Source organism: Meles meles, chromosome 9 (assembly GCF_922984935.1).
Source record: "Meles meles chromosome 9, mMelMel3.1 paternal haplotype, whole genome shotgun sequence".
NCBI lineage: Eukaryota > Metazoa > Chordata > Mammalia > Carnivora > Mustelidae > Meles > Meles meles.
Genome location: NC_060074.1, coordinates 17709452 through 17853126, shown reverse-complemented (window position 1 = coordinate 17853126; position 143675 = coordinate 17709452). Strand labels below are relative to the sequence as shown.

The 143675-nt window shown below is 42.4% G+C and overlaps 3 protein-coding genes, 2 non-coding genes and 2 pseudogenes across 7 annotated transcripts; 3 read left to right on the top strand and 4 right to left on the bottom strand.

Moving 5' to 3' along the window:
* Nucleotides 1-9524: 9524 nt before the first annotated feature.
* LOC123950383 lies at nt 9525-19251 on the top strand (annotated as a pseudogene).
* A 3978-nt stretch (nt 19252-23229) lies between these two features.
* LOC123951030 lies at nt 23230-24180 on the bottom strand (annotated as a pseudogene).
* A 28648-nt stretch (nt 24181-52828) lies between these two features.
* CMKLR2 (chemerin chemokine-like receptor 2) lies at nt 52829-98566 on the top strand. Of its 2 annotated transcripts, XM_046019306.1 has the most exons (5): nt 52829-52914; nt 57099-57175; nt 64942-64992; nt 86344-86416; nt 96271-98566. In XM_046019306.1, exon 5 carries the CDS (start codon nt 96299-96301, stop codon nt 97364-97366), a length of 1068 nt encoding a protein of 355 aa, XP_045875262.1. In that variant the 5' UTR covers nt 52829-52914; nt 57099-57175; nt 64942-64992; nt 86344-86416; nt 96271-96298; the 3' UTR covers nt 97367-98566. The 2 variants fall into 2 exon arrangements, with proteins under 2 accessions (XP_045875262.1, XP_045875263.1); XM_046019307.1 differs by lacking the exons at nt 52829-52914; nt 57099-57175; nt 64942-64992 and adding an exon at nt 68905-68991.
* An 8883-nt stretch (nt 98567-107449) lies between these two features.
* EEF1B2 (eukaryotic translation elongation factor 1 beta 2) lies at nt 107450-110068 on the bottom strand. Its single transcript, XM_046018032.1, has 6 exons — nt 109919-110068; nt 109382-109504; nt 108616-108742; nt 108276-108342; nt 107756-107881; nt 107450-107648 (listed from the first exon to the last, which is right to left on the bottom strand). The coding sequence occupies exons 1-6, from the start codon at nt 109996-109998 to the stop codon at nt 107494-107496; spliced, it is 678 nt and encodes a 225-aa protein (XP_045873988.1). The 5' UTR covers nt 109999-110068; the 3' UTR covers nt 107450-107493.
* Nucleotides 107991-108123, bottom strand: LOC123951283. Its single transcript, XR_006820427.1, has one exon. It is a non-coding gene; the product is annotated as a small nucleolar RNA SNORA41 (small nucleolar RNA).
* LOC123951281 lies at nt 108422-108500 on the bottom strand. Its single transcript, XR_006820425.1, has one exon. It is a non-coding gene; the product is annotated as a small nucleolar RNA SNORD51 (small nucleolar RNA).
* A 448-nt stretch (nt 110069-110516) lies between the features above and the next one.
* Nucleotides 110517-143436, top strand: NDUFS1 (NADH:ubiquinone oxidoreductase core subunit S1). Of its 2 annotated transcripts, none has more exons than XM_046018980.1 (19): nt 110517-110665; nt 113856-113923; nt 115066-115157; nt 117165-117272; nt 118188-118264; nt 118909-118990; nt 119080-119210; nt 119669-119854; nt 121967-122101; nt 122931-123045; nt 123780-123925; nt 124813-124941; nt 125877-126006; nt 129124-129284; nt 135910-136064; nt 138231-138406; nt 139176-139310; nt 139404-139476; nt 141064-143436. In XM_046018980.1, the coding sequence occupies exons 2-19, from the start codon at nt 113860-113862 to the stop codon at nt 141153-141155; spliced, it is 2187 nt and encodes a 728-aa protein (XP_045874936.1). In that variant the 5' UTR covers nt 110517-110665; nt 113856-113859; the 3' UTR covers nt 141156-143436. The 2 variants fall into 2 exon arrangements, with proteins under 2 accessions (XP_045874936.1, XP_045874937.1); XM_046018981.1 differs by having other exon boundaries at nt 110567-110744.
* Nucleotides 143437-143675: the final 239 nt, after the last annotated feature.

The following is a 143675-nucleotide window of genomic DNA, read 5'->3' as shown; positions in this document are numbered from 1 at the left end:
TTTCCTTCAGCTGCTGAGTTTCTGCCATTTCAGGACAATAAAAAATTACAGTAATCAGTTAGAAATCGTTATATTTTTACACTGGAAATACACAAATATTACCCTTCCAACTTTTATAAAGATTTTATTTTTTTGACACAGAGAGAGACTATGAGAGAGGGCACACAAGCACGGGGAGTGGAAGAAAGAAGGAGGCTTCCTGCAGAGCCAGGAGCTTGATGTGGGGCCGGATCCCAGGACCTTGGGCAAATGCTTAATGACTGAGCCACTCAGGTGTCCTACCCTTACAAATTTTTTCAAAAACTGACCTATGATACTCGATCAACCTTTAAGACCTGCATCAACAGAGTAAGGATCAAAATACAGAAAAGGAGAACATAATTACAAATCAAATATCTGATGAAGAATTTCCTACTCAGCGTAACTTCGGAGCCTCTACATCTCAAGGAGATAAAAAAAAAAAAAAATAGCCCCATTAATATGGGCAGAAGATCCAACAGACATTTCTCTAAAGAAGGTATACAAACTGCCAAATAGCATATGAATGACGCCCCGCATCACTAATCCTCAGGTAAATGCATATCAATACCACAGTGATACCTTATCTCACAGTATCAGAAGAGACCGTATCAAAACAAACAAACAAACACCCCCGCCCTCTCTTCGCCCCCTGCTGGCCCTGTGCGTGGAGGTGGCAACCTTCTGCTACTGGGCGTCAAGGCTGCCCTCAGAACTTTGGTGGAGCCCAAGGTCATTAAGAAGAGGACCGAGAAGTTGATCGGGCACCAGTCAGACTGATAGGTCAAAAAGAAAAGCAACTGGCAGAGACCCAGAGGCATTGAGAGCACGGTGCCAGGGAGATTCGAGGGCCAGTTCTCCATGCCATACATTGGTATTGGGACCAACAAGAAAACAAAGCACAAGCTGCCCAGTGGCATTCCTGAAGTTCCTAGTCCACGACGTCAAGGAGCTAGAAGGGGTGCTGCTGTGCCACAAATCTCCCTGCGCAGTGACTGCTCACGACGTCTCCTCCAGGAACTGCAGAGCCCTGCTGGAAAGAGCAGCCCAGAGGCCATCAGCGTCACCGACACAGCGCCACACGGCGCAGCAAAGAAAATGCAGACAGCCTGTTGTTCCCGTCATCTTTGTGTTAAAAAACTATACAACTTAGGGAAAAAAGAACAAAAAATGACTATTGCTGGGGTTGATGGAATTGAGAGTTAAGAACACAGACACTTGGTGTGAATGTAAATTGTGTCCGCTCCTTGATAAAAACAATATAGAAGTTACCAAAAAAAAAAAAAAAAAGAAAAGAGAGAATATCACACGATCCCGGTATCCCACTTGTGGTATTAACCAGAACTACTAAAGTTAGAAACATATATGGACCACTACATTCGTTGCTGAATTTCTAAAATCCACAAGAGATGGAGCTATCCCAAAAGAAATTGCTACATTAATAGAGAAGGAAATAGGTGCGTCCATACAGTGTAACACTCTGAGGCCTTCAGGAACAACAACAATAACAGCAAAAACCTTTCAGATACTATGGCATGAACGCACATCAGGGACATTTTACTCAGTACAATATCCCAGTCCCAGGAAAGATAAATCTGTTTCCCCCACTTCTTTAAAGCATGGTACCACCAGTAGGTTCGCCAGTGCGGGAAAAGGCGTCAGGATATAGCGGTAATGCGACGTGGTTTCCTACACGGAGCCACGGTCAGAGGAAAGTACACTCAATAAGCGATTCATCTAGAGACTCGGCAATTGGGCTTCCGAGGGGGAGAGACAACACTCACTCTGAATATGGCAAGAACAAATGTGCAATCGTTTCGGTGATTTTTCTTTATTTGCCCATGTGAGCAATTGTACCGAAGAGCAGAGGAAGACAGTGGATTGATCGAAACTCCTAAGGGGAAACATCAAGGATAAAGAGGTTTCTGGATGAGCTTCCTCTGTGGACCCCTGTAGAAGACAAGTCGAGGTGACGAGAAATCACGGGCAGATGGCGAGGATGACGCACGCGGTCACAGGTCCGAGCGCTCAGCAGCGGAGGGTGCAGGTTCTGGGGAAACACACTCAGCGACAGGCGAGTGGCAGCTCCATTTGACAAGGACGTGCGAGGAGTCTAAGAGAAGGTTCAAGGCTGACCTGGTATGGTGAACAAAGAATTCTCCTCCCCAAACAGCGCCTGGAAAGGCCTGGAAGCATGGTAAGAGGTCCAGGCAGAGGTGCAGCCGCAGTAAGTCACCGAGGCAGGGGGCTGACCTCTGTACCGAGGTACGATGCCGCCTCAGAACCATCAGGGGTGCACCACGGGGCTGTGGTCCACGCGGCTCACGGAGCCGTGCACAGTGCCGAGGAGCGATGTCGCCCGCCTTTTCCTGCGGAAGCAGGTCACAGCGACTCTGCTAAAGGAAAGGAGCATTCAATGACCTTCTTGGACAAGGGAATGCAGGTGTTCCTCAGGACGCCAGCGTGAGAACTAGGGACCCTCCCGCTAGGACACCTTAGTGCGGGAATGACTGGGACCAACTCCAAATACAACGCAGTTCTCCAAGGACATTTCTACTGAAAACTACTACCCTTAGAATAAAGAAAGATCTCTAATAACAACACAACTTTAGTGTGAGAAAAGACTAGGGAGAACAACGTATTAATCGAAAATTGTCTATAGGAAGGAAATAATACAGATGGAGAACTCGAGGATCTATAGACCCAAGCACAATAGAAAGGATAGAAGGATACAGGCTCCCTTGAGCAAAGATAAACGAAATTGACAATTTTCGTTACATGTACCAAGAGAAAACCACAGAGGAGGCCATTCAGTACAATCTGGAACGAAAGAGGGGAACTTCACCTCCTACCACGGAAGGACAAAGCAGAGAGACAATGGCAACAATTCCGCACCCACAACAGGACAGCCTCTAAGAGGTGGTTAGATCCTAACTTTGTGCCTCTCCTTGACCTTGCGTTGACAAATCCGCCATCCAAGCTCAGGTCCTCAGGCATCTCTGCCCCTCTGCCTGCTGACGTCACAGCCGGCTTCCCCTCTGGCCCTGCTCACCAGTCGCCTCCACGATTTCGGGGTCCGCAAGCAGAATAGGAACTTCGTCCTTCAGGCCAATCTTTTTCCTCTCTGTGCTCCCCTCTTTTACTGACGCAAAAAAACGGCAGGCCTTGCAGGTGGGACAACGGGACTGCAGGCGTGTCGATTCCCTCACAGGGCCGAGGACACAAGACCCAGATTGCTCAGACGCAAAGACGAGATACAAGGGCCTTGGTCACCCCCTGAGCGGAAACCCTGCTGGTGGCACCCTTGCTGCTGGAGGCTCCCGCGCTCTGCTGACTACGGTTGTGTGTGGCACCTGGGGAGCTCAGTAAGTGGGATCCCCCCAAGCAACCTAAAAGATACGGTGAAGAGCGCCAAGCCCCACGGAGCCCCGCAAGGGACCCAGCCGACCCCCAAACACAGCCACGTGCGGTGGCACGAGGGGGCCGCCAAGGAGCGCTGATGAGGCTGAGGAAGGCGTCGCAGTGTGCTCGGGCCCCTCGTGGTGGCCACAAAGAGACTCTGCAGAGAGAAAGGATATTCCATGACACCTGTTAGGATCGTAAGGCAGGCATGGCAAGGATCATAGCAACAGATAGACGGACCCCTCCAACTGGACTTCATGTCAGGGTCACAGCACCATTCACTCCAACTACTGCGCGGGCCAGTGCGAATAATTTCTAGAGTGGACGGAGGAAGGAACATACAGCAGGAATTAATGGGGATCCTGGTTAGGGCGACCACACAGGATTCTTGCTGACGAAAGTCCAGAGGGATCAGGCAGCACCTGGGGAAGGATGGCCATCCTGAGGGGATATGTAGGGTGTCCCCACATGGATAGACGGGGTTCTGGCTGACCTCACCCAGCAGAACCCGTCCTAAAACTGATTGACAAGGAGGTGCACAGATGACCCTCGGAGAAAGCTCGGGAGCATAACTGAGGCATGGGACAGGAGCATCGGTGTCATGGGGGTGACCCACGTCCTATGAGAAACACGTGTTCCAGGGAAAACAAGGGTTGCTATGCACATAGGATACCATGGTGAGTCCGGCGCAGGGTGCCCTGTCCTGTGCGCACAGTGCACTCGTTAGTGATCCGTGCAGAGCGGCACAACTCTGTCACACACAGGGCCACTTTGCCAAAAACAAATAATCCCCGACACTCGTTCAGATGATGAGACACACCTTATAAGGGACATTGCCAATAAGTATAGGTTACTGTGACTTTGGGATTCCTGGAATGGGGAGAGACTGGCTCAGCTCTAAATACAGCCTGGCAACTGTATTTGATGCAATACATGAGTTTCCTTTAGTCGCTGAGTTTGTGCCATTTCAGGGCAATAGAAGTTACAGTAATTAGTTAGAAATCAATCATTATATTTATTACACAAGAAATACACAAATTTACCCTTACAATTTTTTTAAAAAAACGTTTCATCGATTTGACAGAGAGAGAGAGACTGTGAGAGAGGGAACACAAGCATTTAGAGTGGAAGAGAGAGAAGGAAGCTTCCCGCAGAGCCAAGAGACCAATGTGGGGCTTGTTCCTAGGACCCTGGGATGGAGACCTGAGCCGAAGGCTGATGCTTAACGAGTGAGCCACTCAGGGGCCTTACTCTTACGAACGTTTTTTAAAAACTGACCTATGACACTCGATCAGCCTTTAAGACTCTTGCACTTCATTGCCTGCATCAACAAGTAAGGGGCAAAATACGGAAAAGGAGAACATAATTACAAATCAAATATCTGACAGAATTTCTTACTCAGCATAATTCAGGAGCCTCTACAACTCTTCAAGATCAAATAGTCCCATTAATACGGGCAGAAGATTCAATAGACATTGCTCTAAAGAAGGTACACTAATTCCCGACTAGCATATGAATGACGCCCAGCATCACTAATCATCAGGCAAATGCATATCAATACCACAGTGATACCTTATCTCTCAGTATCAGAAGAGCCACTATCAAAACAAACAAACAAAAAAAGCAGCTAGCGGGTGGTTCTGGGTGCGGAGGTGGCAGTCCTCTGCTACTGGGCGTCAAGGCTGCCCTCAGACCTTTGGTTGAGCTCAGGGTCATTAAGAAGAGGACCAAGTTATTCATCAGGCACCAGTCAGACCAAATGTCAAAAAGAAGCGCAACTGGCCGAGACTCAGAGGCATTGAGAGCACGGTGCGTGGGCCAAGGGCCAACGCTCCATGCCCTATGTTGGTTTTGCGACCAACAGGAAAACAAAATACAAGCTGCCCAGTGGCATCAGGAAGTTCCTAGTCCACAACGTCAAGAAGCTAAGGTGCGGCTGATGGGCCACAAATCTCCCTGTGCAGCGACTGCTCATGACGTCTCCTCCAAGAACTACAGAGCTCTGCTGGAAAGAGCAGCCCAGAGGCCATCAGCGTCACCGACACAGCGCCACACGGCGCAGCAAAGGAAATGAATAGACAGCTTGTTGTGCCCGTCATCTTTGTGTTAAAAAAAACTACAATACCACAGGAAAAGAACAAAACCTGACTATTGCTGGGGGAGATGGAATTGAGAGTTAAGAACACAAGACACTTGGTGTGAATGTGAGTTGTGTACCCTCCTTGATAAAAACAGTATAGAAGTTATGCAAAAAATATGCAAAGAGAGATATCACATGATCCAGGAATCCCACTTGTGGTATTAACCAGAACTACTAAAGGTGGAATTAGAAACACATTTGGACCACTACGTTCATTGCTAATTTGTTCAAATCCACAAGAGATGGTGCTGTCCCAAAAGAAATCGCTAGAAGAATGGAGAAGGAAATGGGGGCATACATACAGCGCCACACTCTGAGGCCTTCAGGAAAACAACAGCAACAGCAACAACAAAAACCTTTCAGATACTATGGCATGAACGCACATCAAGGACATTTTACTCAGTAAAATAGCCCTGTCCCAGGAAAGATAAATCTGTTTCCCCCACTTCTTTAAAGCATGGTACCACCGGTAGGTTCGCCAGTGCGGGGAATGGCGTCAGGATATAGCGGTAATGCGACGTGGTTTCCTACACGGAGCCACGGTCAGAGGAAAGTACACTCGACGAGCAATTCTTCTAGGGACTCTGCAATTGGGCTTCCCAGGGGGAGAGACAAGACTCACTCTGAATATGGCAAGAACATATGTGTAATCGTTTCGGTGATTTTTCTTTATTTGCCCATGTGAATTTATTTGCCCATGTGAATTTATTTGCCCATGTGAGCAAATGTGAGCAATTTACCGAAGAGCAGAGGAAGACAGTGGATTGATCGAAACTCCTAAAGGGAAACATCAAGGATAAAGAGGTTTCTGGATGAGCTTCCTCTGTGGACCCCTATAGAAGACAGGTCGAGGTGACGAGAAATCACGGGCAGATGTGAGGATGACGCACGCGGTCACAGGTCCGAGCGCTCAGCAGCGGAGGGTGCAGGTTCTGGGGAAACACACTCAGCGACAGGCGAGTGGCAGCTCCCTTTGACAAGGACGTGCGCGGAGTCTAAGAGAAGGTTCAAGGCTGACCTGGTATGGTGAACAAAGAATTCTCCTCCCCAAACAGCGCTGGAAAGGCCTGGAATTGTAGTGAGAGGACGGGGCAGAGGTGCGGCTTCAGTAAGGCACCGAGGCAGGGGGCTAACCTCTGTACCGAGGTACGATGCCGCCTCAGAACCGTCAGGGGTGCACCGCGGGGCCGTGGACCGCGTTGCTCACGGAAGCGCACACAGTGTGGAGGAGCGAGTCGCCTGCCTTGTCCTGCAGCAACATGTTACAGTGACTCTGCTAAAGGAAAGGAGCATTCAGTGACCTTCTTGGACAAGGGAATGAGGATGTTCCTCGGGACCACAGCATAAGATCTAGGGACCCTCCCGCTCGAACTTCTCAGTGCGGGACGGACTGGGACCAAATCCAAATACAACGTGGGATGTGTGCATGGACACGAGGAACCCGTGCGGACTATGCGGAGAGATTACGAAGAGGGAACATCATGGTAAAAGGGGCTTCGGCTAAACCATCTACCATGAGGCTTGCAGAGACAGAAGGGCGTTGCCGAGTATCACCTGCGGGAAGCAGACGCCCGAGGATGCTGATCGCACACCCAGCTCTTTCAGATGATACGTTTTAATGAAAACCATTTCGTAGGGCTCCTTCATACATGGTTTACGAACAAGTGCATCCACGAGCCCTACGTGACCTTTTAGAAACCTAAGTGTACTGAGGTATGGAACCTTTGTCACCAATGACTACCTGATATAGAGCTTTGGTACGGTAAGAAGAACCATCCCGATTTGGTGTCACCTACGGAACCCAGGTGTTGTCCGAAGTAGGGGACAACACAGAGCTGAGGGATGGACAGGGAAGGCCCCAAGGAAATGCCAGGTCGGGAGCCTGGATTCAGAGCTGCAGGGAACTCCACAGCTACTTGGCATGCAAGGACCACAGTGAAGAAAAGGAAGTGTAAGGACACCTGTTAAGATGGTAAGAAACTTTGCTCAGGTCCTTCGCAATACATATAGGGACCCGTTCGCCTGGGCTTTACGACTGCGGAAGGGACTGGGCTCACCTCCCAATAGATCCTGTGCAGTTCTGATCACACATCTTCTACAAGGACATGGGTTTCATTTAAGCCACTGGGTTTGTGGCAATTTGTATGTATGAGTGTGAGAGTGCGTGTGTGTGTATATATGTGTGTGTATATATATATGTATGTTTGTTAATACTGTTATATACTACCAGCAATAAAAATATGAGAGTAATCAATGTGAAATCAATTAGTCTATTTATGCACGACCAATACACAAACACTGTACTTATGCGTCATGAACAATAGACAAATGTGACTACAACAGATTTGAAACATCTGTACAGACAAGGAAGTAATCACTGCAGTAAAGGCAACTCACAGAACGGGACTTATCGTGACAAAATCAATCATGAGCGCACACATGTGCACACTAAAGAAAAAGCATAGTAACGGTTTGTGAGACGCAGGAAACGCAGTTCTCTGAGGACATTTCTACTGAAAACTACTACCCCAAGAATAAAGAAAGATCTCTAATAACAACACAACTTTAGTGTGAGAAAAGGATATGGAGAACAACGCATTAATCAAAATTTAGCTATAGGAAGGAAATAATACAGATGGAGAACTCAAGGATCTATAGATTGAAGCACAACAGAAAGGCCAATGGATACAGCTTCCCCTGAACAAAGATAAACGAAATTGACAATTTTCGTTGTACGGACCAAGACAATTTTCATTATATGAACCAAGAGAAAACGACTGAGGACTCCATTCAGTACAATCTGGAACAAAAGACGGGACCTTCCACTCCTACCACGGAAGGACAAAGCAGCAGAAGAGACTACTGTAACAATTTCCCACCCACAACAGGACAGCCTCCTAGAAGTGGTTAGATCCCAGTTTGTGCCTCTCCCTGACCTTGCTTTACTTGACAAATCTATCCAGGCTCGGTCCCGCAGGGCCCCAGCCCCCTCTGCCTGCTGACCTTGCAGGCTGCTTTCACACTGGCCCTGCCCACCGGCCTCCTCCTCTGTTTTGGGGGACCATGAACAGAATACAAACTTCTTCCTTCAGGCCAATCTTTTTCCTGTGTTCCTCTCTCTTTCTGCCCAAAACAACATCAAGCCATGTACGTGGGACGACGGACTTGTAGGCATGTGTATCCCCACACAGGGCCGAGGACACACGCTCCGGATGGCTCGGACACACAGACAGGACCCAAGGGCAGCGGCCGCCCCCTGAAGGCAAACCCTGCTTGGGCTCCCTTGATGCAGGAGGGCTGCCGCGCGGTGCTGACTACAGTCGCATGTGGTCACGATGCCCCACATAACCCTGAGGAGCTCAGAAAGTGGGGTCTCTGTAATCAGCCTCAAAGATGCGGTGAAGAGCACCGAGCCCCGCAGAGCCCCACACTGGACCCAGAGGAGCCCCAAACGCGGCCGCATGCGGTGCCGCGAGGGGGCCGCCGAGGACCGCTGATGGGGCTGAGGACAGCATCTCAGTGCGCTCCGGCTGCATGCTGCGGCCACGAGGAGCCTCCGCAGAGATGAAGAAGATTCCATGACCCGTTAGGATGGTAAGGCAGGCACGACTCAGATCGTAGCGATAGACAGAGGGACCCCTCCAACTGGGACTTCACCTGGGGAGACAGCACCTTTCAATCCAACTACAGCACAGGCCAGTTAGAATTATAGCTAAAGAAGAAATCAGGGACAATGGCTGGAAAATTCCCAAGATGAAACGAAGGGGTATTCCGGTTAAAGCAACTGAAAAGGATCCCTCCTGAAAACAGGTAATGAGTTTGGTTGTAGATGGTGGGGGTTCTGTTCAAAGCTAACCTAGCATGATTCTTGCTGAAACTAGATTTTAGAAGGACATGCCCAGGTGAGCTCAGGAGAAATTTCAGGAGCCTGACTAAGGTGTGGGAAACCGAAAAAAACTTTGTCATGGCGGTGGTTGAGGTATGGTGCCTTAAGGTGTGAAGAGTTCTGTGTGGGCGCCCCCACACAGTGTTGCACGGAGTCCCCCTCTACTTTTGCAAAAACGCAGAGGGTGGTGCTGTGTGCAGGCCCACCGTACAGCGACGCGTGCAGTTCCACTTTACAGAAAACATGTGTTCGCTGACACCTTTTACTCTTTAATTTTCTTTTAGTACTCTCTACACCCAATGTGGGACTCGAACTCATGACTGGGAAATCAAGAGTTGCTCCACTGACCAAGCCAGCCGGCGCCCTGCAGAACTTGCTAAGATAATAGGTAAGGCCTGATTCAGGACCTCAGCAATAGGAACCTTTTCATTTGGGATTTGAGACTGGGGGAGAGACTGGGCTGAGCTCCAAATACAACCTACACAATTCTGCCCCCAGAACTTGAACAAATGGGTTCCCTTTAAGCCACTCGGTTTGTGGCAGTTTGTGACACAGCAATATAAAACTATTACAGTAATAAATGTTAAATCAATTAAAATACTCATTGCATAAGAAATATACCATGTATTATTCTTACAAATATTTGTAAAAAATTGGCTTATGAGACTATATCTAACTCTGAAACTTCTGCATATCCAAGGAAGCAATCAACAGAGTAAAAGGCAACTTACTAGAATGGGAGATAATTGCAAATCCTATAGAAAATAAGGGGATTTCTTTGTTTTGTTTTGTTTTTAAAAATTTATTTATTTGGGGACACCTGGGTGGCTCAGTTGGTTAAGCAGCTGCCTTCAGCTCAGGTCATGATCCCAGCGTCCTAGGATCGAGTCCCACATCGGGCTCCTTGCTCAGCGGGGAGCCTGCTTCTCCCTCTGACTCTGCCTGCCACTCTGTCTGCCTGTGCTCCCTCTCTCCCTCTCTCTCTGACAAATAAATAAATAAAATCTTTAAAAAAAATTATTTATTTGAGAGACAGACAGTGAGAGCTAGGGTGGGGGGGGAAGGGCAGAGGAAGAGAGAGTCTTAAGCAGACTCCCTGCTAAGCACAGAGCCCTACGCAGGGCTTTATCTCATAACCCTGCGATCATGACCTGATCCAAAACCAAGATCTCCAATGCTTAATTGACTGTGCCACCCAGGCACCCCCAAGGTTTTTGTTTTGTTTTGTTTTGTTTTGTTTCCTATCCAGCATAGTTCAGGAACTTTTTCAAGTAAAAATCTAAAGAAACAAACCAAAAAAAAAAAAAAAAAGTGATTAAATCTTGCCATTTGCAATGACATGGATGGAGCTAGAGAGTATTCTGCTAAGTAAAACAAGTCAGTCAAAGGAAGACAAACACCAAATAATTTCACTTGTACGTGGATTTTAAGAAACAAAACAAACAAGACAAGGAGAGGAAGAGATAGAGGCAAACATAGAAATAGAGAACAAACTGATGATATCCAGAGGGGAGTAGGGTAGAGTGTGAGTGTGTGTGTGTGTGTGTGTGTGTGTGTAATAGGTGATGGGGATTTAGGAGTGCACTTGTTATGACAAGCACCGAGTGTTGGAAGGAAGCGCTGAATCACTATATTGTACACCTGAAACCAATATTACACTGTATGTTAACTAACTATAATTTAAATAATAACTTTAAAAAAATAATGTGATTAAAAATATAGGCAGAAGAGGGGCTCCCAAGTGGCTCAGTCAGGTAATTGTCTAGCTCTTGGTTTCGGCGTACTGGTCTCTATGCTCCGTGCAGATTCTGCTTCTCCCTCTCCCTCTGCTCCTCCCCGCCGTTCGTGAGCTCACTCTCTCTCAAATAAATAAATAAAATATTTTTTAAAAGATATGGACAGAAAATTGGATAAACATTTCTCCAAAGAGGGTATAAATATGGCCAACAAGTAAATGAGGGGCCTGGCTGACTCAGCATATGACTCTTGATCTCAGGGTTGTGAGTTCGGGCCCTATGTTTGGGGTAGAGCCTACTTTTTAAAAAATTTGAAATTCAAAAAAAATTTTTTTTGAAGATTTTATTTATTTGACAGACAGAGATCACAAGTAAGCAGAGAAGCAGGCAGAGAGAGAGGAGGACGCAGGCTCCCTGCCGAGCAGAAAGCCCAATGCGGAGCTCGATCCCAGGACCCTGGATCATGACCTAAGCCAAAGGCAGAGGCTTTAACCCGCTGAGCCACCCAGGCATCCCTAAAATTCAAAAATTTTTAAAAAGACGGTCAGCATCATTAATTATCAGGGAAATGCATATCAAAAGCACAACGATATAATGCCTCACATGCATCAGGATGGCCATTACCAAAAAAACCAAAAAATGATTTTTGCAGGGAAATGAAGTTGGAGCACAAGAGTACTGTGATGTGAATATAAACCGTGCTCCATGATAGAAAGCAGTAAGGTTACTAAAAAATATAAAAAGAGATAATACCATATGATCCTACAATCCTACTACGGTATTCGTCCAAAATACTCAACATAGGATCTCAAAGACATATTTGGAGGCCCAGGTCCTTTGCAACATTATTCACAATACCAAGAGGTGGACCAACCCTAATGTCCATTGCTAGATGAATGGACAGAGAAAATCAGGTATACACATACAATGGAATAGTATATAGCCTTAAGAAAAAATCTCATCACAGGGTGCCTGGATAGCTCAGTTAACTAAGCATCTGCCTTTGGCTCAGGTTATGATCCCAGAGTCCCTGCTTAGTGGGGAGCCTGCTTTTCCGCCTGCCCCTTCTCCCCCATTCGTGCTCTCTATCAAATAAAATCTTTTTTAAAATCTTTTAAAATTTAAGTTTAATTATCCAACATATAATACACCATTAGTTTCTGTTGTAGTGTTCATCGATTCATCAGTTACATATAATGCTCAGTGGTCATCATATCACATGCCCTCCTTAATGCCCATCAGCTAGTTACCCCATGCCCCCACCCACCACACCTTCCACAATCCTCAGTTTGTTTCCCAGAGTCAAGAGTCTCTCATGGTTTGTCTCCCTCTCTGATTTCCTCCCATTCAGTTTTCCCTCCCTTTCCCTATGATCCTCTGTGCTATTTCTTATATTCCGCATATGAAGGAAACCATATAACTGTCTTTCCCTGATTGACTTATTTCGCTTAGCACAATACCTACCAGTTCCATCCACATTGTTATAAATGATAGATATTCATCCTTTCTGATGGCTAAGTAATAGTCCATATTCCATTGTATATATGGACCACATCTTCTTTATCCATTCATCTGTTGAAGGACATTTCAGCTCCTTCCACAGTTTGGCTATTGCAGACATTGCTGCTATGAATATCGGGGTATAGGTGCCCCTTCTTTTCACAACATCAGTAACTTTTTAAAAAGATTTTATTTATTTCTTTGACACAGAGAGAGATATCACAAGTAGGCAGAGCAGCAGGCAGAGAGAGAGGGGGAAGCAAGCTCCCTGCCAAGTAGAGAGCCCGATGCGGGGCTCGATCCCAGGACCCTGAGATCGTGACCTGAGCTGAATGCAGAGGCTTAGCCCACTGAGCCACCCAGGAGCCCCCATATCTGTATCTTTAGGGTAAAGACCCAGTGGTGCAATTGCTGGGTTCTAGGGTAGCTCTATTTATAACTTCTTGAGGAACCGCCATACTGTTTTCTAGAGTGGCTGCACCAGCTTGCATTCCTACCAACAGTGTAGTAGGGTTCCCCCTTCTCCACATCCTCACCAACATTTGTTGTCAAAAAAGAAAGAAGGAAAGAAGGAAGGGAGGGAGGGAGAAAGGGAGGGGAAGAAAGGAACAGAGGGAGGGAGGGAGGATGGATGGATCTTTTCACATGCTACTGCATGCAAGGACATCAAGAAGATTGTGCTACCAAAAATAAACCAGTAACGAAAATAACAAATCTTGTATTATCTCACCACTATGAAATATCAAAGTAGTGATAATTTTGGAAAGAAAAGGAGAAGGAAGGGGATATTAGTTGATTATAGGACTACAAAATGAAAAATTTTAGACAGCCGTTGAATAACAATGTAAATATACCTAACACTGATTAACCAAATGCCTAGAAACACTTAAGATGGTACATTTAAAGCTATGTATTTTTTTACACAATGAAAAATAATTTTTTTAGAAGAAAATCAAAGGATATAGGACAATGGGATAAGTGACTCTGAAGACTGTATCACAGACTCCAAGCTAGAGATCAGTGCCATGGAGAAGCAGCAAGTAGCCACCACAGCATGAGTCCTGAGATTCCAGATTTCCTAAGAGATCCTCAGACTCTGTGGGAAGAGATTTTACATGGCAGGAGAACCATGCTCAGCCCAGAGTGTGCCCAAACTTTTCATACTCTCCAGTCGTAAGTTCTTATTTCTTGTCTACCTTGCTTCACTCATTCCCTCCTAAAAAAAACCTCCAGTAACGTTCCCACCAGACATTCCCTTCTCTCTCTCTCTGCCTGCTGTGCTCGCAGGCTACTTCCCTGATTGCCCTCCATGGTCCGCAAGGCTGCCAGCCCATGATTATAATAAAAATATTCTTCCTTCGCGACAGACATATTCATATGTGTGTCCCATACTGTTCTGCTCAAAACAAGTCCAGAGTACATTATTAGAACAATTGGTACAGTCAGCAGGTGGTTTCCCCAGAAGGAGACGATAAGCCCTTGGACTGCTTGGATTCACCAACTGGACCCAACAGCTGCGGCCACAGCCTAAGGGGCACCACTGGTTGTTGGCACGCTTGCTGCTTAATGGCTAATGCATTTGTTGTTTTCCTCGGGTATTGCCAAAAAATTACTAGCGGGAGAAAAATTGGAAAACTCACAAACATGTGGAAAATAAGCCCCAACTCCGGAACAACCAATGAGTCAAAGAGGAAATCAAAAGGGAAATCACAAAGTATCTTGAGACAAATGAAAATAAAAATGCAACATAACGAAGCCTATGAAATACAGCAAAAGCAGTCCTAAGAGGAGCATTTCTAACACTAAATGCCTACGCTGGGAAAAAAGAAAGATCTCACATAAGCAACCTAATTGTAATCCAAGGAACAATACAGAGAGGAACTCACTAAACCCAAAGTTCACAGAGGAAGGAAACAATACAGATTTGAACAGGTCAATGAAATAGAGACTAGAAAAACAAAAGAAAAAAAAATCAACAAACTTAGAGTTGATGGTTTGGAGAGAGACAAAATGGGCAAAACTTCAGCTAAACTAAGAGAAAAAAAGAGGCCAGACTCAAAATCAGAAGTGAAACAGGAGTCAGTGTAACCGGTCTGAGTGAAATAGAGGATTATAAGAGACTAGTAAAACAATAATATGTCCACAAATTAGATACCTAAAAGAAATGGATAAATTATGTTGGTACCCCTCGCTCACCTGCTTCAGCCATTCCTTCCCAAGAAACACTTCCGCAAAGGTCCCAGCAACAGCTCTGTCCTGTGTCTCTCTGCCCACCCAATGCTTCTCTGGTGGCCTTGCGTGGATTGCCAGTGTCTCCTGCTTCTAGGGGACCACGAAGCTAACAGAAAACGTCTTCCCTCAATTGCAATCATTTTGGGGTTTGTGTGCCTTACTTTTTCAAAATGAGTCCAGAGCACGTGTTTTGAACAACTGGCACCTCGAGCAGAGTAGTTCATACCAGACAGACACGATACATCCATCCTGGACCGCTTGGGCCCTTCAGCTGGACCCACAAGCAGGGCCCACGGCCTAAAGGGACCCGCCTGTCATTGGCACCCTTGTCACTTCATGGCTAGGGCGCTGTGTTGATTTTTACGGAGTATTGCCACGATTTCCCGGCCTAAAATGGAGGAGCTCCAAAGGTTGCCTGCGTGAGCTACTCCGCATAGAGCCGCTTAGGTGCCCCACCCCTGCCCCGGTGCTCCCCGCCCCCGTGCTGCGCGCATCTGCGCATCTGCGTAAGGTGCCGGGAACATGGTCACACGTGGTGCAAAGAGGCTTCATGTCAAGAGTCCGAGACTCCGTGCGTAGGGGTGCTCAATCTTTTCTCTACTCAATGGGGGCACTTGAAAAACCACTTTCCACTTTCTCTAACTTTTTCTGAGTCAAATACCACCCTTCGCCAAGAGGTGAGGGAATGCCCTCCCACCATTCCTTCAAGTGTCTGGGAGGATTGCTCTGCTGGTGAACAGACTCTTCAGGAAATAGTGCCTGCCTTGGTCAAGATTGGTACTCCAGCTCAGTGGTACATAGAGGGTTTTATTTACCAAGAAATAAAGACACTCAGAAATGGAGCTTGTTGCTAGTAGGCCTGACTGCAAAAATTGTCAAAAGTCTTCTTTAGAGGAAGGCCTGGCAGGCTCTTTCTATAGAGTATGCGACTCTTGATCTCAGGGTTGTGCGTTGGAGCCCCAGCTGGACGTACAGATCACTTAAAAAAATCTTTTAAAAAAATGTTTTCGGGCGCCTGGGTGGCTCAGTGGTTTAAGCCGCTGCCTTCGGCTCAGATCATGATCCCAGGATCCTGGGATCGAGCCCCACATCAGGCTCTCTTCTCAGCAAGGAGCCTGCTTCCTCCTCTCTCTCTCTCTCTCTGCCTGCCTCTCTGCCTACTTGTGATCTCTGTCTGCCAAATAAATAAATAAAATCTTTTAAAAAAATGTTTTCTTTAGAGAGAGAGGAAAATATATATAGCTAGGAACTCAGGGATAAACATAAAGAGAGGAAAAACATCAAAGGAGTAGTGAAGGTAGCATAAAAACTTTTATTTTTCTTATTCATGATTGAAGTTACAGGTAATAGTTTCTTCCCAATATTAATATCAACAATGTATTAAGCTATGTATGCTTATGTATATATTTTCACTACATATATATATATATATGCTTATTTATGCATATGTAAGTGAAATGAATGACAACAATGATACAAAGGACAAGAAGGAAGAATTAGGATTCTTCTGTTTACATAATACTTAAACTATCCCGAGAGTTGTAGGGAGTGTTTGGAAAGTGGACTTGAATTTATTGTAAATGTTTATTGCAAACTCTAGGGCAATCATTAAAAACTTAAAAAAAATCAAATGAGTGAAGAAAAATCAAGCTAGATACTGAAATTTGCTTGAGTTTGCAAGGAAAGCTATAGACTGTCTGTCATTAGAGGTGTCTATGAGAATAGAAATAGAATGATATAACAGATCTGAAATACCTTTTGACTGCGTAAATAAAAACGCAGCCTGAGGGAGTTAGATAATCACTTGCATGAATGAAAAATTCATGTGATTGTTGGTCATTCTTATTCTAAAATGTTCGATGATTTTAATTCTCCTCCATTCTCTTCCCACCTTGGTCAACCCATTTCTATTGTGCATTCAGGAGCTGGTGTACTTTCTTACTTATATCTGAACAGTATTTAAGATAGCATCCCAGAAATAAAACTTGGATCTATGCAACAACTGGTCCAGTCAATAAACTTTTCATAAGAAAAAGCTATAATTAATTAACCATTAATTAAAATTTTACAAATAGGGTTACCTGGCTGGCCCAGTTAGTAGAGCATGTGACTCTGGATCTCGGGGTCGTGAGTCTGAGCCCTACATTGGAAATAGAGACCACTTGAAAAATAAAGATTTGGGGGCGCCTGGGTGGCTCAGTGGGTTAAAGCCTCTGCCTTCGGCTCAGGTCATGATCCCAGGGTGCCGCATTGGGCTCTCTGCTCCTTGGGGAGCTGGCTTCCTCCTCTCTCTGCCTGCTTCTCTGCCTACTTGTGATCTTTGTCTGTCAAATAAATAAAATCTTTTTAAAAAATAAATAAAGATTTTTAAAAAAGTGAATGAATGGAAGAAATACACCAGCTAACCCTAACCAAAAGAAAACAAAGCTAGCTACATTTATTTCAGATAGAATGGACTTTGAAGCAAGAAAATTAATCAGGGATAGAGAAGGGTGCTGGGGTCAATTCTCCAAGAAGACATAACAACCCTTAGTGAGTATGCACCTAACACCAGAATATCAAAATATGTGAGGCAAAAACTAATAGAACAGCGAAGAGAAATCAATGAATCCACTATCATAGCTGGAGGCTTTAGCATCCCTCCATCAGAAATGGACAGATTCAGCAGGCAGAAAATCATGAGGGATGTAGTTGAACCCAACAACACCATCAATCAGCAGGATATAATCCACATCTATAGACAACTTCATCCAACAACAGCAGCATACACGTTCTCCTCTAGCTCACATGAAACATTGACCAAGAGGGACACCTGAGCGGCTCAGTCAGTTAAGTATCTGCCTTAGGCTCAGGTCGAGATCCCAGGGTCCAGGGATCCAGTCCTACATGGGGCTCCCTGCTCAGTGGGGAGTCTGCATCTACCTCTCCCTCTGCCTGCTGCTCCCCCTGCTTGTGCTCGCTCTCTCTCTCTCTCTCTGACAAATAAATAAAATAACATAAAATGAAGCAGTGACCAAAATCGACCCCATTCTGAGCTATAAAACATACCTTACTACACTTAATAGAAATTATATAGTGTCTGCTCTCAGATCACAACGGAATTAAACTGGAAATCAGTTACAGAGATAAATGGAAAAATAGGAAGTGTGGGGAGATTTAAAAAAATACACTTCTAGCCTTTCTGTGCTACCCAGTGTAAGGGATCCATATAACATTGTTCTGGGTTTCCATTATAACGTAGAGGGAAACTTTCACGGTGGGTGGAGCCCTTGATGTCCTGCAAATGAGGGAGAAGGATGTCCTCAGATTCCTTGCAGCACAAACCCACTTAGGTGGCACCAACCATGACTTCCAAACGGAACAGCACATCTATAAAAGGAAAAGCAACAGCATCTTCATCCTAAGTCTGAAGAGAAGCTGAGAGAAGTTTCTGTGGGCAGCTTGTGCCATTGAACACCCACCTGATGTCCGAGTCATATCATCCAGGAATCCTGGCCAGGGGGTTGTGCCCAAGTTGTTGTCGATGGAGCCATTCCTGTTGCTGGAAGCTTCACTCCTGGAACCTTCACTAACCAGATCCAGGCAACCTTCTGGAAGCCATAACTTACGGTGCTTACTGATTCCAGGGCTGATCACCAGCCTCTCTTTTTCCTTTTTTTAAGGCTTAATTTTTTTAAGGCTTAATTATTTATTTTAGAGAAAGAGGGTGAGTGGGAGCAGAGGGAGAGAGAGAATCCTGAAGCAGACACCCAGCTGAGCGTGGAGCTGGAGGTGCGATCTCACCACCCTGAGATCACGACCCGAGGCGAAACCAAGAATCAGAGCTCAACTGACTGAGCCAGGAGCCCCAACACAGAGGTCTCCTATGTCCACCTGCCTACCACCGCTCTGTGTAACAGACTCTCCTCTGAGCTAGTCGTGCTGCCACCCCTTATGAACCAGAGAGCTCCCCGCATGGGTCTGATGTGGTGCATGCTGACGCAGGAAATTCTAATCACCCCCCATGAACACCCATGGGAGGCCATGCCTGATCTCTACTCTTACAAAGATCCTGAGGAGATTGAAAGGAGGAGCAGGCCCCTGGTAGAAAGGCTGGGACCAAGGAGAAATTTCTGGGTGAATAGATTGCTCCGGCTCCTGAATTTGCTGCTGTTGATCCTAAGGTCACAGATGGATCTGAGGTGCCCTCTGTGCCTCTTCAACCCTTCCCTCAGGAAGACTGGAGCGCTCAGCCAGCCACTAGGGACTGGTCCGCGGCTCCCACTGCTCAGGCCACTGACTGGGCAGGAAGAGCCATGGAGGCTATTTTGCCTGTTCTTGCACAGACTCCTGAATAGGCAATGGAACTAAGGTTGACAGAAAAATCAACTGTGTCTAAAAGTAAAAATGAAAACAAAAAGCCCACACTTCTAACAAACACGTGGGTCAGAGAAAAAATCTCAAGGGAAATTTCAAAATATTTTTGAACTGAAGAAAACGAAAACACAACATACCGGAATTTGGGAGATACAGTGAGAGCAGAGTTTAGAGAGAAATGTATACAATTGAATGCATTAGTTAGAAAAAGAGAAAGATCTAAAATCAGTGATCTAAGTTTCCCCTTTAGGAAACTAGAAAAAGAAGAGCCAGTTAAATCCAAGGTAAGCAGAAGAGAAGAAATCCTAAGAACGATCAGAAATCAATGAGTACGGAATCAGGAAATCAGTAGAGTTGGCATCCAAATTCAGGTGTAAATGACTTCAAAGCAGCCCTCCTCCGAGTGCCTCAGTGAAAGATGATTTGAGTCAAGCTCAGGACTAGTGGTTTTTGTTTGTTTGTTTGTTTTTCGTTTTTGTTTTTGTTTTTTTACCAATTTTGAAGGCTGGATGCCTTATTGATTCAGCAGAACCCACCATGTGAGTCACCCCATCAGTGCCTTTCTGCCCTGCTGCATACCTGCCTGTGCGCATCTAGAAAACCATGGGGCACTTCTTTCCAGAAAATGGATACAGAAGGCAGTGAAGAGGCTTCTGGGAGAAAAGTGATCCTAATAAGGAAGGAAGCAGCGATGATGAGGTTTGTCGAATTCTACATACAGACTTAGTCTTTCACAAAGGCAGGAGCCTGAGGAAGCTGGAAGGACTATGGAGACGGGGTTTTGATATGTGCCTGAAGATCTGGCACGGAAGTAGCCCTGCTTTCCTACCATGCCCCTAACAGACAGAGGCAGCATTCTCTCCACCCGCTGCCTCACACAGACCAGACCTCTCGGCTCCTGGGAGAGTGTCTCCTGGGAGAGGGCTAGGCTCCCATCCTGGTGCAGGAGAGCAGGTGTGCCTGGAGGAAAGCCTGTGCCTAGAGTATGGAGACAGAGGAGGAAGTCGTTGCTGGAGAAAGGTCAGCAGTTCTGAGCCAAAGTGGTGGTTTTCAGAAAAGATAGCCCAAAGTAGGAGAAGGAGACCATGGCTAAAGCCAAGATTTTTGTTTTGTTTTTGCTTTGTTGTGTTTTAAGCCAAGTTTTAATTAATCAGTTTGGTTGTTCACCAAATGTCCACACCCTGGGCCACTCCATGAAGTCGAACTGGGCTTCTGCCCCATTGGGAATGGGAGCCAGTAACACCCGCAGGAAATACATGCATTACCTCACTTAATATTCACAACCTCCCCTTTGTACGTTTATAAAAAGAAATGAGACTCAAAGAGGATGGAGAACTTGCCAAATTCGCAACACAATTAAGAAATGAAATGAGGAAGTCACCTCAGCAATGTGGAGGAGTTAGAAGCCATGGAACCTCCTTCCCCACAAAAGACACTGGCTCATCAACAATGCCCTTTGTGAGAAATCAGAAACTAGTGGAAAGGCTCCCACCCAGGAGAAAATAAGGCCACACTCCTCAAAGCTAGTGAGGAGATTCAGGACAGAGACTTTGCCCTCAGTACGATGCCGTATGATCAGAAAGAAACTGCATAGCTTCCGGTTTTGCCCATCTCTCGAGTCCCCCAAGGGGGCTCCCCAAAGACCAGCTTCTGACTGCCAATCTTGGGGTTCTGACCAGTCCAGCACGTTGTAGCATCCCAGGGGAGAATGGAGGTGGCAGCTTGGACTGGAAAACATTGCAACTCCTGTCTCAGTCCAGTCAGGCTGCTGTCACGGAAGGCCATAGACTGGGGGGTTTGTAAACAGCAGACATGTACTTCTCACAGTCGTGGAAGCGGAGGAGTCCAGATCAAGGTGCTGGCCAATTACGTCTCTGATGAAAGCCCACTTCTTGGATCTTGGATTCTCATGTTTTCTACATGTCAGAGGTGGGGCACGGGAGTTCTCTGGGGCACCTTTTTAAGGGCACTAACCCCCATTAATAAGGGCTTAGCCTTCATGCTCTAATCACCTCCTAAAGGTTCTACCTCCAAGTACCAGCTCATTGGAAGTTAGGTTCCAACCTACAAATTTGGGGAGGCCACAAGCATTCAGTCCATAGCATTCTGCCTCTGGACCCCAAAGTTCCGCATCTTTTCCAAATGTCAGCTCAAATGTCTAGGTCCAAAGTTTCCTCTAAATACCACCTAAATCAGGGGCGCCTGAGTGGCTCAATCGCTAAGGCTTTGTCTTCGGCTCAGGTCATGATCCCAGGGTTCTGGGATCGAGTCCCGCATCGGCTCAGTTGGGGAGCCTGTTTCTCACTCTCCCTCTCTCTCTGTCTCTATCTTTCAGGAATAAATAAACAAAATCTTAAAAAAAAAAAACCAACTCAGGTGATTGAAGCAATAATGTCCACCCTGCCAACCAAGACAAGCGCAAACCAAATGGTTTCACTGGTGAATTCTATCAAACATCTAAAGAAGAAATAATACCAATCCATCTTAAACTCCTCTAAAAATTATTTTATTTTATTTTATTTTTTTAAAGATTGTATTATTTATTTGACAGAGAAAGAGAGAGAGAGAGAGAACAGCAGGGGGAGCAGCAGGCAGAGGGAGAGGAAGAAGCAGGCTCTCTGAGCATGGAAACCGATGTGGGGCTTGATCCCGGGACCCTGGGATCATGACCTGAGTTGAAGGCACACACTTAACAACTGAGCCACCCAGGCGCCCCTCCTCCAAAAATTTAAAGAGGAAACACTCCCAAACTCATTTAATGAGGCCACCATTCCCACAATACCAAAGCCAGTTCTCACTATGAGAAAAGAAAACTAGAGGCCAATATCCCTGATGAATATAGATGTAAGAATTCTCAACAAAATTCTACTTAACCAAACTTAACTGCACATTAAAGAGATCATACACTAGAATCAAGTGGGATTTATCTTTGGGATAAAAGGATGTTCCAGTGTATGCAAATCAGTTAACATTATGTACCACAGTAATAGAATGAAGGATGAAAATAATACTATCCTCTCAATTGAGAAAAAAAATTTCACAAAAATTCAACACCTTTTCATGATAAAAGCTCTTAAAAATTGGGTATACAATGAACATATTTCAACATAACAAAGGCCGCATATATTAAGCCCACAAGCTAATATCATATTCAACAATGAAAGATTTCCTCAAAAACAAGGAACAAGACAAGGTTGCCCACTCCCACCAGTCCTATTCAGCATAGTACTAGAAGTCCTAATCACAATAATGAGGTTAAAAATAAATAGATGAAAGATAGACAAATAGATAGATAAATCAATGGCATCCAAGTCAGAAAGGAAGAAGTTAGATTGTCTCTGTTTCCACATGACATGGTCTTATACGTAGAAAACTCCTAAGACTCTGCTGAAAAAACTATGAGAACTAATCAATGTATTCGGTAAAGTTGCATGATACAAAATCAATGTACGAAAATTTTTTGCATTAACAACGAAATATCTAAAGAAAAATAAACAGTCTCATTTACAATAGATTCAAAAGAATATTTTATTCTTATTAAATTCTTTTTAGAAAAGAAAATATTTATGAATAAATTTAACCAAGGAAGTGAAAGATCTGTACAATGAAAACAATAAAATGTTGATAAAAGAAATTGAGCATAGAATGCAAATCAATGGAAAACATCCCAAGGTCATAGATAGAAAGAAATAATAATATTAAAATGTCCATACTGGGCACCTGGGTGGCTCAGTGGGTTAAGCCTCTGCCTTTGCCTCAGGTCATGGTCTCGGGGTCCTGGGATCGAGCCCCGCGTCAGGCTCTCTGCTCAGCGGGGAGCCTGCTTCCTCCTCTCTCTCTCTCTGCCTGCCTCTCTGCCTACTTGTGATCTCAGTCTGTCAAATAAATAAAATCTTAAAATAAAATGTCCAAACTATCCCAAATCATCTGTAACTTTAATTAATTTATTTTTTATTTAATGAAAAAAGCTAATTTCAAGTCTACAGGAAGCTACGCTGAATACAAAGTCTTAGTGAAGGAGGCCTGGTGGTCTTATTTATAAAAACATGACTACTGTCCTTTGGCCTTAAAACTTCAGGAAAGGCACTTCAAATGGCTTTGTGTTTGCATGCTTCAGTGCCAGAGCGTAGGAGTAGACCCCGGCGTCCACGGTCAGATGTTCTTCTGCTACCAGAGCATCCAGTCTCTTGAGCAGGTCATTCTTTGGTAAGGAAATTACTTCGACAAGTTCTCCATCTCCTGGCTTTGGCTTAGGTCTCACGTTTTCAGCATCATCTCCATTAATAGTTACTGTCACGATGTGTGGTACAGTTGTCAAACCTGGATCCATACACACAGCTGGAGAACATTCTGCAACATCACCTTTATAGCCAGTTTCTTCCTCAAGCTGCCGAAGAGCGGCTCTTTCTGGGCTCTTGTTATCATCGATGAGACCTGCAGGGAACTCTAGGCAGTAGCCTCCCATCGGCTGTCGGAACTGCTTCCCCAGAACAATGCACTCGTGGTGAAGCGTGCGCTGTAGCACCGGGATGACCGCCACACCATCAGCCGACTATCCTTTCCTGGTTGTACGTTTCACAGTTTCCCTAGTTCTTATCGTACCAGTAGGATTTACCATTCATGTATGTTGTTTTTTCAAGCTTGACCCATTTTCCTTCTGAAATTAACTCCTCTGAAATAATAGACTGTTTGGTATTTTGAGGAGGATCAGCTGGTTCTTGGTTCTCCATTTTCAAACTACTGTGTCTTTATAGTCCTCAGGTGGGAAGTTCACGTCCAAGTGTGGGGTGAAGGGGAGGGTACTCCTTTGGGGAGGGGGACGAGAGAAGAAAGCACGAATCCGAGGCAGCAATCTCAGAAGACCCGGGGCTACTGCTTCAGGCACAGCCGCACCTCGCGGTGATAAGAGGATGTGCCTGTAACTTAAATTTATTTTTTAAGATTTTATTTTATTTTAGGTGCACCTGGGTGGTTCTGTCAGTTACGCATCTGACTCTTGGTTTCCCCTCAGGTCATGGTATCAAAGCCATGGGATCAAGCCCCAAGTCAGGCTCCAGGATCAGCGTGGAGTCCACTTGGGGTTCTCTCTCTCCCTCTCCCTCTGCCCTTCCCTTTCTTTTTTTGACAGAGAGAGAGAGAGAGAGAGAGCACAAGCAGTAAGAGCTGCAGGCAGAGGCAGAGGGAGAAGCAGGCTCCTCTTTGAGCAAGGAGTTCAATGCCAGGCTCAATTCCAGAACCTGGGATCATGACCTGAGCCAAAGGCAGACAACAACTGAGCCACTTAGGCGTCCCAAGACTTTATTTTTATTTTTTTTTATTTTATTATTTATTTGACAGACAGAGATCACAAACAGGCAGAGAGGCAGACAGAGAGAGAGGAGGAAGCAGGCTCCCCGCCAAGCAGAGAGCCCGATGCGGGGCTCGATCCCAGGATTCTGGGATCATGACCTGAGCTGAAGGCAGAGGCTTTAACCCACTGAGCCACCCAGGCGCCCCCCCCCCCCAAGACTTTATTTTTAAGTAATCTCTACACCCAACATGGGACTTGAACTCAGGATACCAAGATTAAGAGTCACATGTTCTACAACTGAGCCACGGAGACACCCCCAAAATCATCTAAAGATTCAATGAAATCCTGGTCAAAATTCCAATGTTGTTTTTTACAAGATAAGTAATCCTAAACTTCATACAGAACAAAAGACCTTGGACAGCTGCGGCAATCTTGAGAAGAAACAAAGCTGGAGGAATCACACTTCCTGATTTCAAACTACGCCACAAAGCTCTGGTAATCATACGGTACTGCCCTAAAAACCAATACACAGACCAGCTGAATAAATTCAACAGCACTAGAATCAGTCCAAGCATAAATAGTCAATTTATATTTTACAATGGAGTCCAGAACTGAATGGGGAAAGATCATCTTTTTAATCAATGGTGTGGGGAACACTGGATATTCACATAAAAAATGAAATTGCACCCCTATCTTCACAAAACTTACCTCAAAATGGATGAAAGGCTTAAATGTAAGAAGTCTTGAAACCATAATACCTCTAGAAGAGAACATAGGGAAAAAGCTCCTTGATATTGGTCTTGGGTATGACACTAAAACCCTTTGGACATGATAACAAAAGCTGAAGCCACAAAAGCAAAAATAAACAAATGAGACTAACATCAAACTAAAAAGCTTCAGCACAGCAAAAGCAACAATCAACAGAATGAAAAGGCAGCCTATGGAATGGGACAAAATATTTGCAAACCATTGATCTGAGAAAAGGTTAATTTCCAAAATATATAAGGAATTCCCACAGCTCAATAAAAAAAGAAACAAATAACCTGACTTAAATATGGGCAAAGGACTTGAATAGACATTTCTCCAAAGGAAGCTGCAAACGGCCAACAAGTGTATGAAAAGATGCTCAGTCATCGCAAATCAGACGCACGACGAGATGTCACCTCACATCTGTCAGGATGGCTGTTATCAAAATACCAAAAGATAGCAAGTGTTGGCAAGGATTTGGAGAAATTAGAACCCTTGAACACCGTCAAATGGTGCAGCCACTATGGAAAACAGCATGGATGTTCCTCAAAAAATTAAAAATAGAACTACCATATGATCCAGTAATCCCACTTCTGGGTCTATATCCAAGAGCTGAAATCAAGACCTTGAAGAGATATGTGCACCCCCGTGTTCATAGCAGCATTACTCACAATAGATATGGAAACAGCCTAAATGTTCATTGACGGATGAGTAAATAAAGAAAAGTGGTATATACGTACCAAGAAATATTTTTTTCAGCAATAAAAAAAAAAAAACCAACAACCGGAAATCTCCTAATATGTAACAACATGGATAAACCTGGAGAACATTATGCCACGTGAAATAATTCTCTTACGGAAGGACAAATATTATATGATTCCACTTACATAAGGTACCTAAAATCTTTAAATTTATAGAAGCAAAGGGTAGAATGGTAGTTGCCAGGTGACAGGCGGGGATAGGAGTTGTTGTTCAATAGAAAAAGTTCAAGTTACGTGAGGTGAGTAAGTTCTAACATCTGTTGTACGACATGGTGCCTATAGTTAACAACACTGCATCGTGCACGTAAACGTGGAGTAAATGTCATGTCAAATGTTTGGATCACAAAGAAAGGCAGGGGGCATAAGGAAAGTTAGAGGTGGTGGGTGTGTTAGCTACCTTTATTATAGTGCGTAGGTGTGTTCATATGTCCAACTCATCAAATTATATATATTAAATATTTGTAGTTTTTTTGTATATCAGTTATACCTCAGTAAAGCTGTCTCTCTCTCTTTTTTTTTTAAGATTTTATGTAATTAATTGACAGAGAGAGAGCGCGTGCAAGAGAGCGCACAAGCAGGGGCAGAGGCAGGCAGAGGCAGAGGGAGAGGGAGAAGCAGACTCCTCACTGAGCAGGGAGCCAGGACCCTGTGATCATGATCTGAACTGAAGGCAGATGCTTAACTGACTGAGCCACCCAAGTGCCCCTAAAGCTGTCTACAAAAAAATTCAAGGGGCGCCTCGGTGGTTAAGTTGGTTAAGCATCTGCCTTCAGCTCAGGTCATGATCCCAGGGTGAACCCCTCACATCGGGCTCCCTGCACATCGGGGAGCCTGCTTCTCCCTCTCCCTTTGCTCCTTCCTCTCCCTCTGTTCCTCCCCCTGCTTGTGTGCTCGCTCTCTCTCTCAGATAAATAAATAAAATCTTTTTTTTAACATATATTTTTTAGAGATTTTATTTATTTATTTATTTGACGGACAGAGATCACAAATAGGCAGAGAGGCAGGCAGAGAGAGAGAGGAGGAAGCAGGCTCCCCACCGAGCAAAGAGCCGGACATGAGGCTCAATCCCAGGACCCTGAGATCACGACCTGAGCCAAAGTCAGAGGCTTAACCCACTGAGCCACCCAGGCGCCCCTAAATGAATAAAATCTTAAAACATAAATAAAAATATAAAAGAATTCAATGTACTACAGAGAAAAAGAATATTCCTCTTTCTGTGTGATTTCTTTCCCATCAAATTAATGAAAATTTAAAGGAATAATACTGAGGACTGGGAAAAGTGACAGAAAACAAGCCTTCTCATATAATGCTGGTGTCAGTCTAAATTAGAAAAGCCTTCCTGAAGGGGAATTTGAGGGTGTATGTGAAACTTTATGTGGAAAATACCTTTTGAACAAGAAATTCCACCTCTTTTTTTTTTTAAGATTTTTATTTATTTATTTGACATGGAGAGAAGGATAATGAAAGAAAGAGAGCACAAGCAGAGGGAGTGGCAGGCAGGCAGGCAGAGGGAGAAGGAGAAGCAGGCTCCCCGCTGATCAGGGAGCCCCACGTGGGGCTCCATCCCAGGACCCTGGGATCATGACCTGAGCTGAAGGCAGACGCTTAACCCACTGAGCCACCCAGGCGCCCCAGAAATTCCACTTCTGAGATCCAGTTACAAACACATACACTGAGAAATTTATGCTGGTGTTTTTTCCTAAAACAGTTCATTAAAAAACAACAACAACAACAACAACAAAAACCCAATAGGGGCACCTGGGCGGAGCAGTCGGTTAAGCATCTGATTCGTAGTTTCAGCTCAGATCCTGATCTCAGGGTCGTGAGATCGAGCCCTGCATCAGACTCTGTGCTCAACGGGGAGTCTACTTGAGTCTCTTTCCTTCTCCCTCTGCCCTTCCCCCCACTTGCTCTCTCTAAAATAAAAAAAAATTTTTTCGGGGCGCCTGGGTGGCTCAGTGGTTTAGGCCACTGCCTTCGGCTCGGGTCATGATCTCAGGGTCCTGGGATCGAGTCCCACGTCGGGCTCTCTGCTCTGAAGGGAGCCTGCTTCCCTCTCACGCTCTCTGCTTGCCTCTCTGCCTACTTGTGATCTCTCTCTGTCAACTAAATAAATAAAATCTTTAGAAAAAAAAATTTTTTTTTCTTTTTTTAAGATTTTGTTTATTTATGTATTTGTGAGAGAGAGTGCCCTGGAGAAGGAGCAGAGGGAGAAGGACAAGCAGACTCCATGCTGAGTGCAGACCCAATGAGGGAGTTGATCCCACGACCCCAAGATCACGACCTGACCCCAAATCAAGAGTCAGACACTCAACCGAGTCAGCCAGGCACCCTAATAAAAAAAACCTTAAAAAAAAAAACCCAACTATCAAGTCTCTAAAGACTTTAGTAAGAAAATTGACCTCCCCCCACCCAAAACTGTGATATATTCATACCACAAGTCACTATCCAACCATTAAAAAGAATGAGGTTTGCTTAGGGGTCAGCAAACTATGACCCACAGGCCAAATTTGTTACGTGGCCTGTTTTCTGTGGTCTCTAAGCTAAGAAGGATTTTCATATTTCATAATGATTATAAGAACATTTTTTTAATTAAAAAAAAAACAACAATAAAAAAGAAGGGGCAGAGACTACATGTGGCCCATAAGTCCTGAAATTATTATTACCTGGCCCTTCACAAAACGTTTCCCAACCCTTAGGTCTTTTATGTTCTGACATGGAAAGATTTCCTAGCAAAGTTACAGACTGGGGTTACCATACTTACAGTTTTTTTTCCAAGCAGACAGCAGGTAAAGTGATGTCAGTAATTTCCCCTGGGAAGTACGGTGGGAACTGAAGTGAACATTCACTTTTTACTCTACAGATTTCTGAGTTGTTTTCTCTACTGCAAAGTGAATATTTTCATGTATTGCTTTTATAATTTAAAATAATAAAAAGGTAAAATATAATAATACTTTGACAAACCATACTAGAGTGCGTATGGCAGATTAGTGCTCGGTAGACATTCTAATCTCTTCCTAGTGTGTCCTCCTATATCAGACGATAAAAAGATTAATGGAAATAAAATCCCACTTTTTCCAAACCCCCTTGCAGTTAAAACCCTGGATATGACTTAAATTCCTCAAATCAGATCATGAGGTAAGGGCTCTGCTTTAGTTTTTTCTACGTTTCTGAGGTTTTTTGTTTTCTGTTTTTTTTTAAGATTTTATTCATTTATTCGACAGAGACAGAGAGAACACAAGCAGGGGGAGTGGGAGAGGGAGAAGCAGGCTCCCCACTGAGCAGGGAGCCTGATGTGGGCCTCGACCCCAGGACTCGGGGATCACGACCTGAGCCAAAAGCAGACGCTTAACGGACTGAGCCATCCAGGTGCCCCCCTATGTTTCTCTTTTTAAAATGGTCGCAAAAGGGGGTGCCTGGGTGGCTCAGTCCATTAAGTGTCCAACTCTGGTTTCGACTCAGGTCATGATCTCAGGGTCATGAGATCAAGCCCCATGCTGAGTCTTGCATGGAGGCCCCGCATAGGGCTCTGCACTCAGGGGGAAGCTTGCTTAAGATTCTTTCTCCCTCTTCTCCTCTCTCTCTCTCGTTCTCTCTAATAATGAATAACTATTCACTATTATGAATAATAATGAATTCCCTTTCTCTAATAAATGAATAATAAAATCTTTAAAATAAATAAATAAAATAACAAAATGTTTGCAGAGGGGTGTGGTTTATCTGCAGGCACATGAGCCAAGGTCCCAGGATCCAGACAGCGCTGTCAGAAGACAGGGTTTACTCTCACGGGTGTGGTGTGGTTCTGAAGCCGGTAGCTGGGGAGGCAGAGGTCTCTTCATGATGCCTTCCTGACGGAAGTCATGATAGTGTGACTTCATGGTCAACATCGCTGTGGCGGCTTCCCAGCTAAGTAAGTGGCTTCCTGACTAGAGTCTCCAGCAGCTTCCTTGGCATCTCGGTTCTGCACTGTGGCTTTGAGATTCCCTTCTAAACGTTCAACGTAGAACCTGTTTCTTCAGCCCTCCGATCTGCGACTACTTTTCTACGTAAATCAGCTACAACAGATTTTGTGCTCTGTCAATGAACTCCAGTCATTACAGCAATCTGTCAACATCCCATAACAAAGGGCTCTGAGGGATGCCTGGGTGGCTCAGTTGGTTAAGCGACTGCCTTCAGCTCAGGGCATGATCCTGGAGTCCCGGGATCGAGTCTCACATCAGGCTTCCCTGCTTGGCAGGGAGTCTGCTTCTCCCTCTGACCCTCCCACTTCTCATTCTTTCTCTCTCTCTCTCTCTCATTCTATCTCTCTCAAATAAATAAATAAAATCTTTAAAACAAAACAAAACAAAAACCAAAGGACTCTGAGAGTAAAGAAGGAGCTCCAGGGAGGTCAAATATATTCGTACTAATCCTCACATCAATGTATGAGAGGGCATTTCCGTCTTAGAGAAAAGAAAACAGGAATAAGGGATGAAGTTACCAGGTTAAGGTCATATAATTATTAAATAGCAGAACCGGAGTGTGAGCTCATTACCATCTGAGTACAAAACCCATGCTTTCCGTACACACTGTGGCACGTACGTCTGCTTGGTGGTCACCGTTGTCAGACTCACTAGGAAGTGGTGGTGCCGCTTGTTGCTGTTATCATGATTGTTTTAAGTACAAATGCATGCAAGAATCGTAAGGAGACAGAGGTTGCATGTAGGTAGCTGTGTATGATTGACGGTACTTCTCGTCTTAAAATACAGCAATAGTGGGGCGCCTGGGTGGCTCAGTGGGTTAAGCCTCTGCCTTCGGCTCAGGTCATGATCTCAGGGTCCTGGGTTCAAGCTCCACATCAGGCTCTCTGCTCAGCAGGGAGCCTGCTTCCACCCTCTCTCTCTACCTGCCTCTCTGCCTACTTGTGATTTCTCTCTATCAAATAAACAAATCTTTAAAAGAAATACACCAATAGTTTTTGGTCTTTTGTGGGGGGTCAGACTCCCCCAATGAGAAGCTGATGAAATTACAAATTCTTTTTCTTTTTTTTTTTTAAGATTTTATTTATTTGAGAGAGAGAGAATGAGAGGGAGAGAGAGCACATAAGGGGGAGAGTGTCCGAGGAGAAGCAGACCCCCTGCCGAACAGGAAGCCTGATGTGGGACTCCATCCTGGGACTCCAGGATCATGACCTGAGCTGAAGGCAGTAGCTTAACCAACTGAGCCACCCAGGCGTCCTACAAATCCTTTCTTATTTGATTTATATTTACCATTTTTTCAAAGTAATCTCTTTTCCCTAACGGGGGGCTTGAGCTTACGACCCCAAGATCAAGAGTCACATACTCCAATGACTGGGCCAGCCAGGCCCCCTTCACCACCAATCCTTTCCTGAGAAAGAGTTGCATTCAGTTTTAGGGAGTTTATGTCCCCACATCAGGAACACATTCAACAAATGTTATTTCTTTGTGTTTCACTAAGTCTTAAGGTCCCGAGAGTTTGCATGAATTTGATTCCTTTGAAGAATTAAGTCACACTATCTCCTTGGTGAATTTTTTGTAGCAGATTGCCCTCTTCAAATCGTTCACAATTCTAGGCTTTCTTCAAGACGCCAAGCACCCCTCACTTCTGTGAAATTCTGATTTACAACATTCTACCTAAGATCAAGTACGATGGAGTCTCCAGTCTCCCACTCATAGCTGTCATCGCGCTTTGCTGTATGGGGAGCTATTCCCCTTGTGTCTGCTTCATCAGTGAACACATTCATGTATATCCACTCAGCCGAACGAAGCAATTTCGAGTACGTGGGGAGCAATCACAGCCATCTTAGTACAAGGCTTCCTTCTCTAGGCCACACCAGTCAAAACAGACATCTTCTAGAAGGATAGCCCTGACTCCATTCCCGCCAATGCTGTGGGAACCCTAGCCCTCCCTCAAATTCCTCCCAAAAGGTGCTGCTCATCTCTGCTGGATGCCGCCAGCATATTTTCGAGGAAACCCTCCATGAGCGGCACTTGAATTGGGGGCTGAAGCCACTGCAATGTTGCCAAGGCCTGATGTCCTTCCTGCTCTCATCTGTGAGTCACCGCGTCCACTGCCTGCGCCAACAGCATCCAATGAGGAATAAAATATCCTTTTGGGTGGGAGTCAAAATAGTTAAAAGCAAGCTTAAAGCCATGACTTCTGCCTTTCCTGGGGCCCTGTACGTGCACAGTTCCTATCAAGAGACAAAGGAATGTCTTTCTACATGCAGACGCCGGTGGGGGAGAGAGGAAGAGCAAGACTGAAATTTCAAAGCCAAGGGCATCTCGAGGTTGCTAAGCGGCGTGTTACCAAGCAGGCGGAGTCTTGCTTTAGCGGAGGTATGAATGCGGCATCAGCTCCAAGAAGAAAGGCTTGCAGAACGAAGAGCGGTTAGAGAATTTAAATTGGAGGCAAGGCAGGAAAAACAGAGAGTGGGTGTCTTGGTTTACATTTTCCCAAAAAGCAGCCCCTGGGGAGCAGCGTAGGTGCCGGCAGTTTGTTTGGGAGGTGTTGCTAGGCAGCAGAAGAGACGGCAGGAGGAAAGTGAGAGCCAGGGAAAGATATGCTAACGAGGGCATGACCGGCGTGGGCAAGTTTGTCGCAGTCCTGCTGGGGACCCCCAAGGAGCTGTGCAGAACGGCCCGAGTTGTCCCACCGTGGCACTGGAAAGCGGAAGCATTTATCTACCTGTTGATGCCCTTCATCAGTTGGGGGTAGACGCTGGTGCATTAAACCCCCTCCCCCCGCACCGTCCTGGGCCTGAGAAAGCCTTTTAAGCACCCAAACATGTAGAGCCTGGAGCAGGGCCTGCTTGGTGACTGGTTACCAAAGTAGAGGGTGGGTAGGGAGTGCCACGGAAGCACGAATCAGAGGCGGCCGTGGGAAGAGCCCACGGGACATCAAAGGAGCAGGTGCTCTTAGATGAGGCTTGGAGGTGATTTCTCCTGAGCCTTCGTGCATCTTGCAGGGGTTAGAAATGGGACCACACTTTGCATTGGGACTTGATGCCCTGTTGCAGCTCCTTGCCCTCCCAGGACTCGGTGTGCAGCCCTGGGAGCAGCCGCAGGGCAGAGGACAATCTGAGAGGCAGCCACCCCCCACCCCATGCTGTCCTCAGAAGCCCCTGTCCCCCAGCACTTGCACTCTCCCTGTCTTTGAACCGAATCCAGGAATTTCTTTTCCATGAGGCTCTTAATGCAAAAAGACCGGCCTCCTGGCACAGGTCAGCCCCCTCAGATCGGACCACAGTCCGAGTCCGAATCCTGGATGAACCCACTTTCGGCTGTGGAGGAGGGATCCCCGCTACCTGTCTGCCAACTTGCCTGTGGGGAAACCCGGCTCAGCCCCCCAGCCGCGGGCACTGGCGGGGGAGGGGGGTGTGTCTAGACGAACCAGGGGATCAACACCATCAGTGCTCGGACACAGACCCTGCAGGGAGCCAGAAAGAGCTGTTTTTCTAGCCACTGGAAAATATTTCTAAGACAAAGCCTGGTCCTCTGAAGCATTAGCCGGGATTTTGTGCCATGGGCGACTTAATCACATTCCTGCACAGTGGGCTCCACGGAGGGAAAACGGGCAGAGTTGCTAAGTTACCACCGCAGGGCCTGAATGACGTCAGCAAGATTAAGGCAGGTCACAAATTCCAGATCCTGCCTGAAGATGGGGAAGGAGTTCCTAATATTCCGTCCTGCTTGGTTCTCAGAGTTTCCAGGCCTGGACTGGGTCAGACTTTCCAAACTTGCCCTTCGTTAATCATGTTCTTTGAATTCTTACCAAGTCCTCTAGAGACTTCCTAAAATTTGGAGTGCCTCATCCAACCATTGCTTTCATTCTGGTGAAAAGATATGTAAAAACCTTCTCCGAAAATGTAGAACAGTGGTGTGGTACTCAAGGAACAAATACGGCTGTTCCTGGCATCAATAAACACAAGTCAACAATTACCTGCCACTGTTCCCAGCACGGGAGACACAGACAACTAGGGGACCCAGAGACAGAGGATGAACAGTGGATGACAGGAACTCCTCCCCTAGCCACATTGGGAAGGTGTTGTCACCAATGTCTCACTGAGAAAAGCTGCTATCAGAAACCATGCAGCATCTTTTATATTTTATTATATTAAAAAGTATCCCACGGGCCACCTGGTTGGCTCAATCTGGACAGCACATGGCTTGTGAGTTCGAGTCCCACCTTGGATGTAGAATTTACTTGGAAGGAAGGAGGGAAGGAAGGAAAGGAAAGGAGGGAGACAGAGAGAGAGTAGAAGGAAGGAAGGAAGGAAGGAAAAGTATTCCTAAGTCAGATGGGCTGAGTTCTGCTACAATAACAAGTAACACCAAAACATCAGTGGCTTGAAACAGGAAAGGTTTGGGGGCGCCTGGGTGGCTCAATCGGTTAAGCGGCTGCCTTCAGCTCAGGTCATGATCCCAGGGTCCTGGGATGGAGCCCCAAGTCAGGCTCCTTGCTCAGCGGGGAGCCTGCTTCTCCTTCTGGCTGCCACTCCCTCTGCTTTTGTGCTCTCTGGCTCTCTTTCTCTCTCTGACAAAGAAGTAAATAAAATCTTTAGAAATAAAAAATGTTTTAAAAAAACGTCTTCGCAGTTCTTAAGTTACATTCCCCAAGGATGTGAGGGCAAAATATTATATTTTAAAGCCTCAAAGTACTGTACTGCTCTTCTCTGTATGGATATGCTACAAACTTGATATATAATTAGGTTGATTAGTGTTAGTTTGTTCAATTTTTTTTTAGTAAACTCTATGCCCAGTGTGAACTCACAACCCCGAGATCAAGATTCGCATGCTCTGCCAACTGAGTCTTCCAGGCACTCCAATAGTTTTCAGTTTTTAAGGACTGTTTTTTTTTTTTTTAATTTATTTATTTGACAGAGAGAGGTCACAAGTAGGCAGAAAGAGAGAGGGAGAAACACTCCCTCTCTGAGCAGAGAGCCCGATGCGGGGCTCAATCCCAGGACCCTGAGATCATGACCTGAGCCAAAGGCAGAGACTTAAACCACTGAGCCACCCAGGCGCCCCTTAAGGACTGTTCTTGAAGGAAACCTGAATATGTCACCCCAAAATAGGCCACGTGGACATATTGAATAATTTGAGTTGAAGGCATTTAAGAAGGAGCCAGTGCAAGAAAAACTCTCTGACCCTCCTTTGTCTTCCTCAGAACAGGAGATCCCTCTCGCATGTGAGAGATGCCCTCCCCGTGCTGGGAGAAGGGAAGACATTCCTACCAGACACAGGGAATTTGGGGCCAGAGATCTATACAGACAAATCTTGTTAAACTAACTCTTACCTTCCTACTTCGTTCTTCACCATATCCCACCCTTAGCCCAAACCTTTTGTCTTGCCAGTTTTTCACAAATTTCTAGTTATGTTGTCCAAAACGTACAAAAATTTCCTGCGACGGTCACATCCAGTCATCATTCCCTTGCGAAGGCTCCCATGTAAATGCAAAAACTTAATGAAATTTTATATTTCTCTCTTGTTAATCTTTCAGGATTATGTCAGTTTAATTCTTGGACCCCGCTAGAGACCCAAAGAAGATAGTTTTTCCTCCCCTAATATTCTTTTCATTTGATTCCATTCAATTCATTATAAAAAATAGAGTTACTAACAAAGATTCTTTGATCATACTTTAGTCTGACTCCTGAAACTTCCCCTAGACCCATCTGTGTACTTCCTTATAAAATCTGGTATTGGCAAGAACCCTGCTAAATCAGCTTAGTGAGAGTCCCCCAACCTCTGTGGGAAGGGTCCAAACCACTATTTGTCTAAAATATCCTCTAATTTGTCCTTTTCTTTTTTTCTTTTTAACAGGATTTTATTTGTTTATTTACTTATTTATTTATTAACATATAATGTATTATTTGCTTCAGGGGTACAGGTCTGTGAATCATCGGTCTTATGCAACTCACAGCACTCAGCGTAGCACATACCCTCCCCAATGTCCATAACCCAGCCACCCTATCCCTTCCCCCCTCCACTTCCCAACAACCCTCAGTTTGTTTCCCGAGATTAAGAGCCTCTTATGGTTTGTCTCCCTTTGCGGTCCCATCTTGTTTCATTTTTTTCCCTCCCTATCCTCCACCCTGCCTCTCAAATTCCTCATATCAGGGGCGCCTGAGTGGCTCAGTGGATTAAAGCCTCTGCCTTCAGCTCAGGCCACGATCCCAGGGCGCTGAGATCGAGTCTTGCATTGGGCTCTCTGCTCAGCAGCAAGCCTGTTTCCCCCTCTCTCTCTGCCTGCCTTTCTGCCTACTTTGATCTCTCTGTGTCAAATAAATAAATAAAATCTTTTTAAAAAATCCTCATATCAGAGAGATCATATATAATTGTTTTTCTCTGATTGATTTATTTTGCTTAGCATAATACCCTCCAGTTCCATCCACATTGTTACAAATGGCAGGATTTGGGGGTTTTTGATGGTTGCATAGTATTTCATTATATATATTATATATATATATACCACATCTTCTTTATCCATTCATCTGTTGATGGACATCTAGGTTCTTTCCATAGTTTGGCTATTGTGGACATTGCTGCTATAAATGTTTGGTGCAAATGCCCTTTAAGATCACTACATTTGTATCTTTAGGGTAAATACCCAGTAGCACGATTGCTGGGTCATAGGGAAGCTCTATTTTCAACTTTTTAATTGGTTCTTTCTATGATGAGTCAGTTTGGGTAATTCCATACACAAGGAATTGAGAGGTAGACTTAGAAGCAACCAAGCAGCCATCTTGGTATTTCCAAAGTCCATTCCTATCCAATTCTTTCTGAATAGATAGGAAGTTGTTACTTGGGTCTGGCAAATCTCTTTTATGACGTCTCTAAGGGTCATCCTAAAGAAGTTGTTTTCCCTGAGGAGGGTGAATAATCCCAGCCAAGGATCTAGGGCCTTGAAATGGGACCCAGGGGCATAGTCCCAAGGCTTGGAAACTGCTTGGGTTTCTTGAATGGTTGGAGAAGCGTTTGTTAGTTTCACATATGTATTAGCTATTTATCATGGTGGAGAATTCTCCTGAGTTGATTTAGCAGGATTCTTGCTAAAACTGACTTCTACAAAGAAGAATCCATATTGAGGAGAAGATTCAGTGGAGCTTGAGTGAAGTTCAGTCAAACAAAGAATCTCTGTCAATATCTACACATCTCCATGCATACACGCACACCCTGTCTTATTCCCAAGATAGCGCACTCTAATGCAGTTCCCCACCCATCTTCTCGTATTCAAATCTATCTTGCTAAACACTCACTGTCAGTATATAGAGATGCTCTTTAACCCTTTTTCACCCACAAAAGGCTCCATTGTGCAGAAGTAGCATCATCTCTTTGATTTAGGTGTGTCTTACATACAGCGTAGCATTGAGTTGGCTTGCAAAATGTCCTGAAATGATTTATAATTTTAGAATGTGGTTACCAATCCTACACTATGTATGTATGACGTTTCTAGGAATGACTGCCATCGAAAATGTTTCCTTCCACTTAAGTTAGGTCATAGTCTGGATAAATGCTGGGAAAGCAGTAATCTTATCCTGTATGTGTTTTGTACATCCTCTTGGACACTGGGGCTTCACAAGGAGATGTCTTAGGACCCGGCCAAGAATTTTCAGAGAAACCCCTCTGCAGAGTTCTACAAGACTAAACTTAAGATGAGATAAATATACATTGTCTGGGAGCTGTCTCTGACATTTTACTGCTCTTTGACAACTTAACCAAAAGGAAGTCGATGCTAACAAAGACTGGACCAAGACAAAAATACTCCTCAGCATAAGAATTGTGACCTCACTCCGGGCTCTTGACAGTGACACCCACCTGAAGGTTTCAAAGTCGCCCATTTAGTCACATTGACTGTTGAGGCGAAGGTCCATGTATGTGTTTCCACAACTCAAAAACTTCACCTAGAGCCACTGAGTTCATTCCGATTCTGTGTTGTGATATCATAGTTGTAACACCAGCAAATGAATCAGGAAGTGATGAGCCAAGCCATTAGGGCACAATTGTACTTTTCCAAATATACATCCCACCTGACATCATCAGTTTGGAACTTAGAGATAGGGTACAATTATATGATTCCTCTCGTATCCCAGAAGCATCAGATTATATGTTGTTGCCTGGTAAGTGAGGTTATTTCTTTTGTGCTTCTAGTTCTCATGAGGAAAGTTCCCCAACTTTCCTTTATGCTTTGCCTTTTCAATCACTTTTGAGCTGAAATCCTCCTGAATAATGAATTTGTATAAACAAGCAGTTTAGGAAAATGATAATAATATAGAATGTCAACTGATGAGCTAGAAAAATGATCATGCTTGGTTGCTATTCCAGGGACAAAGCAAGATTTTTTTTTAAAGATTTTATTTATTTATTTGACAGACAGAGATCACAAGTAGGCAGAGAGGCAGGCAGAGAGGGAGGAGGAAGCAGGCCCCCCGCTGAGCAGAGAGCCCGATGCGGGGCTTGATCCCAGGACTCTGGGATCATGACCTGAGCCGAAGGCAGAGGCTTTAACCCACTGAGCCACGCAGGCGCCCCGACAAAGCAAGATTTTTGTCTAGTTTGTTTTCTTTTGTGATAGCCGTATACCGGTGGCCCCTATTAGCCAAATACATGTCAGGGACTGTATTCAATGTTTCAATCTGTGCTTTTTTCTGTTTCCTTCCATTCTTACAGTAGCATTGGGAGGTAGATTCTCTGTCAGTTGGATTTTCTCTTTGTTTCACAAACAGACCTACCAGCATTACCTTAGACAATGAGACTTTGTTATAATGATACCTTGAATGATGAAAGTGTCATCATTTTTCAGGGAGTCTAATATGGTGTGGTTTATGTGAGTCACAATCCGTTCTGGTGACCTATAACAACAAACTCAAAGTGATCGTGACCCAAACTGATTAAAGGCTTCTATCTCTCACAGAACCGTAATTCTGGAGGTAGAACGTTGCCGGCTTCATTTTAGTGCCTCAAGAATTTCAAGGCTGAGATCTCCAGGATTCTAGACTTGTAGCTTCTGCCCCCCATCTCTTGCTCCTTTGTAGTTCCAAAAAGCTGCTGAACCTTCAGTCATCTTGTTGACCTTCCAAGGTATACCTCCAAACCAGAGCCAGCTTTCCTTGAAGCCCCAGCCAAAGTTCTCCACATAAATCCTTGTGGCCATTCTCGGCTTCAGTGGAAGCTGGGAAGCGTAGTGTTTTATCTGGATCGGCTGCTGTCCTGAATCAAATAGCGGTTCTGGTGATGAGAAAGGAAGCAGGAATGCATTTTGAGTGGGCAACTGTGATCACCGCTACAAACTAAACAGGTGGTAAAGCACCTCATCAACAGATAATAGAACTGGAAAGTACCTCGGGCGATTCGGGGCAGGTAATCATAACAAGCGTGTATGGCGCCCTCGCTCTTTATGTTATGTGCCTTACGTATACTCTCTTACGCAAACCTCGCAACAGTGATGTTGTGATCATCGCCTACAAGGATGTAGGTGACGCCATTATCATTCTCCAGACAAGAAAACCAGGGCTTGGAGAATTTCAGAAACCTGCTTAAAGCCATTCAGCCTGTCCATGGGAGAGCAGCCAGCGCTAGACCCCAGGTGCTAGAGTCCAGACTTCCCCATCAGTACGTGGTGGTTTCCCTTCTTGCCCCGAATCACAGAACCAGGAGTCTGTTCTAGAGAGCAGAGCCCTCTCCTAGAAAATCTTTCCCAGGACCGTTTATCTCAAAGGGCAATGTTACTTCATCAGTCTGACTCTGCTTTTTCTCCCAGTGAATCATTTCGTCAACACATTTGCCATATTCTGGTTTGGCCACGTGTGCCCCGCTCTTTGCATTGATCACCCTTATGTGTCCTGGTACCATAGTGATTTGCGGGCAGTTTTCCAGGTAAGTTTCCAAAGATGACATTTACTGCAACACTTTGATAACCGAAATGACAGGAAAGAAAATAAAATATTAAGTGTGCTCTTTAAAATGCCATAAATTTGTATTCATTGGCGAAGGTTCCTGGACTCTCACTGAAGCTGTAAACTTACAACTCTGTTGCTAACTGACTCTGGAGAATGCAGGAGAAGCTTTCATTTTTCCGTCTAATATGCTTATAATTCAACAAAATCTCTTCTCCCTTTGCTTCCTAGACCTCATAAAATTTAAATGGAAATATTAAATGGTTTAATAACTAGGCAACACCAAATAGCATGCTTGGCGTGACTTAGCATTTCTAAAATACGGAGCCTCATTATATTAAATGTGTCTCATTATTGTAATTATGCTGCTACAAATGTAGTGGATAACACATCACATCATTATTTAATTTTATGGAAAAGCTTTCTGAGTTATTTGTTGACAGAGAAAGTACCAGATTCTGTTTCCATTTGCTTAAATTGCAGCCTGTGTTAGGGTTTTGTGGGGTTTTTTTTCCCCATGCCAGGATTTTATATTTCACTTCAGTATTTCATAAAATGTGCCTATCTTTGGGATCCAGCTTGATAGGCTTTATTTCAGCATAAGATACCAGGAATTGCTTTGGAGACAGCATCACAACTTTTGTGTTTTAGGATGGCAATAAAATTGCCACTTTTTAAAATGCTTTAAAGGACATCTGTCATTAAAAATATGTGTTGGGGGTCCCTTGGGTGGCTCAGTCAGTTAAGCGTCTAACTCTTCCTCTCAGCTCAGATCTTGGTCTCAGGGTGGTGAGTTCAAGCCCCACATTGGGGGTAGAGATTACTTACAAAAATTAATCAATTAATTAGTTAATTAACAAAGTAATTAAAGTATAGAAATATGCCAAAACATCATGGGTTTGGTTCCATAAATGGTGAATATTGGGATGATTTTAATTGTCATTTTATGTTCTTTGCTATTTTCTGAAAATTCTATGGTAAGCAAATCATTCTACTTTTTATTTAACATTTATTTATTTATTTGAGAGAGAAAGCACGGGCATGCATGTGAGGGAGGAGGAGCAGAGGGAGAGGGAGAAGGAAAGAAGCAGACTCCGCGCTGAGTGCCAAGCCCACCAGTCACCTGCCAGCCACGGGACTCGATCCCGCGACCCTGAGATTATGACCGGAGCGGATATCTAGAGCCTGACGCTCAACTGACTGAGCCATCCAGGCGCCCCAGCGTTCTGCTTCTTCTTTTTTTTTTTTTTTTTTAAAGATTTTATTGATTTATCTGACAGACAGAGATCACAGGTCGGCAGAGAGACAGGAAGAGAGAGGAAGGGAAGCAGGCTCCCTGCTGAGCAGAGAGCCCCATGCAGGGCTCCATCCCAGGACTCCGGGATCACCACCCGGGCTCAAGGCAGAGGCTTTAACCCACTGAGCCACCCAGGCGCCCGCGTTCTGCTTCTTTAATTGGAAAAAAAAAAAAAATTTAATAGTTTGGCAGTTACTTCAAATGGGTGGGTGGAAGGTATTGCGACATGACGTTGACTACAGAGCAATATAGCTTAAACAAAGCAGCTAATAACTCATTCCACGGTTAGTTTCAGTCCAGGGATACCAAGCATCTTCAAAGACTATGGTAAAAATAATGGCCTAGACCCCTTTCTGTCCTCTCTAGGAACTCCACCTGGACCTCCTACTCTCCCAGCAAATCGGGATGTCCCAGGCAGGACCCGCTGACATCCTTCCCTCTACGCACACTGCTGCTGAGGTTGCCTCTCACCCTGCCTCTCTTCATGCTGGTCACTTAGCCTGAGGGCCCTTCTCTGCCTAACCTGCCCACTGAAATGCCTTAAAAAAAAAAAAAAAAAAAACTTTTTAAAGCAATTTCTATGCCCTACTTGGGGCTTGAATTCATGACCCCAAAGTCAAGAGTCACATGCCAGCCAGATGCCCCTTTTTGAAATGTCTTTTAAAAATTCAATTCTGTAATGGGTTATAGAGTTGCATATTTGGAAGATTTAAAAGTTCTTTTCTACCGCGGAGTATTTAACCAAAGAAAATGAAAAGACAAATTTGAAAAGATATATGTACCCCTATGCTTAGTGCCGTATTATTTACAATAGCCAAGGTATGGGAGCACCTAAGTGTCCATTGATAGATGAGTGGATAAAGGAGACGTGATGTGTGTGTGTGTGTGTATATATATACACACACATATATATAATGGAATATTACTCAGCCATAAAAAAGGAACCAAGTCTTATCATTTGTGACAACATGGATGGACCTGAAGTTATTACGCTAAATGAAATAAGTCAGACAGAGAAAGACAAATACCATCTGATTTCATTTACATGTGAACCTAAAAAATACAACAAATGAACAAACAACAAAAAAGCAGAAACAGACTCATAAATACAGAGAACAAAAACTGGTGGTTGCCAGAGAGGGGGGAGGGGAGAAGATGGGCAAAGAGGATGAAAGGGAGTGGGAAGTAAAGGCTTCCAGCCACGGAATGAAGAAGTCACAGGGATAAAAGTCACAGCCTAGGGAACATAGTGGCACTGTCATAGTGTGGCATGGTGGCAGACAGGAGTGACGCTTGAGCAGAGCAGAGCATACCTAGACTTGCTGAATCACTGTGTTGTATACCTGAAACTAACATGACACTATGTGTCAACTACAGTTCAAAGGCAAAAAAAAAAGTGGAAAAAGTTTTGGAGAACTATGTCATGACAGTGTGAATCTTGAACTATTGACTTGTGTATATAAAACTGGTTAATCTCATCAATTTTGTGCTGTGTGTTTTTTTAACCATAAATTCAAAAAAAAAGAGAAAAAGTGTTGAAAAATCAGTGCAAAGAGCTCCAACAATAGAATAAGCCCAGTGATTCTCAATACATCTTGCTGAGTCCATGAGGCTAGTGAAGCTTATTGCCCCCCGCCAAATATGCCACTTTGGCATTAGGATTATTTTGACCTGAAAACAATAAAGAAAAGCAGACCCATGGGGTGCCTGGATGGCTCAGTCGGTTAAGCATCTGCCATCGGCTCAGGTCACGATCCTAGAGTCTGGGATCCAGCCCCACATTGGGCTCTCTGCTCCACAAGGAGTCCGTTTCTCCCTCTCCCTCAGCCCCTCCCCCGTTCATGCTCTCTCTCTCTCTCTCTCTCTCTCTTAAATAAATGAATAAAATCTAGGGAAGAAAGACAGGAAGGAAGGAAGGAGAAGAAAGAGAGAGAGAGAAATAAATAAATAAATAAATAAATAACAACCAGACCCAGAAGGAATTCTCTGCTCTTTCTCCTTCGTCCTAAAAGCAGGGCATAAATGACTTCTCACTTGAAAAGGGGTGTCCCCTCTGTGTACCAGGAAGAGGAGAAGGCCTCGTATCACGCGTGATGGCACTAACTTGAGTCTGCATCACAAACCTTACTGCCTTGGTCCATTCAGGCTTGTGTAAGACAATACCACGAACTGGGGAGTGTTTAAACAATGGAAATTTATCTCTCAGAGTTCTGGAGGCTGGGATATCTAAAGAGGTGCCAACATGGTTGCGTTCTGGCCACAAATGCACTTTCTCCCTATGTCCTCATGTGGTAGCAGGGGCAAGGGTCTTTTGTATTTTTTGTTGGTCTTTTGTAAGAGCATGAATCCCATTCTTGAGGCCTCACGAGGCCTCTGCCTCATGACCCAATCACCTCTCAAAGGCCCCCCTCTCCTAATATTATCACTTTTGGGGGTTAGGATTTAATACATGAATTTTGGTGGGGACACGGACGTCCAGACCATAGCACTTATGAAACAACCCTTATCTATCATATATTTCCTTGTCAACTTCCCCAAATTTAGCACCCCTAGAAACCCACCTCCCAGAGCGCCTGGGTGGTTCAGTCATTAAGCATCTGTCTTCTGCTCGGGTCATGATCCCAGGGTCCTGGGATTGAGCCCTGTGTCAGGCTCCCTGCTCTACGGGGAGCCTGCTTCTCCCTCTCCCACTTCCCCTGCTTGTGTTCTCTCTCTCGCTATGTTTCTCTCTGTCAAATAAATGAATAAAATCTTGAAAAAAAAAAAAAAGAAGAAGAAGCCCACCTCCCCCTTTTCTTTTGCCCATTGCTTCTCGGCCGTGTAACACCCTTTGTTAAAATGGTATATATGTTCCCCGGCCTAAATGCGTCCTTTCTTTCTTTCTTTTTTTAAGATTTTATTTATTTATTCTAGAGAGACATAGAGAGAGCGCAGAGAGAGAAACCCAACCGGACTCCATGCTGAGTGTGGGGCCCAATGCAGAGCTCAATCTCAAAACCCAGAGATCATGATTTGAGCTGAAATCAAGAGTCAGACGCTTAAGCAGCTGAGTCACTGGGGCACTCCTGCTTCTTTTTATATCTATCTAACAATTGGACTGTAGATCCCCTGGTTGCAGGCTGACATAATAATATTTTATGCACATAATTATCCAGTGACAAGGCTCAGGACAGGCTACCCTTAAATATGGCACCTTGACCTGTTGATTATTTTAACCAGGAAGGGTTTTGAGAAAGAGCGTGTGCAGGAAAAGCCTTCCAACCTTCTCCCAAAGCCGGCCTAAAACCCTCGTGTGCGTGGTGCCCTCCCTACTCCACCTGAGGAAAGGAGTATCCTTACATCCACAACACGACACCGGGAGGAATCTGAACAAACAGGCCTGGTTGGTACCCCAGTTTATACACTTAGTTCAGACCCTTCTTTGTCCTACCGTATTTTTTCACAACTTGTTATTCTTCACCAGCCCTGGCATAAAACACTCTGCAGGTCTTCATTTCCTTATGAAGACTTCCATGGTCACATAAAACTTATATTAAATAAATTTGTATGCTTTTCTCTTGATAATCTGTCTTTTGTTACAAGGGCCCCACTTAAAAGGATAGGAGAAAAACACACTTTTCCTCTCCTACAGCAGCAGTTAGTAATTGAATTTTAATGAAACATACCTGTCTACAGAAGGTACAATTAATGCCGTAATGCTTTTACTTCTTCAATCAGTCTTTCAAAAATTGTTTTCAAACAATTTTTCTAACATTTTATTTATGCTTTGAGGAGTTTATTTTTTAAGTAATGTCTATAGTCAATGTGGGGCCCAAACTCACAACCCCACCGTCAGGGGTCACATGCTCCATGCCAAGCAGACACCCCTTAAAACAATTTTTAAAAATGATTTTCAAGAGGCGCCTGGGTGGCTCAGTGGGTTAAGCTTCTGCCTTCAGCTCAGGTCATGGTCTCAGGGGCCAGGGATCGAGTCCCCCATCAGGCTCTCTGCTCAGCGGGAGCCTGCTTCCTCCTCTCTCTCTGCTTGCCTCCCTGCCCACTTGTGATTTCTCTCTCTCTCTGTCAAAAAAATAAAGTCTTTAAAAAAATGATTTTCAAAGGGTGCCTGGGTGGTTCAGTCAGTTAAACATCTTCCTACAGCCCAGGTCATGGTCTCGGGGTCCTGGGATCGAGCCCTGCATCGGGGTCCTTGTTTAGCAGGGAGTCTGCTTCTCCATTTGCACCCGCCCCATGTGTTCCCTTTCTCTTTCAAATAAATAAAATCTTTCTTGAAAGTTTTTCTATTTTAAAAATACTATCCAGGGGCTCCTGGGTGGCTCAGTGGGTTAAAGCCTCTGCCTTCGGCTCAGGTCATGATCCCAGGGTCCTGGGATTGAGCCCCACATCAGGTTCTCTGCTCAGCAGGGAGCCTGCCTCCCCCTCTCTCTCTGCCTGCCTCTCTGCCTACTTGTGATCTCTGTCTGTCAAATAAATAAATAAAATCTTTAAATAAATAAATAAATAAAAATACTATCAAAATTCAGTAAAAAAAAAAGTTTGTGGACTAAAATTTACATTTGCCAAATAAAAAATAGCACAACTTGCAACTCTCCTTTTTTCTTACTGTTTCACATTTTTTAAAAAGATTTTATTTATTTATTTGACACAGAGAGACAGAGATCAAAAGTAGGCAGAGAGGCAGGTGGGGCACGGGTTGGGGGGGAGAGCAAGCTCCCTGCTGAGCAGAGGATCCAGGGTGGGGCTCAATACGGGGCTCGATTCCAGGACCCTGAGGCCATGACCTGAGCCGAAGGCAGAGGCTTAACCCACTGAGCCACCCAGGCGCCCCTACTGTTTCACATTTTAAATAGAAGGACAAACTTCAAGTGGTACAGTGAGATGAAGAAACTGAAATGATTTAAGTTCCGTTTCTTCATTTTTACCATGTGCTATCACTGTGTGTTTCAAATCTATGGTTGAAATACAAGTGTTTGTAATGTTATAGTGGGGAAATATGAATCACCAATGATTTTGGAAGCATTTACCAACTCAATCTCCAAAGAAAGCAGCACAGGGCACACACAGAAAGGTGTGTGTCTTCAATAGGGAATTTTTAAAATTAACTTCCATGTAAACTATATTGTCTATTAAAAAACAAGGAACAAAAATTAAAATGAGAATAAGTAAGAATAAGTTTCATGTGAAACACCTTGGGAAATAAAAAATATATATAAATATATAAACAAAATTAGGGCACCTGGGTGGCTCAGTGGGTTAAAGCCTCTGCTTTCAGTTCAGGTCATGATCTCAGGGTCCTCGGGTCTAACCTTGCTTCCGGGCTCTGTGTTCAGCGGGGAACCTGCTTCCTCCTCTCTCTCTCTCTGCCTGCCCCTCTGCCTACTTGTGATCTCTGTCAAACAACAACAACAACAACAACAAAAACAACAAAACAAAAAACCCCACTACACTTAATGTATATACGAAATTAAAACTCCTAGTTTTCAAAGCAACTGTTTAGACCTCAAGCCCACAGAAGATTTTTTGAGGGGAGGAGTATTTCATCACTGACCTTGTTTAGAATTGCTGGCACATGGTGATCACACAAAAAAGCAGAAGAACTTTAATTGGTTTTATTATTGTTTTTAAATTTCTCATAGACAGTGCTCTCCTTTATTGCCCGCACCTGGGCAGACGGCGCCCCAGTGTACGTCCTTCTGCATACCGCCGTTGCACAGCTACGCTAGCTCAAGCTGGTTTCGTTAATTTCATCATCTTTTACAATGCATTCAGGTTTTACTAGGGAAATGCAGAGGATTCATTTTTTTATTAAACACACACACACTCCTCCTGTAATAAACATGACTGCCGATGACTTCTCTCTGTGTGTACTCCATTTTCCTAAATTGAAGAAATTCAACAGGAAAAGAATTAGAAAGGAACACAAGGGTTGAAAGGGCAAATTCCTGGAGGGTCAGACGGGCTATTGTCCAAGAGTCAGGAGTGCAGAGGAGAAAGGACGGAATGGGCAGCAGTGCTCTGCCCCAAGTGCGCGGCGTGGACGGTTCTGGAAGCAGGCGGACCTGCGACTGTATCCTTCCGGGACGCAGGCCCATTGTTACCAGATCGGGCCTTTTTTTTTCATGGGATGATAATCAGGATGGCTGTGTGAGATCTCCTGATTTTTAAATGATGGAAATTAATTCAAACTCTAGAAAACACTGTGCAGCGCAAACAAAACACGTCTCCAGCTGCAGTACGCCCCTAGGCTACCAATTTCCTAATGAAAAATGCAAATAGTGATTGAACCAGTTACAGAAGTCGAGAAAATAGGCTTTATTCTCTGATCCTTTTCCTTTCCCAAAATGGGACATTTTAGAAAAATACAGATGCACTTACATCATACCCATAATCAGCAGTTTAACGAGCAAAGTAGCGTCATTAGAGTAGATAGCTGGGAGGGACCTGAATTCCCAGAGCAGTCCTTTCTCTTGAATGAGGACCAAGGATGGTGTCACCCAGATGCCTGTTGACTAAGTGATATACAGCAGATTTATTTAACCACTGGCAAACCACATTTCTTTTTCCAGGGCAGTAAGTTAAAAGGTTATTTGCTTCCCTTGGTTACAAAAAGAGGAAATACTTCTTCCAAGAATTAGGGGAGCTGCGAGCAGTTCTGTGCCAGAAATTATTAACCGTAAAGATGATGGAGAGAACAGAGCCCTGCTAGGCCCCCTTGCCTCCCTGCAGCTGCGGGCACAGGAACCTTTGGAGAGGTGTTTGCTCTGCCCTCCAAAAGCTTTCAGGCCCCGAGCCTCTGAGATTTTTAGTTAAGAAAACCGGTCTAAATCCTTCTGATGAGCTCTCATTTGATGTGGCATTTGCCATATTAAAAGAGAAGGTTCATTCAAATTAGAGATAACAATAGAGGCCGGTCCCCACATTTCCGCAGGTAATTAGAGCTTTGTGTATTTTAATTAAAAAGATGTATAGCTAAATCCTCTAACAGACTTCCTGAGCATCCTCAAGGCTCCATTCCTTGCAGGGGCCATACAGAATTAAAAGCAAGAATTTGGAGACGGGCTTTGTCCTCAATGGCCTTTCAGAATGGTCTGCGTTAAGTGGCAGGCAAGCCGCCCTGTCCAGGCTGGTTAGCCTGCCCCTCGTGCGACCTCCCAGAGCCTGGTCTGCGCCCGGAGTCCGTTTCTGTGTCTAGGAAAAGCTTTGCATGGTTCCAGCCGCACTGTTCAACCCAATAAAGGCCCCAAAGTTTAATCTCTGACCCTGAAGAGACCGGCCTCGGAAGGGCCTTACACAAAGCGAGCTTCTTCTCCCTGTAGGACAAGAGGGGGGGGAAAAATGAAAAGAAGTGAAGTTTCCCCATTGTTCACACACCAGCTTCTTGAATAAGAAAATGTCTGCTCGTACGTTATCTCTTTTCCAGCATCGCGGGCGGCATTCTTCTTTTTCTTCTTCCTTTTAACTAAACAAGTGACAATAAAAAGCTTAGAAAGGATGATCATTAACAAAAATCCATGTGACCGGACTGTATTTTCCCAAATATCTATTTCTAAAAGTTCTATCATCAGGATTATTCAAGTGTTTGGGGGAAAATACGCTATTTTAAAAAGAAACGAGAAAGAGGAATAATGATCTTAATCATATAAAAAGAGGGGAGGCCAAGCTGCTGACCCCATTTTTTTTTTCTGGTGGGGTTGGGATGGGAAGAGGGGATGACTGTCTTAAAATTGTTGGATCCATTCTAACTATTTAGAGCTTCACTAGATTAATACAAAGCTTTTCTTTTCTTTTTTAAAAATCATAAGAGACTATGGACTCTGAAAAACAACCTGAGGGTTTTGAAGGGTCAGGGGTGGGAGGTTGGGGGAACAGGTGGTGGGTAATGGGGAGGGCACGTTTTGCATGGAGCACTGGGTGTTGTGCAAAAAGAATGAATACTGTTACGCTGAAAAAATAAATAAAATGGGAAAAAAAATTTTTTCGAAAGATTTTATTTATTTATTTGAGAGTGGGTGAGAGAGTGCACGAGCTGTGAGTGGGGAGGAGCACTGGGAGAGGGAGAAGCAGACTGTCTTCCACATAGGGAGCCCAACTCAGGGCTCAAAGGATCATGACCTGAGCCACCCAGGAGCCCCAAATCTTTTCCTTTAAAATGTAGTCTCTTCCAAAGAACAACTCTCTAACAGTGAAATTCCAAGCATCCGTGAAGAAAAGCTCCTTTTATTTTATTTTTTAAGATTTTATTTATTTGAGAGAGAGAGAGAGCGCGCGCGCGTACATGAGTGGGAAGGAGGGGCCAGGGGAGAAGCAGACTCCCCTCTAAGCAGGGAGCCAGACACCCCACCCAGGCACCCGAAAAGCTACTTTTAGAGAGAGACATACTGTTACCCAAAACAATAGGACAGAAGCACTGTATACCTTCTCCTCTGGGCTCAGTTTGCCCTACAAATCTGTTTACACACAGGACCCCTTGAAATCCTGACCCCATCGGGCCTCAGAGAATTTGCAATGATTTAGAGAGTGGTGGAACTATCCTGAAATCCCAGAATCTGGCAGAAGCTATTCCTGCCCCTTCCTCCCATTCACTCAATTCTGAAAACATCTCTTCTCATAGAGAGACATATAGTCTAATGCTTATGTCTCTCTCTCTCTCTTTCTTCTTCTTTTTTTTAATTCAGTAGGCTCCAGGCCCAACGTGGGCTTGAACTCACGACCCTGACATCAAGAGTCACGTGCTCTATTGACAGAACCAGCCAACTGCCCCCGGGTCAAGTCTCTGTTTGGAGTCAGAATCCCAGGACTGAACAACCATGCAACTTACAGGAAAGGTTCTCTTGACCCGTCTCCAGTGAACTAACTCACCCGCTTAAACAACACAGCCAGTGTCTTGGCTGATGTCCACTGCGCTATTGTACGCCCGGGATGGCAAGTAAGTTATCTCTACTACCTCTGAGCTTTGCAGCTGCAACAACTTCTGAATGACGGGTCAACTATAAGGCATACCTTACAGGGTTCAAGGGGACGTCTTCAAATGCACAGCAAGCTATAGGGTTCATTAGCTGAGAGATTTTTAATCTATTGTTCCTGAGTTTGGGGGACCATGTCAAAGATAAGTAAGGATACGTTTCAATTCTGTTGTTTTGGGTGCTAACCAAAACATTAACGTAAAAATGCTTACACTGGGGCACCTGGCTGGCTCAGTCAGTGGAGTGTGCAACTCCTGATCTCGGTTGTGAGCTGGAGCCCCAGGTTGGGTAGAGATTACTTTTAAATAAAATCTTTTTTTTTAAGATTTTTTTTTCATTTTATTTATTTTTTTCAGCGTAACAGTATTCATTGTTTTTGCACAACACCCAGTGCTCCATGCATTTTTTTAAGATTTTATTTATTGATTTGAGTGAGGCAGAGAGCATGGGAGAGAGGCAGCGAGTGAGCACAAGAAGGGGGAGCAGCAGTGGGAGAGGGAGAAGCGGGCTCCCCACCCAGCAGGGAGCCCCAGGTGAGGCTCATGACCCGAGCGTGGCAGATGCCTACCTGACTGAGCCACTCAGGCGCCCCCAAAATAAAATCTCTTTTAAAAAAATGCTCACACTTCCCTCGGTTTCAGTGCTTAAACTATACTCGGTACATAGTAAATGCTTGCCATCCTTCCTCTCGTTTTCTTTCTCTCTCCCTTCCTACTCAATGCTTCCCGCTCTACCACCAAAAACGAAGTTAGAACTATGTAAGTAACCCAAACTTCCTGAAATTCTCCCCAAAATGTCTTTTGTGGATGAAATCGTGCTTTGGTGTGATTACAGACGATTACATATGATTATTAACGAATCCTAATACAGCTGGTACAAAGGAGACAGGAGTCTCCTGCAGAGCGTTCTACTACCTCTTTCAAGGACCATCTCTGTGCTCAGGTAATACTGAGAAGAAATATGAAAAGACTGTTAATTGTGGTTTATTTTCTGTGGAATCAAGGAGGCAAATGCAGAAGAGTGTACGTCCTTACGGGGCTGAGGGATATTGTGTTTTGAAAAGGTGTGGGCACGCGACCCCCCAGGCTTACTCTTCTATGCTCCCTCCCAGCCCGCTCCGCCCCCACGCGACAATGACTGCTTTAGATTTTCTAGACTTGGTTATGTAGGGGAGGAAAAATAATTTTCCCTCTGCCTTTCACAGTTCTTGGCTAAGACCCCCTCCTGTTAAACAACAACAACAAAAGATTAACAGGAGGAGGAAAAAAACCCTATTTTAATTACATACATAAGGCAGCCCCCGTGGAATAGGAGACTGAAAAGCCCAGAAGGTGGAGGCTTAGGTACCATCCAGACCTAAGGAACAGGCTAGGGGTCTGGGGCTGGAAGCAGGAGAAGGTCATTTACCGGAAACCAATTCTCAGGAAGGCGAGAAGAGGAAATGTTTGGTAAACAAAGGTTGCCTTGCCGAGCAGATCAGTCTCTCAGGTGAAAAAGTCATCTCTGGTAATGGCTCTCTTTCTGGTAACAGGCCCCCTTTCTAATGTTAATTTCCCTTATAAATATAGATTTCCCTCACAAAAGGGCAACTTGCATTCTGTTTTCGGAGCTTGTTCCCGTGTCCGCCGTTTCTTAAAAATAATCAGCTCAAAACAATCGTTATGCCGAAGAGGTGTATCTTGGGCTGGCGTATTCGGCTACCCTCCAGTCAAATACGAAATTGTGTGTTTCTCTGCCAGCTCACCTAACGATGTTCAATTAGCCGGCCTAACCATGTTTTATGACCTAATAATGTTCAATTTCCAATATCACATGATAGAGCTGATGTGAGAGCGTAAAAAAAATCAAGTTAGCTCTGCAGCGAGAAGCTAACCACATCAAGGCTTGCTTACCTTCAGCCTCCATGTTTCTCATCCTGTGAATTTCTGAATTCTGAGCCCTGCTTCAGATACACAGATATGCTCACATCTGCCAGAACCCCAGGAGGAGATGAGGGATTAAAAAAAAAAAAAAAAAAAATCAGTCCTTAAATTGCCTCGGAGAGGCAGATTGAGAGAACTCTCAATCTACCTAGGCAAAGAAATGAAAACCAAAAGACATAATTAACGTGTGATTACAATTCTTCAGTCTCAGAAACACCCCGAAACCCAGTGAGTGAAATCTCTCTCCTAATGAGCCCAACAGAATTTGCTGTGCAATTGAAGAGCTCTCCTTTGACATTCTAAGGTTCTTTTCATTCCCTCGTTGGAAAGACATTTAACTTGACTTTTCATAAGCAAAAAGCCTACCAAACAAAGGAAGGATCGGTGCCCCCCCCCCCATCACTTTTCAGCCTGCGGCACTGCAGCCAATAGCAATGATTTCCATTCAAAAAACAAACCTCAGTTATACACACAAACACGCTGAGCAAAAGAATTAATTTGTGCAGTATGTTCATTGCTTACTTTTCCCCTGGAATACATGATGAATTTTTAGGGAGGATGGTGGAGGAGGGGAAGAACCACATTCAAATGAAACCCAACATCCCTTTCCTTCTACAGTGTCATTTCAAAAGCCAGATAAAAGCCAAATGAGGAGGCTGGGAAAGAGTGTCCAACGTAGCGGTTCTGAAAACCACCCTCCATTTCATTCTGGAGCCGGGAGGTCACACCCAGGCATCAGAATAGCTTCTCTCCTCAAAGTAAATTAACTGGTAAGTGCTTTCTTGTTTGTTTTCCTCCAACGGACACATTTGCAGCTGACCTGATGAGGATTTTCTGCAGATGATTTATTTACAAAACAGTATTTTGACAAACTACCAGCTGGCAAAGGAGGAAAAGGACTCCTGATAGTTTAGGAAAGCTTCTGTGTGCAGATTCCTATTTTTGGTCCTGTCAGAGTGTTTAGGGAAGGTCACAACCAGGCTTGCTACAGCTGCCGATTAAAACCTCTAACGGGGAAAGAGAGAACATGAGGATGTTGCTGGGGGGACGGTCGGGGGGTAGGGGGAGGGCACAAAGAACTTTCAGTAATTCCCTCGGCTTTTACCTAGGAAATTACAGCTCATAAATGTGGATTTTAAGTAGTTGTGACTCAGAAATAATCAAACATCATTTGTGGAAAGGCCACTTAGAGAAAACTAGTAGGAGGAAATGGTGCTCTCAAATGAAAATTGATTTTGCCCTCCTTAGATGACAAGGTAGGGGAAAAGTTCTAAATGGAGCTGTAATGTGGTTTGGTTGGTTTTTTCCCCTCTTTTAAAGATGAATGGCTTGTGGTTCGTCAAAGCAAACATTTCTTTGTTGTTGTTGCATTTTTGGAATCTCATAATCAATTGCCTGTGAGAATAATTGGTACCTGGGCTCCCCTAATGAAGGACAAATGGCTAAATGCAGGGAAATCGCCCGGAGAAAAGGTTCCTTGAACTTGATTGTTCTTTTGGGAGGCAGATATCTGTGAGCACCAATTGCTTTCTGTCTAATAGCTGATCCTTACCTCCGAGTGAAAGCTAATGAAAACCAAATGAAAAGTTGATAACTTTCACCAGCAATTATTCTTTCACATTGGCCGTTTTCACATAAACTCTTTTTAGTCCAAGCTTCTGCAGACTTGTTGCTCAATGCATCCACCACTATTTTTTTGTTCGTTTGTAGGGGGAAGGAAAAAAACAAAGATACCAAGGGATCTTTCTCTGGGTGTCTATCTAGTTAAAGTAATTCCTGTTACTGAGTAAATTCTCATCATGTTTGCACATCTTTCGGACACTAAATGCTAAATGCCTTCTATGTTTTTTTTCATGGCCTTTATTTATGGTTTTACGTGAGACTTTAGGCGTTTAATTTATAACATATTTTCTGTTACTTTACTGCTAATTGTCATCTGTCAGAGATGGATATTTAAGTCAACGTTCCCTTTTCGAAGGCCGTAGCCATCGAAGATAACCCATGACAGTAATTTTAAAAGGAGAAAAGCTTTATGCTTAAAATTTTATTTCTAAATTATTTATAATTTGGAAAAAATTTGAAGCAAATAGCCAATGGTAAGAGGCTAGTTAAGGAACCTCTTTATAGCATCTCATTGAAATATTTTGCAGGCATCAGAAAATCATAATTTGTAGGATTATGTTGTATCATGAATGGGTGCTTATAATATTAACAATGATTATAATTAGTAAAAAGTAAATGCAGTTGAGAAAACTGAAGAAAATATGAAAGTTGAAACAGTTGTGTTAAGCCAAAAGTGACTTTATGATGTTCGGATGGTGAGCTGATGGTATGTTAGGGAGAGAAAACTTTCCCTCTATCCTCTTAGGTTCAGTTCTGAAGCTCTGCGAATTAAACTTATTAGAGAAAAATTAGTAAAAAAAAAAAAAAGACAAAATTTAATCACATATTTGTCTTAACATTCATAGGGGAGTTCAGAGAAAAATGTGACTCAAAGAGATGGTTAGAATTTGGGGTTTATATACCATCTTAATAAAGGAAGGGAAGAAAGGACACTTAAGGGAAAACAAATGACTTTTTAGAACGATAAATGGGCCCTTAAAAGAATAGATGTGACTATTGTCTCTTTAGGTGTGGTGTGAAGACCTCTCACCTCTGGTTAGGAGTTAGTCTTCCCTGATTGTTTTCCAGGAAGGGCTTTATGACAATTGAAAGTTATTTGGGACCTCAAATGCCTTCTTCTCAAAATAATTTTTATGCCACAGTGGTGTGTACTGGACCCTTTATGTGATACATCTCTTCTTTTTTTTCCTAAACTTTCTCTAATAGTCTATTAATTTTATCATTTAAAAACTCTATCATATTGAAATTCCCATTTTGGGGCGCCTGGGTGGCTCAGTGGGTTAAAGCCTCTGCCTTCGGCTCAGGTCATGATCCCAGGGTCCTGGGATCGAGCCCCGCATCGGGCTCTCTGCTCAGCAGGGAGCCTGCTTCCTCTCTCTCAGCCTGCTTCTCTGCCTACTTGTGATCTCCGTCTGTCAAATAAATAAATAAAATCTTTTAAAAAAAAAAGGTAATAAAAAAAGAGAAAATTCCCATTTTTTTCTTCAGTCCTCAAGTTTCATAAAAACCACAAAAGTTAAATCCTTTGATCTCATGGGGGCTCTTCAGATCTAATTCACCTGGTTTCTTTGATGACATTAACTTTAGTAAATGTTTCTGCCTCATAAAACTTCTAATGAGAGTAGTGAAAGCCAAGAGTACAATAAAAACTGATAGTATTAAACTTAATAGCTAGAAAAAAAAATAACTAGTTAAATGAAGATTACTAACAGCATTCTCTTAAATCGGACAATGTTCAAATCTATGATTGCATAATTTCTTTACAATTACTATTTTGATTTTGCCTGTCACTGCAGGATTGTAATACCAGCTCTGCTTTTAGCTTTTTTTCATTGCCTGAGGCAGAAAAAACTCTCTGGACCTCAGTTTCCCTTTCTCCAAAATAAATCTGATGGGCTAGGTTTTCTTTCTGCACCACAATCCACCTCCTCCCCCCTCCCTTTTTTTTTTTTTTTTAAATAAGTTCCATGCCCAATGCGAGACTTGAACTCCTGTGACTGTGAGATTGAGACCTGAGCTGAGATCAAGAGTCTGATGCTTAACCAACTGAGCCACCCAGGAACCCCACGTCCTGTTCTTCTTGAATCTCTGGTTAAGTCATTTCTCAGTGTGACATATATAATTGGTACCTAGCACAAATAGTAAGTACCTAAAAAATGTAGTTGAGACAACTCATTCATTCAGAATGTTTTTTCATATTCTCCAATTATTATAGTATGTTTTGATTATTCCATTGATACTCAAATAAGATGGAAAACGCTCTTCATTGTTAAAGAAGATAGTGTCAGTTGGAACAAAGTATACATGATTTAGACACAAACGTTTTATTAGAAATTATGCAGTTATCCCCAGACAAACTCATATATTGGTCAGATGATTAATTAGAGGGTGGAGGCAGATATTAAATAGGGTTTGGCTTTGACCGTGGAAGAGTTTCTCTCCACTCAGGGAACTGACTCTGGGGAGAGCCAACCTTCTGATCTTGGCCTCACTGGCCCTTGTTCATTGTTAAAACAACAATCAGCTAGCCCATGCGAACCTGAGTGTAGGCAATGTTGCATACACAGCTCTCGGCAGGACCACGCAAATAAAGACTTGGTTTGTGATCAAGGAATTCACCAAATCAAATAAATAAAATGTGTTAGGACTTTCCGAATGGTCTAAATATTCTTTTGTTGTGTCTTGCTCCATGTCACCTCCATGTGGAAGATGGAAGATGGGGGGGGGGGTGGGGGGCGGGCGCCTAGCTGACTCAGCTGGTAGAACATGCAACTCTTTTTTTTAATCTTTAAAAAATATTTTATCGGGGCGCCTGGGTGGCTCAGTGGGTTAAAGCCTCTGCCTTTGGCTCAGGTCATGATCCCAGGGTCCTGGGATCGAGCCCCACTTCCGTCTCTCTGCTCAGCAGGGAGCCTGCTTCCCTTCCTCTCTCTCTGGCTGCCTCTCTGCCTACCTGTGGTCTCTGTCTGTCAAGTAAATAAATAAAATCTTTAAAAAATATATTTTATTTATTTATTTGAAACAGAGAGTGCACACGTAAGGGGAGATGGGGCAGAAGGGTGGGAGGGACAAGCAGACTCCTCGCTGAGGACTGAGTATGTGGCAGGGCTTCATCTCATGACCCCAAGATCTTGATTTCAGGGTTGTAAGTTTGAGTCCCACGTTGGGTGTAAAGATCACTTTAAAAAAAATTAAAATCTTAAAAAAAGAAGATGGAGGCTGGAGATTTTGGTTATTTTTTGGAAGTCTACTATTTTTCATTTTGTGGGGGGAGAGAGGGGTATTTGTTTATCATTAACTAAGAAAAGTTCCCTGTACATGTCTTATTCAGTCAAACAGATCCCGACAGAACCCTCAGGTCTGGTGGTAGAAGACATAAGAATTTTAAAGGAAGATTCCCTGCCCTTGGTAAGCTTAAAGTTGTGCAGCCTGGGGGACAGAATGAAATTATTAAACTAAAAAACTTTATTCATTTATTTTTTTAGGATTCTCTATGCTTACTGGGGCTCAAACTCAGGACCCTGAGATCAGAAGTCTCTTGCTCTGTTGACTGAGCCAGCCCTAAACTAAAAAGGTTTATTAAAAGTGGGGCGCCCAGGGGCGCCTGGGTGGCTCAGTGGATTAAGCCGCTGCCTTCGGCTCAGGTCATGATCTCAGGGTCCTGGGATCGAGCCCCACATCAGGCTCTCTGCTCCGTGGGGAGCCTGCTTCCTCCTCTCTCTCTGCCTGCCTCTCTGCCTACTTGTGATCTCTCTCTGTCAAATAAATAAATAAAATCTTTAAAAAAAAAAAAAAAGTGGGGCGCCTTGCTGGCTCAGTTGCTAAGCCCCTGCCTTGGGCTCAGGTCATGATCTCAGGTCCCTGGGCTCGAGCCCCACATGGGACTCCTGGTTCAATGGGAGTCTGCTTCTCCCTCTCCCTCTGCCCCTCCCTGCTGCTTGTGATTTCACGCTCGCTCGCTCTCTCATATACAATCTTAAAAAAAAAAAAAAAAAAAAAGGTTTAGAGGTATGGAGTGCCTCCAGAAGGTGGAGTTCATGAAAGGGAGGGAGGGACATGAACAGGAACATGCAAGTTAACAGTTCACGGAGGAGGTGAGACAGTGAGAGAGTTGGGTATCGTGTCCCATCATGAGTCGAAGTGAGATGACAAGATTTGGCCTTGACGGAGGAACTGATGGGTATACCTGCCAGAAGTCCTCCTCAGCCTGAGGAGCTTGCAGAAAAACTTTCTAGGAGGTTGAGCACAAACCTTTGACCCTCGAGAGAAGGCGTATGAGAGCAGCAGCAAGTGAAAGACAAAGAGCTGTTTCCACTAAAACGTCAGGACATAGCAGCCCTATTTGGGATCCCCTCTATGAAAAAAATATCCATGAAAGAGAATTCTCCGTCCCACTATCCTCACTTCATGGCAAAGCTCCACCAAGCTTTGGCAGGGCAAGCGGCCCTGGGCTCTGGCCCCACATCCGAGGGAGTTGCGGCACTCTGGAAGTGCAAACTTGGACATCAACACATGCAATTAACCTCCAGGAGACCCCGGAAATACTCTTTGGTGAACTCTCCTCATGTGTGATGTTTTAATGGGCAAACACAGTGGGTTCCACATCAGTCAATGGAGACACCCCGGTGAATCCTGAATTAAAGCTTGATACCATCTCGTTTGTGTCCACTGTCCACTCGGAAAGTTTCCAGGTTACAGTAGGAATATATTTAGGTAACACTTGATGTTTTTTCACTATCTTCAGCAACACTGCTGACTACTGTCCTTGGGAATCCGCATCTAACTCAATTCTGCATTGAAGGTTCTCACTTAAGTCCTAGAAACCTGTATTACCAGTGTGGCCAAGCTGTGTGAAGTATTTCAGAATTCAACCATTCCGGTAAGATAGCTGGGCTCAAAGTCAGGCTATCCCAACTGGGACCAGGAAATTCCCAAGCGGAATTTTTGAGTGTACTTTTTTTTTTTTTTTTACTTTTTATTTATTTTAAGATTTTATTTTTTTTAAATCCTCTCTACAGCCAATGTGGGCTCAAACTCACACCCCTAAGATCAAGAGTCGCTGGCTCTACCAACTGAGCCAGCCAGGAGCCCCTTGAGTGTACTTTTTCAAACTGAAGGGGGAAGTAGCGTAGGGAAAGGATTCAGGCCCATCAGTGTTTAGGCAGCCATTTTAGAACACCAAACACAGGAGGCCTTGTTGGTATTACTGTCGAAAGGCACACTCATGATTACAAAGTTCCAAGTGAGGTGAAACCAAGAAAGTAATTCACTTCATAAAGTTTCACACATAAAGAATTCAGTGAGGAGAGGTCATAGTGTTCCCTCAGGAACCATGAGGAAGCAAACAGATTTCTCTTGTGCTTAAAATGGCTCCCAGGGTTACTCTCTGAAGCTCTAATTTTGCATTTCCTTTTATACCCCAAAAAAAAAAAAAAAGTTACCAAAGAACTGTCTGTGGTCAACCAGTCAGTCATCTAGTATAATAACTGAATCAGTTGGGTTTAGCTCTGCTGTTTCCAATGTTTTACATAATTGCATGCAGAAGACCTCGTTATTCAACAAAAAGCGATCATTACAAACACATGTAATGTAATCATTACAAAAGTGTTTAAGGAACACTAGGGGGTGTATCAGGGCTGGGGATAAAGGCCGAGTTGCTACTAAAAGAGGAAAGACTTCATGGAGAAGGATTTTTGAAAGGAAGTATGCAACCTGGCAGCTTAGAAAAAAATGTCAAGTCAAGTCTAATAAATATGTTTGGGGCTGAATTTTCGTTAGGACCACATTGTCTTCAAGGGCGTGCAAAATAATTTGTATATAAAGTTTTAACACTGGAGTTAGAACAAGGTGATTACAGAGATGTCATCCTTAATTTTTCATAAAACTTTCTTTTTGGAGGTTTATAAGGATAAACTTTATTTGAGTAGGAAAAAATAAGGTAATGGAGTATTCTGCTTCATTATATAGAGTTGACATAGTTTTTTTTATTAGATTATACCTTATAAAATCCTATTATTTTACTTGACCATTTTTGGCCTAACAAAATGGCAGTTTCTTATGCTTTAACAGAAAGTATTGTTTTTTTAATTTTTTTTCAGAAAATATTGTTTACTAATTTAATAAAAACAGTATAATATTTGTATACACATACAATTGTTTTATTATATAAATATTTGTTTGATTTGTGTATTTTATTTATATACATGATACAGTCAACTATATTTAACATGAAAACCATCGTAAACATGCTATAGTTATGGTGACTGGAAAAGCACTTTCTCCTTCATTCACTAAACTTTTATCAAGCATCTGTTATGTCTTTTGCACTCTGCTCTGTGCTTGACACATAGGATGAGTAAAGCACTGTCCTTGGCCTGAGGCTCTCCCAGTTTAGTAGGGGAGATAAACACATCCACAGATAATTACTACAGAGGTTGTGTACAAGGGTTAAGAAGGAAGTCTCTGAAGTTAGACCCAGAGGTCTTGTCTGAGATTCAACACTACTGCTAAATACCCAACCTCGCTTTGCTTCGTGGAAATAATAATAGTACTTCACAGTGTTGTTGTGAGAATTAAACGTGAAAATGCATGTAAAATGGCTTAGTATTGTGTTATACTAAACAAGTATGTGGGAAATGTTAGGTATTGCCTTAATGTGTTAAATGCTATTATGTAATTAGGTGTGCCTGGGATTTGCTTCCTTTTGCATGTGGTTATGTGAACTGGTTTTAATTATGAGTGATACACGATTAGACAATCATATGGTTAATAGTGAACTAGTTTGCTCTTGGTAAGATTTTAGAGGAAAATTTCATCAGTTTCCCCTGGAAGTAAGACCCGTTGTCCACCAAAAGCCCTTGTCCAGTTAACTGGCTGAACGGATTTAACACATCAGGAGTAAGGCTTGTTTTCCTAAGTACTCAACATTCTTTTACCATCTTTAATAAAAAAGAGGAACTGAACACAGGAACTAATGAATTTGATCATAATCAAGAACTTAAATTCTCACCTCAAACTCACCTTTGCCTTTGCAGATAAAAATTATGATTAGTTATTGTCGAGATGCCATGGTCATAAATGCCTTCTATTGAAAGACACTAAGTCATCTTCTGGCCAGTAATAAATATTATTGAGCTCTACTATTTGCCAGGCCCTGTGCTAGGATCTGAGGGTATAAAGGCAAGCAAAAACTACAGCCTGCTGGAGGAGAGACATTTATCAAATAAGTATTGAAATATAAAACTAAAGGTTTTAAGTAAAGCATAGAGAGCAGTGACCCTGACTGAGACTGAGGGACAGCTGGTGGCAGTCAGAGAAGAGTTCATTGAGGAAAGTAACATCTGGGGGCTCAGTCCGTTAAGCGTCCGACTTGATTTTGGCTGAGGTTGTGGTCTCAGGGTTGTGAGATCGAGCCCCACATCAGACTCCGTGCTCAGCAGGGAGTCTGCTCAGGATTTTCTCTTTCCCTCTTCCTCTGCCCCCCCCTTACGCACACGCTCTCTGTAGCATCTGAAAATACCGCTTACCCTTAAGGAGAGCTGGAGATTTTCTCCCAAATTCTAAAACTAAATAAGGTATTTATATATATATATATAATTATTTGTTTTATTGTTGTGTTATAAGGAAATAAAAGCTTAGTCAAATCAAATATCTGGCTACATCATGAAAAACACTAAGCTGATATAAATTATTTACGCTTAGCCGATCAGATACCTAACATGAAACATGACCTTTTTGTTTGATTGCCATTCTGCCGCACATAGGCTTTCATTTCATCAACCCTATTCAAAATAAAGGCCTTCACCTCGAGTGATTTTCTCATTATCAACACACACACAAAATGGGTACTTCTATACAGCCCTTTACATCTACTAACCAAGAAGATGGGGGAAATTTAGAAGACAATAAAATGACTAAGTTCTTCTGACCTTATCTGGGAGAGATGCCTTGCTCTGGAATGATATTTGATGTACAAACATGCCATTTTCCCACGGTTTGCTTTGCTCTTTTTGAGAGACTGAATAAGGAAGGGGGAATGTCAGCGCACGCTTAAAATGGCTTCTCTCATAGGAAGGATTATAACATGCCAACCACTATATAAAAGATTTCCTTCGAAAGGTATTGTGGCTCCCAGAACCCGGAGGGGGGGGGGGGGAATGATTGTAGAGAGTGTCTGTCCATTTTAACTTTTTTTTTTTTTTTAAAGATTTTATTTATTTATTTGACAGAAGAGAGATCACAAGTAGGCAGAGAGGCAGGCAGAGAGAGAGGAGGAAGCAGGCTCCCTGCGGAGCAGAGAGCCCGATGCGGGGCTCGATCCCAGGACCCTGAGATCATGACCTGAGCCGAAGGCAGCGGCTTAATCCACTGAGCCACCCAGGCGCCCCTTAACTTTTTATTAAAATATTAACAGGGGGCGGGCACCTGGTGGCTCAGTGGGTTAAAGCCTCTGCCTTCAGCTCAGGTCATGATCCCGGGGTCCTGGGATCGAGCCCTGCCAGGCTCTCTCCTTGGCGGGAAGCCTGCTTCTTCCTCTCTCTCTCTCTCTCTGCCTGCTTCTCTGCCTACCTGTGATCTCTGTCTGTCAAATAAATAAATAATCTTAAAAAAAAAATATTAACAGGGGCACGTGGGTGGCTCAGTTAGTTGAGCAGCGGACTCTTGGTTTCTGCTCAGGTCATGATCTCCAGACTGTGGGATCGAGCCCTGCGTTGGGCTTTGCGCTCAGTGCAGAGTCTGCTTCAGATTCCTTCTCCCTCTCCCTCTCCCCCTCGCTGCTCTCTCTCTCAAAAAAACAAACAAACAACATATTTACAAGAATATTCACATCCGGGCGCCTGGGTGGCTCAGTGGGTTAAGCCGCTGCCTTCGGCTCAGGTCATGATCTCAGGGTCCTGGGATCGAGTCCCGCGTCGGGCTCTCTGCTCAGCAGGGAGCCTGCTTCCCTCTCTCTCTCTCTCTGCCTGCCTCTCTGTCTACTTGTGGTCTCTGTCTGTCAAATAAATAAATAAATAAATCTTTAAAAAAAAAAAAAAGAATATTCACATCCTGGGATGTCTGGCCAGCTCAATCAGAAGAGTGTGTGACTCTTGATCTCAGGGTCACAAGTTCGAGCCCCATGTCAGTTAAAGAGATTACTTAAACAACATTTTTTTAAAAAGAGTATTCACATTCATTTATTTCAGCCTCAAATAAACAAAAGCTTGATTTTTAAAAATTAGATCTATTGTTTGCCAGGTCCAGTGGAATCTCAAATCCACTGAGTGTTCTTCAGTAATTTCTTAAAGAAAGACCATTTCTTCCATTTACATTTTTCTCAAGCAAACTGTACGTAACTTGTTCATCAAAGTTGAGAGAATCCCCCAAAAGAATTTCTTTGGAAAAGCTGGTTTCTTCTCGCTGAGCCAGGCAATTACTGTGTTTTCTAGCCAGTTGGATTATAGCAAGTCAGTGAGATCACAGCAAGAAGCCCAGCTATGTTGTACTCGTTTTTATCACAAGAAATGAACTCATCTACACGAATCATTTGGTACAAAATAAATAAATTCCTTTAGTAGAACATTATCACAGGATCAGAATGTCCTACTTTGGAAAGGAAGGAATGAACACAATGTAGCTTTACAGTAACAGCAGGAAACCATTATTTTTTTGCTCACAGTGGTATGTTTCAGCCCATGTTTTCTTAGAATGAAGCATAAATCCAAAATGTTAGCTAAACTAATCACAAATATCAAATGAGCTCCCTGATTACAGCCAGCGATCATTACATGTGCTGGAAGCCTACAAGTTTGCTGCCTTTCAACAAAGCCATGTTATGTGAATTATTTCATAATACACCCTAATAAAAAGATTAATTAAAGTAAGATAACAAAGCTCACAACTGTTGAGCTCCTCCTATAAGCCGGGCGCTGTGAGAGACATTTACATATGTATCTTATGTCAGTTTTGTAAGTGAAACATAACCTCAAGATTATATTGTCTTCATAATAAAACAAAATTGGACACATAGAACTAGATCATTTAGCCCTTTCTCTTATCAAAACGCTTGCTTCTCTTAATTGCTAGCGTTCTCTTCGATCCGCAGCTAGGATCAACACATTCAAGCCTCAGCACGATGTTCTTTATAGTTTTAGCTTTTTCCCAGAAGATCTGTCCACCCATCACAGCCACTCTGCTTCCTGCCATAGCGCTGCTTTCCCTGGGCATACGGAGACTCCTTGCCTCTCTTGGAATGTGTCACTTTGTGGGGTGTTCTTACAGAAAGTCTGGCAGTCTTAGGAATGGTCACCGTGTTTGTGAGAGTGCTGTATGGAAAGTATCTTGTATAATTCTTCTTAAAGCAACCCAACAAAGGTTTACTGATGGGCTTTCTCTTCGGATCCCAGAGGAAGAAACGGAAGTCAATTGTAATAAGAAAATGATGTGATATGTATGATCGTTGTCTTTGATTTGCCATTACAGGGGAGAGGAAAAAAATATCTTTTCCTTCTCCTCTTCTAAATTCTCAGCTGGGGCCCTTGTAATAAAAGACAGAGTATCAAGAGAAAAGCGTACAGATTTTTTCATGTAAATTTTACATGACATAGGAGCCTTCATAAGGAAATGAACCAAAGAAACAGTTAAGTCTGAATGTTTTTATACTATGTTTGACCAAAAATGGGGACTCGTGGAAAATGTGCTAGGACAAAAGTTTATGAGCAGAGAGTAGTAGAGTGTGGGAAATACAGCAAGGCTTGTTTGGTCGAGACATTACCTCCTTCCTCGGAGGTAAGGATGCTTTCCTCGGGGTATGTGGAGGGCACCTCTCACGTGAGGCTCATAGGGCCTGCTTCAAGGAGACCAGGAAGGTCAGAGAGTCCCTCTTGAACCTGCTGTTTCTCAAACTCCTTCCGCTTAAACTCTTCAATATACCAAGGTGCCATACTGTGGGGTAGCGTGTCCTGTGCCTTATTTATGGTAGAGTGAGAAAGAAGTGTGAAATGGTACCTACAAATAAGACAATGGGAAATAGAAGTACACTAGAAATAGAGGGAAAATGAGAAACAAGAGTCTGGAGGCAGGAAAAAAAATTACGATAGTAGCCGCTGACTCTGTGTCTGTGACGCTCGGTATCACTTGACTGCCTCATTCCATAATATCAAGTAGGTATTATTATTATTATCCCTCTTTTACAGATGGAGAAACTGAGGCTTGGAGCTTCTGACTAACTTCGCAATGCCACACGGGTAGGTAATAAGTGGAACTGCCATTTGAAACCAGGGTCTGCCTGACTCCCGGGCCCTAGTCCTTCGCTACCATAAAATACCGCCCAGAAATGCTTGTGATTGTTTGTGGGTTTCGTCTAAGCACTTGGTAAGGATGGGCTGGTGGGAAAGAGGGCAGTTTAACAGCAGAAGAGACAAAGGTGGCAGAGAAGACAAACACAGAAGCCTGGAAAGGAAACGGAGGACTAAAATTCAACTCAGGACACCTGGGTGGCTCCGTTGGTTGAGCACCTGCCTTTGGCTCACGTTGTGATCCCAGGGTCCCCAGGTCAAGCCCCGCATCCAGCTCCCTGCACAGCTGGGAGTCTGCTTCTCCCTCTGCCCCTCTCCCCCGGTTCTCTCTCACTCTCTCGCTCTCATGTGCGTGCGCCAAAAATAAACAAATGAAATCTTTTAAAAATTAACAAAACTAAAATAAAATTCAACTCTACATAAACATCCTACATGTATTTCGATATCTCAAGGGAGAGTAGGGAGCAAGGGCAGTGACAGTGAAACATACCCGGAGGGTTTTGGGGGGCTGCTCTGACTTCTCTTCGTCCCACACTGGAGAGCCAGATACATGTCCTTGGGCCCAGAAAGCCATTCTGTGTTCTGGAACCGCAGTGTCCATCAGGCAAAACACTACATCTAACCAATTATCTGGAGTTTGGGGGTGGCTAAAGCATGGGCTTGGTCCCTTCCTCTGTTTGAGTAGCTGCAGCAACAATTAAAATAGCCTCAGTCTGACTGAAAAAAAAAAAAGAAAGAAAAAGGAAAGAAAAAGAAAAAAGAGAGATTAAAGGAAAGCCATGCATATTTGAACATATTTGAATAGTGTGTTAAGGTTTTGGCTGTGCAAAGCAATTCTATTAATCTTGCTTATTGGTCTCTCGATTCCAACAGTTCTATTAAGGACCTGGGCTTCTAACACACAGTCTTTAAAGAGGACAGGTAGGGGTGCAGGGAAGAGAGTCTGGGAGCCCTCAAGAAGGAATTTGCATCTGCAGTACCAAACTTGGGCTGCTGTTAGAAATTTTCTCTCCTGAAGCCCTTCCCTGGTTGTCTGGAATTCCACTTAGCCCTCCTTTCCTCTGAGGGACTGGTTCCCCATCTTTTTTTTTTTTTTATAGGACTCTTTTTTTTTTTTTTTTAAAGATTTTGTTTATTTATTTGACAGAGATCACAAGTAGGCAGAGAGGCAGGCAGAGAGAGAGAGAGGAATGGAAGCAGGCTCCCTGCTGGGCACAGAGCCCGATGTGGGGCTCGATCTCAGGACCCTGGGATCATGACCTGAGCCGAAGGCAGAGGCTTAACCCACTTAGCCACCCAGGCGCTCCCTGGTTCCCCATCTTGATGTGAACACCATCATTACTCTAGGAGTAAATTTAGGTTTTGGAAATTGAGAGGACCAGAAAGAAACTTCATATACCTTTCTTAAAAACCTTATCACACCCTCATCCTCCTCCCTGTCTTCATTGTCCTCTCAAGTTAAGACCAACACTTTTGGACTGAAGATCTATTAAAAGATAATTTTTCAAACAGATAAATCATGACTTGCATACAAATATAAAATTGACATGTCTCAAAGGTCTTATTTAGCTCAGTAATGAACGATAGAATCAGTAAGATGTTACCATGGGTTAAAAAGAGAATCAGGGCGCCTGGGTGGCTCAGTGGGTTAAGCTGCTGCCTTCGGCTCAGGTCATGATCTCAGGGTCCTGGGATCGAGTCCCACATCGGGCTCTCTGCTCAGCGAGGAGCCTGCTTCCCTCTCTCTCTCTCCCCCTGCCTCTCTGTCTACTTGTGATCTCTCTCTGTCAAATAAATAAATAAAATCTTTAAAAAAAAAAAAAAAGAGAATCAAAGTATCACACACATATATAGGCCATCAGGAATGTTGAAATGAGTTTATAAACAGTTGCAAAATTGGCAAAACTGGTTAGTAATTCACAGGGCAATAATCAATTGCATTCCACTGGACACCATTCATATTTCTGTGGACAAGGATCATTTGCATTATTATAAGTTGTCGACAATATGCACAATTGTGAAATATTCAGACAGTAACAGGCAGAGAAACTGAAAACACACACTAGGTAAGATACTCGGAATCTGTCTTCCCCTTTCAGTATCCTTCACAAGTTTTCTTCACAGACCCTAAATACTGAAGACATTATATCCCTCTTCATATGTAATTCAATGTAAAAGAAAAAAGAGCATATATATATATATATATATATATATACTAAGTCAAACTCATAAATTTATTAATGAAAGTAAAATCATTTTTTTCCAGAATTTTCTTACTGTAAAATTATACATTAATTTTGGAGTAATAACTCCTCCCACAAAAACTCAGCTCTTGGTCACACTGATGACATCTTTAGTAAAGTCCTCTTACAGGCCAATAGGCTGAGTATTTTCTAATGAAATAGATCAAGGAAACACTATGTAGTACTGTCACTGTAAATGGGTAAAACATCTGAAATAAAACCCAAGCGTGGGGGGCCTGGCTGGCTTGGTCAGAAGAACATGCAACTCTTGATCGTGGGGTTCTGAGTTTAAGCCCCTTGTCGAGTGGAGAGATTACTGAAAATATTTTTTAAAAAGATCTTAAAAAACCCACAACAACCACTCAATCATATTTTTCAGGACACCTACATATCATAAAGCATGTCTTACATTATACTTCTGTATTAAGCCCACTGTACTGATTTTTTTTTCACTAATTTAAATTCTAATTAGATTTTAATGCTAATGTTCCACTTCAGTGTGTCAAGAGGTTGAGGAGTATGTGTGTGTGTGTTTGTAAACAGTATGGCAAGATGTCACCTGGAAAACACTTTAGATATTTACTGGGTCTTTCAGTTAAACAGATAATTTTTTAAAAAGATTTATTTATTCATTTATTTGAGATAGAGCAAGAGAGAGAGAGCACAAGCAGGGGGAGCAGCAGGCGGAGGGAGAAGCAGGCTCTCCACTAAACAGGGGGCCCCATTCGGGGGCTTGATTCCAAGACTCCAGGATCATGCCCTGAGCTGAAGTCAGAGGCTCAACTGACTGAGCCACTCAGGTGCCCCTAAATGGATAATTCTTTATTATTCAGTGTAAAATAACTAATTAAAATTTTAAACCAAGTATTTATTTTATTTTTAAAAAGATTTTACTTATTTATTTGGGGGGAGCAGCAGAAGGAGGGGGAGAAGCGGACTCCCCACTGAATAGGGAGCCCGATATGGGGCTCGATTCCAGGACCCTGAGATCATGACCTGAGCCGAAGGCAGACGCTTAATGGACTGAGCCACCCAGGCGCCCCTAAACAAATTATTTTAAATAAAAGTTGCCTAAGGAGGGAGCAAGCAACTTTCTAGATTTGGAAATGAGAAGGTGGGGACTGGACGGGGGGGGGGGGGGGTCAAGGATGAAACACTGAAGGCTGTTGGTTATACTTTGCTCAGTGGGCTCTAACTCTGAGTTGGGAGTAGAAATAGTCCGTGCGGTACAGTCAAGTAGAATCAAGAGGATGCCCAGAAACAACAGCGGCGTGTGTCCCAGGGTGACCTTTGCCAGCTGGGACGGAGCCCCCATTAGCCACCGGCACCACCAGCAAGTGCCAGTGGTTTGCCAGGGGGACGTGATCATGGGGAGGCTGTCATTTTGTGGTTAACACTTCCAGCCAGCTCCGTGTGGGCAAACATCCAAATGAGACAAAACCGATGGGCAGGCTCCTGCTATTTCCACATCTGTTTAGGTTTCTCTTGGTTCCTGCTCCAGTCCTGATTTCTGCCTTCTGACTTCTGGGCCGATCCAGTTCCGGCAGCTTTATTAATTTCTGGTCTTACTGAGTGAGTGTCGATTCTTGGCTAATAAATAAGCCACATTCTCGGACGCATGGCTTCCGTTAGCTGGCTGCCTTCATGCTTCCACATGTGGTAGAACATCGGTTCTCTGGGATTGGAGTTCTCTCTGTCCTGCGTGGTGAGTTCTCCCCTTGCGTGTCCCCAGCGGGTCCCCAGGAGCCGCAGCTGCCCCTCCTTCCTCAAGGTCACTGTACACTTCATGCCCTGGCGGGTTTCTTCCTCAAGGCTCTGCTGCTCCCTCCAGGAGCCCAGCAGCACTACCTCAAGCTATTTCCTGGCTCAGGTTTGTCCAGATAAACTACTTGGTTGCTGATAATTCCAGAATCCTGATGCTCCCAACTTGCAGTAAGAAAGAGAAAGTAAGCCAAAAAAGTAAAGCCAAATTTAATTTTGACGATAATGACGGAAGTGGATGTTTCGTAGGTGAAATGATTGACTTCTACACAAGTCTATATTTATTTAAGATCTTCCTCCCTTGTTCTTTCAACAGGTATTTATTGAGCATATTCCATGTTCTGGGAATTGTTCTAGCAACTAAGGATACAGCAGAGACTAAAAAAGATCAAATTTGGGTACTCAGAGCTTACCCTGTACATCTAATAGGGTTTCGTAGAGAGAGGAGGTAAATAATTAATGATTTAAAGAGCTCTGCTGGGGCACCTGGGTGGTTCAGGAGGTTAAAGCCTCTGCCTTCGGCTCAGGGTCCTGGGATGGAGCCCTGTGTCAGGCTGTCTGCTCGGCAGGGAGCCTGCTTCCCTTCCTCTCTCTCTGCCTGCCTCTCTGCCTACCTGTGATCTCAGTCAAATAAATAAATAAAATCTTAAAAAAAAAAAAGTTAAAAAAGAAAAGAGCTCTGCTTGAGAAAGGGGAAGCTTTCAGAGGCTAATTGGTACGCTAATATATGCTCTCGGTTAATCACAGATAAAGTAACCGTTAAATTTGCGGCCCCTACCTGAAATCAGGGTACAGTGTTCCACAAGGTAGTCTTGCAAGTCTTTTTTTTTTTTTTTTTAAAGATTTTATTTATTTATTTGACAGAGAGAGAGATCACAAGTAGGCAGAGAGGCAGGCAGAGAGAGAGGAGGAAGCAGGCTCCCTGCGGAGCAGAGAGCCCGATGCGGGGCTCGATCCCAGGACCCTGAGATCATGACCGGAGCCGAAGGCAGCGGCTTAATCCACTGAGCCACCCAGGCGCCCCAGTCTTGCAAGTCTTAAAGAGTCAAAACATAGCAAATATCCTGGCCTGTATTTTTTTCCAACCTTTTTTATGAAAAATTCCAAGCGTTCAAAAAAGTTGAAAGAATAGTGCAGAGAACAATGACATACTTATAATCTCAATCATTATTAACATTTTGCCATAGCTGGTTGACCTGTAATATTTATATATTTCCAATTTGTTATTTGAAGATAATCTCAAGCTTTTAAGAGTTACAAGAAAAATTTGAAGAATCCTCTCAAATCCCTTTTTACCTCTATTCACCAATTGTTAAACTTTTGTTATTTTGTATTTATATTCTGCCTGTGTATGTGTGCATGTAGTTTTTCTGAATCATTTGTAGAGGAAGTTGCATACCCCATGCCCTCTTCTCCCTATGTATTTTACTGTCTATTTCCTAAAAGCAAAGACATTCTTCTACATAATTGCTGTATACCTAATAATCACGGGAAATGTTAAGTTGAGGCGATATTTAATCAATCTCTAATCCTTGTTCCAATTGTGTCAATTGCTTCAATAATGTTCTTTTTGGCCTTTTATTTTTCTCTAGTATATGATGCCGTCCAGCATCATATAGTACATTTAGTTGCCATGTGTCTTTAGTCTGTTTTAATCTGGAACATTTACATAGCCTTTCTTTGTCTTTGATGACATTAGCATTTTCAAAGAAAACAGAACTTTAAAAAAAGGGGGAGGGCACCGGGGTGGCTCAGTGGGTTAAAGCCTCTGTCTTCGGCTCGGGTCATGATCTCAGGGTCCCGGGATTGAGTCCTGCATTGGGCTCTCTGCTCAGCAGGGGGCCTGCTTACCCCTCTCTCTCTGCCTGCCTCTCTGCCTACTTGTGATCTCTGTGTGTCAAATAAATAAGTAAATAAATCTTAAAAAAAAAAGTTCCTCATTTAGAGGTTGTCTGATATCCATCTTGAGTCACAGGTTGAGTTCTTCTAGAAGAAAACTAAGAGACAGAGTTTAATAATCCGAACTAGGTTGTGCCCTTAGGATCAATACCTTTGTGTGGAAGGGGGAAAGACAACTGGGCAGGGGGAGAAACTGAGCTGCAAGGGAGGACTGGCAACTCTAGCCAGAGGTAGACCCGTGAAGCTAAAACGGACCCATCAGAATCGTCCCCCACTGGGCCACCAGGGCCAGGCCTTTGTGCTTCCATTCCAATCCTCACTGGGGGTGAACCACTCTCGAAGGCAACACCCCAGGAAGGGAGCTCTATGTAGTAGCAGGAGCCCCTGAAGGGCTGCTAACTAGACACTCTCTCTTGATGGTTCTCCCACGAGCTAGGGCAACAAGTTTGGGATCTAGACTATGCAGTAACTCTACCTCAGTTTAAAAAAAAAAAAAGATAAATACAAAAAATCAATATCTAACCAATCGTCACAGATTACATTTTTCTTTTCTTTCTTTTTTTAAAGCAAGCTCTAGGGGCATCTAGGGTCGCTCAGTGGGTTAATCATCTGCTTTCAGCTCAGTTCATGACCTCAGGGTCCTGGGATCAAGCTCTGCATGGGCTCCCTGCTCAGCAGGGAGACTGCTTCTCCCTCTGCCCCTCCCCATGGCTCATGCTCTCCCTTGTGCTCTCTCTCTCAAATAAGCAAACAAAAACTTTAAAAAAGAAAAAGAAAGAAGGAAAGCTCTACACGTAATGAGGGTCTTGAACTCATGACCCCAGATCAAGACTTGGATGCTCTATCCACAGCCAGGCCGGTACCCCTCTTGTCTCTTTTAATCTGGAACTACCCTTCTATTTGCGCTCCCTTAACAAAAGCTAAACGGGAGAGATTTGATGTCTTGAAGAACCTTTTTATTTTTTTTCAGTGTTTTTCAAATTTGAGTCTTGTGACTTAATGTCACAAGAACTGAGGAAAATATGATTTGCTTTTAATGCGATGATTTTAAGTATTAATACAGATAAAACAATTTTCAAAGACGTGGACTGTCTTTGCTAGCATAGTCATTGAAGGCCTGCTTTTATATTCATTATTAATAAAGGAGAGTCATAGAGAAGTAAAGAGATAAAATGATTTATGACACCAATTTTATTACACATCTATAAAATTGAGTTAACTCAGGATTTATGTGTGTGTGAGTGTGTATACATAGCCAGATACTACTTAACCTTCACATTTTCTTCTCTAGCAAAGAACAAAACAAAAAAAACTGCTTTGTGGGATTTTTTTTTGTGTGTGTGTAATTTGCTAGTGAAAACAGGAAATGAAAGAATCATATTATCTTGTCCCATCATATTATGTTGTACCATAATCATATTATATTATATTGTTACTAAAGCTCCTTTAGTCCTTTAAATGTAGCACTCATTATAAGCAGCTCTAATCCTCTTAAAATATTATGACTCATTCATTATAACAAATTAAGGAAGACATGAGACACAAAGATCTTTTCAGATTATTTCCAGACAGGCTCCTTTAACTAATGTCCTTCAATTGAGCTAGTTATAAGTTTTTTGATGGAAAATAATTTTCTCTGCTAGGTATTAGTCAAATACTTTCAAAATTTGTCAGTGGCCACCACCTTGACAAGGGCCAGGAGGATCGTCCTCTCTCCCCTCTCCTTTGCCCCATCCCTCCTCTCTCCTTTTTTCCTTTCTTTTATGGAAAGAATTTATTGTTAAAACTTTATTCTAGTACTCATTTTTCACCCAAACCAAGATATATCCCATAAACATTAAGGGAAGTGGGAAATCACCAACGTAAAATTTATAACTTTATATGAGATAAATATAAAGCTAAAAATTTAGTGTTAGGTGAGGATAAAATATAATAGTGTATCAGTCGATTTTGCCTATTTGGAGCCAATATGTTTTGATTCAGCACCATTCCTTGAATATTCATTGTGTTTAAGTCCTGTACTGGACCCTTGATGAGTCACAGATTTGACTGAATGATAGATTCACTCATTCATTCATTCATTCACTTTTTTAGTCTCTACAACTAAAGCAAGTTTAGGAGAGAGAAGAAGGTGGTGGAGAAATATATGTGTTTCCATAGGAGTTTAATTAGTAAGTGGGCTATGTTGCTATTCTTAAACTTAATAAGCCTAATTTTTAATTTTTTTTAAAATGTTTAAAAGATTTATTTATTTTAGAGCAAGAGAGAGTGAGGGCAAGCAAGAGGGGTAGAGGGAGAGAGAGAATCTCAAGTGGACTCCAAGCTGAGCACAGAGCCTCACCCGGGGCTCGATCTCACAACCCTGAGACCATGACCTGAGCTGAAACCAAGAGTTGGACGCTTCAGCCAAGCATCCCTAAGCCTAATTTTTTAAAGAACACCATGCTGCTTGAGCCACGTGGTTCCCATATGCACAAAATATGCCTATTCAAACTCCCCATCCAGGTGCCAGGAGCAAAAGTAGCAGAGTAAGGACCTCAGAAAACTGTCTCCTCCACAAAGCAACAAGAAGCTGGCAAAATGGTCTGAATCCACTTCTCCAGAACTCTGATATTTATCCAAAGGCTTGCAGCAATCTGGGAATTTTCATCAAAAACAAAAACAACAAAATTTAAAACGGCTTCATCTCAGTAAAAGAAGTGAGCTGTGTGACATTTGTAACTTGCTCTAGTCTTTCCCGGAGGTGCAGTCTTCTAGAAAGCTAACAACCTGCATTCCCTGTGAAGACCAGCCGCCAGGGAGCAACCGGAAGGAAGAGAAAGTAGCTTTGGAGCTCCTTAAAAGCTTCATTCCCAGAAAATTACTGTGACCTGCCTGGTGGCTTCCTGCAAAGCCTCACTTGCAAAACATCTGTATTTGACCTAAGTCAGCTCACCTACGGTGAAAAGCTTTTCCCCCGTAAGCATTTATCGAGAATAATAACAGCAGTTACTAGCTTTGCAGCTGCCTGAGGAGGTGGATACCAGTTGAGGGAAAGCATTAGACTAACCAAAAGCTTTACTAAAAAAAATTTTTTTAAAGATTTATTTACCTATTTGAGAGAGAGAGTGTGTGCGTGCGTGCGGGCATGCACATGGGAGAGTGGGCAGAGGGAGAAGGAGAAAGAGGAAGCTGACTCTTTACTAAGCAGGGAGCTGAATGCCAGGTTCAGTCTCAAGACCCTGAGATCATGACCTGAGCCAAAACCAAGAGTCAGACACTTAACTGACTAAGCCACCCAGGCGCCCCTAAGCAAAAGTTTTAAAAGGAAGACAGGAATAAGACAGAAAGGCTTTGAAAAGCTCTGATATATACCTAAATATCAAGTATAGGGCTGTGCGTGCCCAGGGTCCTGTGCATTGCCAAGAGAGCCATGAAAAGGTCTTATCTTTCACCTTGGATGACCTTGAAGTTTCTGCAAGCAGAAAATGAAGGCTAAGGCAGAGTTAAAAGTGTGCTCCCAGCATGCACCAGCGCCCCTCACCAGAAACTGGGAGACTTATGGATTCCAGGCGTTTAAGGAAATTTTCAGGTCCTACATTATACCTTCTGAGCTTTGCATGGTGGTCACAACAAAGGAAAGGTTGCATAAGCCATGGCTTTGATGTCCCCTCTGCATTCCTGACCCCCCCCCTTTCTGTTCAGGCCTCTAAGAATTTTCCTTACTTTCTTGCCACCTCAGCCATACATTTAAAAAGATGATTTTGTTATGTTTAATCCAGTGTTTTTCAAGGTTTTGTAGTGAAAGTTGCTTAAAGAATATCGAGAGTATCTAGAGTACCATATTGCCAGAAACATAACTCCCTCCAGCTTTTGGGCTATTAGGAGGGATCTGCATACACTGTCGTTTATAGATAGATAGATGATAGATGATAGATAGATAGATAGATAGATGATAGATAGATGATAGATGGATAGATAGATAGATAGTCAGATAGATAGATAGATAGATGATAGATAGATGATAGATGGATAGATAGATAGATAGATAGATAGATAGATAGATAGATGATAGAAAAGCAGGCGCAAGGAGTCATGCAGATTCCATTAACCGCCTTGCTGGAGAATCCCACTTGTTTCTTTCTGCTATTCAATCCCAGAGCGAGGCTCCAAGCACCTCCTGTGTTCTCTCCTTATCCGTGAGAGGCCCCGGGAACTCAGACACCTCCCTCTCTCTCAGTAGCTGACTCTACCCACTTCTCTTGTTGTGCATCTGTCCAACTGCCATATTCTTCGCTCCACAAACACCTATTCTTACCTTAAATCTTTTACTGCTAATCACCAGGGGAGAATAATAGATACCAGAAACATGATCAGTATGAGAAATTTCCAGGCATTCCATAATTTTACAAAAGGTCTTAGAAGCATGGTCCTGATTTCTTTCTAGAATGAGTTTTTGTCTTCCAATTTCATTCTCTGAGGGAGTTGTTCCATATTTGCTCAAGGCCAAAGGGATCCTGTTTTCGAACATGACCCATGTCAGGGCAGAGCAAAGGTGTCCCTGTCCTCTTCAGAATCACCAGATTGAATGATCCCCAAATCAATTATTCTCTGTGCTGATCAGGAATATTTTGGGGGCACCTGGGTGGCTCAGTTCATTAAGCGTCTGACTTTGGCTCAGGTCATGATCCCAGAGTCCTGTTCAGCAAGGAGCCTGCTTCTCTCTCTGCCTGCCATTTCCCCTGCTTGTGCTCTCTCGCTCTCTCTCTCTGGCAAATAAATAGAAAAATCTTTTTTTTAAAAAGGGATATTATGGGCATTCATTATTTTATAATCCTATTTTTAGATGCTCAAAACACCCACATATCAACTAGACTTTGATTGGGGCCTACTTTTAACCACCTAGTTAGCACAAGGCTTGATTCCCTTCTGCCACGTCGATTTGATAATATGTTGGACCGCGCTTTACTCTCTGTCCTTTATTTTTTAGCCTTTCTTTCCTGTTTTCCATCTCATTGTCTTGCTGTGCTACATTTTAGGTACCCTCTTCAGGTAGATATTCTAGTTTACATTCTCCCTCTGACTGGGTCTAAGCTACTGTTTTATGCATCCAGTAAAATAAATTCCAGTATCAACTTTCTAATTTCTAGAAATTCTGCATGATTCTTTAAAAAACTCTCTGAGCCCAAAGTTGATATTTTGCCTAAAATCCTAGTAATTATTCATGCTTCCGTCTTAGGTTTTCAGGGATTTTTCTTTTTTCTTTCCTGCCCCCGCCACTCCGTATTGAGGTATTTATGTTTTCTCCTAACTCTCTGTTTTTCTCATGTATAAAATGAAGGGACTAGATTAAGTTGTCCCTGACATCCCATTTCACTTTAACAGACTATAATTCCATGATCTTTAAAGATTTATTTATTTGTCTGAAGGAGAGAGAGAGGGAGAGAGCACTCGTGTGCAAGTAGGGGGAGGGGCAGAAGAAGAGGGAGAGAGGGAATCGCAAGCAGACTCCCCCTGAGCCCAGAGTCCGATGCAGGGCTCGATAGCACGACCCTGAGACTATGCATGACCTGAGCCGAAATCAAAAGTCTGGCACTTAACCAACTAAGTCATCCAGGCGCCCCAATAATTCCATAATCTTTGGCCATACTAACTTTACCCTCTTTCAAAGAGGTTAAAGAATAGAAATCGGTTTGGAAAGAGAGAACCCCCCTTCCCCCGACTAAGGGCAAGTTGAAAAAGAAGAAAATGAGGAGAAATGGCTGCTACGTCTTTGGGAGTGAAAATAAGACGTAAAAAACTTGTTTCCCTTCACAGTACATTATGTGGCATACATTTATCCTTCACACACCCCATCCTTCCAAAACCCCTTAGTGAAGCAGGCACTGCGTATAGGCACGGCTTGGTAGGACATTACGGCTAAGCCACAGAATCAGACTGTACATCCTGACCAGGGGCCAGAAGAGCCAGCCAACTGTGACAGGTCTAACATTACAGTTTCAGGGGCTCCTGGGTGGCTCAGTCGTTAAGCGTCTGCCTTTGACTCGGGTCATGATTCCAGGGTCCTGGGATCGAGCCCTGCATTGGGCTCTCTGCTCAGCAGGAAGCCTGCTTCTCCCTCTCCCACCGGTCCCACCGCCACGACCCGCCCCCCCCACCGACGCTTGTGTTCCCTCTCTCGCTGTGTCTCTCTCTCTCTCTCTGTGTCAAATAAATAAACAAAAGTCTTTTTTTTTTTTTAAGATTTTATTTATTTAATTTGACAGAGAGAGAGAGACAGCGAGAGAAGGAACACAAGCAGGGAGAATGGGAGAGAGAGAAGCAGGCTTCCCACGCCAAGCAGGGAGCCCAATGCGGGGCTCGATCCCAGGACCCTGGGGTCATGACCTGAGCTGAAGGAAGACACTTAAGGACTGAGCCACCCAGGTGCCCACACAAAAAGTCTTAACAACAACAACAACAAAAAAACACAAACAAGCAAAATAGTAGAGTTTCAGGGTTAGCAGAACTTCAGACAACATCAAGCCCGGTCACACTTAATTCCTGATTTCCTCCTACAAAAACCCTCAGTTCTCGGTTGCCTTATTCAACACCTCCATTCATGAGAAGTGGGCCGTCATCTGACATAGCTTTGCACCAGAAGGAAAGCTGCGTGGGTTCTGTTCACCGCTACTCACTACTGTTTGGGGCTTAGAACGAACTGTAGATGTTTAATAAATATTTTCTAAAATATTTTTTAAACAAATAAACCCCAATTTTTAACAACTCTCATCTTTAGAAAATTTTGCCTTTTATTGAACTACAATGTGTCTTTCTCTCCTTAGTTTTGCTCTCTGGTCAGGTACGAGCTCCCTCATCTGCATATCAGACCATGAACCGTTTGAAGACAGTTATCCTCCTCTAAGGCACCTGGCTCAGTCAGAAAAGCATGTGACTCTTGATTTCAGGGCCATAAGTTCGAGCACCATGCTGGGTACAGAGATTACCAAAAAAATAAATTCAAAAAAAGGTTATCCTGTCCTTTCTTTTCTGGAATAAATAGCTTCCACCAATTCATTCCGTGTTCCTCACATGATGTAATTGCAAGCCTTCTCTCTGTCCTGTTGTCTGTGTTCTGGACGTGCTCTAGTTGATCATTGTTCCTCCAGAACTGTAATTCTCAGGAAAGAGTATAACACTCCCAGGTACAACCTGACCGGTTCAAGCCAAATTGGACAAACACTCCCTTCATTCTATTAGAACAGCTCAAGGACAAATTCACCTTTTTTTTTTTTTTCCTTTTTTTAAAGCAGTCACATCCTTTTGTGGACTCACATAGAGCGCACGGGCAAGGAGAAGTCTTACTTTGGTGCAGAAATTTGAGCACATCTAAACCTCAGAACAGATTGCCACAGGACACTAAGTCACAGTACCTTTGGTGAACGGTGCACATCATGGAAATGCGAGTGGAGGTGGTGTGCTGGGACCCTGCCCAGGCAGACCACATCAGTTCCCTTCTCTTGGATGATAAAAAGGCACTGAGCAAGCCATTAGCCCATCTTCTGTATCTCTTTGATGTAGGCTTACCAAATCCATCTTAGGAAAAAAAATTCAAGGCCTGTAATTGCTGCCTAAGCGCATTACCAACCAGGAGAACCTGTCAGGAGATGATTTGTTTTATACAGTAACTGGCATAAAGTTCAATGCAGATGTTGCTTAACAAGTGAAATCTGAAGTGAGAGAAGACAGGTAATTTCTAACGAACATTCTGGACACTCCCGTGAAGTCCTATTTTCCAGGTCAGTATGGTGAAATTAGATTTTTTTAAAGAAGTAATAGGAAGGCCATTCTGAATATCTTTTTTCAAAACTTGATTATCTTGAATGCAAGTAAAACTAAAGTGTCTTCAACTCAAGCTCTCTATGGTTACTATTAATATGACTGTATGGTGGCTTTTTTTTTTAAGATTTTATTTATTTATTTGAGAAAGAGAGAGGAGAGCACACAAGCAGGGGGAAGGTCAAAGGCTGAGGGAGAAGCAGTCTCTCCTGCTGAGCCTGATGCAGGGCTCGATCCCAGGACCCTGGAACCTGAACTGAAGGCAGACGCTTAAAGACTGAGCAACCCAGGCGCCCCTGTATCGTGGTATTAAAGATGATTTTAGAATTGCCATTTTTTTCTTTTATTTGTTATTTTTATATTTTTTAAATATTTTGTTTGCTTAGGAGAGAGAAAGAGGGAGAAAGCACAAGCAGGGGGAGGGGCAGAGGGAGAAGCAGATTCCCCGCTGAGCAGGGAGCCTGATGTGGGCCTTGATCCCAGGACCCTGGGACTACGACTTTAGCCAAAGGCTTAACTGACTGAGCCACCCAGGCACCTGCTTCTTCTGCTTTTAATAACTTTCTGTAATTGGACTTTAGGCTTAAAACGGTTTGTCTAACTTTGCCTCATTAGTGGAAATCTATGATGAACAGAAAAGATGCAGGAACCTTTGCTAAAAGTAAAATTAAAAATTGTTTTTATTCGGGGCGCCTGGGTGGCTCAGTGGGTTAGGCCGCTGCCTTCAGCTCAGGTCATGATCTCGGGGTCCTGGGATCGAGTCCCGCGTCGGGCTCCCTGCTCAGCGGAGAGCCTGCTTCCCTTCCTCTCTCTCTGCCTGCCTCTCTTGTGATTTCTCTCTGTCAAATAAATAAATCTTAAAAAAAAAAAATTGTTTTTATTCTATCAAGTGGTTTTTTGCTGAGTTCCTTCCAACTTCCTTGTGAGGAAGCAAACTGCTTATATTACGTTTATCTGAAGATATATTATAGGACTCGTATACATGCCAAGATATTTTCTGATTTGAGCACCTGGTGAAGCACTTGGCTTTGCGTTCTCCGAGTACAAAAGCGAGAGAAGCATTGTGGTATAAGCAAACATCCATTCTTTCTCCCGCACCGCTGTGTTTAATGACTTTCACAAGATCTCTTTCCTTTCCATCAAGTACCAGACCTCTGTCTCTGGGACAAGGTGAATCGTATCAAAGATGAAAGAAAGCTATTAAATAAATGCAGATTATTTTATTGTATAGTCACTGTGTCCAGAACCAATTTACAAAATAATATAGTGAAGAGGTCTCAGAAGTGGCTCTTCTCTCTCATTGCTACCACTATAGACAGTAGGTAAATGGAAAAGATGCCTATTGTGAAATGAGCTAAGAATAAAAGAAAGCTCTTAAAATACAGTCCGATGTTTTACCACTGAACCAGGATCTGACGATATTCCTTCCTTCCTTCCTTTCTTCCTTCATTTATTTTTTTCTTAGTCAAGGAAAGAAGAGGGGAGCATACGAATGCGCTCTCTCCTTACCTTCGAGTTATGCAAACTTAAAAACATGAAGAACTAGTTAGGAAGTGGAGATTCTATTTCTTCGGAAGTTCCACAACTGTTCTGGGCACCATCGCTTGTTTATAACCTTTTCTCACAGATGTTACGTTTTATGAAATCTGACTCATTAGGGTGGTACCAGTATCTTTAGATGGAAAGAAATCCCTGAGGGCTGGGTGATTACACAAGTCTGCTTCACTCAAAACCTGAAATATTGGAATAGAATATTTCCCGGAAAAAAAAAGAATTTGCCGTAATTAAATAAATCAGAGAGCAATGATTTTAAATTTTTTTTTTTTTTTCTGGAGAAGTTTGAGGGAGGGACAGTGTTCTTGTTTGGGGGAGTTTTCTGTTTTATTTGCAGAATGTTTCTAATTTGTGCAGGCTTTTCATTTTGGACCTTGGTCTATAATTTTGTTTCAATGTGGAAAGAGCATTGACTAGAAGATATTGTTTGAATACCCACTCCGTGCAAAGCAGCAGATTTGGTGCTCTTTGGAGGCAGGGAGGATAGTTATTAAAGAGCTAGAATATATTGTCCTGCCATCTTGGCGCTTCTCATAAAGGTTTAAAATTAAATGTCTCCTGGGGCACCTGGGTGGCTCAGTGGGTTAAACCTCTGCCTTCGGCTCAGGGCATGATCTCAGGGTCCTGGGATCGAGCCCCGCGTCGGGCTCTCTGCTCAGCGGGAGCCTGCTTTCCCTTCCTCTCTCTCTGCCTGCCTCTCTGCCTATTTGTGCTCTCTCTGTTAAATAAATAGATATATTTTTTAAAAAAATTAAATTAAATTAAATGTCTCCTGTGTTTTTCAGAGGAGACCCATGGGGTCCCAGTAGGAAGGGGACTCATCCAAAGACGTGCAGTAGTAACATGCAGAACTAAGACTTAGAACCACCTGTAATTAGTTTCGAAACTCGTTCAACACACCCGGCTACTCGGTTACCTGCGGACTTAGATGGGGTCAAGTGTTATGGCAGGGCTAACACTAGAATGAGGCAACTGACACAAAATTGTCACAAGTACCAAAAATTCCATTAATCGGGGCGCCTGGGTGGCTCAGTGGATTAAGCCGCTGCCTTCGGCTCAGGTCATGATCTCAGGGTCCTGAGATCGAGCCCCGCGTCGGGCTCTCTGCTCCGCGGGGAGCCTGCTTCCTCCTCTCTCTCTGCCTGCCTCTCTGCCTCTCTGCCTACTTGTGATCTCTCTCTCTGTCAAATAAAAAAAAAAAAAAAAATTCCATTAATCAAAATGAATGCAAAACATCTGCTGGACTAAAAAAAACCCCAAATTTTAAGCAAAGTCAGGATATGGCCTGCTCTTATACGACCCTGCCTCACTTGCCTTACCCTGATCTTGGCCCAACTTCGTGCAATCTGACTCTTGGGGAGCTTAGAGGGCAAACAATAAGGAAATAATTCCCATGGCTGGGATAATAGTAAATTATTATTTTAATTGTAAGTTGTAATGGGATCATTGAATATATACAGTGAGATGCCCAGAAGTTCAGAGATAGATCACAAAGTATCCACAGTAGTGTACTGAGGCAAAATGGCTCACGTTTTTTTGTTTTTTTTTAAGATTTTATTTATTTGTCAGAGAGAGAGTGAGCGAGCACACAAGCAGGAGGAGTGTCAGGCAGAGGGAGAAGCAGGCTTCCCGCTGAGCAGGGAACCCTAAGCAGGGCTCGATCCCAGGACCCTGGGATCATCACCTGAGTGGAAAGCAGACAGCTTAACCGACTGAGCCACCCAGGCACCACAAATAAAATCTTATAAAAGATAAAAGATAAAAGAGACAAGAGCATGGGGGAAACTCGAGATATGACAGTGGGTCGTGCTAATCTCTAGGGAACACTGTTTCCGTAATGAACCTGGTTCCCTTCAAAGGCTCTGGTCAAGGGCGCCTGGGTGACTCAGTGGGTTAAGCCGCTGCCTTCGGCTCAGGTCATGATCTCAGGGTCCTGGGATCGAGGCCCGCATCGGGCTCTCTGCTCAGTGGGGAGCCTGCTTCCTCCTCTCTCTCTGCCTGCCTCTCTGCCTACTTGTGATCTCTGCCTGTCAAATAAATAAATAACATCTTAAAAAAAAAAAAAGAATCTCTCCTGCTTGAGAAAGGCTTCTTGAGCCTTGGGTGCCTAAAGGTTAAGAACATGCACATTCACATATCTGGATAAGAATTTGGACCATGCCAGCTTGCCAGCCAAATGGTTTTTCCAAGTTTTGCAATCTTCCTCGTCTTCAGTTTCCTAATCAAATAGATAGAAAATAAGGGCTCAAAAGTAATCTGAAAAAAAGTTGTCATAGATTCTTCCTCTTTGAAGATGAAGTTTAAGACCCCCTTCGTGCGTGCTTCTGTGCCTTCTGGGGCCTCCCCATCCGGCAGCCAGCCTGTGCCCGAACCCCCCTCAGTGCCCAACCAATGTTATGCATCTGTTTGCTCAATTTGTTGGCTGCTAGTTTTTAACATTCTCCGTTTTGAACAGCTATAAATTCTTGTTTCTACTAAGCCAAAATTTTCCTGGCTGCAATGCCAACATTTTTATTTTTTATTTTTATTTTTTTGCCATAGCTCCAACATGAGAAACACAGAGAATAAATGTCTCACTTTTTCCTCATCTTTGAGTGTCTGAAGACAGATATCAGACTCCTTCAGTGTTCCTTTCTCGCTGGTTTGCTTCAAACATGTCAACAAAGACATAACGTCAAGTCCTTTCAGTCCCCTGAGTCCTTCCTCTTACACTGTCTTCGCTTCCCAGTGGTCTTCTCAAAATCTGTTCGGACGACCTCAACAAACTACTCCTGACGCAGACTGACCATGACAAGACGGAGATGAGGCCGCCAGCTTTGTTTCCATTACCATAAAATAATTTTAAATGTTCATGACGAAAGGCTCGAAACCATCAAAATAATGCTTCTGGCACCCAACTGTTTGATAATGATCGATTGGCAAGACTTTCGACTTGGGCTTTGTTTTATCTTCTGTGACTACATTTCTGTGACCACACCCCCTCCCCTGTCCTCCCAGGGCGGGAGAAAGGCAAACACATTGTCAAGCATAATCTTACATGAATGGGAGGAAGTTCTAGAATGGTCGCCCTTCCCTCCACCCCGCACATTTTTGCTGCTGTGTTGAAAAAACATTACTCTTGCAACCAAAACAAGTTTCCCTTCCACCTCCTTGACCAAGTTCACTTACTACCTCTCTGAGGGATACACAGTATTGTTCTGTGAAGTGGCTACAAATTCAGTCTATTCTGCAAGTCCCTTGACTTCTGTTCCTTCCCCTTTAGAATAACCTCTCTCTCTTTTTCTTTCTTTCTTCTTCTTCTTTTTTTTTTTTTTAAGATTTATTTATTTACGAGAGAGAGCATGAGAACATGCAAGTGGGACAGGGACAAAGGGAGAGACTCAAGCAGACGCCCCACTGAGAGCAGAGCCTGATGTAAGGCTCGATCTCAGGACACATGAGATCATGAGCTGAGCCGAAACCAAGAGTCTGACCCTTAACCGACTGAGGCATCCGGGCGCCCAGCCTTCTCTTTCCTTAACAAAGGAAATGTCTTAGTATAAATTAAAAGAAGACTCAAATGGCTGCCCATGCAATTTTCACCCTAAATTGGCAATTGCCCTTGCACTTCCGTAAATGTCATGGACAAAATGTGATTGAGAAGCAAGACATCTTCAGTCCAGGTAATGATGAAATAGAAAACAGGTAGGCTATGGTAGGCTGCACAGTGGCTTTTCAGAATTTAAACCGTGGGTGGTCTCTACTTCTGAGAAGTCATGTAATCAGTGAAGTGCCCTGTTGTGACTCCTGCTTCCAGAATCAGTTCTTCAGGAGACATAGCACTGTCAGAAGACATTAAAAAGGAGTAACGCTTTAGTGCTGACCATTTGTAGGAATGAAAATCCAGAAAGAGGGGTGCCTGGGTGGCTCAGCGGTTTAAGCCTCTGCCTTCAGCTCAGGTCATGATCTCAGGGTCCTGGGATCGAGCCCCGCATCGGGCTCTCTGCTCAGTGGGGAGCCTGTTTCTCCCTCTCTCTCTGCCGGCCTCTCTGCCTACTTGTGACCTCTCTCTGTCAAATAAATAAATAAAATATTAAAAAAAAAAAGAAAATATTCAGAAAGTAAGTTGGAAAAATTCGGATCTCCAGCAGCTATGCAGTCATAGGCCCTACAGAAATAAAGTTACACAAGTCCTGTGCCATCAAGGTTTAAAATTCAGTACCCACGTCCCTTCTGCTAAAAAATTACTTGAAAAATCTCTTTTCAAGGAAATGCTGATTTGGGGATTTCTCTTTGCTATGACCAAGGCTTTGAAACATACGTTATTGATGGTGGTGATTCTCCCAGACTCGGTAAAATATGGAAAGAAGTGAGATAAAGACCTAGACTATGTTGGGGTTCCTGGCTGGGTCAGTTGGTAGAACATGTGCGTCTTGATCAAAACTCTTTATCTTGGTGTCATGAGTCCGAACCTCATGTTGGGCATAAAGCTTACATTTAAAAGGAAAGAAAAAAATAAAAAGGCTTAGACCATATCCTTATTCAAAAGCAAATAAGTAGCTTATTTAAAAGAGAGAAGTAAGAAGACTATAATGCTCTACGGTATTCCATTTTTCACCACTCTTGGCCAGATACGGGGATAATAATGGTATCTGAGGGCTAGACACAGGGGCCCCCCAACTCAAACACCTTCAGAAGGCATCATGTAACAATGTGTGAACCCCATACAGATTTAATCTTTTTAAAAATATGAAGTCCACAAAACAAAACAAGTTTTTTTAAAGAAAGATTTTAGTTATTTATTTGAGAGAGAGAGAGTGAGTATGTGCACACAAGCAGGTAGAAGAGAAGTAGAAGCAGGCTCCCTGGTGAGCAGGGAGCTGGCTGTGGGGCTCCCTCCCAGGATCCTAAGACCATGACCTGAGCTGAGGGCAGACCCTTAACCGAGTGAGCCCCCAGGCCTCCCAAAGCAAAGCAAGTATTTATTTATTTATACTTTTAAAAGTTATTTATTTAGGGGGCGCCTGGGTGTCTCAGTGGGTTGGGGCCTCTGCCTTTGGCTCGGGTCATGATCCCTGATTCCTGGGATCAAACCCCGCATCGGGTTCTCTGCTCCAAGAGGAGCCTGCTTCCTCCTCTCTCTCTGCCTGCCTCTCTGCCTCTCTGTCTGTCAAATAAATAAATAAAATCTTTTAAGATTTTATTTATTTATTTATTATTTATTTATTATTAGATTATTTATGTATTATAGATTATTATTTATTTATTATTTACTGTTAGATTAAATAAATCTTTTAAGACCCGAGCTGAAGGCAGAGGCTTCAACCCACTGAGACACTCAGGTGCCCCTAAAAAATTTTTTTAAAGTTATTTATTTAGGTAATCTCTACTCTCAATGTGGGACATGAACTCATGACCCCAAGACCAAGAGTGGCTTGCTCTCCTGACTGAGCCAGCCAGGCACTCCCAAAACAAATTTTTATTTATTTTATTTTATTTTACTTTTTAGAGACAGAGGCAGAGGGAGAGAGGGAGAGAATCCTAAGCAGGCCCCCTGAAATCATGACCTGAGCCAAAATCAAGAGTCGAACACTTAACTGACTGAGCCACGCAGAGGCCCCTCTTCTCACACTGTTCATGAAGTAACACAAACAAGTCCTCTTCAATTCTACCTCCCCCTCCATCGTGTGCCGCATTTAGTCCTGAACTGGTAATGATCAATAATCAAATCATGAGTATGCTTTATGGGCCAGGTCCTGAATAAACCAATTTTTGGTTTATCATCATCTTATGTGATGACTGCAGCAGCCCTACGAGTCAGTGCTATTACTACACTTATTTTACAAGCGAGGAAGCTGAGGTTTTGAGGTAGGATCCAAGAATCCACAGCCAGGGAGAGGTGCGACTGGGATCTGATAACAGGCACTGTGATTCCAGAGCCATGGACCACTTTACTGCTGGATATTTCAATGACGCCTGTGTGTTCATTAGCTCAAAGTCTCGCAAACAAATTAAGCCTGAAGGTTGCTCCCTGACCCGAGGTTAATCATTCACTTTTCTCTCCCAGCAATCCACAGAGCCATACAGATTGTACAAACCTGGACCCTAATTTCTGAGTGAAGCATTGGAACAACTGAAACGTAAGTAGGTGTTGACTTTGCAAATACGTGCTGGGTCCTCTCCAACTGTTCAAATGAAACCCAGGGTTTAGACTCGCAATCAACCTGCAGGTGCCTTTTAATGAAAAGACCTTGACCCCAACCGAGTGAAAAATAGGTATCATTTCATGACCACTTGATTCAATTGGGAAGAACTTTCTCCCAACCCCATCACCTTTAAAAGTGAATAAAACATGTGTATGCCTAAGATTAGTTAGCTTTCCTGAGGTTGATTTTAATGCCAACTCAATAAAAAAGTTATTGGGAAGGTTATACTCAGTTTAGCTAAGCTTCCTGAAAGCATCTATTAATTTCCTAGATGATGTCTATCAAAGATATCTCCCTCATCTTTATTCTCACTCTCATGCCTAAGGCCCTTCCATCTCTGGCTGCAGTCATGGCAACATTCCCCCAAATCACCGCCAGATGATCTTTACAAAAACAAAGGGTCAATGGTGTCCCTCCCTGCTACAAACATTTTTATCTGTTCCCAACTGGCAATGGAATAAAATCCAGATACTTGAACATGACATTCAAAGGCTTCATTACCCGGCGCTCCCCTTTTTTTGTTGCCTTTTTTGAGCCAAACCAAAATACTTCCATCTTTCTAGTATGCCAAGGACTGTTGTTATTTATCTTAATGTCTGAAATTAAGTAATAAACGACATAGGAGCTATAAGTAGGCAAGATGCTTCTCTATTAATGGATAAGAGATGCCAGGGCTTGGGGTAGGAGACGCAATGTGACAGTCCTGGTTCCATCACCTCCCAACCAGCAGGAAGCACCTGCTGGAACATTGAAACAACCCAAACTTTCGTTCTTTAAACCTCCTTTGCTTCCCTTGACCGAATCAACAGAGTATCTTTATAAGCATTGCTGTACTGTGATAGCTTCCACGGAGAGGCTGTTCACCCAGAGGGCAGCAAAATATTCTGCTGGTGTCAAAGATCTTGAGAACACTCTGGGGTGTGGTATAGAGTTTATATTTGATAGCTAGTGGAAAATACTGAGCAATGCCTCCAAACAACCCCCTCCCCCCAACACACACACACACACACACACACACATTCTTTAAAAACAAAACAAAACAAAAAAAAACCTCTCTTCCCTAAGAAGATAGCACTCGGAAACTTGGAAATTCAAGTTTGCTGGGTCACAGATCTGTGGTTTTCACCAGAGTTTCTCTGACATGTCTATCAATTCTTTCTCCTCATGCCTGTCATTCATTCAGAAGCAAAATACATGTTCCCTCAAGTTTCCACAAGGATCTCTCCAGAGGCACATTCAGCTCTTGACTTTTTAACCAGGGTTTATGGGGGAGCTCTACACAGGCAATCCTCATAGACAAAGATCAGCAACATCAAATCCTTCTCTCTGTTCCAAGTAGAGTGGAGACTACATTTTCTTAAGACTTCTGCGATTGTCCATAAAAATCCATCTAACTCCTCACTATGGAACTAAATGAAACCTCTTTGCATTCACCAAATGTTCTGCCAGAAGGAATCTTTGTGTTTTGTCAAGGGAGATAAACAAAATGTTTCCCTCTATAGCCGAGCCACATTTAAAAGTTTAAAAGTTGAAAGCCAACTTTAAAAGCTTAATGATACACATTTCTACCAGATGTCCTTCCCCAAAGTCATCTGGGTTTTGCAGACAATTTATCATCACGCTTTCCACCAGGACTCTCGCAGTGAAATCTGTTTATTCAGAGATGGGTTTAGGCTTTACGATCTATTAAATCTGAATGGCTCAGAAACCAATTTATTTACTTTTAAAAACAGTTCTGTGCACCTGGACTAGACATTTGCCACTCGAGTAGCCATAACCCAGGAATGTGATAACGTGAGTGTCCCCCCGAAATCTAAATCCCTGTGGTAAACAAAGCTTTTCACATTCTTTGGAAACAAACCATACCCTTCAGGGACAGTGCTCTGACCTTTACTCCACACCGGGAGCTTTTCTCGAGTCTCTAACCCGGCCTGGGGGAGCCTGCGTGTGTTCTCACAGGGGGCACAGCCTGGTGCTTACTTAAGGGGCCCCTCAAAAGCGGTTACGGTCACGTATACCTCTGTTAGTCTTCATCTCAGTCAGAATAATTTATTTGCCTTTCAGCAGCACATATGGTCTAAGACAAATACGGTAGCTCTTTCCTCTTTTCAGTCAAGTCAGAAAGTCTCATCCCGGCGCTGCTGCTGCGCTGCGCGATGCGCTTCCATATCACGAAAGCTCCACGAGGTCCCGATGGAAAGTCACTGCCGGCCAATGCGGATTGACTCTGCCTGTTTAATAAATGACAGGGTTTCCTTTAGGCCTGGGCCAAAGGACTTAATTCGCTTGCCATTCATCTTCATTTCGGGTGACTGCCCAGCAAGGCTCATTTCTCTCGTCCAGATGTTTCTCTAGTTTCGCCGCGACGCCCGCTTTCCATGCTTCCCTCCCTTCTCTGAGCCATATGTGTATGTGTATATAAGCACGTGTGTGTGTACTGTGTCCACATGATTAAACTGAGGACACCCTTTCTCATGTTTTCTTTCTCTATCTCCTTTTTGCCCTTTTTCTCTTATCCCACCACAGATGAACAGATAAGTTTAACACAACACGATTGATGATACAGCAGAATATCAGTTTTCACGAGTTTAATAAGTCATCTCTAAAAAAAATTAAAAAGTCATCTCTAGGGGCACCTGGGTGGCTCAGTAAGGTGAGCATCCAACTTTGTGATTTTAGCTCAGGTCATATGATCTCGTGGGTCGTGAGATCGAGTGCTGTGTCAAGCTCCGCGCTCAGCGCAAACTCTGCTTGTCCTTCTCCCTTTCCTTTGTCCCAGCTTAGAGCTCGTCTGCTGTATTAATTGGTAGAAAGTTAAAGTGAGGGTCTCTGGAGAGGCCTCGAGTAGCCTTGAATCACAGTCGCCTCCCAGGGACCAAGGGGCAAGTCATCTGCAGAGGCCAATTCAGAGTTTCTATTTCCATTTTATTTTTAAAGATTTTATTTATTTATTTGACAGAGAGATCACAAGTAGGCAGAGCAGCAGGCGGAGGGTGGGGAGGGGGGAAGCAGGCTCCCCGCCAAGCAGAGAGCCCGATGAGGGGCTCCATCCCAGGACCCTGAGATCATGACCTGAGCTGAAGGCAGAGGCTTAACCCAGTGAGGCACCCAGGCGCCCCTATTTCCATTTTAATGCATAGCCTCCTCCTTCACTGTTAAAAGCTCAGACTTTTCAAGAGTTGGCCCACCCCAGGGGTCACAAGTCTGTGGACGGGCTGAATGTGGTCTGCAGCTGGTTTTGTTCTGAAATAGTTTAGAAACTGGAAGCTTTTCACAATAATAAAGCTATCCAGCCATTCTTCAAAAACTCTGGCATCACGGAGTCCTCACTTTCCGCGTGGAAACAGTTGGCTAGGACGGAGGAGCTGCTGTCCACTGGGGGCGGCCCTCTTGTTCCTCCGTTCCCTTGAATCCCGTTGTCCCCCCAACCTGAACTACTGAACCTCTTATGGTTACCTGCGCCCAGGACATTTAAATGTGCAATAGAGGGCAGAGGATGTTTAGCCTCTGCCGAAAGAGTACAGGTCTAATATCGGCCCAACTCAAGGTCTGCCCCTCATTTCCTTATAAAGTAGGAGTCTTTTCACCTTACCATGGTCACTTGCAAAACCCCCCTCATATTTGGTCTCCACGGTTGAGAAGGGTGTTCCTTAAATGACTCTTGCCGGGGTACAGAGATCTCCCTTACAAAGTCAGCTTCTTTCTCCTTCTGTTGTCCCCAGGGGAAGCTCCCCACTCTCTAGCCCCCAGTAAGGTTCCCGAAGTCACAGTCACTGGTAGGGAGGAAGAGCTGCTTCCTCCAGGGTTTCTCACAGCATCTTCTGGCAGGACGTGGGCACGGCCAGGGCTCTGCCACAGTGCTTAAAGGCAAGGCCCAGGGAAGTTAAGTGAGCTAGGGTATGGGTCCCGCTGCCTTAACAAAAGCCCCAAAGAATAACAGGGCAAATGTGTTCTCACTTAGTAATCCAGAAGGAGGAAGTCCAGAGAGTAGGGCAGCTCTGTTCAACGAAGTCTAAGGAGGGCCCAAGCTGCTTCTATTTTATGAAACACACGTTTTCCTCATCCACACAGTGCGAGAAAGCTCATGGCTGTATCTGTATTCGAGCCAATGACAAGACGGAACAAGGGGTATCAGAGGGCCTTAGACTCTGGTACAGGAGACCCTAAGGCCCGGGAGTCATTTTTAACTCTTCTCTTTCACATCGGATCCACTAAGAAACCTATTGATTCTGTCTTCGACGTATAAATTAGAATTCAGTCTGTCCTTTTTTTTTTTTTTTTTTTAAGTTGTATTTACTTGAGATACGTAGAGAGAGCGCATGTGCGCGAGTTGGGGGCACAGCCAAGGGAAAGACTCTCAGGCAGACTCCCCACTGGGCGCAGAGCCCGACCAAGGGCTCAGTCCCACAACTCTGTGATCAGGGCCTGAGCCAGAATCAAGAGTCCGATGCTCAGTGGACGGAGCCACCCAGGCGCCCCAAATGCAGACCTCTCTCATCACTTCTGCTACCGCCCTGGTCCAAGCCACCCTCATCTCCGCCCGGGATTATTCCAGGAACCTCGGAATCGGTCTCGCTGCTTCTACACTTGCATGCCCCACCGTCACCGTCACCACTGCCCACAGCAGTCTACTCTCAACTTAACAGAAGGAGGGACTGTACAATGATAGAAAGAGATTACTTTTCTCCTCTGCTCACAATCCTTCAGGGGCATCCCGTTTCCCTTAGAGTAAAAACCAGAGTCCTTCAATGGCCTACAAATGTCTACAAATCTGACCTCTCACATATCCTTGCTGCTTCTTTTCTTCTACTCTGCCCCTTGTTCGCAGTGCTCACACTATTCGAGACATACTGGTATCCTCACTATTTCTGGAATACGTTAGACACACTTTGCCCTAAGGCACTGGCTGTTCCCTCTGCCTAGAACCCTGCTGCCCACAATATCCACAGGACGAACTCCCTTACGTCCCTCCGACTGTGCTTGCTGGCCCCCCAGTGAGCCCTTCCCTGACCACCTTACTGAAAATTAGAACCTGCTCTCTTTTCCCTTTTATTCCCTTCCTCCCTCCCCCGCGCCCCGTTTTTCTGCAGCACTTACCAGCTTTTAACACACTTTAACAGGCTATGTAATTTGCTTTTCTATTATGTTTGTTTTTTACTATCTCCTGCTAGACTCTAAAATCTAAAAGGGAAGAAATCATTGTCTCATTTAGTGAAGAAGCACAATTAACTAGAATAGCGCCTGAGAAATGCAGGCACTTACTGAACATGTGCTAAATGAATGAGTGATTACGATTCAGAGGTGGCTGCCAGCGCCGGGTTCGCGCTGCGGGTGGAATTGTGCCCCTCCAAAAGGGTACGTTGACATCTGAGCCTTCGGCCTCTCGCAGTGTGATGTTATTTGGAATTACGGTTTTTACGGAGGTCATCAAGTTAAAACAGGGTCATTAGGGTGGGTTGTATAATCCAGTAGGACACACGTCCCTATGGAAGGGTGACATTTGGGCACAGAGACAGACACGCAGGCAGAGCACCATAAGGCAATGAAGGCAGGTCTGAGGATGACACGTGTATAAGCCAAGAAAGGCCAAAGTTTGCAGGCAAATCACCAGAAGCTAGCACGGGACAGAGTCTCCCTCAAAGACTTCCCTCTGAAGGAAACCACCAGCACCTGACTTCAGACTTCTAGCCTCCAGACTGTGAGCCAGTAAATTTCTGTTACTAAGAAATTTCAAGTTTAGAGCGCTTTGTCGCGTCAGCCCTATGAAACTAATATAGTTCGCCTCTAGGTAGGTGGGTAGGTGTGAGATCTGGAAACTTAATTAGATCCGGAGGTGCCTATAAACTATAAAGCAACATATAAACAAGCTGTGATAATTAGATGAGACTATGTCCTTAAAGGTTAACTGTGCTTGTCCAAGGACTCGGGGGGACAGTTGCTGAATTCTGCCTTACTTCTCTCTTTTCTCCGTCCTACCCACATCCCTCACCGTCGCCACCACACAAAAACATCTGCTCTAAGTCACAGGGGAACTCCTAGATTGTATTTCCTGTGAAGGTTTCAACTGGGCAGCATTCAGCGATCCTTGAGGATCTTTCTCCAAGCTTGAGCTAACTGGATCTTGTGTCTAATCAACTCATCTGCTCTCTGGAAGATTGGGGACCTCTCTGATACAGGGTTTTCTGTTCGAAGGGATTCTGTATCGGACGAACTAGGTCACTCATCCTTGCGGTACCTTCCCCCCTACCAAAAGAACAGGGAAGAGTGGTGGCTGGTGTCCTTCTGCAGGCCCTGTGATCATTCTGGCCCAGCAGGGTCAGTAATGACATTAGAAAGGGGAGGTTTCTGACTTTGGGGCAGGTTAATGGTTCTAGTGTAATTCGGGGTCTTCCTTTGGGATTCTGTGCTTGGAGAATGAGGGTCCTTCTACTTACTGCTTAGGATTTTGTAAGGTGACCTAAACTGCCACCTGGGCCATTTGGCTTCAGGATTCCTAATAGCTTAAAAGGTCATAGGCATGAGGAGGGAAGGGTGTCCCAGTATACTGGCAGAAAACGGAGACAGGGAGTTAGACACTAGGCTAGAAAAAAACTTGATGTTGAGGATGGTCAGCCACCAGAAGCGGTGGACAGGGTAAGATCCCAGACCTGCACGAAAAGGGCAGCAAGAAGGGAGCCAATTCTTGGTCGGTGGAGTAGGATACACAAAGGAAAAGACTCGGTGTCAAGAAAAAAAGCCAAGATCCTGGGGATAGAATTGTGGGTCAAGGTCAGAGAGATTCTGGCAGTGATGGTGACTTAAGGGTGAACTCACCAACTCTCCTGTCACATTTGGTTGTGAACAGGATTTTTAGCTGAACCAATCATTTAATCAGCCCATGTTAAGCGTCTGTGCTTTATTAAGACTTATACTAGGCACCGTGGTGATCAGCATCGTTCTCAAGGAGTTAAGAAATGGTAGAGCAGGGACACTTGGGTGGCTCAGTGGGTTAAGCCTCTGCCTTCGGCTCAGGTCATGATCTCAGGGTCCTGGGATTGAGCCCCGCATTGGGCTCTCTGCTCAGCGAGGAACCTGCTCCCCGTCCCCCGCGCCCCGCCCCGCTGCCTGCCTCTCTGCTTGCTTGTGATCTCTGTCAAATAAATAAATAAAATGTTAAAAAAAAAAAAGAATTTGGTAGTGGAGAAATTAAAGAAAAACCAATGACAATTTAGTGTATCGAGTACAATAAGAATACAGTATCACACAAAATCATAGTAACTAGAATCCGAGCTCTGGGTCCAGTAGACTGGAGTTCATATCCTGACTCTCCAGTTAAAGGTTGTGTGATCCTGCACAAGTCACGAAGTTTCCTCAAACTTCAGTATCCTTTCTTGTAAGTGGGAATAATAGTACGACTTACCTTCTTTATAAGATTCTCATGAGGATCAAATCAGACCATAGGTACCGGGCACCTAGATAATTCCCAGTAACATTGACTTTTTAAAAGATAATAATAGTGATTATTATTGTAATTATCCAGGCAAAGGTAATATCAGAAAATGTTTCCAGGAAAAGGTGGCATTTAAGCTGAATATTGAAAAACAAAGAGAAGGTGGCTGGGCCTGGGATTGGGAGGAGGCTCATGAATTGCTTTTATTTTTTAATTATGCCCTGCCAGGTTCCTCAAACACTTTGAGGTCGGATGATGAATTCAGTGTTAGTAGACTGAATGTGAGATGTCTCTGAGCAACACTGCATGTTTTGACCTTTTCATTCTATCCCTACTATAATCTCATTTTTTTTTCCTTTAAAGATTTTATTTATTTATTTGAGAGAGAGAGAGAGAGAAAGCAAGAGAGAGCGTGGGAGCAGGGAGTTCCACACACTTGGGTTCAATCCCAGGACCCTGGGATCATGACCTGAGCTGAAGTCAGAAGCTTAACCAACTTACCACCCAGGCTTCCTTATAATTCCATATCTTATATGTTTGCCCCATTAATTATTATAGCTCCATGAAATGAATATAACTATTAAGCTTCTTTCTTCTTGATTTTGAATACTAACAAATAGAAACAATACAAAATAAAATTGATGTAATTAAAATTGTACCCAGCAGTGGGGGAGAGGAGAGTGAGGTTATGGACATTGGGGACATTTCTGTGAAGTGTGTAAACCTGGAGATTCACAGACCTGTACCCCTGGGGCTAATAATACATTGTATGTTAATAAAAAAATTAAAAATTAAAAAATAAAAATGTACCCAGTAAACTTTTTTTTTAATTGTAAAAATGACTTTTACCTCTTCTTAACCCAGAAAAACTGGTCCTGATAGGAAGGAGAAAAAAGGCCACAAAAGAAAACTTAACCTTGGGTGAAATTATAATAGATAAATTTTGGTAGGGGCAAAAAGAAACAAAATAAAACTGATTAATAAATCACACTTGTGTTGTAAATGTGGAACATAATTAATCCAAATGAATTCAAAACAAAGGAATTTCAATGAGATAAATATTTAAATAAAATTTAGTGGCACTCTATAGGAAATTGATACAGAAATGAAATGGTCGGAGTCGATTTTACTTCAAAGGATACCTTTCGGTTGAAAAGTCTTCCACACTGATAGAATTCTTATGAACATGTTTGTCTTCATACACATAGAATCAAAACATCTGTGGGTGCAAAATAGTGTGTCAGAACCTCCAGTGCTTGCCTGAGTCTGGAGGTGTGGATTGAAGAAGCATTTGGGACTCTTGTCTAGGCTTAGAAAGTCAGGGTATGGGGCGCCTGGGTGGCTCAGTGGGTTAAAGCCTCTGCCTTCAGCTCAGGTCATGATCCCAGGGTCCTGGGATTGAACCCCGCATCGGGCTCTCCGCTCAGCAGGGAGCCTGTTTCTTTTTTTTTTTTTTAAGATTTTATTTATTTATTTGACAGAGAGAGATCACAAGTAGGCAGAGAGAGAGGAGGAAGCAGGCTCCCTGCTGAACAGAGAGCACGACGTGGGGTTCGATCCCAGGACCCTGAGATCATGACCTGAGCCGAAGGCAGCGGCTTAACCCACTGAGCCACTCAGGTGCCCCGGGAGCCTGTTTCTTCCTCTCTCTCTGCCTGCTTCTCTGCCTACTTGTGATCTCTGTCTGTCAAATGAATAAATAACATCTTTAAAAGAAAAAGAAAGTCAGGGTATAACTAAGGGCTTTGAAGTCATCACCACATAAGTATTCATGTTTCCTTTTGTATCTTCCATAAAATAATAATGCACAATCAGAACCTAATCAATGTTTATTGAATGTTAGATTCTTTTTTTCTTTTAAAGATTTTATTTATTTATTTGACACACAGAGAGCACAAGTAGGCAGAGAGGCAGGCAGAGAGAGAGGAGGAAGCAGGCTTCCCACTGAGCAGAGAACCCGATGTGGGGCTCGATTCAGGACCCTGAGATCATGACCTGAGCCGAAGGCAGAGGCTTTAACCCACTGAGCCACCCAGGTGACCCCGAATGTTAAATTCTCTCTAGTCAGGCCTACAAGCCTTATGGATAGAGGAATTGCACCTGTAGGAGTCAATCGTTTTAATTTAGCACTTACTGAATACTTTGCAAAAATGAGCTCTCACAGCTTTGAGAGTAACCTGAACAAAACTGAAGTACCCCCAAGATTTGGATATCTAGAATATAATCACAGACCTTACCAAAAATTATACTATTTCCATTCAGTTCATCAAATGAAATATTTTTATCCTAATGTTCCTTGTTAACCGAGCATTTCCTCTTTTAAGAACTGTTTTCTTTCTTTTTAAATTTGCTTCTCTAGATATCCTCATCCTCCACTTGACAAGGTCATGGAAGATCTAGAGGAAACATTATTTGAAGAATTTGATAACTACTCCTATAACCTGGAATATTACTCCCCAGAGTCTGATTTGGAGGAGAAAGCCCACCTGGGAGCTGCTCATTGGGTCTCGCTGGTATTATACTGTTTAGCGATTATTCTGGGCATTCCAGGAAATGCTACCGTCATTTGGTTCACAGGGTTCAAGTGGAAGAAGACAGTCACCACTCTCTGGTTCCTCAACCTGGCTATCGCAGATTTCATTTTTCTTCTCTTCCTACCTCTGTACATCTCCTATGTGGTCATGAATTTCCACTGGCCCTTCGGCATCTGGTTGTGCAAGGCCAATTCCTTCATTGCCCAGCTGAACATGTTTGCTAGTGTTTTTTTCCTGACGGTGATCAGCGTGGACCGCTACATCCACTTGATCCATCCCGTCGTATCTCATCGGCACCGAACCCTAAGGAACTCCCTGATTGTCGTTGTTTCCGTTTGGTTTTTGGCTTCTCTATTGGGTGGTCCTGCCCTCTACTTCCGGGACACTCTGGAGTTCAATAACCACACTTTTTGCTATAACAATTTCCATGAGCATGATCCTGACCTTAATTTGATGAGGCACCACGTTCTGATCTGGGTGAAATTTATTGTCGGGTACCTCTTCCCCTTGCTAGCAATGAGCATTTGCTATTTGTGTCTCATCTTCAAGGTGAAGAAGCGAAGCATCCTGGTCTCCAGTAAGTATTTCTGGACCATCCTAGCTGTGGTCCTGGCCTTTTTGATTTGCTGGACTCCTTATCACCTGTTTAACATTTGGGAGCTCACAATCTACCACAGTAGCTATTTCCACCAGGTGCTTAAGGCTGGCATCCCCCTCTCCACTGGCTTGGCATTCCTCAACAGCTGCTTGAACCCTATCCTTTATGTCCTCATTAGTAAGAAGTTCCAAACTCGCTTTCAGGCCTCAGTTGCTGAGATCCTAAAGCACACGCTGTGGGAGGTCAGCTGTTCCGGCACAGTGAGCGAACAGCTCAGGAACTCTGAGACCAAGAACTTGTGTCTGCTGGAAACAGCTCAGTGAGTGAGTTATCCGTAGAAGGCTTTTGCAGGGGGGTAAGGGATCTGACACATGCTTTCAGATTATTTGGTTCCCAGGTATGGTAATAACCATCTCTTTTTGTTAAGCGGTTTGGTGGTTTTACATTTTTGTGTGGGTATGAAACATTGGAAAGATCTTCATTTTTTTTCCCCTGCAAATTAAATTATCTGCCATTCTTGCTAATTATACTGCGGTGGATTAGTCACCGCTGTTGATGCCATATCAGCTATTATTTTTTTCATCTTCATGACTCTGAAGTCCTAGATCTTAATGTTAAATAGATGATTAATTCATTTCAGAAATGGTAACATATGTGCTTAAGCTCACTTTTATTTTGCACCAGTAACCTATTAGACATATTTTTGAAGTGCGACTTGGACCTAATTTCTTGATTTCATGAAATCTATGTACATACATTTATAAATTAAAGTAATAGTTGATTACAGTAGTTTGAAACGTGAACTCTTCATGCCTCGTGAAGTGGCCCAAGATCTAGTCGCTTAAAATGACAATGTATTGTCCTAACATCTCACAGTTCTGAGTCAGAAACTCAAACAAGGCACAGAAGGGAGGTTCATCTTTCTCAGCCTCACCAGATATGCAGCACGGGCGCGACTGGGATGTCCCAAATGGCCGAGCTTTGGAACAGCTTGTCTCCTCTGCCCTACTGTCCCTTCTCTTCTTTTTCTTCACACAGCTCTTCCAGTATGGTGGCTCAGGGTAGCCAGACTCCTTACATGGCAGGTTAGGGCTCTAAGAGACCAAAGTGGGCATTTCTAGCCCTCTTAAAGCCTACGCCCACCCCTGACATGATATCACATCACTGTACTCTTTGGTCAAAGTAGTCCTGGTCCAGCTCAGGGTCAGGCGGAGGCCACATAGACCCCACCCGCCAATGCGGATATGTTCCTATCCCTAATCCCTCATGAAATCATGAAATCATTATAATTATCAAGATTCTTGGAAAATTCTGGGATGTGCAAGTATGTATAAGATGGCTGTAAACATAAAACACTGGCATCTAGATGGTGGATAGGCCAGCCCAATCTCAGAATGTTTTCAGAAAAAGAAAGCACGTATGACATTAATATATTTCTACCTTCTATTCCTCTAACTGTGTACATGTAGACACCAGTACAAGAACAATAAAGTATGCCTTTAAGTCAGTAACCGCTTCAATTTTAAAAAGCATTTAATTTTCTGTAATTTCTTGATTTGATTTTGAAAGTCGGGAGGGGAGTCATGTTATTTATTGAATCAGTATCCTTTTTTCATTTCATCTCTCAGCTTCTGGAAATGCCAATCTTGGATCGCTTACTGGCTATGTTCGTTACTAGTTGTCCATAGCAACAATCAGATCTGGTTTTGGAAATTATTCCTCAAAAATGTGTGGCATCGCTTAGCATGTCCCAAACTTTGGTCATTCCTGAATTTCATGGCTCCTGCCACACCCAGTATGGAGGGAAGGCAAGGAGAAAAGGGCTTATTGTGTGTGTCTGTCCCTCCATGACCGGGTTTAAGAAATTCCACTCTGAAATAAGTCAATCGGAGAAAGACAACTATCATATGATCTCCCTGATATGAGGACATGGAGAAGCAACATGGGGGGGTAGGGGGATAGGAGAAGAATAAATGAAACAAGATGGGATTGGGAGGGAGATAAACCATAAATGACTCTTAATCTCACAAAACAAACTGGGGGTTGCTGGGGGGAGGTGGGAATGGGAGAGGGGGAGCGGGCTATGGACATTGGGGAGGGGAGGCGAACCATAAGAGACTATGGACTCTGAAAAACAACCTGAGGGTTTTGAAGGGTCAGGGGTGGGAGGTTGGGGCAACCTGAGGGTTTTGAAGGGTCAGGGGTGGGAGGTTGGGGGAACAGGTGGTGGGTAATAGGGAGGGCACGTTTTGCATGGAGCACTGGGTGTTGTGCAAAAAGAATGAATACTGTTACGGTGAAAAAATAAATAAAATGAAAAAAAAAAAGATAAAAGAAATTCCACTCTGCGTTCCCCGTCACCCTCAAGGGATAGGCCCTGATTTCCCAGGATCAGGAGAAAAGCTGGAGGATGGAAGACAAAGAGAATATCTTGGGCTCCTCCTTAGTTTGAGCAGATGGACAGATTCTCAGGGCTGTGGGGGAAAGAGAAAGGCTGAGGAAGCAGGAAGGGGATTAAGCAACCAAGGGCAGAAGAAAATGATGAAGCAGGTGGTGTACCACCTAGGAAGCAAGAGATTACCAAAAGCCTATGAAAATAGTTGAGATCTTAAAAAAATATTGTTGGCTCTAGAATACAAAAAAGGAAACTTGAAAAGTCAAAATTAATATGTACTTAATCACGTGTCTATAAAATACGTCTTTATGTCAATGAGTCAAATGAAATATTTCGTAGTTATATAAAAGCTTATACTTAATATGGACTTCAGTATGTTTCAGTGTTTGATATGAGGAGTGAGACTTCCAAAAATGTTTTTTAATTTTATTTTTTCAGTGTTCCAAGACAAAAAAAAATGTTTTAAGAAGATCTACAAAGGTCTTTAAAAAAAAAATCGTATTTATTGACAGAGAGAGAGAGAGAGAGAACACAAGCAGGGGGAGAGGCAGGTAGAAGGAGAAGCAACTCCTTGCTGAGCAGAGAGCCCAACTTGGGGCTCAATCCCAGGCTCCTGCTATCGTGACCTGAGCCGAACTCAGACACTTAACCAACTGAGCCACCCAAGGTCTACAAATCTTAAAGGAACTCTGGATTCATTTGAGGATGTAAGGAAGGTTATGAGTCCTTTCCTTAGAAACTTTTTTTTTTTTTTAAACCAGTCTCCGCCCAAACGTGAAGCTTAAACTCACAACCTCAAGATCAAGACTCAAATCACATGTGACTGCCAGGCACCCCTCCATAGAAACGTGCTTTTTTTTTTTTTTCCACTTTTTAAAAAATTTCTTTTCAGCGTAACAGTATTCATTGTTTTTGCACCACACCCAGTGCTCCATGCAATACGTGCCCTCCCTATTACCCACCACCTGGTTCCCCCAACCTCCCACCCCCCGCCCCTTCAAAACCCTCAGGTTGTTTTTCAGAGTCCATAGTCTCCCACGGTTCATCTCCCCTTCCAATTTCCCTCAACTCCCTTCTCCTCTCCATCTCCCCATGTCCTCCATGTTCTTTGTTCTGCTCCACAAATAAGTGAGACCATATGATACTTGACTCTCTCTGCTTGACTTATTTCACTCAGCATAATCTCTTCCAGTCCCGTCCAGGTTTCTACAAAAGTTGGGTATTCATCCTTTCTGATGGAGGCATAATACTCCACAGTGTATATGGACCACATCTTCCTTATCCATTCGTCCGTTGAAGGGCATCTTGGTTCTTTCCACAGTTTGGCGACTGTGGCCATGCACTACTGGGTATTTGCCCCAAAGATACAGATATAGTGAAAAGAAGAGCCATCTGTACCCCAATATTTATAGAAACGTGCTTTTAAATAGAATATCAGCGAGATCGTAGACCCTGGGCTAAAGACTAGTTTTAGTGGCTTTTAAAATAGCTGACAGTAGGGGGGCGCCTGGATAGCTCAGTCTGCCTCTGGCTCAAGTTATGATCCCAGAGTCCTGCTCAGTGGGAAGCCCACTTGTCCCTCTCCCACTCCCCCTGCTTGTGTTCCCTCTCTTGCTGTCTCTCTCTCAAATAAATGAAGATCTTAAAAAAAAAAAAAAAAGCTGATAGTGGGGATGTCGCAGAAATCTGCTAGTGGAAAGTAGCAGACAGTACAAGTACTCCCCAGCAGAGATAGGAGTTAATGTTTTATTCTCAGTTTGAGGGAAGATCCCAAGAGTAGCGCTGGGCCCAGGACTGGGGACTCCAAGCCTCCTCCCCCTACAGTTGGAATTTGGTTAGTGGGACTTTCCGGGGCTCTCCTGATGAAGAGTGGGACGAATAACTAAATAACAGGACAGAGAGGACCGAGGCTGGTGGAGCAATTAGGGAAGGAGTGAGGAGCTCAGTGCCCAGTGGGCAGAAAAGTTAAGAATCCCAGCCTCTCAGGGACTGGGGCGCAGACTCGAGACAAACCTGCCTCTTGAATGGAAAACAGCTCTTTGAAGAGGGCAAGTCCCAAGGCCTCCAGAGGCAGGAGATCTGGATTTGAACTAAGGCTCCCACACATCCTGGGTCTGTGTCCTTGGTTAAATTAATTCACATTTCTAGATGTGTCTCCCCCATCTGCAAAATGGGGATAACAATAGTGGTCCATGCTGCACAGGGTTGTTGTGGAAATTAAAGGAGATGCAGCGAAAGCACTTCGAGGGGTAGTTGGCTCTAGAAACAACTTGACCAATCCTGGCTGGTATTAATCAGTGAAATTCTTGGCATCTTCCGACCTACTAATTGCTTACTAAATGTCAGCTCCTTTCCTCCTGTATCAACATAGGAAGAATAAGGGAGCTACACAGAAAAGCTTAAAACAAGATAGTTTATAAGTATGTATAAAAGACTATGTGCCTAGAGGCTGTGAAGCAGAATGAACGTTTTCTCGGAAGATGTATTTGAAGTGCATTTTGAAGAATGGCTTCCATTTTCACAAGTGCAGGTGAGAAAAGAGGCTTTTCAGGGAGGTGATCCAGGAAGGGCAAACGTACGAAGGAAAAGAGGCTATGATCAGAAAAAATTGTTTAGAAAAAATAGTCCCATTTCCTTGGGACCGAATGAGGGTAGAACATTTACAAGTTGGTGCCCAGCTTGAAGAGTACTCCATAGTTCCTCAATATTCTTATATATGGGCATCCCCCTTCTCTTGGGGGATGAATTTAAGAAGTCCATGAACATTTTCCTTTGATTTTTTAATGTACTGAAAGCTAGGCAGGCCAATGGCATTCCAAACAACAGATGTTCATTTGGGTCATTTCTTGAATGCATCTGTTACCATCCATACAGTGCGTGTAATGAGAAAATGTTTTTATCAGTCTTACTTCCATTTTCAATTTACCCTTCTGTGACTTTATCTTCTCACTTTCCCTAATTGAGGGTACAAAGTAAGGGTTACACTGATAAATTAGGATTAAATTGTCTAAAAGCAGGGATGAAGAACTTCTTTCATTCTATGGCCAACAACATTACCTGGCCAAGGGCCCGGGTTTCGTTTCTCTCTCTCTAGGTGAATAATTGGGCAAATCATCTTTCAGAGTTCAGTTTCCTTATCCAAACGCTGATAACAGTGTCAGCTTTGCTGATCTCATAGCTTATGATGGGGTCCAAAAGTAAGGGATGCCTGGGTGGCTCAGTCGGGTAATCGGCTGCCTTCAGCTCGGTCATGATCCCAGAGTCCTGGGATCAAGTCCCACATCTGGCTCCTTGCTCAGCAGGGATCCTGCCTCTCCCTCTGCCTCTGCCTGCCTGTGCTCACTCTCTGACAAACAAATAAATTTTAAAAATCTTTTTTAAAAAATGGATTATGTGTATGAGGCATGTATTTTTGTATTTTTTTACTTTTTTATTCTAAGGACGATAACTGCCAAATTGGATTTTTTCGGGGGCAGTGTGTGTGTGTGTGGGGGGCTACACAGAGATCCCAAAACATGAATGCAACTCCTTTTGTATTTGTTTTTGCCCATAAGCGTATTTTTTCATAATAGGGAAAAATTCCAGCACTTTTCAATGTTGCTCTAGTCTGTCACTTTTTAGTTATATTGTTTATAAAGTATTTCATTGAGTATATATGCCATAATTTAGCCATTTCCATTCATGTTCGGACTGTAACCATCCTTTTAGTCACATGCTTCCATCCATAACACCTCCAGGTCAGAGCTGTCAGCCTGTGTCATTTTCTGGCTCAGAAGCCTACAAGGCTCCCCACCCCGGAACACACACACACACACACACACACACACACACACACACACTGCCCTTGAAGGAGCCAGCCTGGATGTGCAACCTGGCCTCACCCAATCTAATCCCAAACAGACGCTGCAAAATCCAGCCCAACTCATCTAGTCCCCTCCTAAATGTCGCTTTGTCTATTCTTACTCCTGCCTTTTATCCCCTCCTGGAATACTTTTTTCTTTTCTTTCCTTTTTTTCTTTTTTTTCTTTTAACAAATTACTAGTCAAGGTCCACCCAGCTCAAGTCCCAACTTCTCCAAAAAATTTTTCTTCAATTCTAGCCTTCCCAAACCTTCTGAACTTTTGGATTACTTGCTTAATCACAAAATGACTAATTTTTAACAATTTTACGTGTGTTCGAGCCAGCTCCCTATTGTAATTTTCTTAACTCTTCTTTTGTATTTTTGTAGCTTCTAACATAGTGATGCTGAATGAATCATTTTTAATTCCCACACTGTTCTCAGCCTTGTGTGAGGGATGCCAAATAATGAAAAATAAGTACGGTCTGAGTTACTGTAATCATTTATGGGCATACAAAAAAAAAAAAAAACCTGGCCTCTTTTATCTTTTGTTAATACTGCAAAGTCAGAAGCAAACCAAAAAATCTCTCTTTCTCCATGTCTACCCATGCCTTCTGAGCCCATTGGTTCAAAAACAGGTTATTCAGTATACAAGCTCACAAGCAAATGTGAGCTTGCTTATAGCAGCGGAAAACTGAAAGCAATCTAAAGCTCCAACAAATAGACTGGTTAAATAAGATATGAGACAATGGATTATGTAACTGTTAGAAAATGAGAAAGCTTTATAAGTACCGCCATAGAATATTCAAGATATAATTTCAAGACATCCTCGTCTATTTTTAAGGACAAAGAAAAAGGTGCAGAACAGTTTGCATTGTATGCTACAATTACTTCACGCATGTGCTCACACTAGTTCTGGAAATTGCTGAGAACCTGTTGATACTGGTTGCTTTTATGGAGCTAAACTGGAAGGCTGGGCAAGGGGGAAGAGGGGCGGGGAAGACACAGAGACTTCACTGTATAACCTGTTTTGAACTATGTTACTGTTTTATCTTTTTTTTTTAAATATAAAATGAAAATATACCACTAAATGTATCTATAGGAGGCTGTGGAGTCAAGATTTTTAAAGTCACGTGCTTCATTTATCATTTTAAGATTTATAAGACAGCTGTGGTTTGAAATGACCATTCTAAATTTTTTAGCTTTTACGTTGAACCACATTTTTAATCAACAGTTTTTTATCATTTTTGTTAATACTTCTTCCAGCTATCTGGTGCTCAATCCCTTTAACATGTCGATCATTGTGAGTAATTCGGGGCTGCTATTCACTAGTTGCTACATCTCGATCTTTCCATGGCAACATTTCCAGAATCCCGCAGCTCTCTTCTACACAAAATGAAGTGCTGCCCTCTGCTGGCTTTCCTGATGCTGACAACCGGAAAATTTCTCATGACGTTGGAAATACTGCTTAATTAAGATGATCGCAGTTATAAGTGCATACATACACCAATTAAATAAGTTTTATCTCAGACTTAAACAATTTCCCACATTTAGGGTACTCTCCCATATAAAGAAAGTCAGATTGAGAGGAAAAAAATAGTACTGTCTGGTTTGACTGGGAAAATTCTGACTTCAAACAAATCATTTAATCTCTTTGGTCTACAGATTAGAGACCACAAAATAGGACTTTTAGAAGTCAGTAATTCCTGGAGCGCCTGGATGGTTCATTTGGTTAAGCATCCGACTCTTTTTTTTTTTTAAAGATTTTATTTATTTATTTGACAGAGAGAGATCACAAGTAGGCAGAGAGGCAAGCAGAGAGAGTGAGAGGGAAGCAGGCTCCCTGCCGAGCAGAGAGCCCGACGCGGGACTCGATCCCAGGACCCTGAGATCATGACCTGAGCCGAAGGCAGTGGCCTAAACCACTGAGCCACCCAGGTGCCCCAAGCATCTGACTCTTGGAAGTGGGGACTGAGTGGGACATTTTACTTGGATTTGGATATCAGAACCTATTGGTGAAGGGACTTCAATAATGGAGTTGCTGCAGGTAAGTAGGTGAAGCCTGCTTTTTGTTGCTTTTTTTGAGTAGGTCCACACCAATGTGTGGAGCCCAACAAAGATCTTGAACTCAAGACCCTGAGATCAAGGCCTAAGCATCTGACTCTTGATTTCAGCTCAGGCCTTGATCTCAGGGTCTTGAGTTCAAGATCTTTGTTGGGCTCCACACATTGGTGTGGACCTACTCAAAAAAAGCAACAAAAAGCAGGCTTCACCTACTTACCTGCAGCAACTCCATTATTGAAGTCCCTTCACCAATAGGTTCTGATATCCAAATCCAAGTAAAATGTCCCACTCAGTCCCCACTTCCACACCCTAGCCAGGTTTATGAACCATACATAGCCTGGGAACCAACTACCTTATATATAACCTTTCCATGACACAGTGCTACTCAAAAAATCGCATTCCCCAAAACACAAATCAAGCTCTCTCCATCAGGGAACCTAGGTGGCTCTGTTGGTTAAGCATCTACCTTCTGCTCAGGTCATTTCAGGGTTCTGGGACTGAACCCCAAGTGGGGCTCCCAGCTTAGCAGGGAGTCTACTTTCCCCTCTGCCCCTCCCCCTTGATTGTGATTTTTTTTCTTTTTCCCAAGGTTTTATTTGAGAAGCCCATAAGCAGTGTGAAGGCCAGCAAGAGACACACACTCTACACACACTCCCCAGTGAGTAGCGAGCCTGATGCAGGGGCTTCATCCCAGGACCTCCCCCAAAACCATTAAGCCCTGAGCTGAAGGCAGAGATTTTTCCCAGCTGAGCCACCCAGAAACTCCAATGGTTTTAACAAATTTTGGGAATCCTTTCTTTGACCTAACTTCCCTCCTCTGGGTTAGGTGTCCTTTAGTAAGGTTGCACACCCCATCTCATATATTGCTTTCAAAAGGGACTTTTTTTTTTTTTTTTTTTATTCATTTGACAGAGATCACAAGGAGGTAGAGAGGCAAACAGAGAGGAAGGGAAGCAGGCTGCCCGCCAAACAGCGAGCCCGATGCAGGGCTCAATCCCAGGCCCCTGGGATCATGACCTGAGTGGAAGGCAGAGGCTTTAACCCACTGAGCCACCCAGATGCCCTTCAAGAGGGATTTTTTAGAAAAAAATTTTTAAGAAAGATTTTGACAGAGATAGCAAGAGGGAAAACAAGCAGGGGAATGGGAGAGGGAAAAGCTGGCCCCCTGCCAAGCAGGGAGATGAAGGGCTAGATCCCAGGACCCCAGGATCCCAACGGGGGCCAAAGGCAGATGCTTAACGACTGAGTCACCCATGGGGCCCTTAAGTGGGATTTTTGTGTGATTTTTCATCCTGGAGTAACCCCCAACTTAAAGACCGTAGGTGACAAATTATATCAGTCATTGGTCAATCTCAACATTTAACTCCCTTTTCCCCCCATGTTTCATGAACTAGTCCAATAAAGGACATTCACTGTCATGTTATCTTAAGCACTGCACATGTATTGACCCATTTCTCATCAAGGTACTTTCAACATTTCCATTGTGGAAAACCAGTCCAGGTATTACCTTGTAACTCCTTGCAAAAAACCCAAGGTCAGAACCATTATAAATCTACAGGGTAAAAATCTAGTTGAAATTCTTAATCCAAAATTTCCACAAGCGAAGCTTATCTGATTTCTTTTGAAAACAAAGCAAATATGGGGACACCTGGGTGGCTCAGTCAGTTAAGCATCTCCCTTTGGCTCAGGTCATGATCCCAGGGTCCTGGGATTGAGCCCCACATTGGGTTCCTTGCTCAGCTGGAAGCTTGCTTCTTCCTCTCCCACTCCTCCCAATTTGTGTTTCCTCTCTCGCTGTGTCTCTGTCAAATAAAATCTTAAGGAAAAAAAAAAAAGAAAAGCAAATATGAAACTTGAAATGCTGTGGTACAAGTGGTATCCTTGTGCATTGGGTACAGAAACTATACTCAGATTGAGTCCATTTCTATGAATTTGTTTATAGAATCTACTTAATACCCACCTGTATTCACAGTGTTTGTGGTATTTTCCTCTTTTGGGGGATAAATATCTAACAATGCTGACCCAAATTTATTTTTATGGATTATACTGTCCACTGAATTTCTTCCCTCAAAATGGAAACCACCCTATGTAAGAGTCTAGAGCCAAAAGTTGTCTTTTAAGCTTTTATTTAAGGGCAATGATCTATGATGTTTTTAGATCTTATTAAAAGCAGCCACGTCCATGGACTGCACATAGTCCTCAAACGCAGTGATCCGCTCCTCCAGCATATCTGTTCCAACTTTATCATCTTCCACTACACACTGTATTTGAAGTTTTTTAATTCCATATCCCACTGGAACTAGTTTAGCTGAAAAGGACAAGAAAAGTCTTAGTTAGCAAAGTCCTACTGATTGACAAACATCGTAAGTATGCAACTTTCAGATGCCACTTTCAAAAAGCAAAAATTGAACTCACAAGAGCCCCAGACCAAGCCATCTGCCTGAATGCTTCGGACACATTCCTCTAGTTTTGCCATATCCGTCTCATCGTCCCAAGGTTTCACATCTAGTAGTATGGAAGACTTGGCAACGAGTGCAGGTTCTAAGGAAAGGAACAGCCAGCATTATTCAGACACTGCTAAAACCTGTAAAATCTTAATCTGTTTCCTAATGGATCATCTCCTCAGCCAAACAAAACTACAGAATACATCTTGTGTTTGTTACTCACATGCCCACTTCCTGTTGTGCTAAGAAAGAGGTATTTAATTGTGTAACAGTTTCTGTCCCACAGTGGAATGCCACAACTGCTACCGCAAGAACAGCTGCAGACCAGTAGCTGTGGGAGTTCTAGGAAGAACCACCTATACAGGTTTTTAAATACTGACCTTGTCGTCAACAAATGCAGAGGCAATTACTTTAGAAATCAAACTTCAAGAAAGATCACTCACATTATTATGAAATAAAGTTAAAGCAGCACAAATTATAAAATGACCTACTTTTGGCTTTCTTTGACTCATACTGTGCAAGGCGTTCCTCTCTTAGCCTCTTTGCTTCCTCACTTTCCTATAAAGAAAAATTAAATACGTTTCACAAAGTTGGTTGTGTCTCAGCTTATAGCTAGTGGAACCATCACAACAAAGACCAGTCTCATCAGAAAGAAGCAAATCCATCAGGGGCTCAGCCGAAAGATGGTGATTTGGTTTTATTCATCACGTAACCAGTGAGAACTTAAAAAAGTCAGGTAATAAAGTGGTGAAACCAGAATTCAAATCCAGGCAGTTTCACCACAGCGCCTATGATTAAGCTCACGGATACGCATATTAATTTGTGCCATACCTCCTCATCATCAGATCCAAAGAGATCAATGTCATCATCGTCTTTACTATCTGTAGCTCCACTTCCTGTGGTGTCTTCCACGTTAGCAGGGCCATACTTGCCCAAAGCTTTCTTCACTCCTGGAAGGCTTGAAAAAAAAAATTTAAGTTCAACCACCACTAGGTCAGTATGCCCTTTTTTGAACAGCACATGAAAATGTGTTTCCATCACTATTTCCCGACAGATCCCTTTTGTACTAAGAATTCACCCTTCAACACTCCCAGGTAAATATTTTTGCACATTTAACTCCTCACCCAACAAGCATTAGGAGCACGTGAGACGTTACATTCAATACTCACTATGATTTACTCTTTCTGTATGAATATTTCTTTTTGAGATTTCATTAAGTATGCTCAGTTCCATTCTTAGTGAACTGGAGTCCACTTCCCCAAACTTCCACCCTTGCTGGCAGTTTCAGAAGAATGGCCCAGGACTGAGTGAATGAGCCACCCTCTCACCCCAGAGGTGGGCCCCCCGGGTCAGGGTCCAGGCACACTGTCAGGGCACTGTGGGGAAAAGGTGCACTGCTGCTGTCCATGTGCTACCTGTTCTGTGAAGAAATGGAGGACTTCAGTCTCTCGGCCTTCTTTAAAGTCAAAAAGATAATTAAGCTCGCGAGATCCCAAACAAAACTAAAGTAGCCTGCGTCCAATTCTGTCATGTGAAAACCCTGAGTTTAAGCTTAGAAAACGTTCTCTTCTCCAGATAAAGACAAAGGTGATTTTACCTGGCCTTTTCCTTTTCGTAAGACTTGATGTGATTATACCAACGGAGGGCATGATACAAGTCGGCAGGTGGGGGGCCGGAGACCGCTTCGAACACTGCCACGTCTGCTTGTGACGGCACATACCTGCCGAGAATACCAAAATGGCACACGCCTCTAAGACAAAAATCTACAAACACCAGCAAATCAACGACAAACGGCACCTCTGTCAAACGAATTACTGCGAAATGGCCCTTTTGCTACTGAGAACCCTAAGCTGCTGTATTTTCTTTTTTAATAAGCTCAAGATCAGGGGCCATGTGTTTGGCTTTCCGCCCCACCCTGGGAATCCCTGCCCCTTCGTGGACCCCAGAGTTTGCAGTATCTCACGCAGACCTACAGGCTTCCACAAACCGAGTGCTCGCGGGATAACCTGGGGGAATCAAGTCCGGGGAAAGCAAGCACGTTTAACTCTTCGCCCCTCGCAGCCCGGCCGCCTTGCCCCCAGCGGCGGCAGAGGCCGCGCCACGTGGGCCGGCCCCATCCCGGACCCGTCCTCACCCCTCGATGTAGCTCTTGTCCGCTAGGTAGTCGTTGAGCACCTGGAGGCCGGCGGGGCTTTTCAGATCTCCAAAACCCATGGCGTCGGCTGATCCCAGGAACCGGGCGGCAACGAAGGAAAAGAGAAGCGGAGGCAACCGCTGCTTAACGCTAAGAGGAAAAAAAAAAAGGCCGCAAAGGTCGGAAAATGCCTTATATAGAGACGGAGGCGTTTCCCTCTGCCGCACCGGGTCGAAGGTTAAAGGTCAAAGTACGTTAAGAGACTCATTCCTCCACGAAAAATTCGGGGGCTCTGAACTCAACGACCCACCGATTGTCTGCGGGCCTCTTTGTGTTTGCAAATAAATTAATAAAATGGGTATTTCTTAAATTAGTACCTCCGCGGCTCCGGAACACTACAGGAACCGCCCCTCGAAGCGCCGGAGATGACCGAAGACGCTCGGCCTCAGGCGCATAGCTACTTCCGGCGGAACTGCGGTTCGAAACTGTCTCCCCGCCCTCCGCCCCCGCCCCCTCTAGGCGGTTCGCCCTCCGCCCCGCCCCCTGTTCGGGCGACGGAAATTGCCGAACTCGTGCTGAACGGAAATTGTCGAATCAGGGGTTTCTAGTCCCTCCTGGCTTCCCGTTCCCCAGGCCCGACGGGCGAGATTTGCCAAGGCCGCCATATTGAATAAGCAATCCGGCCTTTGAGGGGGCTGTTGCGTTACAACAATTCTGTGGAGCGGCCTCGGCGGCTCCGAGGAGAAGGTGAGGCCGTGAATAGCGTGAGAAGGCTGACGTTCCTCTTGGCATAGGAGTTGATTTCTTGTCGAGACTTTTGGCCCAGGTGACTTATTCTACTCTTGTCCTTGACCGGGCACCACGTCCCACCCCGCCTCCCCCGGAAGCCCCTAGGGCCGGCAGGTGAGGGCAGTTGGCCGTGGTCTCCGGTCTCTTGGAGCGGAAATCAGGTGGAGAACCTGGAGGCCCTGGGAGCGCTGGACCGGTGGCAGGCTTGTGGGTGACCTTCATTCTGCAGGGGAAATGCAGGACATTCCCCTTTGTGGAGCGGAGGCCGTTTTGTTCCCTGGGAGAGGACGTATGTCAAGTGACTTAGGCCTAAAGACTGAGCATCCCCCCCCCAAGTTAGCATGCACTTGGTACAGTACACTGTTTGGCCCCTATTGCCTTAGCAACCATCCACACCTCTCTTTTGTTGTTGTTGTTGTTTTGTTTTGTTTTGTTTTTCCATTGAGTGCATTGGGCAGTATTTTTTATTCTTTTCCCTGGTGGGGAAACTGAAGAAAATGATATTTAAAAAGTTTGCCCAAGGTCGCACTGCTAATGACATAGCTACGTTGTTTAGCTATGTTGGGATCTAATGCATCTACGGTAAGACCGTAGATCGGACACAGCTCTGGTCCAGAACGATTTGAGGACATTGCAAATGTAGCTTGAATTGTTCCTGATGAATAAACACCCAAGTTGTTTCCTTAGAGAGTGTTCTTTTTTCCACCGAATTGCATGTGCGTCGTTAAGCAGGGTGTTACGGGGCTGTCAGAGCACCTGCCCTTTTTAATTCCAGGGAAGTGGAAGTTTGGGCCAGAGGTTTGAGATCGAATTCCTTTAGCAAATAGTTATTAAACGTCTGTTATAAACTAGAAATGAGTCTACGAAGAAGAATAAAATGGGTGATATGACTGGGGAGTAGTTAGGAAATTTTAAGATAGGCTGATCAAGGAAAGCCTCCCTGAGGAATGTCTGTTAAGCCCCAATTTCAAGGACAAGAAGTCAGAAAGATCTGAAGGAAGAGCATTTCAATCTGAGGTCTGTAGGGAGAGGGGAGAAGCTGTGGGGACAGTGTGGAAGCTAGGAGACCTGTAGGTGGGCTGTTGTAATAGTCCAGGATAGATGATGGTGGCATACAGTGGAGTGGTATACCTTGGAGGGAGAGGAGTGCACGGATGCAGGCTATACGGTGGGGAATGTGGAATAGTACTGTTCTCATACTAAAAAGTGTCCATTCTGGTTTTAGAAATGTTTGGTCATTAACATTTTCCCGTTTAGAGATGACAATTTCCTTTCCTGTGTGATAGATAAATATGTGTAAAGTACATATTGAAATTTTGTCGAACTGTCTTCTGTTGGGGCTATGCACTCTTCCCTTTGATGCAGGATTTTCGAGAGACAACCTAGTTCGGGTTGATTTCCTAGCTAAAGTGGACAATACTTTTAGATTGTATTGGAGACAAAATAATAGAAAGTGTTTACATTGTTGTATGAAATATTGATTGTTGATTTTCAGTCTGTCATTGCACTGATTCAGCAAATTGAGATTTACCTTTATATCATCAATAGAATTTAGTAAGACAGATGCTACTCATTTTGGAACTCGGTGAGATTGTTTGGTGGTTATTTTTTTCAAGGGCTAGGTCTTCAGGAAAGGGAAATGACCAAATTACGCCATTTTTCTTCAAGGAGCTTACACTTCAGTAGGTACTAAAATTGATGACTAACTTGTAATTTAGTAGGTGGAATACTGAAGCTGTATACACAGTGTGTGCTGATGGTACAGAGGGAGTACAAAGGAAGAGGATTTTGAAACTGCTCTTCAGTGGCTAGTACTGTCTGAACTGAATTTAGATTTAATTGACATTTATTGAACTACTACAAATAATGCATAGCCTAGGAAGTATTGTTTTCTTCCTTATCAATAGAGAAGCAGAAACTCAATTTACCAAAAATCACTCACTTGTGGGTGGTAGACTTCATGTCTGCAAATTTAGAATCACAAGTTCTGAATTAATGAATGTTATGAATTAACTAAAGTCTGGTTTAATGACATTTTCTGTTATACCTCTTCTGTAATAGGTAAGTGAAACTTCATGCTTAAATCTTAGGTGTATGGACTGTCTTCCACTCTCTACCTTTGAAAGTCATTACGTTGATACATTCTGATCCCATAATTTCCTTTTTTAGACTTTCTAAGTGAAAAATTATAATTCAGATGCTTAGTCCATTTGATCGAGTGAATAGACAGAAAGCTCAGTGCTTAGACCTTATGACCAAGTGAATGGATAAAAACTCTAAAAGTTCAGATAGCTTTTCTTTTTGCTTGTGTATATCTTTAATTGGTGTTATTTATGTAATTCACTGCCATTTCTTTTAGTAATTCAGTGAACATTTATTATAGGAGACTGTCCTGTGCATTGTAGGATGTTTAACAGAACCCTGGCCTCTGCCCACTAGAGGCCAGTAGCTTTCCCCCAGTTATTACAACAGTGTCCAAATGTTGACAGATGTTCCATGGGAAGCAAAACTGTCCCTGGTTGAAAACCACTGTTTTAGAGCTTACTATGTACCAGACTTGGAAATAGGCCCTAAAGATGGAAAAATTTAAGCAGTTCATAATACGGTGAGGGTAGAACAGACATCTAATTGCAAATCCGCAAGATAAATGTACTAAGCACAGAAAATGGCACTCCAGACTCTTAAAAGGCTTGAACTTGTGAGCCAGCTCAGACTCTCAGGAGCATTTAGTAGATCACTGCGTAGCACATAGAATGTTAGAGTGAGTACTGGCAGGAAATGAAGGAGGGTAGACGTCACTTTACGTAGTATTAATGGTAAGTTCACTGTTGTTCTTCGAGTTTATTTTACTCCATAGTGTTTTATGTTTGATCATCTGTTGATAGTTAAAAACAGCACAAAATTGCCCTTTACATAGATTTTTATGCTAGCTGCTCCTTCTTACCTCTTGAGATTGTACAAATCAGTTAATCTCCTGAGACTTGGTATTCTCATCTCTAGAATTTGAGGGGAAAAATCAGGACTCATGGATGTTCAATGTAATAATGTTTGTGGAGTGTTTAAAACTTATGAACTATTACCAAAAAGTTTGTAATTAGGGTTTTATTTTTTCCTATGATAATATAACCCTTCTTTGTTTTATTCTTAGCAATATGTTACGGATACCTCTAAGAAGGGCCTTAGTAGGCCTTTCTAATAAGTCTTCCAAAGGATGTGGTGAGTATTTTTTTTTTTTTTGCACTTGTGGGTACTAGCCTTTTTCTCTCTGTAAATTCATTGGTTTATGGAATTTTTTTTTAAAGATTTTGTTTATTTGACAGAGATCCCAACTAGGCAGAGAGGCAGAGAGAGAGAGAGAGAGGAGGAAGCAGGCTCCCTGCTGAGCGGAGAGGCCAATGTGGGGCTCTATCCCAGGACCCTGAGATCATGACCTGAGCCGAAGGCAGAGGCTTTAACCCACTGAGCCACCCAGGCACCCCTGGAATGTTTCTTGAAAGACCCTAAACTGTAATTTGTTTTAAGTAAAATAGAAACAAATGATCCTAGTCGAATAAAATAATTTTTTTAAAGATTTATTTATATATTTTATTTATTTTTTTTTTTTAAAGATTTTATTTATTTATTTCACAGCCAGAGATCACAAGTAGGCAGAGAGGCAGGCAGAGAGAGAGAGGAAGGGAAGCAGGCTCCCTGCTGAGCAGAGATTCCCATGCGGGGCTCGATCCCAGGACCCCGAGACCATGACCCGAGCCGAAGGCAAAGGCCTCAACCCACTGAGCCACCCAGGCGCCCCTATTTATATATTTTAGAGAAAAAGAACACACAAGCAGGGTGAGGGGCAAAGGGAAAGAATTTGAAGCAGACTCCCCACTGAGCAGGAAGCCTGACACAGGGGTTGATCTGACAATCCTGAGATCATGACCTGAGCTAAAATCAAGAGTAGGCTACTTAACCGACTAAGTCACCCAGGCACCCCTAGAGTTTTTTAAATATAACTAAATAGTTTATAGAAGGGGTCATGAAATAGAAAGTAGTAGGAACTGCCTATCAGTGCCAGAATGGAAAAAGCAGTTATGCTGCTTTTGGAAAATGGTATTTCCATGAACATATTTTCAGTGGTATTAAGTTTCAACTTAAACTACCATTAAAAGTGGATAGCCATATTCTGGCTGGTATTCAGGATTGGAAAAGCTTTTGTCTAATTCTGTATTTCATAGGTTTGCATCTAGAGAAGTAGAGGGGAATAGTATAAAATGAGGGAAATATTTAGGCTTGTAGGTTAGAGTTAATCCACTATCCTCTGCTATTATAAATTTAACTCTTAATTTCTTTCTCATCTCAATATTTTTGATGGTCAGTTCGAACAACTGCCACAGCAGCAAGCAACTTAATTGAAGTATTTGTTGATGGTCAATCTGTCATGGTGGAACCAGGAACTACCGTCCTCCAAGTAGGCATATGTTCTAATTCTTTATTTTTGTATATGTTCTGGTTTTCTAAGGAATATCATTTTCTTCCTTTATACCGTTTATCTACTTCTAAAAATTTTAAGATTCCTTGATAAATGCTCATAAAAGAACTATAGATAGTAAAATTATATGAAAATAAATTGGATTTAAAATCTTGGCATTTCAAAGTGAGCTATCATTTATCTGTTTCTGACTTTCTTAGTGATTATGGTAGTAAATTGTTTTACTTCTGTTTTCCAAGTAAATACCTACTAGAAATTTGAAGTTACCAAATACAAATTATAAATTAATATGGGTAAGTTTGGGGAAAAGGTAATCTTTGTTGTGAACCTGCTTGATGCTTTTCACTTCATGTAACTTATCGATTTTTAGTAATATTTCCAGGAATGTGTCCTACAAAGCAGGTAAATGGAAGGTAGTCTGTTCTTGAATTTATGCCTGGAATATGTAATTTTTCCAGATTCCTTCAGAACTAACAGAGTTGGTCATGGAGAAGTGATGCTTCATTCCATCTGCAAGTTATCGGAAGCTAAAATGCTCTTCATTCATGTTAGCGGTCATTTCTAGACTGTCTGCCAAGCACAGACATGCAGTGGAGAGTATTTTTGCCAGGTACAGGAGGTGATAGAAAGAGCTGTTAGGGGTATCTCAGGTGATCCCTGAGGAGATTTTAAAGGCTAAGTAAGTGTTTATATTTGGACAAAGAAGCTTCAAATAGTTGGTATTGTTGCCATATAAGGTATATGTAGAAGATAACAGGATCTCACATTACTCTGATAGAGAGGTCTAGTCCTGAAAGAAGATACTGTCATGCTAAAGAGCTTAGAGTTTGACCTATCAGCAGTTTTCATGGCAGTTAAGCAGTATGACAGTGACTATAGAGGATGTTGGTTTGGAGAATAACAAGACTAGTGTGAGAGACAAAGGAGAAGTATCTTGCATTAGTAAAGCAGAAAATGAAAGGCCTAAAATAGATAGTAGCGATGGGAATGAAAGTAAGAGGATAGATTCAGGGAGAGTAAGATACAGGCCTTTGGGAACAATGAAGAGCAGGGGAATTTTTGTGGTTTCTGGCTTTGTTAACTTATTTGGGGATGTTCACAGGAGACAGAAATAGGTTGAATTTTACCTGTCTAGAGAGGATACACGTGTGCATGCCTATTTAAGTCTAAAGCTTAGAGGAGAGGTGGACTCTCAGGGCTACAAATGAGGGTTTAAATATAATCATCATCTGGAATGTGAGCTCATACAAAGGTAGGGACCAGATCTTGCTTGTTACTTCCTATACCCTCTGTATCTAGCACACAGGAAGACTCAATACGTTTTTGCTAAGTAGTTGAAACATTGGCATTTGAGGAAACTGCTTTAAGGTAAGGGCTAAAGATGGAAGAACTAACTCCAGGGGAAATTTGAATAGGTTTGTAGGCCTCAAGAAGGAGTGATAATTAGAAGAGCTGGGCTAATCCCCCTTAGTAGGTAAATGGGAACTGAGGAGAGTGTCAATGACAACGGGAGTATGAGTCCTAGGTAGGGAATATGGAGCCAATATAGAAGCAGATTATAGCCAACTAGACAGTGTAAGTTGAAGTCTAATCCAAAGGGGGAGACCTAAGCAAAGAAGAAATCCCGAAACCACTGGGACAGAGTTTGAAGGGGTGTCTTTGTGGACAGCAGTTCAGAGTGGAAATGGAGGGTCAAACCTTCAGCACAATCTGAGAGGTTGGTTCATTTCGTTTCTTCCACATAAGGTATAGGTATGCTGAGGATTCTTAAAGAAGCAGCTTAGGAGTAGATAGGGGTAGTAATCAAGAACAAAGAAGGAGGGAAATCTGTTCAGGAATGGAATAAGAATGAATGAAGGTATAGATATTTATAGATAGGTGTAATAAGGTAGGTGGGGATGACTTTTTTCTTCTTCTGTGTTTTAGGCAAGAAATAGATGAGGTTAGGTTATCCTAATGCAAAAAAATATTTACTTTGTCTTCTAGGCTTGTGAGAAGGTTGGCATGCAGATCCCTCGATTCTGTTATCATGAAAGATTGTCTGTTGCTGGAAACTGCAGGATGTGCCTGGTTGAAATTGAGAAAGCTCCTAAGGTACTTGATACCTAAAATTCCATACCATGCTGTAGAAGGTAGAAAACTTTAAATCTTGCAGCAAACATTATTTAGAAGTTTATTTAGAATCATTATCGTAGTGGAGAAACCTAGCCCCGTTTAACTGTTTCTAGAAATTTATTTCTTTGTGTGCAGTTAAGTCTGTTCATTTCAAAACTGGAAAAGCATTGATGAGGGGCTCCTGGGTGGCTCAGTGGATTAAGCTGCTGCCTTCGGCTCGGGTCATGATCTCAGGGTCCTGGGATCGAGCCCCGCATCGGGCTCTCTGCTCCGCAGGGAGCCTGCTTCCTCCTCTCTCTCTGCCTGCCTCTCTGCCTACTTGTGATCTCTCTCTCTGTCAAATAAATAAATAAAATCTTAAAAAAAAAAAAAGAAAAGCATTGACGAAAGTGCTTTATAAATGCAAGCACTATATAAATGTAATAGATTTGGAAATTAAAGGTGACTTCTTAAACCTGCCAGTATTTCCACGTGATAAGACACACAGCTATAGGATGTGGAATTGCCAAACATCATGCTGAAAGCTCTTCTGCTGTTCCATTTTCACTAGAGAAGGATTGTAATGAAGAGGTTCGCTTTCAGTTTAATTTCATTTTGTCTCATGTAGTTTTAATTCAGTAGTACGTGCTAATCAAAACAGAGTTATTTGATGTTCTGTTTCAGAGTCTAAAGTTGCTTTAACTATAAGAATAGAATTTAGAAGTATGATGTCTTATTTTTTTCTAAGAGAAAGAGTCAGGTTATCATATTGTGAATATGAAAACTGAAAAATTATGTATTCAAATACTGTTCTTTGTTTCTTTTTAGATGCATGACTTGATCTTTTCATATGTTGGGTTGCTTATAATTACAAGTAAATATAGGAACTTAAAGATTTTTCCATTGAAATTGCAGGTTGTAGCTGCTTGTGCCATGCCAGTAATGAAAGGTTGGAATATCCTGACAAACTCAGAGAAATCTAAGAAAGCCAGGTACTTTAGTGCTACTTAGAATAGTAACTTTTCTTAGAGCAGAAAATTGCTCATTTCAGTATTAGACCTCTCCTAGATGAGAAACTCGGTAGCAAGCTCTGAAAAAGTTGGCATGTTCAGCTCATGGGAGCAGTGGAATTAAGTACACATTGAGGAGGTAAATCAGGTGTTTATGGTTTTGAGCCTAGAATGGAATTAGCACTAAAAGCTCTTCAGTAACTTGTTAAACTTGTGATGAATAGTGAATCTGGGGCTTACTGAACTGAGATTATTTCAGTAACATATTACTATACTGTACAGCCAACGTTACTAGTTTTTTGCTATGCATTTGTGTGTTTGTTTTTGTTTTGAATTAATGTGAATGTTTTCTGAAGATCATTTAGCAATTTTTGGTAATTTTGTATTGTTAAAAGTTACAATTTTCTAGATTCTATAATGTTATTTTATTCCTAGGTTTCTATAAACATTTTTTAGATCATGTGTCTAATACTAGAATGATGGTTGCATTGGCATTTCTGATAATAAATGTAAAATTAATGTCTATGAAAGGATACATCTCTGAAGGTTATCTAGATAGCCTATATCCAAACCATTTTGAGTGCCAAACATTTATATCATTTTATATATTAAAATTATCCATACAGAGAAGGTGTGATGGAGTTCTTGCTAGCAAATCACCCACTAGACTGTCCTATTTGTGACCAGGGAGGTGAATGTGATCTGCAGGTATGTAGTCTAACTTCATAAATCTTTTTAGGCTGTCTCAAGTTTTAATTTTACTAGCAGCATCAATTAACTCTCCTAATCTACTTAAGGACCAGTCCATGATGTTCGGAAGTGATAGGAGCCGATTTTTAGAGGGGAAACGTGCTGTGGAGGACAAGAACATTGGGCCATTGGTAAAGACCATCATGACTAGATGTATACAGTGTACTCGCTGCATCAGGTAATGTTTTTCCTCCTCTCTTCTGGAATATCATTCACATACTTACCTAATACTCACAAATTTGGTGGAATAACAACACTGGAAGAAAAGGCAACTTTTTTTTTGCTTGTAGGAAAAGGATGTTTTTATCGTCTGCACAAACCAATGAAATGAAATCTTTTACTTTCAGTGAATATCAACTTCCGCTGAATTTACAAATCAAAATCTGCAAGCATTAACTCTGTCATAACTTGTTGAGCTACACATGATTTGTGCCATTTTCTATATGTGTGTTACATTGCGATTAACTTAAAAGCAAACGTTTATTCAACTCTTTTATTCAGGGACTGTGCTCACCATTGAAAATATACTCATGTCTGTTTAGTGTTTTGAAAATCATTATTTCTTTGTGAGCCTAGTTAGGAAAGGAGATAATTTTGCTGGATTTGACCATTTGACAGTACGTTTTTATCTTGCAGGTTTGCAAGTGAGATTGCAGGAGTAGATGATTTGGGAACAACAGGCAGAGGAAATGATATGCAAGTTGGCACATATGTTGAAAAGATGTTCATGTCTGAGCTCTCTGGAAATATCATTGATATCTGCCCTGTAGGTGCCCTGACCTCTAAGCCCTATGCTTTTACTGCCCGCCCTTGGGAAACAAGGTATTCATTGTTTTTTTTGACAATCTGTTTTTTTTTTACTTTAGTTGACTGCTGTTGTAAAAAATTGAAGATTGGTGTTCTTGCTGTATTCTAATTGTTTTGGTCTGCTAAGTTTTCAGGTATTTGCTTTAAGTTAAACCCTCTTACTGGAAAGTTAGAAGATAGATTAAAGGATAGGATGAACCTGTGCAAATTAATTATAGTTTCCTTGGAAATTAGTTCCAAAGTACTTAACCATATAATTATTTTAGTCACTTGTATTTCCAAAGAGTAAAATTGTCTTGATTTTTTAAGATTTATAGTCTCCTCTCATTGTATATTAAGTTTTCAACCATGTGGATATATCATACTTTATTTTGTCAGTTCCTATTATCAGGCATTTAGTTTGTTTCTGTATAGTTGTAAACCTATGACATAAATTGTTATTGGAATGCCTGAGTAGCTCATTCACTTAAGCATGTAACTCTTGGTTTTGGCTCATATCATGATGAGTCATGAAATCAGGCCCCACATACAGCTCTGTGCTCAGCACAAGATTCCGCTTCAGATTCTCTCCCTCTCCCCCCAGCTTATACACTTTCTCTCTCTCTCTCTGTCTCTCAAGTGAATTAATAATAAAATCTTTTTTAAAAATTGTTACAAATGAAAAAAAAATTGTTACAAATGAATTTTTTTTCTTGTATATCTGATTCTTCTTACTAAACCAGGAAATGGAGTAGGTAGTTGCAATAAGTTTGAGTATTTTTAAGGTTCTAGAAACATATCATTAAATTGCTTTCCCATTTTTATTTTTATTTATTTATTTTTTATTAAAGATTTTTATTTATTTATTTGACAGAGATCACAAGTAGGCAGAGAGGCGGGCAAAGAGATAGGAGGAAACAGGCTCCCCGCTTAGCAGAGAGCCTGATGCGGGGCTCGATCCCAGGCCCCCGAGATCATGACCTGAGCCAAGGGCAGAGGTTTTAACCCACTGAGCCACCCAGGTGCCCCTGCCCTCCCATTTTTAAACTTCCACTAGAATATATGGGAGTTTTTTACAGTTCTAGGTTTTATTTATTTATTTATTTTTAAGATTTTATTTATTTATTCGACAGACAGAAATCACAAGTAGGCAGAGAGGCAGGCAGAGAGAGGGAGAAGCAGGCGGGCTCGATCCCAGGACCCTGGGATCATGACCCAAGCCGAAGGCAGAGGCCCTAACCCACTGAGCCACCCAGGCGCCCCTACAGTTCTAGGTTTTAAACCATGTATTTATGTATAAAAAGGATTTGGGGGATAAGGCATGGTATATAGGTGAGATGACATAAGTAGAGATTTTTCTATTTTTCTTCTGAGACTCCCATAATGCAAGCAGAGAAGCTTCCATCTCCACAGCCTACATAGCCTGGCAGAACCTGTTCAAGGTGGTGGGGAAAGGGATGAGAACAGGCCCCAATTCACATCACCACTGATTTCCAGCCTTTTTACTTGAAGTTAGGTAGTTTTTCCCTGCATAAAAGCTTCTTATGATGGTGTGTCCCTTTTTGTTAGATTTCCAAAGTAGTGGTTTTTGTTAATTTTGTCCAGCTTTATTTTTGCTTTTTTGGGGGAGGATTTGTCAGGCTTTTTTAATCAGCCATACCCAGAAATCTTACCTTAATGCTGTTTATTTTGATAATCATATTTCCCAGATTTGGCCACTTGGAACCCTTACCATTGGCTTTTATATTAGTTAACAGTCTCTAAAGCTTTATTTATTTTTTAAGATTTTATTTATTGAGAGAACTTGCAAGCTCATGCATGTGCGATTATGGGGAGGAACATAGGGAGAGCAGACTCTGCATACTACGCAGGGCTTGATCTCGCTACCCTGAGATAATGACCTGAGTCGAAATCAACAGTCAGACGCCCAGGCGTCCCTAAAGCTTTATTTTTACAGTAGGAATTTCTGTGAAGTAGTCAGATATGAGGGTATTTTTATTTTATTGCAATTTCTCTGGGTGCCATTATTTTTAGAAAGTCAGAAAGGCAAGTCATTGTAAAACTTTTTGTTTTGGATAAATCACATAACAGAAACTTTGTCCTTATTGCCAAAATCAGCACGGTAAATACATGTGCTTATTTTCTCAGAAAGACGGAATCCATTGATGTCATGGATGCAGTTGGAAGTAATATTGTGGTAAGCACAAGAACAGGAGAGGTGATGAGGATTTTGCCAAGGATGCACGAGGACATCAATGAAGAGTGGATCTCTGATAAAACCAGGTAGGGTGCCTGGGTGGCTCAGTGGGTTAAGCCGCTGCCTTCAGCTCAGGTCATGATCTCAGGGTCCTGGGATCGAGTCCCGCATCGGGCTCTCTCCTCTGCGGGGAGCCTGCTTCCCTCTCTCTCTCTCTGCCTGCCTCTCTGTCTACTTGTGATCTCTCTCTGTCAAATAAATTAATAAAATCTTTAAAAAAAAAAAAAAAACCCAGGTATATGCAGCATTGTTTTCCTTAACTTTTGCAGTTGACTTGAAGTATATTTTATGGTAATTTTAATTTTAAAATAGTTTTTATACTTGCAAATTAGTTAATAAATATAGACTGTTGAAAATCTAGACCGTTAATATGGAGCACTGGAAAAAATTAACATAGTCCAAGTATATCGCTGGCTTTCATATTAACTGACAAATATCCATCCTACAATTTTGAAGTGGATTAAGGTACTTAATCTATTCCAGTTTGTTTATTAGAGAAAGCTATGTGTAAGTTAGAGCTTGGACATCATAATTGTGATAAAATAAAAGTGTTCAGGTTTTATAAATAAAAATGACTTTACTTCTTCAACTATCAGATTTTTTTGTGTTAGCTGAAAACATCTTACAAGAACTCAAACTCTTTAGATGATGTTTTAGTTTTGGATGATGTGCATAGAATATTTATTCATCTTCCAAAAACTGGGAGTAATTATTTGTATCCAAGTGTTCATCAGTCTGTTTGACACTATAACTGGTACAATGTTTAAATAGCATTTTTTAGATTTTAAACTTGAAAACTAGTTGCCTCTTCAGCAGGATTCCACAAATGGTGTAATTTCTGTTATTCTGTTACAGATTTGCCTATGATGGGCTGAAACGTCAAAGACTTACAGAGCCGATGGTCAGAAATGAAAAGGGGCTTTTAACCTATACCTCCTGGGAGGATGCACTCTCTCGTGTAGCTGGCATGGTAAAATGAAAGTATAGAATAAATAGTATTTGTGATTTTTCAACTAACATCTTTGTAGCAAAGTGGGGAATGTGTGTCTCTTCATTTTTCTTGTCATGACTGCCTTTCACTTAACAAACATATTAAGAACCGTATGCTAGATATTCACGGTGGAAGTAGGGATGTAGAGACCGATAACACATGGTCCCTACTTCCCACAGTCTCGTAGTAGGGAAAGACCTGTAGTCAGTTAGGTGTCATGTGCTCAGGTAGTTGTGCAGGAAATGGTATGTGAGAGAGCACATGGGAGGTGCCTAACCGGGCTAGCATATCAAGGTTGCCTTCCTATATAAGGTCAATTAGGCAAAGCCTAAGAATGAATGCAGACTTGTCAGAGCAGAGATGGGGGAGTGGCTTTCTAGTCAGAGAAAGGCAATGTACACAAAGGGCTTGAGGGAGTAGTAGATACTTTGGAAGAAGTCGAATTTAACTATAATTCAGTCTTCATCCTCCAAACCTCATCATGAGCCCCCTTTGTTTCTAATTTAAAACAAATGCCTTCCCTCCAAGCTGGTGGTATTATTAGCCTTGGCCCCACATATACCTTTGTCACATCTAGATGAATAGTTAGTGTAAGCCTTTCGAGTCTAAAGTTTGTTGCGTTTTTAATACTAAAATGACTGTTGTTCTGTTTTCTGAGTAGTGGTCTTTGCTGAATAGAGGTTTTTGGTGGTACCCTTTTTATCCATTTCCAGTTGCAGAGTTTTCAAGGCAATGATGTGGCAGCAATTGCAGGTGGCTTGGTGGATGCTGAAGCCCTAATAGCTCTCAAAGACTTGCTTAATAGGGTGGACTCTGACGCCCTGTGCACAGAAGAGGTCTTCCCCACTGCAGGAGCTGGGTGAGAACTATGAAGCTAACATCTAGGCCTGCTTTGTTGTGCTTATAAAGTTGTGTATAAATCAGTACATCTGGTGCTCCTGGCTGGCTCAGTTGGTAGAGTGGGTGACTCTTAATCTCGGGGCCCTAAATTCGATCCCACCTTGGTGGTAGAGTTTACTTAAATAAATAAATAGGGGGCGCCTGGGTGGCTCAGTGGGTTAAAGCCTCTGCCTTCGACTCAGGTCATGATCCCAGGGTCCTGGGATTGAGCCCCACATTGGGCTGTCTGCTCAGCAGAGAGCCTCAGAGAGCCTCTCTCTCTCGCTGCCTGCCTCTCTGCCTACTTGTGATCTCTGTCTGTCAAATAAATAAAATCTTTAAAAAAAATTTTTTTTTAAATGCAAATAAATAAGTACATCTGTGGCATCAATAAGTGATGACTGACCGCTTGGATTTTCCATCATACCCACCAGTTTCTTTTCACACAGAGACCAAAGTCAACCCAGGAACTATTGGAGAATCCCAGTCATCAATAAGTATCTGACTGGCGCCTGGGTCGCTCAGTTGGTTAAGCATCCAGCTCTTGATTTTGGCTCAGGTCATGATCTCAGGGTCCTGGGATTGAGCCCTGAGTAGGCTTCCCCACTTAGCAGGGAATCTGCTTGTCTCCCTCTCCTTTTGCCCCTCCCCCTGCTTACATGCACTTGTTTCTCTCTCTCTCTCTCTCTCTCTTGCATAAATAAATCTTACAAAAATATATCTGAAACTTTGATGTAATTTAGAAATACTTCATAAGAATTTTTTTGTCTGGGAATACCATGGGCTTGCTGACATGAAAATATTGCCTGGATTTTCATTATGTATTAGTTTTGAAGTAAACCTGCATTTTTAATTTTGTATTTCTAGCACAGATTTGCGTTCCAACTATCTTCTTAATACTACAATTGCTGGTGTGGAAGAGGCAGATCTTATCCTTCTGGTTGGTACAAATCCACGTTTTGAGGCACCGCTGTTTAATGCTAGAATTCGAAAGAGGTTAGTAGTAATATTCAGGGTTTTAAAAATGTTTATATAATAATTTAAGTCTGAAAAGTGACAGTTTTAGCTAATTCCTAATAGTGGGAATGAGACTCCAAAAGATAATTGGTGTGCAATGTCTAATGGGTCCATTCCCTCCCTCCCCTGCTGCTCATCTTTATACTTTGTCCTCTTATTTTGAAATAACTCAAGGTGCACCAGTTTTTCCATAATTTCGTCTATAATGATCTTTTTCCTGCTCAGGATTCAGTCTCAAGTCATATACTGCGGTTAGTGTCATGACTCCTCAGTTTTCTTTTTTGACATTTTTTTGAAGAGTAGGGGCAGTTATTTTGTAGAACACCTCCATCTTTTCATATCTTAAGACACTTATGCATAGGCTGGTATAATTTATTGTCTATACTATGACACTGTTGGGAGTGAGAGGGGGAATTGTTAATGCCTCAGGGTGCAGATGAAAACCAGCACTGTCTCAAACAGAATACATGGTCACCATGTTTGTAACTAGTTTTAGAAGAGCCGGATCCTTACTTCCCTGGTAAAGAAAATAAATTTGAATGATGTAGTTTATTTTCATTAACTATATTTAAATCACCTTCATGGATAATTAGGAGATAATTGACTCTGCTATGTAAATATGGTAAAATAAAAATTACACATCATTTATTCTAAAATTAATGTTTTTGTAGCTTGCTTGGGATTGGCATTCTTACACAGCAAATTAATTCACTGACTTACCTTGGTGTGCATTTTTGCAATGCTGTTATTTTGAAAGGTACACAATAAATTATGTATGTGAAGGCCAAATGTTCTGTGACTGCTTTGTGCTTTAACATTTGTAACATAAATAGATGTAGCCCCTAGCATTGTTAAGACTGTGGCTATGCTAATTTAGTAATTTAACTCTAAAATCTTTGTTGTTTTTATTTCAGCTGGCTTCACAATGACTTAAAAGTGGCCCTTATTGGCAGCCCAGTGGATCTCACTTACAGATATGACCATCTGGGAGATTCTCCCAAAGTTCTTCAAGACATTGCTTTCGGGAGCCATCCATTCAGCCAGGTGCTCTCAAGTTATATGTATCTACTTGTGTTGATTTTTAAGTAGTAGTATTTAATTTTTTTTTCTTAAAGATTTCATTTATTTATTTGACAGAGAAAGATCACGTAGTAGGCAGAGAGAGAGGAGGAGGAGGAAGCAGGCTCCCTGCCAAGCAGAGAGCCTGATGCAGGACTCGATCCCAGGACCCTGAGATCATGACCTGAGATGAAGGCAGAGGCTTAACTCACTGAGCCACCCAGGTGCCCCTAAGTATTATTTTTAAGAGTTAACTGTTTTTATCATAATAATATATGATTACTGTTAAAAATTATACCACTATAGAGAAGAAAAATGAGGAGGGGGACGCCTGGGTGACTTAGTTGGTTGAGCATCTGCCTTCAGCTCAGGTCATGATCCTGGGGTCCTGGGATGGAGTCCTATGTAGGGCTCCTTGCTCAGTGGGGACTGCTTCTCCCTCGGCTCATCCTCCCACTCGTTCTCTTAATCTCTCTCAAATACATAAATAAAAGAAAAATGGAAAAAAGTAGAACATTACCCCAGCTTCCACCGACCCAAACAAGAATTTATTTTTTACTTTATTAAAGATATTATTTATTTGACAGAGTATGTGCACACGCAGGGGGAGGGGCATGCAGAGAGAGGGAGAAGCAGGCTCCCTGCAGAGCAGGATCTCAATGCAGGGCTCAATCCCAGGACCCTGGGATCATGACCTGAGCCAAAGGCAGAGGCTTAACCAAGTGAACCACCCAGGTGCCCCCAAACAAATATTGATGAAATATCATAATCATTTCTCTCTTCATACATAGAGCAAGATGGATGAATAGATAGGCAGACAAAAATGAGATCTTATTATATGTGCTATTTTTATGTACCAGAATTTAATTTTACTTGAAATTATCAGAAAAGAAATTGATACATGCCTGGGTGGCTCAATCCCTGAAGTGTCCGACTCTTAATCTTAGCTCAGGTCTCGATTTCAGGGTCGTGAGTTCAAGCCCCTCCAAGCTGAAGTGAGACTGAAGGAATTTGAAGTTAAAGGAAATCTTTCTTTACTACAAGAGTTATTCTTAAATTTCACCAGTCCTTTTAATGACGTTTTCATTACCGAGTACTTTATTTACATTCACTTCGTTGCTGTCTGGTATTTATAGGTTTTTATTTACTTTTCTAAGAGGGGCTCATACGTACACTGTTCCTTAAGTTCTTGATTGCTTGAGAATGTCTGTTTTATTCCTGAAGAGAGCCTTGGCAGAATACAAAGTTATAGGGCCACACTTTTTTCCTCTCTGAACTTTATAGACGCTACTTTTTGTTACTGTGGAGAAGCCTGGTGTCAGTCATATTTTCTCCCAACCCTGTCCTGGTTTTTTTTTTTAACTATCTAGATACTTTTTTTGAACCTTTATCCTAGCTTCTTTATCTTTGAAATTTAATAACTTCAGAATATGTCTTAATGGTGGTGGTTCTCTGTCTCTTTTTTATGGGACATGGTGCACCTTTCACTGAAAATTCATGGTTCTTTTTATTTTAGTATTTGTGCCTGTGTGGTGGAATGCTGATTATTTAAAAAATGTAAGAGGTTTCTGTTCTTCACATAACAGTTTTGGAGGGTAGGCGGTTTGATAAATGTCCAAGGATGTCATCTAGGAAGGATATTCCTTACTGCTTTACTTCTTCAGTGTCTTTGCTCCCATGTGTTTCAGTGAGCTTCTCCTTATGGTTCCAAGTTGGTGTGGCCTTAGGTGTAATCATGTGGTACAAAATAGCAAGCCCAGTTCCTTTGTTTTGAATAGGAAAAACATTTTCATTGCAGTGACCAATAATAGAAAAAAAAACTTAATGAAAAGTATTCTTCTTTTCTAATTCCCATCTCCATGCCCCAGAAAATGATCTGTGGTTTTCGGGAGTTGTTTTCTATACTAGATTTAAATGTATTTTCTTTTTTTCTTTTTTTAAGATTTTATTTATTTATTTGACAGGCAGAGATCACAAGTAGGCAGAGAAGAGAGGTGGAAGCAGGTTCCCTGCTGAGCAGAGAGCCCGATGTGGGGTTTGATCCCAGAACTCTGGGATCATGACCTGAGCCGAAGGCAGAGGCTTTAACCCACTGAGCCACCCAGGCACCCCTAAATGTATTTTCAGTTCGTAAGTGGTGGTCTCTTCATTCAGCACTCCTAACAAGGGGCACCTAGGTGGCCATGTTGGTTAAGCATCTACCTTTGGCTCAGGTCATAATCCCAAAGTCCTGGGATTGAGCCCTGCATAGGGCTCCCTGCTCGGTGGAACGCCTGCTTCTCTCTCTCCCTCTGCCTTTCCCCCTGCTTGTGCTCTCTCTTTATCTCTCTCTCTCTGTGTCAAATAAATAAATAAAATGTTTTATAAAGAAAGAAAGAAAGAAAACCATTTTTCTGAACTCTTCACATTTTCTTGGGAAATTCCCTAGGAGGACATTTACTCTCCTCTGTAGTGTGTAGGCATAACTCTCAGGTGGATTCTTTGATTGGGGCCAGTTATTTATTGAAGAATGATGCAGAGGGTGGTTAAGAGAATGAGCTCTACACTCTTCCTCTTTACTTTTAATTTTTTCATCCTCGTAGTTTCCTTTGATTTTGGGATGCACTCCCCTCTGGTTTTGGCATTCAAAAGTTACTATGATTTAAAGCAGAGCCCTTAAAGTTTTAGGTATTCTGTTGTAATGCTAGTGTTCATTGCTTTCCTTACCTGTTCCTCCTTGTCTAGAGCATGGTGAGTAGGTAGAAGACTGTAGACATGATAGTTGAATGTGGCTTTTTCTGTTAGAAAGTACCAACTCAGTCTCTGTAGGGACATTGCCCAGTTTTTCTGGAACATACCCATAATCATTCTGACCAAAGGATATTTGGGAAAGGCTTTCATTCCCAGTACTTACTTTTAGAAAATCTATTTTATCTGATAACTCATTTAGCCATTTCATAGTAGCATTGGCCAGGTGTTTTTTAAGTTAAATCTGGTTGTATATATGTCTATATGTTGACTCTTAAAAATCAAAGATATTCTGCATTAAAACTAAAACTTGGGACAACATACTGTAGATGCAAATTTAAAAAAATTTTTAATTGAAGTTCTATTTTTAAATAGGTATTACATGAAGCTAAAAAACCAATGGTGGTTTTAGGCAGTTCTGCACTCCAGAGAAATGATGGCGCAGCAATTCTTGCAGCTGTTTCCAACATTGCTCAAAAGATTCGGATGAGTAGTGGTGTTTCTGGTGATTGGAAAGTTATGAATATCCTTCATAGGTATGTTGAGTAATTGTTCTATATACTGTAAGATTCAAGTAATTTTGTGTACATGTGTTACTGTTATACTGTCAATTTAGATATAAAAATAGCTTAATATTTAGCAATGTCTCAGTAGTAGATGTGAGAGATATCTTTATTTTCTGTGTGAGAAGAACCGAAGATGATAATATTTAAAATACTTGAGGGATGCCTGGGTGGCTCAGTTGATTAAGTGTCCGCCTTCAGCTTAGGTAATGATCCCAGGGTTCTGGGATAGAGCCTGTGTCTGGCTCCCTGCTCAGCAGGGAATCTGCTCCTTCCTCTGCCTTTCCCACTGCTCATGTTCTCTCCCTCTCTCTCAAATACATAAATAAAATCTTAAAAAAATTTGAAATAGTGCTGAGAAAATCTTGAAAATCTGTATTGTATTAGTATACCTTGGTTCAAAAATTGCAACAAAGCCTCTGACTAAGTGATAAAAATATAAGCTAACATGAGAATTCAATGTAAGGAAAGTTTTTTTCTGACCATATTAATAATACAATTTGGAGCACCTGGGTGGCTCGGTTGGTTAAATGTCTGACTCTTGATTTTGGCTCAGGTCAGTGATCTTAGGGGTCATGAGATTGAACCCCACTTGTGCTGCATGCTGGGTGTGGAGCCTGCTTGAGCTCTTTCTCCCCCATCTTCTACCCGTCCCACCAAGTCCCACCAACCCTGCGTATACTTCTCTTTAAAATACATATATACATGTAACAATATACATTTATTTTAGGAAGTTGGAAAGAAGAAAATATGGAAATGGAAACTGTTCTACAAATTACAGATAATTACTGTTGCTATTTCATTCTGGTTCTCTTTTTCCTCTGTAAATATTTTTTTAGTTATATAGTTGAAATCATACTGTGTAAACAGTTTTCTATCCTGTTTTTATCAGTTCTCATTACCAGATAAAATTTCTTCTTGTAATTAGAAATTTCTTATAAATATAAACTTCAGTGGCAATTTAGTGTCATGAATATGTACAGCTTTTTAGTCATTTCATTCTTGTTAACATGTAAATCGATACTAGTCTATAAAGTACAAGTAATGCAATGATACACAAATACTTAATGAACTTTAGACTATTTTCTTACAGTGGCTTTCTAAAAGTAGAGCTCTTAAGGTAAACAGGATAAACGTTTCTGAGGCTCTCCGTGCATATTTTGAGCTTGTTTTAGAAATGTAACAGGGATGCTTGGGTGGCTCAGTCTGTTAAGCATCTGCCTTCGGCTCAGGTCATGATCCTCAGGTCCTGGGACTGAGTCCTCCATCGGCTCCCTGCTCAGTGGGGAGCCCGTTTCTCCCTCTGCCTGCTGCTCCCTTGCCTTGCTTGTTTCTCTTTCTCTGTCTCTCTAACAAATAAAATCTCTAAAATATTTTTTTTTATTTTCTATTTTTTGTTAACATAGAATGTATTATTAGCCCCAGAGATACAGGTCTGTGAATTTTCAGGCTTCCACACTTCACAGCACTCACCACAGTACATACCCTCCCCAATGCCCATAACCCCATAACAAATAAAATCTTTTAAAAAAAAAAGAAAAAAGAAATGTTGTAACAATTTTACCTTAGTAAATGAGTTTTCCCATTTCCCATAATCCTTTCTACCTTTAGAATTATTTTTAAGGAGGTGCCTGGGTAGTGCAGTCGTTTAAGTGTCTGCCTTCAGCTCAGGTTATGATCCCAGGGTTCTGGGATCAAGCCCCTCGTTAGGCTCTCTGCTCAGCAGGGAGTCTGTTTCTCCCTCTTCCTCTGCCTCTTTCCCCACCTCTTTCTCTCAAATAAATAAATAAAATCTTTTTTAAAAAGTATTATTTTTCACATTTGTTTAAGGATTGAGGCTAAGTACTTTTAAATCTGATAGGCAAATTTTTAAAATTTACAAGTATTTGAATACTTTTTTTTTTAAGGATTTTATTTATTTGACAGACAGTGAGAGAGGGAACACAAACGGGGAGTGGGAGAGGGAGAAGCAGGCCTCCTGCTGAGCAGGGAGCCTGATGGGGGCTCCATCCCAGACCTAAGCCAAAGGTAGACGCTTAACAACTGAGCCACCCAGGTACCCCTGAATACATTTTTTTTTTTTAAGATTTTATTTATTTGAGAGAGAAAGAGCACAAGTCGGGGCAGGGGCAGAGGAAGAAGCAAACTCCCCACTGAGCAGGGAGCCTAATGCAGGACTTGGTCCCAGAACCCTGGGATCATGACCTGAGCCAAAGGCAGACACTTAACCGACTGAGCCACCCAGGTGCCCTTGAATAAATTCTTAAACGTTAATTTCAGTTTCAGTGTTATGTTTCTCTTTGATTGGTTTAATTTGGCCTTGTAGATCGTTATGTAAAACATTTTTTAAAACTTTATAGTTTTTAGGTAGAGTTTATTTGCATTGATTGCCTCTGGATCCTTTCTAGCAACAATTTTTATGTGTTTTTAGTTCACTTTTCCATCTGTGTCTTTATTTATACAGTTTTGTTTTTCTGAATGGGTACCAAAATTAATAACTTTTTAAAAATTCCCAATTGTCTAATACTATATTTCTGATTCCTTCTCACAAATGACTACTTGGGTAGGTACAAAAATGACAGTCTTTTTTCCTTTAATACTAAGTGTTTTTGCATCCTTCTTTCATTTAATTTATTTTTTTAAGATTTTATTTGTTTATTTGACAGAGAGAGACAGAGCGAGAGAGAGAACACGAGAAGGGGGAATGGGAGAGGGAGAAGCAGGCTTCCTGCTGAGCAGGGAGCTCAATGCGGGGCTCAATCCCAGGACCCTGAGATCGTGACCTGAGCCGAAGGCAAACACTTAACGACTAAGCTACCCAAGCGTCCCATTTTCATTCGATATTTTAGAGAATATCTAATGTATTCTCAGTTTTGTCACTGAGGATGACCTGACTTTTTATATGTATCAGTGTCTGCCTGCTCACCCTTTGGGTTCTTATTTTTGGTGTTAAAATTCAAAATTCTGTCAGATTTTATGTAGGTGACACTCAGATGTCATTACTTTTACCTGGGAATATCATAGATGCTCTCCATTATCAAATTGAAATGTTTTGATTTTTTTTTTCTTTTAAGCTCAGAAAAGGTTATTGCTTTACTTTTACTTAGTTCTTTGCTCTCATGCAGAAACTTGTTTTGTTATGCATTGATAGGCCTTCAGACTTTTGGCTCTTTCATAATTTTTCTCATATCCTTTTTCTCTGGGTTTAGTGAAAAAAAAATTTTTTTTTTAAAGATTTTATTTATTAATTTTGACAGAGAGAGATCACAAGTAGGCAGAGAGGCAGGCAGAGAGAGTGAGAGGGAAGCAGGCTCCCTTCAGTGCAGAGAGCCCGACGTGGGACTCGATCCCAGGACCCTGAGATCATGACCCGAGCCGAAGGCAGCGGCTTAAACCACTGAGCCACCCAGGCGCCCCATAATGATAAGGTGTTGTTTTTTTTTTTTTAAGATTTTATTTATTTATTTGACAGAGAGAAATCACAAGAGAGGCAGGCAGAGAGAGAGGAAGGGAAGCAGGCTCTCCGCTGAGCAGAGAGCCCGATGTGGGACTTGATCCCAGGACCCTGAGATCATGACCCAAGCTGAAGGCAGCGGCTTAACCCACTGAGCCACCCAGGCGCCCTAGTGAAAATTTCTTAAACTATGTTCCATCATTTTGTGAGTTTTCATTCTGAAGAGCATGACATTGTTACAATTTTTAATTTATTGGCCTTGTTTGTCATTTCATTCTTAAAAGATTTCTTTTTTATGAAAGTTCATGTTAGTTTATTAGGACTTTTTTTTTAAAGGTTTTATTTATATATTTGACAGACAGAGATCACAAGCAGGCAGAGAGGCAGGCAGAGAGAGCGGGGGAAGCAGGCTCCCCACTGAGCAGAGAGCCCGATTTGGGACTCGATCCCAGAACCCTGGGACCATGACCTGAGCCAAAGGCAGAGGCTTAACCCACTGAGCCACCTAGGTGCCCCAGGACTTTTTTTTTTTTTTTTTTTAATATTTTATTTATTTGACAGAGAGAAATCACTACTTGAGAGGGGGTGGGGTGCATGAGCAGGGGGAGAAGCAGAGGGAGAGCAATAAGCAGACTCCACGCTGAGACATGGGGCTCGATCCCATAAACCTGAGATCATGACCTGAGACAAAACCAAGAGTCAAGACACTCAATGAACTGAGCCATCCAGATGCCCCAAGACATACCTTTTTTTTCTTTTTTTTTACGATTTTATTTACTTGACAGAGAGAGATCACAAGTAGGCAGAGAGAGAGGGGGAAGCAGGCTCCCTGCCGAGCAGAGGGCCTGACGTGGGGCTTGATCCCAGGACCCTGAGATCATGACCTGAGTGGAAGGCAGAGGCTTAAACCACTGAGCCAGCCAGGCCCCCAGACATACCTTTTATTGTAAAGGCAAACTTAAGTATACTCAACTTGTTTTCTAGGATGAGGTGGACTGTGTTATAAGTTAATGTGAGTCTCTGCACAGATCTTTGAGAGAGACATGTCAAGACTCAAACTGAGGGAACTTAAGGGAAAAAACCACTGGGGGCAGAGGGAATTGTTTTGAAATTGGAAAGTATGAGTCCTCCAGTTTTGTTCACTGCTAAATGATAGGTTTGGCTTTTCTGGTCCTTCGCATTCCATATGAATTTTAGGATCAGCTTGTCCATTTCTGTAAAGTATTCATCTGTGACTTTTGATGGGATCATACTGAATTTGTAAGCTCAGTTGGGGAGTATTGCCATCTTAACAGTATTAAGTTCTCTAATCCATTAACTTGGGATGTCTTTCCGTTTAGTAAGTTCTTTTTTTTTTTTTTTTTTTTTAAAGATTTTATTTATTTATTTGACAGAGAGAGAGAGCACAAGTAGTCAGAGAGGCAGGCAGAGAGAGGAGGAAGCAGGCTCCCTGTGGAGCAGAGAGCCCGATGCGGGGCTCGATCCCAGAACCCTGAGATCATGACCCGAGCCGAAGGCAGCGGCTTAATCCACTGAGCCACCCAGGCGCCCCCGTTTAGTAAGTTCTTTAATTTCTTTCAAAGTTTTGCAGTTTTCATTATATAAATCTTATGTTGTTACTTTTTTTAAAAAAAGCATTTTATGCTTTTGATGTTATCCAGAGTTTGACAGAGTAACAGCATCTAGTAGGAGTTGGTTTGACCTGCTCTTTTCCCCTAACAAATAGGTAAAACACCAACTTGCTTTATATACAGTAGGTCCTCAGAATGGCTATTTCTAGAAAGTTAGCAATAGCGAACTGCACCAGACTCTCAGTTCAGAGTATAGTTATTCTAGACTCCTTTTAAATTTTTATTTTATTTATTTATTTTTAAGATTTTATTTATTTATTTGACAGACAGAGATCACAAGTAGGCAGAGGGGCAGGCAGAGAGAGAGAGAGAGAGAGGAGGAAGCAGGCTCCCCGCTGAGCAGAGAGCCTGATGCGGGGCTTGATCCCAGGACCCTGAGATCACGACCTGAGCCAAAGGCAGAGGCTTTAACCCACTGAGCCACCCAGGCGCCCCTTATTTTTATTTTTCTTAAGATTTTACTTATTTATTTGAGAGAGAGAGCGAGCATGAGTGGGCTGAAGGGCAGAGTGAGAAGCAGACACCCCACAGAGCAGGGAGCCTGATGCAGGGCTCAATTCCAGGACACCGGGATCGTGACCTGAGTCAAAGGGAGACGCTTAACCGACTGAGCTACCAGGTGCCTCCAGACCACTTTTTAAAGGATTATTTTCTACTTACAAGAGTAATATATGCTCATAGAACACATATGTACTAATTTTACTGTTTTCTCCAAATTACAGTTTTATGACCGGTGTTTTGATTTTTCCCTTTTGGTATTCAAAATCATATGACTTTGCTCTAATGACTGTTTTTGCCCCATGTTTTATATTTTGCTGTATTGAATAAGAATCAATTTAGGACAATTTCAATTGGCATAAAGTTTCCAGAATTATTTCATTAACCATTATCTTATGAAGTGAGGTGCTTGAGTGGCTTAGTTGGTTAAGCATCTGCCTCTTGATTTTGGCTCGGGTCATAATGTCATGGTCATGAGATTGAGCCCTGTGTCAGGCTCTATGCTGGGCATGTAGCCTGCTTAGGATTCTCTCTCACCCTGTCCCTTTGCCCCTCCCCCCCAAATAAGAAATAACAAATAAATAAGTAAATATTTCATGAAGACGGTGTTCTGAACATCTTCTTTCTTTGTTTCCCACTCTTAAAACTAAAATATTGCTATTTCTGGTTTTGACATCTATTTTAAAATGGGCTAAGAAGATGAGGTAAGGGGGTGCCTGGGTGGCTCAGTAGGTTAAAGCCTCTGCCTTCGGCTCAGGTCACGATCTCAGGGTCCTGGGATCCAGCCCCGCATCGGGCTCTCTGCTCAGCAGGGAGCCTGCTTCTCCCCCTCTCTCTGCCTACTTGTGATCTCTGTCTGTCAAATAAAATCTTTAAAAAAAAAAAAAAGATGATGAGGTAAGATCTTTGTCAGCACTGAATAGAAAAGGGATTAAGTATCACTTCAAGAGTCACATTTAATTTTTTTATAACGATAACACTGCAGGTGTGCTAAAAATCCGTAATTGTTTTACAGGATTGCAAGCCAGGTAGCTGCTTTGGACCTTGGCTATAAACCCGGGGTAGAAGCAATTCGTAAGAACCCTCCCAAAGTGCTGTTTCTCCTGGGAGCAGACGGAGGTTGTATCACTCGACAGGATTTGCCAAAGGATTGTTTCATTATTTATCAAGGTAAGTGGCATCTGTGGCACTAGAAACAGAAAAGAATCCTACGTTGTGTAGTTAGAAACTGTATGGCAATACATTGAGTCAGATGAATATTTTCCATTCAGGAGTTATACACACACACCCCTTAGTATTTTTTAAACTAAATCATAGGTTTTAAACTAAATCATAGGTTTTATTAGTTATATAGCTGATATTGCTGTTAAGAATTTACCTGGTGGGGCGCCTGCATAGCTCAGTCAGTTTTAAGCATCTGCCTTCCTGGCTCATGTCATGATTCCAGAGTCCTGGGATCTAGCCCCACATAGGGCTCCCTGCTCAGAGGGAGCCTGTTTCTCCCTCTCCCTCTGCCCCCACCCAAATACATGGGGACTCTCAAATAAATAAATAAATAAAATCTAAGGGGGGAAAAAAAGAATGATTACCTGATGATATTTAATAACAAAGATTGGGAAGAAACCTAAATGCCTCAGTAATAGGAATAGTTAAATAACGATTTATTTATACAGTTAAATGTTATGTAACATTAAAATTCAACTTTTCAAAGAATATTTGGCATTATTATATAACCAGAGGAAAGCACTTTTACATAAATGGTAGGAAGTTTTAAAATCATGAATGCAGGGCACCTGGGTGGCTCAGTGGGTTAAAGCTTCTGCCTTCAGCTCAGGTCATGATCCCAGGGTCCTGGGATCGAGCCCCACATCGGGCTCTGCTCAGCAGGGAGCCTGCTTCTCCTCCTCTCTCTGCCTGCCTCTCTGCCTACTTGTGATCTCTGTCAAATAAATAAAAAATAAAATCTTTTAAAGAAAAAAAGAAGAAATATATTTGATAGTACTTCTCCAGGTTTTTTGTGTTTGACTCCTTTTCTTGAACTCTTACTCATTGTAAATATAATCAAGTTTCCTTAGAATAAATGGAGTCCAGAATATTCCTGGATATTTTACAGAGAAAAGTATTACATAACTCTCCATTTTATATAAACACCATAAATTTGTAATCGGCTTTTATTGCTGTGGCACATAAAGAGCATTATATAATATTTTGTACCTTTGTGTGATAAAGTTAAGGCAAAATGCATAATTTGCATCCGGTTCCTAGTCCTCTCCAGAAATAATCATTGATGATGGCTTTGGAAATGTATGCTTCATATATTTTTCTGTTATGTATGAAAATGTACACAAATGAGATTAGACTTCATATATTCTCTAACTTTCTTTCATCCAACTCAAGGTTTTCTTTTCCTTCTAACAGCTTTGTTAAACTATTAAAATTTTCATTATACTACCTCGGCCTTTCATTAAACTATTTTCTATAATATCCTATTTATGTTCTTTTCGGTATTACCACTGTCATTCCTGTTCCACTTTTTTTGTTCCTCCACCATTTCAGTCTATTTTACTGAATTTCTCTAACGTACATCTGAGCATTTCCACTTTGTAATCAGCAAGAGAAATAATATACCTAGTTGCCCATGATACATGTTTGTATGATATTATACATATTTCTCTATTTACAAAAAATTATCTGGGGGGCATCTGGGTGGGTTAGTCATTGAGTCTGCCTTCAGCTTAGGTCATAATCCCAGGGTCCTGCGATGGAGCCCAAGCCCTGCATCGGGCTCCCTGCTCAGCGGGGAGCCTGCTACTCCTTTTCCCACTTCACCTGCTTGTGTTCCTTCTCTCACTGTGTCTCTCTCTTTTTAAAAAACAAAAAACAAAAAAAAATCTGTGAAGATAGCAAATGTTTATCAGTCATTTTCTTTGGGAAGGGAGTTGAATTGTGGGCAAGGTGGGCTTTTTATTACAAAAGTTTTTTTTATGTTCTATATGTGCTCGCTTCGGCAGCACATATATTATGTTCTTTATGTTACAATTTTGTAAACACTTTTGTCATTTTTTTTTTTTTTTTTTTTGACAGAGAGGGAGGGAACACAGGCAAGGGGAGTGGGAGAGGGAGAAGCAGGTTTCCGTCGAGCAGGGAGCCTGATGCAGGGCTCCATCCCAGGACCCCGGGATCATGACCTGAGCCAAAGGAAGACACTTGACACCCGAGCCACCCCAACACTTTTGTAATTCTTAATGGGATTTAAAAAGGATATGTTATATTCATGTATGAAACCTAATCACTTTTTTGCTAAAATATGGTTTGCCATTTTCCATCTTTTCTCAGGACATCATGGTGACGTCGGCGCTCCAATAGCTGATGTGATTCTCCCAGGCGCTGCTTACACAGAGAAGTCTGCTACCTATGTCAATACTGAGGGCCGAGCCCAGCAGACTAAAGTAGCAGTGACACCTCCTGGCTTGGCAAGAGAAGACTGGAAAATTCTAAGAGCCCTCTCTGAGGTATTTGTTCTAAGTGATGCTGCTAATGGGATGTTTGCCTTGTTAGCTTGTCAAAATGATTTTCAGAGTCAAGGAGGATGCAAGTCTAATGTGCAGAGGTAATTTGAGTAATCTCTTTAAGACAAATGTATTCAGAAAATGGGTGTTAGGTATTGGTGGTTTTATTTTTGGCTTTTTTTTTTTGGCCTAAAAACACTTATTTTAACTCTTTTTATTTATTTACTTATTTATTTTTTAAGATTTTATTTATTTGATAGAAATCACAAGTAGACAGAGAGGCAGGCAGAGAAGGGGAAGCAGGCTCCCTGCCAAGCAGAGAGCCTGATGGGGGCTCGATGCCAGGACCCTGAGATCATGACCTGAGCCGAAGGCAGAGACTTTAACCCACTGAGCCACCCAGGTGCCCCTAACTCTTTTTATTATTAAAAAAAGCATGAGATTTGAAATAATATATAGTTGTCTGTAAACTTTGTATATGATCAATATTGGGTTAGCAAAAGCATTCAGATTTAGCATAGCATTATCTCTTTATTCATTTATTTCATACTAAATCTAATTTCTGAAGAGACGTTACTAACGTACTGACAGTTCCTTATGAATTAGGATTTTTGACAGTTGTATTTTCCACTTAACCACTTAACGTACGTGCAGATGGGTACCAATAGAACTTACACTAGAACATTATTTTAGGATAGTAGCAGTTACGTATGATTTGAATTTTTTTAAGTACTAAAGCTTTATGTCAATTCTGAGGACCTCATATTTATAGATTGCAGGTATGACTCTTCCGTATGATACTCTGGATCAAGTAAGGAACAGATTGGAAGAAGTCTCTCCTAATCTTGTCCGATATGATGATGTTGAAGGAGCCAATTATTTCCAACAAGCAAATGAGCTCTCCAAGGTAAAAACTTGCCTGTGTTCAGTTTTCATACTAGCGTATTCTCTGATGTTAGTTTTCAGTCGTATTACTGACCTCATAATCCTTTTTTTGCAGCTAGTGAACCAGCAACTTCTTGCTGATCCGCTTGTTCCACCTCAGCTAACAATAAAAGACTTCTACATGACAGGTATGCATTTGTTAGCGTTGACTGCCAGATGTAAAGGAGGGAGGGAGTAAGATCACCTAATTTAGCATTATGATTCCAACCTGCTTCTGAGAATATTTGATATTTTAATTTTTGAAGACTTTGAAACATCAGAAGTAATGTAATTTATATTTTCTGATTTGACTCTAAATTTCTTTTGTTTCTGAAATGTAAGCAGATTTTAAGTATAAAATTTACTGTTGTGTATAAAGTCACCATATAGCAACTTAGGAAGAATATTTTTAAGTGACACCTGTGAAGGTTTTTCTGAGAACTACAGTAGAAACATCGAAACACTTAAATGTGGGGCGCCTGGGTGGCTCAGTGGGTTAAAGCCTCTGCCTTCGGCTCAGGTCGTGGTCTCAGGGTCCTGGGATCGAGCCCCGCATCGGGCTCTCTGCTCTGCGGACAGCCTACTTCTCTCTCTCTCTGCTTGCCTCTCTGCCTACTTGTGATCTCTCTGTCTGTCAAATAAATAAATAAAAAATCTTTAAAAAAAAAAAAACCACTTAAATGTGAAGTATGTTAAAGAGCGCTTCTGATGGACATTGTTAGGGATGCTTTTAAGGAATGTGGACTTACTGAAACTTGTTTACTGACCATCTTACATTTGCTATAATGTGATATAACAGTTGATATATAATATCTGTGTTCTGAGCTAGTTGACAGATGATTTTAAATAATATTCTAAAAGCAGATGGTATATTTAAAAATTTTTTAATCTTATTAATCTAAGATTATTTGGGGGTTTTTTTAGTTATGTTTTAAGAGTTGTTTGTTGTAGAATACATACCTAAGCCCAACGAGCAAAGAATAGTTACTATGATCCCCCTATCCAGAAATAACTATTGTTATTTTCCTAACATTTTGTCATACAGGGATATACACGTATATATTTAAAGAAAAGATATGATTATTCACTTATGGGGTGAGGGGTTGACAGCTTCATTGAAATACCATTTACACACCATAAAATTCACTGAATTCAATGGATTTTATTTTTTTGTTGTTATTTTTTTAAAGATTTTATCTGAGAGCGAGAGCGCATTCACGCACATACAGGAGTGGGGAGAAAGGGCTGAAGCAGAGGGAGAAGCAGATGCCCCACTGAGCAGGGCGCCCAACATGGGGCTAGATTCTAGGACCCAGGGATCATGACCTGAGCCGACTGGGCCACCCAGACCCCCCTAGATTCAGTGGATTTTAGAACACATACTATTTTATAAACTTTCTTTCAGTAATAGTATTGTGTGCATATTTGTCCTATCTTGAGTGCTTCTCTATAATAATTGTAATTATATTATATATTATATTATATATGTATAATATACAATATTGTAATATTGTATAACTGTATATAATTATTTAATCATTCCTAGGAGTACTTACTAAAACCATTTAGCATAGAAGGGGCTTATTTTCTGGATTTGTTGTTCTCACATTAGATACAGTTACATAGAATTTTACAGTCTTTTGTTGTTGTTCCTGAATGTGTGTAACAAGAAAGTTATACTGTGTGCTTATTTAAGAATTGTGCTGTCAAATGCACATTTTCTTAATATCTTTCAGACTCAATTAGCAGAGCCTCACAGACAATGGCCAAATGTGTCAAAGCTGTCACGGAGGGTGCCCAGGCAGTAGAGGAGCCATCCATATGCTGAAACTTCTGCTAGGAACCCCATTTTCTTACAAATAATTAATGGACAGTTATGTTGGAGTGATCTCCTACAGGTTTATCTCTTTAAAAAATAATCTGAATGGTGTAATACTCAAGGTTGTACCTTGCTTATTTGAAAATGATGCTGCAGTTATCAGTGAACTTGGAGGTTTCAAAGACATATATGTATTGTGTGTAAACATTGTTAAATTGTTCAATAACAGTGTATACAGATGCTCTTTCACATAAAAGTATTGGCAGTCTTTGTGACACATAAAAAAAATTCTTAAAATAAGAGTTTTTGTTTATTTTCATTGATATTTATGTTTGTAAAAATGGATGAAATAAGAGCTTCCATCAGAACCCACTGGCTTCTAGTGCTCAAGGAGGGATTTGAGCATTCTGTCAAGCTGGGCAAATAGAAAAAAAAATGTGTAACATAATCACACATCAGATATGTATCTTGGACAGCTGTAACTAATAATAATCATAATAATGATAGGTAATGATTATTTAGCTTTTTCTATGTGCTAGGCACTCTGGTTGTACATGCGTTATCTTGTTTTGTCCTTGCTACAACTCTGTGAGGTAGTGCTATCTCATTTTACAGATGAAGACACTGAAGCCTGGGGATATTGGTAGCTTGCCCAAGGTCACAGAAAAACAGTTAAGGACTTTAGTGTGGTTCTCTCTGACTCCAAAGCTCATCGTTCTTACCTGCTACACATAATTCCCTCCCATTAGTACAGATCTTAGGTTGTTATTTATTTCTAAGAATTAGCAGTGAGAAGGTTAATGATAGTACATCTTCATGTTTTCTCTTGAACCTGTTTTATATGTCATGGTGATTTATCTGAAATTCTTCTTTGTATAAGAGATTATCACACACGCACCACTGGAGTGATGGAGTTAAGGGATATAATTTAGGTCTTTGTTGATGTTCCATATTTGTTATATTAACCATCCGAAGTTTTAAGTCAACTAAATTACTCCAGTAATAGAAGACAAAACTAACAGCTTTTATAATTTTCAGTTGTCAAAACAAAATGGAGGTAAAAGTTTTTAATTAATCAGGAGATGATTTAAAGCCATATTAAATGTTTTTCAATATCTATGGTCAGAATCCTAATCCATTGGTTCTACAACCCTTATTCCTGCTTTCCCTAAAGACTTAGCCCAGTTATATGATGTGATATTCTTGATACAACAGTAAGATTTTTCAAATAGTAGTATGTCTTTGATGCTTTATCTTCAAAAAGATAAACTGTACAGAATATCACCTGTAAATTTTTTCCAAACTGTTTATTTTTTCATTAGAGATACATTATGAAGTATATTTTGCTTAAAGTACTTAAAATTCTAAGTTGCCTGAAATTGTACAAATTCTTTCTGAAAGTCTCTGAATTCAGTACAAACTTTTTGCCCCCCTCTACTTTCTTTACCTCTTAGCACTGTGGCTGACCTCAAGGGGCCGTATGCTGCCAGTTTTGTATTCTGCACAGTAATTTTCAGTGAATGTGTATAGACTTCATAGGCCTGTTGGTGAGGGAATATTGTGTTCACATGGAGAAAAGGTGATTATATGACCAAGATGGTTCAGAATCCTTGGGCTGCCATCTAGGCAATGTGTGTTGAACTTGTAATTCTATAAAGAATACCTTGTCTGGGGTAAGTAGTGCTCAGTAAAATTGGCTGGTTTTTACATAAACATAAAAGTCTGTCTAATGGGGCACTTATTAATCCTGTAAAACTAAATATTAAGGTTATTGTGAACATAAACATTAAAGGTGGTTGCTAGGGGGAAAAAAGGCTTTCTGAAGAAGAGCCCCCAAATAGAAGAAAAACACATAAAGGTGAGAATAACCTGGCTGATTGAATTATGATTCTAAGTAATGAAACAATGAGAAAGTTTCAGAGGCTCAAGGGCCAGGTTCCTTTGGATGAAGAAGGCAATGTAGAAATACCCTCTCATTTAAAGCGTACCTAAATATGTATCACTAAAGTTTTAAGTACATTATGTCTAATTTTCACAAAAACCCTGCAAACAATAGGTATTGAGACCTAAGAAATACCAAATAATTTGCCTAAAACTGCAGAGTTAGAGACAAAGGCATTGATTGTCCCATGTTGCCTCAATATAAACCTCTCGGACAGCTATGAAAATTGAGTAGATGTGCAAGAAAGATTTTAAAGCCTAAGCTCTACAAAATGCTTCTCAGTTTTATTATGAATTGTATTATAACATACATTAATAAAAAGTGTGATGCCCTCTTAGTAATACCCAGTATACAGTCATTTGTTATTGTTTGTTGCTGAGTTATTTAAACACCACTTCTTGCCGGGTCAGAACTTTGGAAAGGTTACTAAAAAATTTGCAGATTATTTCTTCATGTGTAAAATGGGGATAAAAATAGAATAATTGTATTTACCTCTACCGTATACTGTTGTTATAAGGATTAGGTCAGAAAACCTATGAAACTCTTGGCTTACTTCCTGACACAGTACATGTTCAATGTGCTCAATA

Excerpts from the sequence above, each read along its gene's own strand:
- CMKLR2 (XM_046019306.1), top strand. The coding sequence starts at position 96,299 with ATGGAAGATCTAGAGGAAACATTATTTGAAGAATTTGATAACTACTCC.
- EEF1B2 (XM_046018032.1), bottom strand. The coding sequence starts at position 109,998 with ATGGGTTTTGGAGATCTGAAAAGCCCCGCCGGCCTCCAGGTGCTCAAC. Across the intron at positions 109,505-109,918 it reads GACAAGAGCTACATCGAGGG|GTATGTGCCGTCACAAGCAG; the intron begins GTGAGGACGGGT and ends TATTCTCGGCAG. Across the intron at positions 108,343-108,615 it reads TTGGATCTGATGATGAGGAG|GAAAGTGAGGAAGCAAAGAG; the intron begins GTATGGCACAAA and ends TTTTCTTTATAG.
- NDUFS1 (XM_046018980.1), top strand. The coding sequence starts at position 113,860 with ATGTTACGGATACCTCTAAGAAGGGCCTTAGTAGGCCTTTCTAATAAG. Across the intron at positions 123,046-123,779 it reads TCTCTCGTGTAGCTGGCATG|TTGCAGAGTTTTCAAGGCAA; the intron begins GTAAAATGAAAG and ends ATCCATTTCCAG. Across the intron at positions 136,065-138,230 it reads TTGTTTCATTATTTATCAAG|GACATCATGGTGACGTCGGC; the intron begins GTAAGTGGCATC and ends ATCTTTTCTCAG.